This window comes from Netta rufina (genome assembly GCF_964035555.1).
Source record: "Netta rufina genome assembly, chromosome: 15".
Classification (NCBI taxonomy): domain Eukaryota; kingdom Metazoa; phylum Chordata; class Aves; order Anseriformes; family Anatidae; genus Netta; species Netta rufina.
This window is the reverse complement of record NC_140138.1, coordinates 7,190,216-7,328,710: the sequence shown is the minus strand read 5'-3', so window position 1 is coordinate 7,328,710 and position 138,495 is coordinate 7,190,216. Positions and strand designations below refer to the sequence as shown.

Below are 138,495 nucleotides of genomic sequence, written 5' to 3'. Positions count from 1 at the left end.
ATTTGAAGGTGGACAAATTCCCCAGTACAAAGGAGCTGGAGAGACTAGAAACACTGTATTGAAGGATGCAGCCTGTGTATGGAGCACAGATAAGAGAGGAATGCCTAATCCTGCTGACACAACAAAACAAGATTTGAAGACGTGAAGATGGAGCGTTCAATGACATCAAAATAAATATTGCTTAAAGCAGTTCTTGATTTGTGAGAGGATTTGAGATCAAACAGGTTGAGACTTTGAGCTGTATTTCATGAGGGTACTAAGCTTCCTGGGCAGGTGGTTCCCTGAGAGGCTATTTGGACTCTCAGAGACCTTACATGGCTAGGACCTACTCCACAGGGGTGGCTGCAGCTTGCTGAAGTTTCAGCCACTCCAAAAGCAACTGAAGTTTGCTGCACCAGCTGGCTTGCACATTACCTAGTCTGTTCTGGGCACAGATAAGTGCTCTGTTGCTTCTGAGCAGCCTGAAACAGGTGATCTGTGTGTTTTCTGCATCCCAGAAGGCTTTCCAGTAGTTTAGGGATGTGAGGGACAAGACAACAGTTAAACAATATCCTAAGAAATGACTGTGGAGATCAGTTTAGCTAAGCTCGAACAGATTAATGACAAATAACCTGTCATGCTTGCTTGCTGGACCTGTTATTGTTCATTGTTCTGTTGTAGTGCTCTAGTAGTCCCAAAAAGGAGCAAATTGAATGCCAAATTGGCTGTCCAAATATCCCATGCATTACTTAGCTCCCTGCTTTTCTCATATTTCAAACTTCAAGCTACTCATCTTAAAGCAGAGGTGCTTGTGTTCTAAAGTCAGTCACATAGGCCTTGCTTGGTGTCTTTTTAGACTGTCTGCCCTCCTTAATGGAGGAAATAGGAAACATGCGGATCTCTTCTATAAAAAGAAAGCTCTTAATTGACGATTTAGCCTAGCTGGCTATAGGGGGAACTTGCTGATGGTTATAAAAGGAAAAAAGTAGTAGTTTTGTGACTGGGGCTTAACCTAAGCGTGTGTTATGGAAATTTTCTTTCAGGCTTGATGGAACGATGTAAATCCTTGTCTTAATAAGCAGTCAAGTTAAACTAATCTCTAAATAAATCCAAGATAAGGTAATACCAGCCAGTCCTCACCAGATGAAAATGATAGCTCTGTGCTCCACTTGAATATGTGGCTTCTTTCCAGCCTGCAGCCTCTCTGATCTCAGGCCAACCTGGGTGGCCACTGACGAATTTGTATCCCAGTTTACCTTGCAGGTGTATATACCTCCCTCGATTTACTTGCATTCTGGTTTCTCTTGCAGGCACTTTCGCTATGGAGCCCCTCCTGTAATAAATCCACTGGGCACTCAATTTCCTGCAAATGCGACTGTCCATCCTTCCTACAACATAAGCATCACTCTGAGCAGTGCAGTGCAAAACACCACTTTTGTGAACGTTACAAGTCCTGCTGCAGGAGACTGGTTCATTGCTGCACATCTCCCTGAGGCTGCTGGCAGAATTGAAGTGAAGGTAAGAGCTCTGGTGAGCATCTCGGACAGCCAGCATACTCTGTCCGGTGTCTCTTGCCACAGCTGACCAGTCTGTTCTCCCCTCCTGCAGGGCTTCTCCACTCCCTGCACCTATATGTTTCAGGCAGATATGTTTGTGCTTAGACTCGCTGATATGCCTGTTCTGGAGCCTGGTGTTGCCATGCCACAAACTATCGTCTCACCTGCTAAGCCTCTGCATGTCAAGTGAGTGAGAGCAGCGGCTGGAAGCACTTGGGGCCGTAGGTATGGGGTCAGATTTCCCACTGATGCTGTTTAGGGTAAGCCACTGTTGTTTCCATGCTGGGCTGGACTATGCCCTGGAGTTTGGGGGTCTCTGGGTCTGTTTGACAAGCTCCCTGCATCAGGGTGGTAGGTTTGTGGGCAGCACACTAGAGGGCCCTTCTCTGACTCTTTGCAGGCAGACGTAGAGGTCTAAGGCAGAAATCTGGTAGTTCTTAGAGACCCTTCCCCTGGGAAAGATTTTCACAACACAAATCAGGGCAATCTAGTTCTTACCACAATGCCTGTGGGAATCTGTGGTGGGTTGTGGCTGGTCTGTGTTCAGACTACAAGCTGTGCAAGTTGCTGGTTGCTTCTCCTGCAGGGTCTTTGTTCCCAAGTACACTGCCAGGATGTGGTTTGAGCTGCGAAGCTGCGTGACAAGTGAGCAGAAGGCATGCTCTGTGCGGGTAGTGCTGGGCTCAATCACGCTGCCACAGTCCTTCCAGAAGATCATCACCTGCACAGGGAATGTAAACTGCAGCCTGGGCCTGGATTCACTCCCCTGGGAAAAGTGGTTGCAGATCATGGTGGAGAGTCTTGGCACTGCCAATGCCAGTGTGTCCATGGAGATGCTGACTTCTTTCACAGGTGGGTTTCCATTTTCTCTACCCCTATGGGAGGGATCAGCAAGAACTTTGTGTCTGCTATGTCTCTCTCAGGCCTTTGGTTGGCTGGCTATGATGCCCTATGTTTTAGGTTTTCCCAGCATGCTGGTTGCCTGGGCATAACCTTGAGGGCTGAGATCTAGTTGTTGCTTTAGTATCAAAAGTGTAGGCTCTAATATTCATCCAAGAAGAATACTCCCTGGACCTTCCTATTCTGGAAATGCCTGTGCCAGGATCTCTGAAGCAATGGTATTTTCCAAAGGCTGTGATCAGCTTAAACTCTGGTGAGGAGAATAGTTTTGGGTAGATGCACTAGACTGTATTGATACATTGACTATTGGCCATAAGCAGGCTACAGACAGGAAGTCATCTCACAGAGGTTTCCTTGGGGCAAGATCTTGGGTTGTGAGGAGATGTCTCAATTTTACATGCCTCAGGAGGTCACGGGGTCCTTGTGGCTGTGATAGGCACTTGTAACATGACAGTCATCCCTGTCTGGCTGTTGGGAGTCTTGCAAGCTCACCAACCAGGCATATTTTTGAAAATATTCTGCTAGGGCTTCTGCTATCATTTCCTCAAAGCAGAGCCTCATCCGTTATGCTCGAGGGCCTGGCACTGGCATCTGAAGTGTGAGAGGGGACACACAGCAACACCAGCGGCATTAGAGCTACACAGGCTCCAGCAAATTTTCAAATGTCACATTTGGCTCCAGTTACTATGACTTCATGGTTTGTGCCTTTAGCTGTTATTGGGTTAATTTATCTCTTTTGCCTAGCCTTGTATGCCCAGGTCTGGGAAACTACTACAGCCTTTCATGCAGCCAGTGGTTATGGGGCAGTTAAGTGTTGTGCTAAGTTATTGGTTAGTGAATACTCCCTGGCTGCTGGGCACGTTGTGTGTAATCCCTTCTTCTGTTCCTCTGCTTGCCAGCTGCTTCTCTGCAGCTCCAGGGTGTTGCCACCCACTGTACCATTCGCCTGGCTTTTGTCAGAACCCCACGTTGTGAATGCTGATGTTAGAGTTTCCCCTGTAAAGATGATAAATACTGAAGTGTCTGAAGCATCTGAAATACCCCCACAGTTTGTGCTGTCGCTTGACAGTCTGAAGTTCCTGGGGCCCTGCCTGGTTGAGGTGCTGATCCTGGTTCTTCTGACTCCTCTCCTTTTTTTTCCTTTACAGACTGTAGGCCGGGAAGTACCAGTTCATTTCTTAACTTCAGCCTAAACCAGAGCCAAGCTGGTTCTGGACCAGGTAGCACAGGAACAGCAGGGAGCCCCACTCAGTCTACAGGAACGGCTTTACGCAATGCATCTGAGCAGAGGAGCTTCTGTCTCCAGAATCAGCCCGTTGTTCGGGAGGACCTGGATGTGGTGTCTGTGCGGTACAGGCTCCTGAATGGTCCCACTGTGCCCGTGTACTCCATCTCCCCAACCCTGCTTCTCCTCAACTTGAAAACTGGCATGGACAGTGGGGGTTCCCTTGTGGTGAATCTCCTGCTTAACAAGGTGCAGTAGCTTTATTTGTGTGATGGTCTTCTCTTTGCAGTGCTTGTCTCTGCCTCTGTTCCTGGGTGGGTTTGTCAACAAATTCCAGGGGTTGTAGGTACCAGCAGTACTATTTTCCTTTCTTCTGTTGTTATTGTCTCTTCACAAAGCCCTCTGAACCTGTTCTAGCCACTTCCATGATGTCCTGCTTGTCAGTTCCAAGTGAAATGCCACAGCTTGCTGGCATGTGGTGGCAGCACTGAAAAGGAGAGGAAATGGAAAATAATTGCATCTCCATCTCTTCTGTGGGAACCTAGAGCCTTGCCACCAAGAGAGGAGGCTCTTCAGGGAAACCCAGGGATGTTTCTGTCTGAGTCACTGATTCCCATCGCTTTGGTGGCACCAAGGAATCATTTTACCTGAAAGTGTGACTGTGATGTTTGTCACAAGGGCTAGTTAGAGCCTTCCCAAGGGCTGATGTCCTGCTGCCTCTGTTTGCTGTCACCATGTGCTCATGCTGAAGCGATGGCCTAGTGTAAATGTCCTGGCTGGGTGGCATTTCCACCCATGCAGTCTCCCTGAGAGACTCTCTTCCTGTGCCTTTCAGCAAAGGCATAATGCAGTGACGATGCAGAGCGGGGTGAATACAGGTTTGCCCAGAAAGAGTTGGTGAATTGGTGGATGACCTTGATCTGCAGCAGTTAATATCACCTGCTGCTCCCGTAGGACACGGGCAGTGTGGGAGATAAATTGTGCAGTGCATCGAGGTGCTCTCATGTGGAATTTTTTATTTTTTTGCACAGACATCTCTGAGCCAGGCCAATGCCACTGTGGTAGCGTGTCTGAGTGCTGCTTCACCGGTGCTGTCCCTCAATACCACGCAGAAGTGCAGTACAGGTATGAGAGCCACTGACACGTGCCCCCAGCTCAGCTATGCTGCCTCAGGACTTTGCTTTTAGACCTCATGACCTCAGATGGACTCGGGTCCTTTGTAGATTGTCTTGGGGAAGCTGATTTTGGTGCAAGACCTCCTGAGGCCTTCATCACTCAGTTCCAGCACATGCCCTGGGGTGCTGGGGTGCAGATGCTAGTCTGGAACCAGGAGTTAGCCTCCATCAAAGGAAGGCGTGGTTAGCACCTAGCTCTCTTCCAGCCTTGTTGGCAGGTTTGGGGATGGTCAAGGCTTTGCTGGTGTGCAGAGAAGCCGAACACTGCACTGGAGAACTAAATAAGCAACCAGGCTGGCCCAGCTGCCTTGTGTAGCTGATCTCAGCTTGGAATTGGTGCAGGCCCTTCTCCCCAAGTCCTGGTGTATCACAGCAACTTCTTGTCTTTAAGCTTTTTTCCAGGGCTACCCTCTGAGTGTGAGCACGTCCTCTGCAGAAGCGATGGTGATTGTCCTGTACCCCCAGACAGACGACTGGTTCCTTTCCTTGCAGCTCATCTGCACAAAGGGCCAGGGGTGAGTCTGCTGTGTTGCATGGCTTCGAGGCTGGTTTGGAGCACTCTACCTTGCTGCCTTTGACTAACATAAGCAAAAGCAAATGCCTGTTGTCACTGTCTTGCCTTCTGTAGTGGGCTCATCTCATGTGGTAGCAGTGAAGCCATGGCTACAGAGGGGGAGGAGGTGGGTGGCAGTGCTGCCTTGCTCTCTTGTGGGCCCTCAAGCAGCTTGTCTGGTGCTGAGCTGGCATGTCTCACACTGACTGCATGTGAGTGGTGGAGTCTGCCTGGGTGAGCTTCCCCAAATGTATTTTGAGGTGATAAATTGGAAAGAGCTGTGCTATAAATGAAAATGCTGCTGTTACTTCCTCAAGGAGGCTTTGAAATGTGTTCAGTTCTACTCATAGTCTAGCAGTTTGCCTTCCTGGTGATTCGTCTCCGTAAAGGGCCGAACATGCTCTAAGAAGTGGTGCTGGCAACTGCTGGGCCTGACTACTAGTCATGGGTATTGAGCCTCTTATGGGAGTCTGGGGAAGAGCTGAGGCCTGTCTGCACGTCTCTTTGGCAGTCTGAGTGGAGAGGGAGTCGACTGTGCTCTTATCTCTTGGGAGCAATGCAGCAGACCCACTGTGGGCTGTGGTGTGAAGGATCCCTGTGCCAAAATAGCAGAGAATTTGTGTATGTGAAAGTGGCTGGGGGTAGGACACAGCGAGGCCAGGCTCTTTCAGACCCCTGGAGCAGAGTGCTCCCTTGGCACACAGCTGCCCAGAAGGACCAGGGTACCAAGACAGTCTGCTTTCATTGCAGTGAATGCAACACCGCAGAAGCCAAAGTGACCATCATAGCATACCTCACCCCCTGCTTCAATGACTGTGGGCCATATGGACAGTGCAGTCTACTGAGAAGACACGGCTACCTCTATGCGGGCTGCAGCTGTAAAGCTGGTGAGTGCCTTTTCCTAGGAGGGTTTGCCATCCTCCCCAAGGGGGAGGCCACGTTTTTCCATGCTGCTGTTTAGACAAGAGGGAAGAGGGTCTGCCACAGCTTTATGAATGTCCTGGAGTCACAGCACTTGCCTAAAGTGCAGTCTGTGCCCACGGTGCCCTCTTTGGGCAGCATCCTGATTCCCCTGAGGAGTTCTGGGAAGCATCCCAGGGGAAACGGTGAATCAGGCTGAGGACAGCTTTCTGCTGAAAGGTCACTTCCAGCTTTGAGTCCCCCAGGGCTTGGGGAGGTGCTTCTGAGCATCCCCAGTGAGATCTGAATACCTGCAGGGCTGCCTGAAAGCACCTGTATCAGAGCATGTTCCTTGCAGGGCAGCTTATTATGTAGTGCCCTGATACAGGACGTGATGAGGCTGGGCTGGTAGTCACTGTGCTTTGCTGTGGTGCTCAGCCTCATGCTATCTCAAGAGCAAGCACGCAAGACAACCCTTAGACTTGGAAGTGCCACTGGAGGAGGAACACTGGTGTCAGATGCTAATATAATAATGAGATAAGAAGACTGGGCAGGAGTCACTAGTGTAGGGAAGATGATAGCTGTGCTGTGCTTGGATGGATACTTGCATCTGTTTTTAGCAGAAGGACAAGGCAAAATATGGTTCACTGCTGCTTTGGACCTGATCCAGCATGTCCTTGCTGTCTGCTGCAGTTCTGCTACTAGGTTAGGACTGCAATGGAGAGCAACATCCTAATTTCCTCAAGGGGTGCCAGGTCCTGGGAAGCACACAGCACCCCAGGGGAAATGAGGAATCAGGCTGAGGACAGCTTTCTGCTGAATCACTTGGAGCAAAATGCCCCAGCTGCATATTCATGACCCAGAAATAAACTGAAGAGAGCAGCCTCCTGTGGGCTCTGCAGTGAGAGCAGGGAGAAAGGGACAGAGCTGCTGGGCTTGTTTCTAGCAGCACCGTAATGGGATGGGTGCAACTCTTAACTCTGCTCTGACTGCGGAGCCTGCATGTACCCAGGCTGCCCTGTGACTGACCTCCTCTCCCCAAAAGGAGGGCATGGGCATTCTAACTTTGAATAAAAATAATAAATAAATAAATAAAGCTTAGTTTATAGAAGACTGTCAGCTCAGTCCTTGGACAGCAGGCTAAGAATTGACCCCAGTATCAAGCCCAGAGCTTTGCATTGTTCTCTGGGAAATTCTCTAGGTCATAAACACAGCTTGCAGCCAGGAAACTTCCAGCTAAAGCTAAGAAAACAATTTTTCACCCATCAGAGTTGTTCACCTTTGCACTATATCCATGTCTCTGTCTTGGGGAATTTTCAAAACTCAGTTGGACAAGGCCCAGAGCAACCTGATCTGGCTTTGCAGTCTGCCCTGGGAGCAGGAGGAAGGACAGGATGGCTTCCTTAATGTTGTGGAACACTTTCCTCCCTGGTTTCTGGGATCTGTAGGGTTCTTCCCCTGCAGTATCTTGTACCCAGCTTGCAGCAGAGAGCATCCTAAGCATTTGAGCCTCAAATATTTGATTTATCACCAGAAAGTAGCATGTGTGTTGAGTTACTATAGAGAAGAAAAGTACCAGTCTGGACAGACCTGTGCTGTGTGTAGAACAGCCCCTGCCACATGGGAATAACCTGGGGAATGTCCTTGGAACAGCTGCTGGGCTCTGCTGGGGTTTCCCCAAGACCTAGTAGCATGGGCCAGCCACTTTCCAAAGCAGAGCGTGCAATGAGTAGCGAGCATCCTGAGAACAGGAGCGTGCGTAGCTGATGGAGCAGATCAGCAAGAAGGGCTATGGCAGCAGGGCTCATTAGCCAGCAACTGCAAACAGCAGAGCTATTAAAGCCAGCTGCTCAGTATAAACACTGCGTGAGTCCTGGGTGAAATGGAGGTCAATGGGTAAGCTGCCAGAGATGCTGGGCTTGTGATGGGCTCCCAGTGGGGGCGGGTGGGTTTGTCCTTCCTCGTCCTAACATGCTGCATTTTTTCCTAGAGCAAAGGAGAGGAGGCCCAGGGGTAGTCCTGGGGAGCTACTGCTGCTTCTGAGGGGTCCCAGGCTCCTGCTGGATGCTGCAGGCAGGCCACATGAGATCCACACAGGCCTCTCTGCTCCACAGGTTGGAGCGGGTGGAGCTGCACGGATGACACCAAGGCCCAGTCAGTTGGTGCGCAGAACCTGGCCACCCTCCTGCTCACGCTGAGTAACCTCATGTTCCTGCCAGCAATAGCAGTTGCTGTCTATCGCTACTACCTGGTGGAGGCCTCTGTCTACACCTACACCATGTTCTTCTCCACGGTAGGGATCGTCTTTTGTCAGGTCCTCTGCCAGCTCCCTGTTAGCATCAGGAAGGGGATCCTGCCTGCTGCACTGGGCTAAAATCACTGGTGGAACTGTCCATGCTCAAGCTCCGCAAGGAGCTTCTAGGATCATCAAACAAACATCTCCGTGGACATGTCCTGCCCCTTCACAGTTTGGCAGGAGTGTTATTTTCATTGAGTTCTTCCAGCCACACTGCAGGTGCTCATATTTGGGGGTGGGACCCCTGGGAGCTGAGATGGGGTTGGAGCATTCTGCTGAAGGTTACTGTCCCAAGAGACCTCAGCTGCTGCTGGGAGGGTGCAGACTGATAGCAGCTCTCCAGCTTTTTTCTGTAACACTGTGCTGGTTTGGTGAAGCTTCCTGGAGATGCTGTCAGGAGGGATCTTGGCTACCATGGGCTGAGATTACTCCTGCTTCTCCTTTCCAGAAAGCTGAGTGGTGCTGCTGAGTTCATGTTAGCCTTTGGTTTTGTTCCTGGTTCTAGTTCTACCACGCATGTGACCAGCCAGGTGTTGCTGTGATGTGCATCATGGACTACGACACCCTACAGTACTGTGACTTCTTGGGCTCTGTGGTGTCCATCTGGGTGACAATCCTGTGCATGTCTCGGGTGAAGAAGATTCTGAAATACGTGAGTGTCAGACCTTTATTGCTCCTGCACTGCAGGGCCAGGCGTGAGTCAGCCGAGACACAAGTGGCCGTGCTGCACCCTCTTGTGGCAGCACTTTAATAAGACAGCGCATACAGCAGATCCTCCTCTGCAGCCTGCAAGATAGCCTTGCTCTCTGGATAGCCCACCTTGGTAACAAAGGCTGTTTGTCATCCACCCTAATTTTTAAACCAGAGGGTGATTTTATCCTAGGATCTTGGATCATGAACCTGCATGCTTGTAGGGACTGTGCCTGAAAGGACTGAGGGGAAGTATTTGTGGGTCCTCTGGTTTATCCTTCTAAAGGTACTGCTCTTAAGTCATGCATGTGTGCAGGGCTGGACAGGCAGGAGATGAAGTTCTCCTTGCCTTAGGCCTTTGACATAGCCATCTGTGCTCTAGCAGCAGGTGAGCTGCTGATGTGGTGTCTCGTTCCCAGATCCTTTTCGTCTTGGGGACCCTGTTAATTGCCATGTCCCTGCAGCTGGACCGCAGAGGGGTGTGGAACATGATGGGTCCCTGCCTCTTTGCCCTCATCATCATGATTGCAGCATGGGTAAGTAAGGGCAGCCAGACAGAACCTGCTGCCCTCTGCTCCTTTCCAGAGAATGATGGTGACAGAGCAGGCCCCACTTACCAGAACACTGACACATGGGAGCTGATCTCCTTGAAGCACCCTGGTGGACAGAGCGCAGGGCAAGGCGCCTTTGGTCCCTCCAATAGCTGAGAAATCCCCTGCTTATGGGTCTCAGCACAGTCTGGCTGCTGCAGCTCCAATTCACAGAATGGGTGGGGTTGGAAGGGACCTCTGAAGATCATCTAGTCTGGCCCCCCCGCAGAGCAGGGTCACCTAGAGCACCTTGCGCAGGATGGCACCCAGGTGGGTTATAAATATTTCTGGAGAAGGAGACTGCACATCCTCTCTGGGCAATGTGTCCCAGTGCTCTGTCACCCTCCCAGTAAAGAGTGCCCCCTCATATTGAGCCAGAACCTCCTGTGCTTCAGTTTGTGCCCATTGCCTCTTGTCCTGTCACTGGGCACAAATGAAAAGAGACTGGCTCTATCCTCTCAACACCTTCCCTCAGATATTTGTGTACATTAATGAGGTCTCCCCTCATTTCAGTGCACACCAGCAGCTGGACAGTCCTAACAGAGTGGCTGGCTGTTGCCTGTTCCCTGGAACGGTGGCATCAGCATTGCCCTCTGCATGCAGGGCTTTGATGCCATAGCTGGGTATGGGGGGTCTGGCACACAAGGGATGGGCCCAAGACAAGGGGAGGCTGAAGTTTTACAGAGGCAGCAGGCATACCCTTTTGCTGTGAAGACTGTTTAACAGATGTTCCTGGGTCAGGCAGTGCTGTGTGTTTCTTCTGCATAAGCTTCTAGTTGCTTTAACACTTCTGTGCTCTCACACCTCTAGGTTTACCATGGAGTAAAGCGCAGACACTGCTACCCCTCCTCATGGAAGCGCTGGGTTTTCTACCTCCTACCAGGGATCACCTTGGCTTTCATCGCCATCTCAGTATATGCATTCATGGAAACCAATGAGAACTATTACTACACCCACAGCATCTGGCACGTGCTGGTGGCTGGCAGTGTAGCTTTCCTGCTTCCGCCTCGGGACAAGCATAAGAAGCCCTGGGCTTGGTCACAGAAGCTCACTTGTCGCTATCAGATCTGCCAGAATGACCGTGAGGAGCTCTATGCTGTCACCTGAACTGCTTGTTGCCAGGTCACAGAGGTGAAGGGCTGGTAAGGTTGCTCTTTGCCAGGCCAGCCTGGGCTGCCCCTCTGTAGCACGTTGGCAATCTTGTTACGTGCTCATTCACCGGCTGGGAGAGCGCAGTAGCTGGACTGGGTTTAAACATGAAGACAGCAAGCTTGTCTTTTGAAGGCAAGTTTGAGATCCCCTACACTTTACTGCTGGGATGGGGCAGGCTCTTTGTGGTTCTAAATTGAGGAATAGTCTCCCCACCACCTCCTCCGTGGCCTTGGGGGAAATTGTCAACTCTTATTCCCCTCCTACCCGATCCATGAGGACTGGGCTCAGCCCATGCTGCACTGGAGCCACAGGCTGCTGTGCTTTTTCCTGGACTCACTCTCTTAGCAGAGGGCTGTGGGACAGGGATTTCCCATGCCATCTTGCAATCAAAATTTGCTTTGTCAAGAGAAGAACAGATTTCTTCTGCACCTGACCTGGAGGCAAATGCATTTGAGTGCCCTTGGTGCTGAAGGGGGGGAGGGAGGTAGCTGATTTCAGCACACACACAGGGGCCTTGATTGCTGTCTCCCATGTGGGTCTGGAGCCCTCTCTTTGTGAAACAGGTGGTGCTGCTCTTACGTAGGCTGGCTTCTGGAAATGATGAATGAGACCTGAATTTGGGCCCTGGATTCAGGATCAGACTTGTCAGGAATGTGGAAAAAAACATGTGCAAGAGGCATCAGTAGCGTCTACCTGATAACTGTGAAACTCACAGCTGTGCAGGGTTTAGTCTAAATTTTTCTTTGTCCCTCTTGGTTCATCCAGAAGGAACTAGGCTGCTGTAATGTTCCCCGTCCTCTCTTTGTGTTCAGGTATTCGCTGTCTGACTTCCTTTTGTGGGTTCAGCAGCTCTGCCCAGCCAACATAAGTGGCAGAATCTCTCAGGACTCCATCAAGGTTGGTGATGTGCTGTGGCATTTCACTTGCAAGTTAAGTTAGTAACACTGCCCCCACCTCCGGCACCTTTGGGCAGCAACAGTTCACTCTGTGGCTGTATTTGGTTGGGATCAACCTGGGCAGAGCTGGAATCCAGGGCCCTAGCGCAGCTCCAGCCTGAAGGCATGCCCCAGTCTTGCAATAGTCTGAGCACAGTATGGCCTTACGGCAAGTTTGTTAACGTGTGCTTCAAACCTACTCAGCACCTTTCCTGTGCTTTGCGTACAGCATCACATCAGAGCTGTGCAAACCCTGTGCTCAACCGGTTGTGGCTCTGAGGCTGGATGCGCTGTGGAGCCACAGCTGGTCTGAGGCTGTTGGGACTGTCCCAGTCCAGCCAAGAACATCTCCCTGGGCTCCCAAGATGGTTGTAGTCTCCTTGGGAGCATCTGTCTTGCTTTAGCCTTACTGGAGGGCACTTGGACATCGGAAAGCAAGGACAGAAACACAGAATTGGCAACCAGGAAATAGTCTTTGCCCATCCTTATTTTGTAGTTAAGGGCTCAAATACATGGTTCCCTGCCTGTTTATTCCAATTGTGGCAGATGGCTAAGGAAGAACAGCTTTGGCCAGTACAGAGCTCTCCTTCCTATGCTAGAGACACTAATGTTCCACATCCAGCCATGTGCTTTTGGTACAGCCTGTGGTTCAATTCTATGTGCAAGCTGGCTAATTTCCACAAAATTGTGATCCCAGTAATTGGTGCACATCCTTCTCCTCTGGGATCAAAATGATGGCAAACACTACGTATGTGGCATTAAGGTGACAGCTGACATAAGCATTTTGGTGCTCCTTTCTAGTGTGCATGCTGCTCAGAGCTGGCCTGCAGTCAGACCTCTTCCTTTTGGAAGGAAAGAGCTATTAATGAAGGACAATGCTTCCTAGTTTATAGGAATCAGGGTTATTTCTTTGCCTTGAAAAATGTCCAGCATTCTCCTCAGCTCTGTACTTTAACCTCTTCTCATAGCTAACCTAGCCTCTGCCTAATTAATCTGCCTGTTAATCCAACCTCTGCCTTTGCACTGGAGGAGGGATAACCCCGGGCAGCATGACATACTAGATGCCACCCAGTTGGAAAGCAGCTTGGCAGAAAAGGTACTAAGAGTCCTGGTAGACACCAAGTAGAACAAGAGTCAGCAATGTGCCCTTGCTGCAAAGAAGACTAATGGTACCCTTGGCTGCATCAGGGAAAGTACTGCCAGTGCGTCAAGGGCCTGCACCTCGCCACACCTGGAGTGCTGTGTCCAGTCCTGGGCCCACCAGTACAAGAGAGACCTGGACATACTGGGAAAAGTCAAATGTAGGGCCACAGGGATGATGAAGGGACTGGAGCACCTCTCCTGTGAGGAGGGGCTGCAAGGGCTGGGACTGCTCAGCCTGGAGAAGAAGAGGCTCAGGGGGATCTCACCGATGCCTGCACATCCCTGAAGGCAGGGTGCACAGAGCATGGAGCCAGGCCCTGCTCAGCGGTGCCCAGGGCCAGGCCCAGAGATCTCCCAAAGCCGCCTGGACATAGATCAGGGTCCCCTACTCGGGATGGCCCTGCGAGGGCATCGCAGGTGGTGGAGGTGGCGGCGCAGATGGGCTCGGGGGGCCTTCAGCCTCCACCATGCTGTGAAAGTGAAGCTTTTCTTCAATGCAAGCCTGCAGGGGCTGAAGGCCACATCTCACCCATCTCCTTCACCGTCTGCCACTCATATACAAAAAAGGCGAGCAGGCAGCAGTGGCTCACACCCAGGCTCATTCTCCAGTGTGTTCCTGCCCATCACCCGGGGCTGTTGGATGGCCCAGACCCGTCCCTGCTGTCCCTCAGGGCACAAAGATGAGCTCTCCATGGTGAGGAGGTCTCAGCTGCTTGCCCTGTCCCTGTATTTTGTTTCACAGCTTTCGGCCAGGGGCCGGGATGCCAGCAGCATGGCTCTCACCCTCAGTTTTATCCCCTGGGGGTGGAGGGCTTAGCACTCCCTCCTTAGTTCCAATTTTACTGCTTTTAGGCACTTTTTGCCCTCTCAGCGTGTCGTGGGCTGAGCACGTGGGTGGGCAGCAGCCGCACCTTCACAGCTGCGGCCTCTGTGCCTTGCTGCCATGCTAGCCGGGGTGCTGCCTCAACTCTTTAAAGCAATAATTCCTCATCAGGCCTTTTCCTTTATGGCTTTCAATGCTGTGAAGCTTCAGGTGAAGAAACGCCTGGACCTCCGTCGTCGTCGTTGTTGTCCGGTCGCTGAAGTTCTGCCCTCGCTCCCCTGTGTCGCTTTGGGTCGTGACGCAGAACCGTGCTGTGGGCCTGGGGGAAGGGCTTCCTGTTGGTCGTTAATTATTAATTTGTATTACGGTTATTATTAATTTGTGTTAATTATTTCGGGTAAAATCCGAGGAAATCCCTGCGTCTGAACGGAACGGTTACGTGTTCGCTGTTAACACCCGGGATTATTTTCTACGGCCGATTTTAAAGCTTCCGATTTTATAACTTAATAAAGGGAGAGGTGTTTCATAAACGGCTAAGAAGCGGGTTTGTGCACTTTGTGGGGGAGGAGGCAGCGAAGCGGGCCGCTGCGTGTCCCTCGCCGGCCGCCGTTTGCAGCTCGGCTCCGACCGCCGGGGGGCGGCCCCTGGCGCTGCCGTGGGGGCTGGGGGCGGCCATGCCGCTGCACCGCTTCCCCCCGCGGCTGTGGCCGGCGCTGCGGCTCCGCCAGGGGCTGTGCTCGCGGCTGCCGGCGCACTGCCTGCGGGCGCTGCAGGAGGACGAGCCGCCCGCCGCCCCCGTGCACTGGCGGCCGCAGGGGGCTCGCTACCGCCGCGACCCGCGCAGCGGCGAGAGGCAGCGCCTGCAGGACGTGCCCGTGCTGCCCTTCCTGCCGCCCGCCGCGCACCGGGGGCTGTGGGGCGGCGAGGGATGGGTCCGAGGCTTCCGCTATGCCCGCAACGACAAGGTGAGGACGGTTCCCCCCTCCCCGTACCCCCCCGTACCCCCTGTGCCCGGTGCCCCCGGCGCTGACCGGCCCCGGCCTTGGGCAGCTCTCCACCCGGCTGCCGAAGGTGTGGAAGCCGCAGCTGTTCGAGCGGCGCCTCTACAGCGAGATCCTGGACGCCACCCTCACCGTCACCGTCACCATGCGCACGCTCGACCTCATCGACCAGGCCTACGGCTTCGACTTCTACATCCTCAAGGCAAGGGCCTCAAGGCATCAGGGGACGCCCGGGGAGCGTCGTCCCCCGTTACGGGTGTCCCATGCGGTGTCTGGGTGATTTGATGGGGTTATCCACATGCTGGTAGGCTCCTGGCTTCTCAGCTTTGCCCGTGGGTGCACATTCATGTTGTCAGTTCTCTCTCGCCAGACCCCCAAAGCAGATCTGGGCTCGAAGCTGGGGATGGATTTGAAGCGAACGATGTTGCTGCGGCTTGCACGGAGAGATCCCAAACTGCATCCCAATGACCCAGCCAGAAGAGAGGCCATTTATGATAAGTACAAGGTGGGTGCCCGACCTGCTGCTTCTGCTCTGGGGTCCGCAGCAGTGTTCACTGGCGGTCTCGACTGATAACGTCTTGTTCACTCCCTTGCAGCACAGGCTACAGTTCATTCTCCTGTATCCAGGGTATGGGTATAGAAGACCTAAACATCATTTGCTAGGTTTTTCCCGTCTCTCTGTAGCTGCCGCTTTCTGTATTCATCAGTGAGGCAGACAAAGATCTGGGTTTCTGTAGTGAATCTACAACAAGCACTGTAAGAGCTGACACTACCAACAGCAGGGAGAATTTTTATCGATGCTGCAGTGAGGAGCCCTTATTGCCTGAGTGTGATTGTTTAATTTTATGTAGCTGATGGTGGTTGTCATCCGTGGCCTATGATCAGCCACAGAAGTGTTGGAAGGAGAGGCAGAGCAGCACACACAGTGCTGTACGCTTTGCAAAAGGGAAAAGGAGAAAGGTGAAGGGAGCTTTGCCAGAAATGAGATGAGCAAGGGGACAGTGCTTGAGGCTCATGTGCAGTAGTGTTCCTGCTGGAGGAAAGGTGTTTGTGGGAGTGGGGTGAAGAGGGGACTTGCATGTTCCTCACCTGGAGAGACTACAGCACCTGTTTCTCCTTTTGTCACAGGAATTCGTGATTCCAGAAGAGGAGGCTGAATGGGTTGGCTTGAGTTTAGAAGAAGCAATAGAAAAACAGAGGGTCCTAGAAAAAAAGGTGAGTTTCTGAGGCAGTGCTGTCCTGTGAGCACAGAGGTGTCATAGCTGCATCATGCTGTGCATCCAGCTGATCTCAGTATCCTGAGCACTCATCACCGATGGAAGTAGTGCTCCAAAACCCCTGAGAAGCCACTTGAGCCCCGTTAAATCTGGGTGCCCAAAACAGTGCTGGGTTAAAGTGCTTTGTAATATCAGATCCTACCCCGTCTAGGCATTTCTGTTGCTTAGTGTGAGGCTTGCTGCTGCCCAGGTTCAGTCTAAATAGTTTAACCTCCATTTTCTTTCAGGACCCTGTCCCACTCTTCAAGGTGTACGCTGAAGAACTTGTCAACCAACTGAAAGAAAAGGCACTTCAGAAGCAATGAAGAAATCTTCAGCACAAAGTCCCAGCTACAGATGGAGCTGTGGGGTTCAGTGAGCCTTCTGCCTAAGCCACGCTTATGTAGAAGAGGCCCCACAGTGAGCACACCCAGGGGCGTGTTGCAGTTACCAACATCTAACAAGCAGCCTAGTCTCAGTGAGGAATTGTGCCTGTTGGCTGAGGAAATTACTTCTGTCCTGTGGCCTCTGAAAAGCGTTCTTGTAAGACTGACCTGATGTGGTGGTTCTGCCCGTGCAGTACTTGACTGCATGTGATCCTGATCTAAAATTAAATGTGCATTTTAAGGAATGTCAGTGGACTTTACTCTGATCCTCACTGGTCATTAGTGTGTTGCAGAGACCACAAGATGTAGTGGTGGTTTTTCTTAGATCAGTCCACAGCTCTCTTGTGCGGAGTAGAGATGATGGTGCCCCAAAAGCGTGACCCCAAACCACAATGAGAGAAACGAGCAGTGCTTGTTTGGCTTATTTTCCACTGAAATGTAAAACTACAGGGGAGCACAAATTCCCAATATTTGTTCTGTCTTGAAAATTAGGAGAGTGCTGCAGAGGGCATTGCTGGGTAGGCATAAAGCCTTTGTAGGGCTGGGAGTGAGGGAGATGGTTTGGGTGAATGTGACTGAAGTGTTTTGTGAAGATTTCTTTGCTGCTTTTGGAGACTGGGAATGGGTTGGAGCCCTCACAAGGGGTATCTGAGCCAGCAGCTGAGTGTGTCACAGCTGTGCAGCTGGTCAGGGGCTGCCATGCTGGGGCTGTGCTGACTCTAAATGGGAGTAGGGGACAAGTTGGGTGGTAAAAATGGGTGTTGCCAGCCTGGTTGCATGTCCCAGCTCTGGGGAGTCAAGGTTCCTAAGAGGAAACTTGCACAGAAGGTCACATTTGCCTAATTAATGATTTCTTGGCTAGGCCACCACAATGACATTTACTTATCTTCTCGCTCTTCTGCAACTGAACTGAGTGGGAAGCTGCTGCCCAGCTCCTCAGGGACCCTGACACTCTGCCCTCATTAGAGATAATTAGCTGGGACGAGTTCTTCATTGACAGCTCCGCTCATCATTAGGGCTAGCACAGCTCATGCATTTTAATGCAGCTCTGAGCAAAGCTCCAGACGGTGGCTCTGTCCCAGCTCCCCCTCCATAGCTCTGCTGGAACGTGACAGTTCTGTGCCTGCAGTGCTGCAGTTGGCCCATGCCTGGATCCTGGTGCCCTGTTGATGCCTTCAGTGCCTCACAGCTCCTCGGTGAGGGGGCTGTCTGGGGTGGCTGGAGAGATGGTGATCAGCCCCTCCTTTTGTGGGGCTGGATTTTAGTTATGTAAAATTATTTTCCAGTTCTGTGGTGCCCATACGCCTCAGGGGAGAGCTTTGGCCATATGTCCTCCCCAGCTGCAGTGCTGGTTTGCCTGTCCTTGAGCTACCTTTGCTCCTCAGTGCTTATCATGTCTTCCTGTTATGCAGGATTTGCAGTTTTAGGAAGGTTTGGTAGGCGATGAGGAAGCACAGGGGTGGTGGGAGATTTTGGCCAGATGTGGGGGAGAGTTCCTGTCCCATTAGGGCAGGGCTAACAGGCTCTGCAAAAGCGCAGTAGGAGCTCCAGGAGCTTCTCTGCAGAGGACGTGACTAATCCTGCCTTCTCTCCCTGACTTCTGATTTGGATCCTTCCATTCTCTCTTCCTTTCTTTGCTGTGAAACCCTCTCCTTGCTCCTTTCCCTATACCCATGCTTGATGTCACCTGGAGCTTCTCCCAAAGAACTTCTGTGTCCTTCTCCTGTGGCTGGGCCCATTATGGGAACATCTTCCATGTCTGCTTACTCTGGTTTGACTTCTGGAGGGAACAGCAGAGCTGCACCAACAGCAAAGCTCATCCTGGTGGGGGAGGCTGGGGCTACCATGCCCATGTGTTCAGCCAGGACTGAGGGATAGAGGGTTATTGCAAATCAGCTTTGCTTTGGAGATAACGCTCCTGACGTGAGGAAGGCTGGAAACTCATTGCTTGTGGACCAGGGATGGTGCTGCAGTTTCACAGAAAACAAGGTGAGTGCTTACACAGCTAGTCGTGCAGGGCTGGCTCGCCCTTCTGCTAGGCGAAGCAGGGAGCCCATGTCCATCTTTTGGGGTAGTCTGAGCAGCGACACTCCCAGTCAGGTCACCTTGAGGTGGAGGAATAGCTCAGAGCCTGACCACAGGTCCAAAAACTTGCTGGAGGTTAAGGCTGTGTTCCTCAACCAACTTACTTTCTTGGCCACTTAAATTCATGAATTAAACAGTATTTCACTTGTAAATTCCTAACAGACCCATCTGAACTCAAACAAGTAATATTTTGGGAGCATTAACAAAAACACCATACCCCTGCTTTTCACATGGGTGAAAAGGTGAGCCTGCATTTTCATTTACTCCAAAATGAGAGCCTTAAAGCCGCGTGGTGGTACTGCAGAGGGTATGACTTCTAGCGGTGCTGTGAATCATCATAAACCTGGCATCAGTGAACGCGAGAATTTAGCCCAAAAGTCATCCCCCATCCTATGGCATTTATCAAGAAAAGGAGAGATTTAGAAACTCCCTAGGCAATTCCAGAAAACACCTTTCAAATATTGCTGTTGTGTTTGCTTAGAAATCAACAGAACTGACTTTCCACCAGAAAGCTGAATGTAGGGGTCAAGATGGCCTGGAGGCAGCAGGGGATCAGATCACACCTTGCACTGCCCACAAGGGTTGCAGGGACCCTGGAGCTGGGCTGGTGCCAGCAGGACATAGGAAAAGGGCCCCATGGGCAGCAGCAAGGGAAACTCCGGTGGGGCAGAAGGAAAAATTCTTCCCCAAGAGGAGTAGAGGAGTGGTGCAGCTCTGAGACAGTCTGGAGAGCTGGCAGCATCTCCATCACTGGAGATTCTCAGAGCAGCACAAGGCCCTGAGCAACGTGCTCTGGCTTTGCAGACAGCCCTGCTCAGAGCAGGAGGTTGGGCTGGAGACCTCCAGAGGTCCTTCCAACCTAATTTTTTCTGTGATTCAGTTCCTAGGAGCTAATCCACCTTGTGAAGCTCCCTGTAAAACAACCACCAGCTTGAAGAGGGGGGATCAGTAACAAACTGAAGAAAACCACCCAGCACCTACTGTTTGAGGAGGAGGAGCCTGGTTTGGGCAGCAGGAGAGCAAGTCAAATAACCCAGCTCATTATCTGGCATATGAGCAGCCACCAGACTGCCTGAAACTCCTGCAGTCACAGGCTGCGCTCCCTCTTCCCCCCATCCATGCAAGGAAGAAGCTCCTGGGCAGAGCCACCGCCTCCAGGAGTGGCTGCAGGCATGCTGGGCGGGATGGAGCCATCGGCCACACACAGGTTTTGCTGGAGCCCTGGGCGGTGGATGGGCTGGATCTGTGCGAGCAGAGCCCGAGCCCTGGGGATGTCTTTGGGCTGCCAGCCTGGAGCCCGTGCCCGGCAGAAGGTCCTGGCAGCTCTCCCCCTGTCACTGTTTTCCCTGTCCTGATGGTTTCTGACTCGCTGCTTGTCCTGGCCAGCAGCCCCAGCCCAGGAGGGAGTGTGGCTCGTCACCTCGCAGCAGAGCTCGTGGCTCTCACAGGGCCATGCTCCACAGCCAAGATGTGTGTCTAGAGGGGCAGACTCAGGATCCTGGGTGTAGAGGGGAGCAGTCCTGTGGGTGAGCTTAGTTTTTACAGTAAGGGGCTGCAATAAACAAAAAGCTGTCGCATCTACATATGCAGAGCGCATTAACTGCTGAGAGCATCCACTCCTCCCCACGTTCCTACCACAAGCTCTTCTGCTCTCTGTTTCCCACCACAACCTCTCTGACCTCCGTGGGCTGAGCTGGGTGGAGGGTGCAGGGTGGGTACGTGGGGTGCCTCCATCCACATCTCCCCCTGCATGCAGTGGGCCCGCGTCGAGGGGCTGCAGGGGCGTGAGGGGCAGCCTGTGCCTGCCGGGGACTGACCATGGGCTCTTTTCCCTGCGAGCGCCATTCCGCCTGCAGTCCTTGCATCCATTTACTGGGCGGCTGTCACCATGGTAACGCTTAAAATGGTGCTGTTTTGGTCCAGCTAGAACGCTCTGACAAGGGCAGGAAATGGGAGTCCATTTCGTGGTGCTGCGCCCTCACCCCACGCCTCAGGGCCGCCCAGCGCTGCACTGCTTCACGGCCATCGCCGGATGGTTTGGATGGTTCATTCCTCACTGTGAGGACAGCGCTCTGCTGTACAGAGCTGGATTTCCAAGGCAGTTGGATTTCTTTGAGGACCTTTGTCGTGGCACCCTCCCTCCCAAATGTGTGCTGGGCCCCGGGCAGCCCTTCCCATCTGGGACTCCCCGGCCTGGCAGGGAGCAGAGGGAGCGGAGCCATGTGTCCTTCCTGTACGAACCATTCGGCCCTGCCCCACAGCAGATTTACAGGTTTTCCTCCTCGGTAGATTTTTCTCTGTTGCCAGTGAATGGAAGTGCCCTTCTTCAGCCCCCTGTGATTTAAATACTCTGTCCTGAAGATTTGGAAAAGACATACCGATTATCTTTTTTTTTTTTTTTTTTTTTTTTTGGTGGCTTTGTTAATGTCTTTTATCCCTCTTTATCCAGGAACAGAACAAAGCTACCACATGCATTTCTTTTATTTTTACGGTGAAGAACTTCTCTTTTTCTTGGCTGGATTTCCCAAGGTGTCTTTATTTTTCCCATGTCTGCTTGCAGCCCTTCAGATTCCTCCCATCAGCAGCCTGATTCTCCTCACGGAGTGACCGCAGTGCTGGCCGTGCCATCAGCCTGCACCCAGAGCCATGGACCCAGGCACAATCCCCGCCAAGATGGACACTGACGACCTTATCCAGCTCCTGGTACAGGCTCTCCCTGCAGCTCTGGCCCTGCTTGCCCCTTCCTCTGCTGAGCTGTGCTACAGAAAGAGCAAGGTTACCTCGTGTTTTCCTGCACAAGAGCTTGCCGGCTGTCTGGAGCAGTGGAGCGTGGCCATGCAGAGCTCTGCGGAGCCGGGAGGCCTTCCTGCTGGGGTGAGGCAGGCTTGCTGTTGTGCATGGGGAAAGCCAGGCTCCCCAGTCTCAGCTCTTGAAAGAAGTCAGTATTTTGTGGCTCTGTGGGAGCTTCCAAGGCCGGGTCTCGTTGCTGGGCCACAGCCTGAGCCACTGGATACAAGCCCTGAGAGCAGATAAATGCAGGAAGGACTGGCAGGTGGAGCCTCTGCCTCCTGCCTTTAATTAGTCACATTTTGATGCACAAGCAATTTTAAAACAGATTTTCAAAGGTTGCCTTTCAAGTCTGCCTGGTTTTAAGAGCAGCAAAGGAAGCTGGCTAGCGCAGCAGCACCTTTGCACCAGCCACCTGGGCCTGGGTGCCCGGACGCACCCCCCTTGGCACGTGGCCTGGGGTCTCCCTGTAAGTCCTGGGCCCCCCCAGCTGTGCCTAGACCCCTGCTGCCTCTGGCTGCCTGGGTTCAGCACCACGATGGGACCTGGTGTGGCATTGCCAGCAGCTCCTGAGCTTCCTACTGAGGTGCTAGAAAGATGTATTCCTGTCACCCACCACAGGATATTGTTTTCTACGTGATCTGCTGCAGCAAACAGAGAATTAAGGCCTATTGAGAGCTATGGGGAAGGTATCTTGCATGTTTGGAGGGGCAGCCTTCTGCAGTGGTGTATGAGGGAAGAAGGACGGGGCTGGCAGAGGGGCTGGGGGGTACCTCCCGCAGGGGCAGACCTGGGCATGTGATGGGAGGAGGGCAGCGAGCAGGGCCAGCGGATAGGTGAGTGCAGACAAAACCCGAGCAGCTCCTGCGGCTGGGATCCGGGGAGTTTCCATGGGAACCAACAGAGGATGCTCAGAGGGCAGCAGCAGCTCTGCCGGCCTCGCTTGCTGGCCCTGGCGCGTGCGCCTCGGCATCGAGCACAGCTGGAGGGTTCCCTTCAGTGGGTGCAAGGGCTGGGCAAAGGGATCCTGCAGGGCTCCCAAAACCGCCCAGAGCCAGAGGAGGCCTGCTCATTTCCCAAGGCCACGCAGCGAGTGGGTGTCCAGCGGGGGCTGTAACGCTGTCTGTGGGGTGGCTGCACACCACTTGGCTCGCTGCTTGCTTCCCCTTGGCTTTTCTGGGGCCGAGCCGCCTGCTTAAGTGCTGGCTGAACCAGGGCCAGCCACGTTCTGCGGGCAGCTGCCTGGCGTGTTTGTTTAAGCCAAGCCTTCCCGGCTGTACCAACAGCCGCCTGTTTATCCGCACGTGGGTGGCGAGAGTCCTGACGTCAATGCCTCCCTTTTATCTCCCCCGCAGCCAGCTGAGCTCCCCAGGAGGAGGAGGACCGTTTGCCTGGCTCACCAGGCACCGGGATGAGCTGCCGGGAGCAGCGGCGGCATGGCTGCACGCGGTGCCTGCTCTGCAGGGCAGCGCTCCCCGCCCTGCCCTCCTCGCTGACTTTTGCCCTTCTCCTGTGCCACCGCAGCAGGTCTGCTTGACCTGGTTGGTCTCTTTTGGGGTGCTTCTCCAGGGATTTGTTCTCAGGGGGGCTGCCAACAGCCTGGGGGCTGTTTAGAAATAGTACACATTGCTCATTAGCATTGTTCATCCTTTTTGCCGTGCTCCTGGGAAGCACATCTTGCTCAGTTCTGCGTGTCTGTAGCAAAACTGGAAAAGCTCTCTGAGTTTGGCTGAGGAGGAGGCCAGGAAAGGCCATCTCCAGGTTGGCACTACCGCTTGAGCCCACTTTTCTGAGGACTCCTTGCCCCTCCTGTTGGGTACCCCACAATACCCAGGCACCAGCAAGCTCCTTGGCTTGGGGCCACGGTCTGCTCTACACGTGCCGTCCTGAACCCACTCCACTCAGGTAGTTGTGGTGGCAGCATGACAGTGCTGGGGGGCGAGAGGTGGCACAGGGACAGGTCTGGGAACTGGGGATGTCCCAATGGCACTCACTGCGTGCCAGCCTCAGCTGCCAGTCATGGCCCCTCTGTCTGAGCCCAGGAGATGCTGCCTGGGGCAGCTGGAGACACGGCAGTGTCTCTGTCCTGAGGTTGCTGATGGGTCTGGTGTATTTGTGTTTGCAGGTACAGCCACAATCCTGCCTTCCCACACTGGGCAGCTGCCCTGCTCCATGCTCTGGTGTGGACTACCCCTAGATGAGATCACTTTTGGTGGCTTCAACCACACTTACACCCTTCCCTCATATCTGTTGTGGTCTTCTGGCCTTCCCTTCTGTTTGCTTTTTTGACCACTCCTGAGCACAAGGCAGACATTTTCACTGGGCTGCTTGTTGTAACACCAGCAGTGGCTCACAGCTGGATGGAAACACTCCACTCAGGAAGGAATTTCATCAGCCACCTTATTGCCTAGGGCCTTGAATGGTCTCTCTGCGGTTCCTTGCAGCTGGACCCAGCCCCAGCCCTGAGTCTCTTACATTTACAGCGAGCTCCAGGGCTCTGTACAGCTTCCACAAGGTTGTAGAAGACCCAAGTCCCACCCCAGGTGCCGCGCACTCCCCAGCCACCTCCCCACCACAAGAAATGCTCCCCTCCTGCACCGAGCCCTGCCACTTGTCACTGCCCCTCCACCCCTAAGCTGCTCCATTCCCTGGAGGCCTTTGGTGACAGCCCTGTCACCAGCCTTTTGCAAGCCCAGCACAGCTGTACCATATGTACCACCCTTTCCTATGTTGCTGCTGGCACCTTCAAAGTTGGCTGCTCTTAAGAGACAGGACTTCCCTTTATGAGTAATCTGCTTTTTTCCCCAGGTGGATAGTATTTAGGGAATATTTACTCAGGTGCCCACAAATTCTATTTCCAGTTGCACTTCTGCTAACCTGCAGGTACAAATGTCCGACTTGGTGGCCTGAGGTTTCCTGGATCTCCCTGCAACAGGTTAAAGGGAAAACTGGTGTCACGTCCACCAGGTGGTTCCAGGCAGCAGGTACATCGGGCTGCCTGAGGATCACCTGTTTCATCCTCCACTCCCTGAAGAAGCAGGGGAGATGCCCTGGCACCATGACTCCTTGCTGCTCTCCTCTCTGCTGGCTCTGCACGTCGTGGTGGGTTTTCTGTCTCTGCTGCACTCCCCACCACGAAGTTGGGAACCCCCCGGCTCCTCCTGCTGCAAGCACCAAAGTGAGGACTTCAGGCAGCAAAACCCCAGTCCTCCTCCTCCAACCCCCCTGATGGACTCCTTCAAAGAGAGAATTGCCAGATGTGCTTGGTTCTTTTTCCTTTCTCTCAAGATACTTTTCTGAGTTCCCTTTTTCCCCCTGCTGTTTCATGTGTTTAAATTTAATCTCTCCTGGATCCTCATTTAATAAACACACAGTGCACCAGAGGAACCCAGATGAAGCTCTCTAGCACACGCTGGGAGCCACAAAGTCTTGCTTTTTGGGCAGCTCTATGCAAGGTCTATGCTCACCACCATCATGGGCAGGCTGCGTCCCAACATGCGATGGGCACGGGCGCTGGGGATGGAGCGGGGCCGACTGCGGGGCAGCACGGTACGAACTGGCTCTGCCCACTGGGGCCAGCCTGGCACACAAACTGAGCCCACCCCATGGCAGGGGCTGCCAGCTCAGAGGGAAAGGCAGGGAGCTCCTTCCTGCCTGGATCTTACCTCCACATGCAGAGAAGCCAGTTCTAAGTGTGTTGTGCCTGCGTACAGCCAGAAACAGGGAAATCCCGGCGATATGTGGGAGGCTGAGCAGGACGATTCCTTGTCCTTACACAGCAGCCATGCTCTGGTTATGCTTTTGGTTGCAGTTTGGACAGCACAGGCAGTTATGCTTTGTTTTTTTTACCATCCCTGCTGTGCAACACACGATGATCTCTGCACAGCCACCCTGGCTGCAGTCCCACTGCATGGCTCCTCACCACAGAGGGTGCCACGGGGCTGGGTGGGCTCTCACTGGAGGTCCCCTTGTTCACAAGGTCTCTCCCACTCTTAGATCCCCCCTAAGACCCTTTAATTCTGTTTTCCTGGAGCTGCTGGTCAGCCGCCAGCAATCACTGATGCAGACAGAAGGGCACTGCGAGTCCCAGGCAGGTGTCCGAGCTGATGAGGCTGAACCAGGTGCTGGTTTGCTGTTCTTTGGCTGAAGCATCTGTCCCTGACCACAGGAACGGGCCCAGAGCCATGCTCTTGCTTGCATCCCACCCACAGGTACCTCTTAGGACATCACCTGTGGGACTTGCCCAGCCACAAGCATAAAATCCTGTTCCCCTGCCATATGGGCCATGTGGTCCGCATTCACCGGTCTGGCAACAAGGCTCCTCTGCAGCTAATTGCCTCATGAATTGCTCTGTCCATCATCATTAACCACCCTCCAGGAGTAATGAGGACCTCTGTGCCCTACACAAGGCCCGAATGGTGCTCGGTGTGAAGACAGCAGGGTCCAGGCAGGCACCCTGGCAGCGAGATGGCGGAGCCGGGCCAGGAGCAGAGGTAGGAGCTGCTTCACTTCGGCCAGTGCCGACCTCGGGTCCTGTGGAGCTGGCAGCACCGCCACTGGGCCAGGGAACGGTGTCGGCACCCCAGCCACTCCCACAGCCCCAAATCCAGCCTTGTTCCTGCTCCCCAGGGCTCCCTGCGGCTTCCCCACCCAGCTGGGAGCCGTGCGGAGGGTTGGCTGGTGTCTGGGCAGAAACCCAGCACGGCGTGGACATGAATTGCTAATACACCAGCAGCAGCAATGGGGAAGGAGGCGGGGGCTGCAGGGGAAGCGTTTGGCCCCATCTTCTCTCTCCAGAGGAACTGATGTGAAACCCACATGAAAGGCAAAAGCAGTCACTGGCAGCCTCACGGCAAGACCCTGTGGTGGCCAAACCCTCCTCCTGGCCCCTCGTGGCCGTAGGGTGCCATGTGTCCCCCCCAGAGCAGCTTCTTGGTGGCCAGGGCTGGGTGATGGTGCTGGGAAGCTCTGGCATCGAGGCATTGTGCAACCAAGCAGCTGTGGTGGGAGCAGCCAGCAGGGAAAGGCTGCCCGGGGGGGCAGCAGCCGCTTTCTACAACAGCGTTCAAAGAGTTTCGCTTAAGTGTTGCTGCTCTTTAGGGCTTCTTCCCCTCACCACCCCCCCCAAAAAAAAAAAAAAAAAAAAAGGAGAAAAGGAAGATAAATCTTTCCATGCAGGATGAAAGCGGCCTGTCTTGACTATTTACCCAGCAATTATAAGTAAATCGGTGGTGCCTAAAGGGGCTGGTTGCCATAGTTACAATAGGATTGGAAGGACCATCATTTGGTCCTGGCCGCAGCCAATCAGGCTGAGAAGCCAAAGCTGCAATATAAAGTAAAGATTCCCATCTTCCAGCCACACAGTTGCCAAGAAAGGGAAATAGGTTCAAGAGTCTTGGAAAGTGCTCCGGACAGCAAGCAGGGCGGCTGCTCCCGTCATGGCGGACTGCGAAAACCCAGCCGGCGCGCGACGCAGCGGGGCAGGCAGGTGAGAAATCCCAACTCTCCCCATCTCTCCGGTCATTGTTCTCCTTCGCCACGGCCCCCTCCGCCACCCCACCCCACCCGCGGCCACCACCGACCCCCTCGCCCCAGCCCCAAAACCCACAATGAAACCCCCTTCGGGCAAGAGACAAAGAGATCCGTGCGGAAAAACGCTCCACCATTCTCCCCAAATTGTTATCGTAGGCCTTTCAAATCAAATTTCGCAAAGCAGCTTCATCAAAGGCCCCCAGCTGGGAGACGCAAGCCCCATATTCCTGCCGCCCACACGGCCCCCCCAGGTCTTGGATGGTGCGACAATCGCACACAAAGTCAGCGCGGCTTGAGAAGTGTGTTTGCAAAAAAAAAAAAAAAAAAAAAAAGGGGGGGTGGAAAAAAAAAAGAAAAAAGCAAGCGAGAAAGAGCGGTGCCTAAATTGATCATAGTCTCCAAATCTCATTACTCGAGACTTCTGAGGACGGATATTTCCAAAGGCTGCTATTAAAGACTTGTAAATGGAGCCCCTTTATGAGATCAAAGCCCAAGGGCCGGGACACAGGGGTGTGCGGTTGCTGCTGTGGTGGCTAGCGGAGGGGGCGAGTGGTGGAGAGCCGCAGGATGGTGGGGGGAGTGTTCCTCCCCTGCTGCTGCTGCCCTCCATGTTTCCAGTGTCGCTGCTGCCGCTGCGTGACCCATCTTGCAATGGATACTGCAAACGTGATGTCAGGCAGGGACGGCGGGGAGAGCCGAACGCCGCCCCGGCTCCGAACGGCTGAAACGGAGATGAGCGAACTCCGCCGGCTCGCGGCACCAAGCTGGGGACACAGAGAGAGAGTTCGGAAACTCAAGCAGCTCCCTTCCAAAATTCATTATTAAAAAATGAGCTTATTCCAGGCGGGACCTCTCAGGACACCTTGAATTGCAGATCAGCTCACGGCACTGGTCAGCAGGCTGAGCAAGGCTTTCCTAGCGGTTGAGTCCACTTGGTTGGGTCTCTTTTTCTTCCCGAACTTGCGGCATCTCAAAGCCTTGCTGGCCATGAGCAGAAGGGCCGAGAACAAAGGGAGGTGGACAGAAGTTGCACTACTTTCCCTTCCTGCTGCCTCCCTTCAAATACGGGCTTATTTCTGTTGTTGGTAACAAATTCAGCTCTAGGCAGGATTCCCACCACCAGCAAACAGGCGCCCCATCATATTCATGGAAAGCAAACTCACAGATGGTAAAATAACAGAGTCGTGTAGGTTTCAAAGAGACCTTCTATGTCAATTGTTATATTATTAGGTAAACTCTAAGAAGAAAATCTTTTAATCCACTGTGGCTAATCCAGTCCACTTTTGTTGGCCAGGACATATTCAGCATCAACAAAAGGCTCTGGCCGACGGACACCGGCATACATAATGTATTTATAACTCTGGGAGCTGGCTCGGCAGCTCCCAGAAAGAGATACTTCTTGGGCCAGCAGCAGGGGCCGGAGCAGAGGATTTGCCCGACTTCTATCAGTTTTATTTTCATTTCAAAGAACCCGACTGATATTTGCACTGCGCAGTTTACCAGGCAAAGCACAAAGAGGGCAGGGATGTTCCCAGCTCCGGCTGGCCCCACAGCCCCCGGACTCACTGGGATGCAGCTGGGACCCTGCTGGGACCCGAGCCCCTTGCCTCCCTCCGGCTCTGAGGCAGTGTGAGGACATGGGAGGGCCTGGGTGCTGGGAAATCCACCGGGCACCGGGCAGGGAGCGTGGGGCTGAGAGCTCCCAGCGCCGTCAGCACTTGGGGCTGGGGCAGGGGTGTGCGGGAGAGCGAGCACCATGCCCACCGGGAGGAGGCACTGGCAGGTTTTCAGGCTCCCACCCAGCCTTTCTTGGCTGCTGACTGCCTTGTGCTGACAGCAGAAAGGGCTGCAAGGGTCAATTTGCCCCAGGCCTGGTGTTGGAGTGACTGCTCCCATGGGGCAGGCTCCGGGAGCAGAGCGGCCACCAGGAGGTGTTGGCTGTGCACAGGGTGACTCCCCCCCAAAACAGCCATTCCAGGCCCCTAGGATTTATACAGGTTTCGCATGGAAGACGTCTTTGCTCTGGGGTGGGAGGAATCACCTTCCTGCAAGGGCATGGGATGGATATTAACGACGTGGGAAAAGAAATGCCCAGCACTGCAGAGGTTGTGCAGAGCCTCCGAGGATGTGAGGTGCATGGACAGACATCGTCATCCTTGGCACGCTGCCACAGGAAGATGCTGAGCCCAAAGTCTGCAAGATTTGGTACTGCATATCCACCATCACGTTTTCTCATGCTTCTGCCAATTGCGACTACAAAGGATGAGGCTGAAATACAATATGAGGCCCGATTTGCTCATGTTTGCCTGCCCTGGGCTCTCCTGTCTTCTGCAGCACCTGAGGCTGGTCACTGCCACCAGTCCGTCTAGTCAAAAAAGTGAAGATGTAGGGCATCAGACTGCTGTCTGCTACCACCATGGGAGAAGAGCTGGATCAGCTGAAGGACATGGCTGGCTCAAGCACAAAGAGTGTGAAATGTCTGCAGATAGGCTGGAAACTGGAATGTAGCCCTGGCCCTGAAGAGCAGGAGGGACCGGAGTAGCCTCTGTGTCCTGATGGGGGCAGGAGCCAAAGGCTGGGAAGTGGCATTGCTTTGTGGAGAACAGTCCAGGGCCTGGCGCCTGCAGGAGAGTGGACACAGAAAGCCACGAGGCCCCTGCCCAGCCCAGCACCTCTGCCAAGCGGTTCCTGCTTTCTCCTCCCCAAGGACAGAGCAGGCTGCAGGATGCTCACTGCTACTAATGCATGTCTGTCCCTGCTCCTAGCCCTCAAATCCCAGGGAGGCCTTGAGACTCAGGCTGCTGTTCCCTCGGCAGCTCCTGAGCCCCAGGTTCCCCTTCTCCAGGTCTGCTCTGTAATGAAGCGGGCATGATTTGTTGGGTGGCAGTTTCCCAGCAGCATTCAGACCGCTGTGGTTCACCTGCCTGCCACGGCATGGGAAGGGGAGAGGATTTTAGGAGTGGAGCAGCGTGGTATTTCATGCAGGATAAAGGACACTAAATGGTGAGCACAAGTGGAAAGGGGCCACGGAAATGCTGGCAGAAGCAGGCCAGCGGAGCCTCATATCCGATATCCAGTGCTAGGGCAGTTTTGCCTGTGCCTTGGAGCAAGTCTTGGACCACTCCTAAGACAGAAATCCCCCACTTCTCTGTGTTTCCTCTCAGTGAACTATACAATGAATTATTCTTCAAGTGTTTTTTTCCTGTTCTGCATCACAACAGCTCTGATACCCTCCACTTTTATTGCTCAATGCCAGAAACACCCGGCCATGCGCCATGCCTCAACCCATCAAGCAGCCGTCTGCAGACCTTTGCCTGCTCCCATAAATGAAGAGGTGACACTTGTTAAGCAGCCCAGCTCATCAGCTGCAGCTCAGCACAGAGGCAGACTAACCCAGTGTCACAGCTGGGCTGGGTTCAGCCTCTCAGCTCGTCTGGTTAGGACCTCAGCCTGTGTCTGTCAGCACAAAGCCTTTCCTGGTACTGGTCCCAGGGACTTCTGAGCAGCCCAGGGGTGGTGGCACGTAATGCCTGTCCCAGCTCAGTACCAAGGAATCTCCACAGGCCACCTAGTGAGGTTTTTGAAGCTCAGAGGCCCCATGCTGATGCGAAGTCCTAAAATCAGCCGAAACAGAGTGGGAGGAGGGGTGAAGTGCTTTATCACCATCGCCATCCTCTGGTGTGAGTAGGTGGAGCTAAGCAGTACCTAACAAAAGGTGGGCAGGGTGGAAGGGCTCCTGATCACACAGCCCTGATGTGCTGGGACCTGCTAGAACCTCATTCTGACCACCAAAGAGGGACCCTGCAGAGAAATATTCCTTCCCAAAAGTGATACAGCCCTTGGGAGGTGACCAGAGATGGAAGAGCTCCATCTTCGGAGGGCTCCAAGCACTGGATGTGCCAAGGAGAAGGAGAGACCCCAGGAGGGTCTGCAGAGCTGTGGTATTGGGGGCTGTAAGAGCAAGGAGCTCACAGAAGTGCCCTCCCAGGACTAGGGATCCACTGTCCAGGGCCAGCTTGTCCCCCCCAGCCCAGACCCAATCTGCTCCCCTCGGTGTGGCACATCCTGCCTGCCAGCAGGCAGCCCCTGGGGTGCCCGTTACCAGCAATTAGCTGCAAATGGCTCCCCAGCCCAGCTGCTGGCTTGCCCGAGCACTCAGAGCTGACACTTCTCCAGGGCACAGCGGCTCTCAGGAGCATCTGTGTCATCTAATGAAGGTCCTCAGGTTCACTGTGCTCCCAGCTCCTGCTGCACAACTCTGCCTGGCCTCCCTGGGGGCCAGAGCAAATGGCACCTTCTCCATCAGCCCCTGCCACCCGGCCAGAGCTGCAGCAACATCCCATGCAAATCCAAACTCAGTCTGCCCTGTCTGAGAGGTGTGAAGCAGCAAGGAAAGCCATTCCACAGGAGAAACAAGGGGTGGCTGCCCTCGTTTGCAGCCTCATCCTGCTCCCACAGAGGGCAGCCCCTTGGCAAAGTCTTTCCAGGCTGCAGGGCTGAGAGGTCTTAATGCTGCCCAGGTTCGGGATCTCCCCAGCTGGCCCTCTGGGGCAGGAAAGCCTAATGAGCAGAGCTCATTAGAGGGCAGATGAACCACCTGGGAGCTCAGCTGAAAACTCAGCACTGCCTGCAGGAAGGGGCAGTGTGGATGTGGCTGTGGGGATGTGGAGTTGCAGCAGACAGGAGCTGCTTGAAAGGGAACCAGGACCCGAGCTCTGGTGCACCAGAGCCACCAGTGCTTGCTCCAGGGAGCTAGATTTGGAGATCGTGCTCCAGGAGTGGGGTGATGGACCTCTCCACAGGCATTCATCTCAGCAGTCATGTGGGGGCTGTGGTGCTTTACCTCTGCCAGGGCATCTCTTCAGGCAGGTGACACACGCTGTGGCTGCACAGCTGAGCCAAGTAGCACACGGAAGTGTCAGACCTACAAGAGGCAGCTCAGATCAACCCCTGCCAAGCTGCTGTGCTGGAGACACCACCTGGGGTGCTGCTCGGGGGCTGAGGAAGCCAAAACATGCTTGTGACAAACTTCTGAGTGCTCCCCTCATGCATGGTGAGGATGAGAGGTTTAAATTTTCCTGCCTTCTTTCAAGAACAGGACGAGTTCGCTGGCATCTCGCCACTGCCCTTGCACCCTGATGCCCTGGAGTGACCTCGCCACTATCGCCTGGTGGGCTGATGGCATCAGCAGGGGCGCAAGTTACACTGCTTGGCCCTGGATAGTCATTGCCAACGGACTGAGGAGCAGAGAAATGGAAACATGCAAAATAGTTGTCTTATTTTGGCATCCAGTTGAAGGATTTCTAAGGGACTTCAGCAATTCTGCAGGGAACCAGTGGCCCCACACCACCCAGCATGGAAACACGCAGTCAGCTGTGGCTTTGGGCAGGCACCCCTCCAGCAGGAGCCGTCGTCCTCCACCACGCAGTTCCTCTGCTCAAGGGTCCCAGGTCAATGCTCTCTGGGTTTTCTTTCCACCAAAGAGTGCTTTGTGAGAGATGACTTAGCTCAGTGCAACCTGGGCCTCAAACTGGCTGCTGCTGTGGAGCACTGTGGTGCTCCCAGAAGATGCGCTTACTTGGATGTGAGTGAGCAGGTGCTCCTGGACTGCACCACTGCCAACATCATTAAACGCTAGAAAAGAAGATAACAGAGGGCAAACACAGAATGGGCTGAGCCTACTGGGAGGGAGTAGGGCTTGGGCTGAACTTTAAGCACTCACCTCTGGAGAAAATGCCATGGGGTTTCCATCAGCAGCACCCAATGTGACCACAAGGATCCGTTGCCTCAGCCCGGGTCTGGCTGTGTTAAACCTGAGCAAACCAGCTACAATTTCAGCTGTCATGGTAATTTCATGGGCTGGAAGCTCTCCTGGAAGAAGACAAGGCCAAATTGAGACTTGAACTGCATGTGTCATGAACACTGACAGTGTGCACAGGTAAAACGATTCCCAGAGCTTGTTCTGGGTGCACAAGTGTTTCTCAGATTTCCTCACAAGCCTCCCAAATCCATCAAAGCTGACCATAAACCCACAGGCCACTAGCTGGACTCCCAATAAATCCAAACTGCATGATAAGTTCATTGACTGTCTTCCACATCTCTGAGAAGAACCTCATCAAAGCAGATGCACTATCAGCAGGCCTCATCTCAGAGAGAGGCGAGAACTGGGAAACCTGCAGCATGCAACCAACTTGCAATAGTTTGGTCAACAACTACAGGCCAGATGTGGGTTAAACACGGCCAGCAGATGTTACTTATTGAAAATCTTTTTGCTAGCTTGCTGGGAAGAGCAGGAGAGCTGACCCGCCAGGAGTATGGGGACAAGCACTTGCTCTCCAGGATGGACTGCTGATAGGGATCATATCAAAATATTCAGGTTGAACATCTGTAAAGGCTGTATGACAGACATCAAGGCATCACAGAGTGCTGAGCTTGTTTTTTCAGTGAGGTTAGTGACCACATCTAAGCCTGAAGATCTTGCCCAGTATTGCAAAACAGATCTGCAGCAGTGGAGCAACCAATATTTCCAGCAGTGCTTTTGACATCAGCCTTTCCTTACCTCCAAGTAGGCCAGCTGGTTGGGATCATTAACGGATGGATGAAGGAGATATGCCTCTCCTGCCAGGATCAAACATGTTGGCTTAACACAGGTTGCTCTGGGGCAGCCCTGGCAGCAGGCTTCATCTCTCACCGTAGCCATCAACGATGTGAGTGCCACAACCCAGCTGCCAGATGGTCCCTGCTTTCCCCCCTGTGGATGGTGACCACTGTGCCCCCACCTCGTCCCACCCCTTGTGGAGGCAGACAGCAGCCGCAGACCGGGAGCAGCAGACACAGAGGGAAAGCAAACGATGCCCTGGAGCAGGTGGGTGAGCACCAGGGGCACAGCGGGGCCTGAGGACCAGGGACAGGAACGGCCCCACCACCACCAGTGCTCCCTCTTGCCTGGTCTCTGCAATGTGGGACCGATAACTGCTGTACCAGTATCCACTCCAGAGCTGGGACAGATGCCATGAGATACCCAGGGATTCCTGGGATGCCCAACCTCCCCAGCCAGCCCCGGGGCAGGGTTTGGGGAAGGTAGGCTTATTTGGCTCCCCGGTATCCTTGGCCTCAAAATTGTGAGCAAATAGGCTCTATGCCTTGGCTACCATCTTTGTAGGACACACTTTTTGGGGGGAAGTAGGGTACCCAAATCACCTGGCTCCCATTTTGAGGTGGGAGGAAGAGCGGAACCCACTCCAGTCACCTCCATCTCATGGAGGGCCGAGAGATGAAGCCCATCCTTTGGGGCCATGGCATTGCGGCACCCTCCTGCCAGCAGGGACCAGAGGGTGTCACCGGCTGCCTTGCAGCATCTCCTGGGCAGGGTGGTCCCAGAGGCATCTCCCTGTGTGTCCGGGGGCCGCATCCAGGCAGCTGTGCTCACAGAGAGACCAGAGCACATCCTCTCCCATTGACCATCGCCATGTGTCACCCCCAGGGCTTGCTGGGGACAAGCTGACATCTCTTCTCTTTGCAGAGTGGTGCTGCAGGGACACGCGTGGATGGCGTCCCACCCTTGGCCAGCCGCGAGGAGCAACGAGCCTGGCAGCACGGAGCGCAGAGAGGCAGGCGTGGGGGGCACAGGCCATGGGACCCCAAAGGTGGGTGCAGGAAGGCGCGTCGGGCCGGGCCATCACCCAGGGTTGCCCACCTTTACTAGCTGATGATGAAAAGCAGGGGACATTGGGGACACTGGCTGAGTGTGCCTGTGGTGGGCTTCCCAGCGGCATGGCAGGCTCCTGGGGAAGGGGCTCACCCACACCCCATAAGACACGGGCCCTCAGGAGCAGCCCCACTGCTGCGAGATCCAGGGAAGGGCCCGGTGGTTATTTTCTTCTTTGTTCTGACTGTATTGCCCAGGCGGTGCCCCTTGGTGTGCTCAGGGCTCAAGCTGGCCTGGCAGGACCCCACACAGGCAGGGGGCTTCTTATCCTGGCACCAAAATGTTTGGTGCCCAGGGGGCCTCAGCGCCCAGTCCCAGCCCCCAGTGGGGCTCCGTGGCAGTGTCCCCGGCAGATCTGGAGGTGCTGGGTTCCCCCCGTGCCTGCCAGCCCCTCCATGCAGGCATCACCAGTGTCTTTGAGCATGCAGCTGCAACCAAAACGTTCAGAGGTGAGGAGGCAGAGCAGGTGGATCAAAACTGGAGGAATTCCTATCTGCAGGGTGTCTTGCAGGCAGGCTCTATTTTCTTCGTCATATTGGAAAATTCTTCCCAAAAAGTGGCACCGAGGGCCAGGTGCAGTTCTGGGAATGGCACGAGAGTGTGCAGGGCCCCAGCACTGCCTGTGCCATGCAGTCCTCCCCAGCATGATGGCACACAGGCTCTGCACAGCTCCTTCCCTGGGCAGAGCTGCACGCCTGCTGCATCCTCATGAGCCGGCGAGGCCCTGCCCGCCTTGAGCTCCCACACTGAACAAGTCACAGAAGAAGCCAGGCCTGTTCCCAGTTGAAATTCCAGGTTTGGCATTTAAGGACTTGAATTTCAGCCCTAAATCTCACTTGTAGCTTCAGTTCCATAGTGTTTGGTGCAGGTTTTATGCAGTTTTATTCATCAATCACAGATGATTTTCTAAAAGAAGGTGATTGCACCTACCCCACAGCATCAATACTGCAAGAAATAGCTGACAGGTTATCTATTGATGGCTCCCTCAACCTCCTTTCGGTGGAGACTGAGGGTATGTATTACTGGTCATTACACAAACGCCTGATAATACATATTACATCCACTTTACATGGATGAGATTTCCAAACCTAAGCAAAAACTGGGAGAGGAAATTCTTTAGGCAGAAAGATGGGAAGGGAGCCCAGGAGTTACCTGAAGCAGCTGATCCAAAAGAGGTGAGGAGATGTTCAAACAAATGGTTCTAATGCAGCCAAGGGCAAAGGAACAAGAGGCAGACAGGGCACAATAAATGGATGAATATAGTCATTGCTGTTGGTCATAAATAGTGAATTAGTCGTTAATGTTAGTAGCAATTGCTGTTACTACAAAGGTGCAGAAGCAAGCAGACCAGAGCTGCCAGTGAACTGCTGTGACTCTCCCTGGCTGGTCAGACGAGAGAACTGGGAAAGCTTTGACCAAAGCTACAGTCCTGAGCCCCAACATATCTTGGCATTTTTAGAGGACACCGACAGCCAGAGAGAGGAGCCTGGGGTTGGCAGGAAGGCTGGTGGCAGAGTCTGGTGACAGGAGTGGTTTATCAGCTCATTTGAAGCAGCCTCCAAAGTGATCTTCTTGTGGGGGAAATCTTTGTAATCTTTCTGGGGGAAACACCAGGTTTGGGGTCTCCTTAATCCTGCATAGGGAGGCAAAGCAGAGTTAGAGGCAATAAGTAGAAATATCAAGCTTGTGATGTCTCTCAAGGCAGAAGGCAGAATGAGTCCCCCAGGGAGAGCAGGCGAGTGTGCCAGGATGGTATGGGGCTCTGGATAACATGCAGGGGCTTCCCCCTATGATATAGGCATCTGCATCACTGTGGGCAAACCCTAGAAGCTGCAAAAACCATTTCAGGTGGCTGTGTGAGGTGGCATAGCCCCACCTGCCTTTAAGTTCCTGGAAGGAGCTCACCCTGGACAGACAGCTGGAGTTTTTTCCTGGTTTTGCTGTGTGCAGCATCCTTTGCCCCACCCACCTGGTCCATCCCTGTGACTGGGAGAGGGAAGCCCCAGGGATCCCTGGGGACCCCGAGGATTTGCTAGCGATCACCCACATGGGAACGGGAGTGATTTAACCTGGGACTGCACCTGCAGGGAATTTGGATGGTGGGATCCCCTGAGCACTGAGTCCAGATTCCTGCCAGCTCAAGGCTAACAACTCCATGCATGCCGACCTAAAACCAAGGCAGGCAAGGCGAAAATAAGACAAATTACATAGACTGTCTGCATATGAAAGCTTTGAATCCCCGTTTCTCTGTGCAACCTACTCAGTCAAAGCTGGAGATTGCAGAGGGAACAGTGTTCATAGAAGTGCTGTGCATGTCAGCAGCCCCTGAGTGAGTGCTGATGGGCAGAGCCGGCAGCAGGGCACGCTTTGCCTGTCGGCTGCCTGGGGGTGACAGGGAACTGGGACACTGGGGTCAGTTTGCTGGAGAAGGACTGGGGAGAACAAGTCCCCCAGCCTTCCCATATGCCTGGAATTGCAGACTCACACGTGGTCTTCGTTTAAAAAAAAAAAAAAAAAAAAAAAAAAAAAAGCATCTGACCAAAAAGGCAGAAGTTGTTTGGAGTCAACAGGACAGGCAGGTGGAGGGGAGGCCATCATCTAAGGACCACTCAGAGGTGGCCCTAACATTCAGCCAGCACAGCACAAGGAGGCAGAGCTCACAAGTAGTTTGGTGCCGGGAGTGATGCCCTGTCTGAGAAAGCTCCATATGGCTGCTCCATACAGCTTTGAATTGCATTTGATCAATGGTTTGATTTACTTTTTACTGTGTCTCAAGTGTTGTAAATGGGAGCCAGACTCTGCACTCAGCTGGAACAACCCTTTTGCTGCTTCATCCTTTCTGCCCAGTGCTGGCGGCAAATTCAAGGCAAGCTGAGAAATTTGGGTGCGTTTGTCTCTTCCAAGGCAGTGAATCCAAATGCGGTGGTTTGCTTAGGCTCCCTGTGGGACCTGTGCTGCAAACCATAGTGTGGGGACTTGGAAAGCAGCTCCTGCTGCATGGTGGGTGCTCAGGGGAGACTGATGTTGTCAGGGTCAGGGAGATCTCTTTAGACCAGTGCCTCCTGCAAGAAGGGGTGCTGTGAGGGTTCAAAGCATCATCACCTGCTTCAAATGCCTCACTCCCCTCTGCAAAATTGCTCTTGTTGCTCTTTGCTGCCATGGCAGTGCCGCCAGGTTGCAGATGCCTCTCTCCCAGCTGAGATCTTTAAGGTGCCCGGCCCCAGCTCTGAGATGAGCTGGCCACACCAAAATGCATGGCAGCTTCATCCCAGCCAAGCTCATCCCAGGCCCTGTGCCATGATGTTGATACTTTTTCCTTGACTGCCACTTCATTTTCTTCCTCTTGCTCTGCGTGGGTCATTTTGCTAGTGCCCCAAGAGCGAGCTGTGAGCCTCCTCTTCCATCCCATGACGTGTTTTGTTGGCAGAGATCTTTCCCATCACCATTTGTGTAGCCAACCCCTGACTGCCTCATAAATGAGCGTACTTCAGGCATGAGGGAATGTGGTTAGCAGAGGGTACCTCTGAGGGCAAGCTGCTCTCTACCTTCACCGGGGATCAGCGTAGGATCTCTGTGTCCCTGTCTCTCTAGCTTTCCAGCCACCAAGTGGACTGATTTATGCTCACAGGGTTTTCAGCCCTCTGTAACACTCTTTGCTAGAGCCTTCCCCCAGCCCTTGTCCATCAGAAGATCCTAACACGAGCCACTGCACACCGCAGGCATCAGTCACCAACACAGCCTGACACTTCTGTCCCTATTTCAGATCAGTAGAGACAAAAACAGGGCTGAAAATCCCCAAAAGGTTGCTGGCTCTTTGCACAGCAGCAATGGCTGAGTCTGTTTCCCAGTTTCAGCACGTTTCTGGGCAGCTTCTCACTGCGATTTGCACAGCTCGCCTGTCAGTGGGAGGCAGACCCAGACAGGGCTGCAGACAGCGTGGGGGATGGCTGTTCAGAGAGAGATGCTGGGCTTAGATGGCTGTCAAGCAGCTTCAGGGTATTTCTGGTTTTAAAAAGGGGTTGTTTTTGTCTTGTTTTGTTTTTATAAAACCTAAATTTGGCACCAGTTACAACCTTGTAGGGTCCTTTTAAATCACAGCCAAAGGTTGAACAGCACCATCTAGTGCGCTTCATCCCAAAAATGCCCCTGCCGGAGGAAAATGGGCTCTCATGCATGCACCACCCATGGCACATCCCCGCCGTTGGACGCATGTGCTGGACATTATCCTGCCATCCGCTGGCAAACGTCAGTGCCATGTCGGCACCACCATGCTTTGGGGGAGCCAGGCAGCAGGCAGGATTAAAACCAGGCTCCACAGACGTGGGTCTAATGGCACGGGATTTGGTCCTTGTATCCAACCTGGTCTGTGCTGCTTCTGACAGGAGGATTTGTGCAGCTGCCCCTGTACAGTGGGAAACACTGTGTTAGAGTCACTGTGGAGAGCAGAATTAATTTGAGATGAATATTGTAACTCCTGGAGGTGAATTGAACGCTCTCAACCTTTGCAGAAGTGACACAGGAAGCCTTGAGGCTCCAAAGCCAATCTGGAGGGGAAATAATGATGCTACCAGAAAATGTCACTTTGCAGCTCTGACAGATCGGAGTAAATGTTTTGCAGCGAGGCTCTATGAATCACACCATGCAAGCTTTGTGTGCACAGTGTCAGGATGCTGGGATACAGCCCCAAACCCTTTAGACTACAGCAAGGTCTCAGGCTGCAGGGTGTGCCCAAGCTTTCTGTCAGCATCTGATGGCGGCAGTGAGTACACCGGTGGGCGGTGCACCCAGGTATGAGAAGTGCTCAGCCTAGCGGCAGAGTTTTGGGAGGTGGTGGGTAGGGGAGGAGCATCAGGGAGTCTGAGAAGGAGACTGAGTGGTGGATTCATGCTCTGCCATCCCTGGGACAGATTTATTAGCCACTCGTAGCTAACACAGGAGCCCCTGCTCCCTTTCCACTAGGCAGAAGGTGGTGGGAATGGAAGCAAGTTTCTGCTTGAGATGGCCAGTGGACCCCTTCCCTGCAATCTCTCCTCCTAGGCACCTTTATACAATGTATTTAAGGCCCTGGATCTTGACAGACACTCAAACAGTTGTGGGAGTCTACTACACAGCAGCCAGCCAAGATGACAACATTGATGAATTATTCTATGTATGAATTAAGGGATATCTCTGAATCAGCTGCTCTTGTCCTCATGGGTGACCTTAAGTCCCCAGATACTAGCTGGGAATAGCATGCAGCCAGCACAAACAGCTCCAGGAAATTCCCCAGGCACATTGAAGTGAACTTCTTGGTACAGGTACTAAGGGAGCTGACGAGGAAATGTGCCCTCCTAGATCTGTTGTCTGCAGCCAGAGAGGGTCTCGTGGGTGAAGTGGTGACCAGTGACTGCCTTGGCCGTGGTGACCATGAAGCAGTCAAGTTTAAGATCTCTGGTGACAGGAGAGAAGCTGTCAGCAATTCTTCAATCCTGGATGTGGGGAGCGCAGAATTCAGGCTGCTCAGGGACAGGTTGGTAAGGTTCCCTGGAAATCTGCTTTTGGTGGTGTTGGGGTCTGTTAGCGCTGGTCACTTTTGAAGAGCTATCTCTTAAAAGTGCAGGAGCAGACAATTCCAAAGTGCCGTAAGTTAAGCAAGGGGGGCAGAAGGCAAGCATAGCCGAGCAGGGATCTTCTTGCAGCGCGCAGGCAGAAAAGGAAAGCGTACAGACATTGGAAGCAAGGTCAGGAGGGCTACAGAGACGCTGTTCACAATTGTAGGGAGAAAATGTGTGTGGCAAAAGCAAAATTAGAGTTGAAGCTGGCTGGTACTATGGGGGACAACAAGAAGGGCTGTTTTAAGTCTGTTAATGGCAAAAAGAGGACCAGAGATAACGTTGGTCCGTTCTTTGATGAGGTTGGTCACTTCAAAATAGGGAGATAGATAAAACAGAGACATTTAACGCCTTCTTTGCCTCTGTCTTTAACACCAGTGATGGGTTCTGGAACCCCTGGAGCTGGAGAACATGGTCTGCAGGAACAACAAACTCCCAGCTGACTGAACTTGTTTGGGATTTGTTGCTCCAGCTGAATGCATGTAAATCTACGGGACCCGATGGGATTCAGCCAGGGTACCGAAACAGCCGGATGATGTTACCGTGAGGCCTCTCTCAACTACTTTTCGATGACCTTGGGAATCTGGAGATGTCCCAGTCAAGTGGGAGTTGGCAAATGTTGTTCTACTTTTCAACAGGGATAAGGAAGAAGACCCTGGTAATTCCAGGCCTGTTAGCCCCACTTCAGTGCCTGGTAAAATTATGGAGAAGATTATTCTGGATGTTGTTGAAATACATTTGAAAGACAATGTCAAGTCTTTTGTCATAGCCAACATGGGTTCAAAGGGGAAAGTCACGCTTAACTAATTCAATTTCTTTTTATGATGAGGTTACCTGTCTAGTTGGCCAAGAGAAGCCAGTAGATGTGGTCATCTTGAATTTTAGCTAAGCTTGTGATATTGTCTGGTATTTGGTGGCTCTTTAAGGCAGAAACTGTGTACACCTGGAGCTGGGAAACGTAGGGACTGGGCTCCTTGGTGTGGGTGAATGGATGTGTGAAAAGCAGCAAGGTGACTCCAGAGGGAGCCCATGACTCTCACCATTTTCACTGAACCCTGTCAGAAACAGAAAATGAAAGAGAGGCAGGGGGAGCTTGGCATGAGCCTGGAGGGTATTCACCTCTGCAGCTTGCGAAGAGGTGGCTGCCTGGCTAAATCTTACCTGCTCTGTGGGCAGATGCAGAGAGCCTGATCCTGATGTGGACAAGGAGCACTGAACAGCTGGGGGCAGAGATTTCTCCCCTGAATTTCTCAGAAAAGCCACATTCTGACAAGTAGCAGAGCCATTCATTCAGCAGTGTCCCCCCAGGATGAGCCCACCTCTGCGCTGCACCAGCACAAGCCATCTAGCTGGAGATCGCTGGGGAGGGAAGCACCTAGCGAAAGGAACTGCTAAATTGGGACTTAACAATGATTGAACCAGAGCAGAGTATCGTGACCAGAGGTGTTGAGCCACTGCAGCTGTGCTGGGCAGTCTTCACACCCCCCAACAAGTCAGCCCCAGCTTACAGGGTCCCCTGCAGCGATGGGAAATTGCTGCCTGTTGAGTGCCATCAAGTCCTCCTCATTGTGCACGTAGAAAGCAGGACACAGACTTTCTTCTCCAAGCAGCAGCTGCAAAGGCCATAGCAAGAGTTGAGGTGCAGCAGGAGAGAGCATTTGAGTGTGTAGCATTGAATGCACACAATGCAGAGGAAAACACAGTGCTGGCTGACAGCATCTGAGACTGTGCGCCTCTGCTGGAGCAGGGCAGAACTGGCTGCTGCTTCTAGGCCCATGAAGACTCGGTTTGCATTGCAATCCTGCCCTTGTGGAAGGAGCCCTGTGGCAAAACATTTGGTAGCGAGTGGGATAGTCAATCTTACCCAGCAAAAAGCTGGCTGAATTTCCATGTGGCCACAGCCTCCAAGGCCCTGCTTCTCTGAGCTGCACGTTAAACCTCCTGCCTCCCCTGTGACAGCTGACAGGGCTTCAGAGAGCTGCAGCAGGAGTCAGGGAGCCACCTGTAACTGGGACAGTGCCCTCCACGCCTTCCCTGCACGGTCTCGCTGCAGGAGCCATGGGGTGAGATGGCTGCTGGCTCCTCGCCTCAGCCTGAGTCCCCTGAGCTGGAGGCAACGCTGCTGGGAGCCAGCTGCTGCAGGAGAAGCCTCCTGGCACTCCTCCTGCTGCCCTGGGCCCTGAGGAGCCATAAGCAGCAGCAGCTTCAGGGAAGGGTAGCAGCAGCTCTGTGGCAGCTCTGGTGGTTCAGCTGCGTGCACCTCATTGCACCCAAACTCCTCATCCCACCCCCTTGCTCCCTCCCTTGCCTCTGGGTGTCCCTTCTGACAACTCTCACGGAGAAATCTGGCTTCAGTTTCTCATGTGAACTCTGTTCAGGCCATGAATTCTTGCTGGGCCTTTCTCTGAGAGACTGAAAGCTCTAATACCTGATAGTCTCTCACCCAGGAAGTTTAATTGCTATAATGAAGGCATCTTTTGGGCTCTTTTGAAATAGCTGTACAGGCTGCGTATCTCAGGCATCCCCCTGCAAAGTGACTTCTCTAGAGCTGGGGTCAGTTATAAATCTCCACCTTCTAATTTTTCAGCATCCTTTTCAAATGCAGGTGTGACCTAGGTGCCCTACACGTCTGCTCTCACTTGTTGTCCCTACCCACCTAAACCCATGCAGCTCCTTGCCATTCCCCCGTCCTCTGGCCAAAGCTGGCCTGCTTCCTCCTGCTGTAGCTTCCACACCGGTCTCAGCCAGGACTTTCCAGAGCCCTGCTGCTCCTATATTGCTCTTCCTTCCTCCTGAGCATTTTTCTGAGGCAGCCCTCTGCAGAGCACAGGTTTCCATGAGAAGCGGTGCCCTGCACCCTGTGCCCCTCGGAGGCACCGTTCTGCAGCTGCTTACATTCAGCCACATTTTATTTGCCCAGACTCAGCTTATGAAGCTTTCTACAGCTGTCCTGACCTCGTCCGTGTCTCCTGCCCCCCTCGTTTCCCTGGCCCCTGCATTTTTCTCAGCAGGGCTTTTTAATCTATTTCTAGACCATTGATGAAAATGCTGAATAGCATTGGGCTTCACATCAAACCCTGCGGACACCCACTGAGAGTGCTCCCATTCTGCGAGGATTCCCCATTGATGGCTGTCGGTTTGCCAGCTCCCAGTCCCTTTAAGGTGTCCCTCTTGATGTTGTATTGTGCTAATTTTTAATCAGAATACTATATGGATTAAGTCACATGCCTGAACAGGGTCCAGGTCTATTATTTCTATGCCGTAACCTTTATCAGCCAAACTTGTAATCTCTTCAAAGGATGACATCAGAGTTTGACAAGAGCTATTTTCCAGAAACCAGGCTGATTGCATTAATTATATTCCCATCCTTTAATTCTTTACCAGCTGAATCCCACATCAGCTTTTCTATTATTATGCCTGAGATCAGTGTTGCACTGTTACATGCTCTGAGCATCATCCACATGAAAGCACAAGGACCTGCACCATTCTGCCAGGCTCTCCGCCAGGGAAGGGGAGTGCTACTGCACTGGGGGTGAACTTTTGTGCATTTTAGGAAGCTGAAAAACATGTCAGTTTCTGAGAATGCACAACAAAACACAAACGCAAAAAAAAAAAAGTTGAACACACTGGTACGTGTGATAGAAGAATGACAATTGAGTGAAAAATCAGAAACCAATCCCTACCAGAAATTTTTTGTCATTTTTGATTTTGAGAGGACTGCCTCGTGGCTCGTGTTGCTTGTTTATTTTCTGGGATCATACCTAGGGATCTGCCTCGCTTGGGTCCAGGGCTCTGGCTATCCTCACCTTCCAGGGAAGAAACAGGCTTTGCATTTACCTGCAGGACTATTCTTGTTCAGTCTCTGCATATGCTAACCCCTTCTTCTTTTTGCACTGTCACCCAGCACTCCCAGACCGCGTTACGTCCCACATGCTGGGGCATTTCTGTCCAGAAGCTTCCTATAACCAGCCACCCCTGGGTAAGGCACGATCCCCTCAGGCCTTCCTCAAGAGGCTCCATGTTGTTTTACCCATTTCAGTCCGCGCAGTGCCACCTCTTGGCGAGTTGCCTTTTTCCTCTTTGCTGCAGAATTGCTCAGCTACACAGAGAAGCAGGAGACACAGCTGCAGTTCGGACAACTGCTCGAGCTGTTTGTCAAGGCAAGAGCCGCTCGTGGAGCATCCACACTGCTCCATCCCTCGCCCCACAGACGTGCGGTCTTTTCGAGGAGGTGCTCAAATAAATGCATGCCAATCGATCCCTGTCCGAGCAGAGGAGGCCTGTGGCACCGCCGAGCTAGCTTCGAGGGTCACTTCGAGGGCTGAGGCCTTTTCCCAGCCTTTTTCCCCAGCTGTTGCTGTGCCACAGAACCAGAGGTCTCCAAAGCACGAGCCTCCCCCGGGCTGCATCATGCCCAGGGCGTTCGGCTGTGCTCCTCCGGGCTTCTTTTGCCCACAGCAAGCAGGAGGGGGGAAAAAAAGGAGAGAGGGAGGCAACTGCACACTGCGCTCCCACCTCGGGCTGCTCAGGTGTCGAACAAAGCAGCGGCTCCGGGGCTGTGCTGGGGTCTCCACAGGGCCCCCGCCATCCCCGGGGCCGCCTCCCCGGGCCGGGCGAGCCCCGGCAGCCCCCGAGCCCTGCCGGGCCGGGCACCGGCACCCCGAGAGGAGGCCCCGGGGAGGCTGCGGGGGCTCGGGGCCGGGCCGGGGCCGCTCCTCCCCCGCGGCCGGGCCCGCAGTACCGGGCGGGGGCGCGGGGGGCGCGGCTGAGCCGCTCTCTCCCCGGCGCTGCGAGGCAGCGGCGCAGGCGGAGCGGAGCGGTGCGGGGCTGGCTGCTCGCCGTGTCGCCGCCAGAGCCAGCGGCCGCGGCCATGGGCGTCCCGGGCCGCCCGCTTTGTGCCGCCGCCGCCTCCGCTTCCTCGTCCCGGGCGCCGCCGCCTCCTCCCCCCGCCGCTCCGGGCCGCTGCCGAAGCCGCCGCCGCTGCTGCTGAAGCCGCATGGGCCGGGCCCCGCGCCGCCGCCGCCGCCGCCGCTGCCGCCGCCGCACCGTGCGGGTGAGTGAGCGGGCGGGGAGGCGGCCCCGAGCCCAGGCCCTGCGCCGAGGCCGCGCCGGAGGCCGCCGGCGCCGTGCGGGAGGAGCGGGGCCGCGCCGGGAGCCGCCGAGCCGGGGCTAGGCCGCCCTCAGAGCGGGGGGCGGGCGCCCGGGGCGGCCCTTGCCGGGCCGGGCCGGGCCGCGGGGGCGGTGGGTCCGGCGGGGGCGCTTCGTGCCTCCCTCCCTTCTCCTCCTTTCCTCGGCTCTCGCCTCCCCCCCCCCCGGTGCTGCTGGGGGCCGTGACAGCGCCCGGGCTGCGAGCGGCTTCCCGGGGAGCCCTCGGCGGCGTGCGGGGCAACTCGCAGCGGGCCGGGAGGCGGCGGCGGCTCCGTGCGGTCGCCACGAGCTGAGGGGGGGGGGACCCGAGCCCGGGAGCTGCCCGGTACCGGCGGCTCGGGGCCACGCTGGGGCAGCCCCGGGGGGCTCCGGTGCCCGCTGTGGTGAGCGCAGGTTGGGCACGAGGCCTCCGGGCCTCGCGACTCCCCTCGCCCCTGGCCGGGGGTGCTCGCGGCTCGCGGGTCGGTGGGGAGGGAGGACCTGGAGCTTTGGGTGGCTTTGGGTTCAGAGGAACAGAGGGAGGGGAAAAAAAAAATAAAGGCAGAGCATCCAAAAGATGTGTTCATCTGGGCGCGGCGAGCGCGGGGAGGCGGGCTGCGCTGGGGTGCGTGTTCCCTGCGCTGTTTTCGTGTGCGGTGGAGTTGATCCAGCGCGAGGAGCGGTTTGGCAGGCGGCTGGGGCTGCAGGGGTTGCAGGGCCTTCGGGCGGGTGGTGCTCTGTGAAACAAGACTTTGGCTACTTTCAGGAACAGAGCGGCTCCGTCGGGACGGGCCTTCAGAGATCACCTGGTGCAGCTGGTCTGAAACGCCTCTTACCTTGTCTAGGAGCGAAGGCAGCAGCCCGGGGTCTGTCCTTCTCCCCCCACGCCTCCCATCCTCCATGTTGCCTCACAGCCCTGTTCTTAAAACGCTGTGTGCGATCCGATTGCCGTCTTCGGGTGATTCTCTCCTCCTTTGATGACCTGAAATTTTCCCAGGCTCACAGCGTGCACTGCTGTTAGCTTAAATGAACCTTTGCTAAATGGCCTCTGTCTATGAAAAACGGTGCCAGACCTGAAGTCCTGTACTGACATGCCCATTGGAAGCAAGAATGTTGTTCGCATGCCCAAAATATTGGGGTCAGTGATGCGTTTGGATTCCCCTGGAGCGAGATGAGGCGATGCAGTGCGTTTCTCCAACGCAAAGAGGAATGTCGCGGTGGTATGCCACTGGGGTGTACAAAAGCCACCTGTGTTTGGTTAAGGTGTGATCTCAGCTTTGGTACATACTGGGTATTCTTTCAGGATATTTTTCACCAGCCTTAATGTAAAATCCTGTTTAGGGATGAGAATTTCCTAGGCCGGTATCCAGGTAAAAACACACTGCCTTGATGTGCCTTGGGACACATGCTGTCCAGGTGGGCTTTGCAGAGAAGTTGATCCCAGTGCAGAAGCTGCCGTGTGCCTGTCCTGTGGGCTGCTCACTGCTTGGCACCTGAGTGTAAATCTCTTGCACCCAGTGAATGCCAGGTCCTGAAGAAACACCTATAATGTGAAACTGGCGGCTGTTACTGTAGCACCAGTGCTATCAGTTGGGGCAGATGCTGGATACAGTTTTGGAATATTCTGTCATTTTTGGAGGAAGGAAGAGAGTACCTGTTTCATCCTGATCCCTGAAATTGCTAAGAGCTTTGTCATTGATTCTGATGAGAAGGGGGATTCGGTACAGTAATCATGCAGAGCAGAGCAGTATCAGCAGCTTGTAATCTTAGAGTGTTTGTTTGCAGTGCTTAACATGTTTCTTTCTCATCTGTTTCAGCAGAACAAACTCGTTCACAGTGGAACTACAGATATTGGTGATCTGAGGTCTCAGCTCTTCCTCCTTTGTTCCTGTGTGAGCAAACGCCAGAAAAATGAATATCCAGGGGAAAGGCTTCCCTCTGGACCTTGGAGGAAGCTTCACTGAAGATGCTCCAAGGCCGCCGGTTCCTGGTGAGGAGGGTGAACTCGTGTCCACAGATCCAAGGCCAGTTAGCCACGGTTTTTACTCTAGCAAAAGTGATGTTGTTAGAAATGAGACGTCCACCGCAACGCCGAGGCGCTCTGATTTGGATTTGGGATATGAGCCCGAGGGGAGTGCTTCGCCAACTCCACCCTACCTGAAGTGGGCTGAGTCGCTGCACTCCTTGCTCGATGATCAAGATGGTATCAACCTCTTCAGGACTTTCCTGAAACAGGAGGACTGTGCGGATCTGCTGGACTTCTGGTTTGCCTGCAGTGGCTTCAGGAAGCTGGAGCCGTGCGTGTCCAATGAGGAAAAAAGACTCAAACTGGCAAAAGCCATTTACAAAAAATACATTCTCGACAACAATGGCATTGTGTCCCGGCAGATCAAACCAGCCACAAAAAGTTTCATTAAAGACTGTGTCGTGAAACTACAGATTGACCCTGACATGTTTGACCAGGCCCAAACTGAGATTCAGTGCATGATAGAAGACAATACCTACCCTTTGTTCCTTAAGTCGGATATTTATTTGGAATACACAAGGACAGGTGGGGAAAGTCCAAAAATTTACAGCGATCCGAGCTCAGGGTCTGGGACAGGTAAGGGGCTACCTGGTTATCTGCCTACTCTGAATGAGGATGAGGAGTGGAAATGTGACCAAGACGCCGAGCCTGAGGCCAGCAGGGACTCTGCCCCCTCGAGCAGGCTCACCCAGAAGCTGCTTTTGGAGACGGCCACCCAACGTGCCAGCTCCACACGGCGGTACAGCGAGGGGAGGGAGTTCAGGTACGTGCTCTGTGCTGCCTCCAGGCTGCCCTGAGGGAGCTGCTGTGAGTTTGGAGGCGCTGAGAAAGGGAGGACGTTTGTTTGGGAGTGCTTGGGGCTGGCTGAGCATCAGCACGGGTATGGGATGGCATCACATGGATGTTGCGCTGGAATGTGGCTGTATTTGAATGCAATGCGAGTTATTTTAAGGGTGTTCTGGGTCGTGTCTGGCCAATCTCCCTGAATCACCTCTGCAGCACGTTCCTCGCTGCAAGAAAGTGCTCCTGAACATGGTCTGGGTGTAGGTGGGAGCTGTGGGCAGTCCCTGTGCACGCTGAGGGAGTAGAGGGAGCTGCAGTTTCAGGTTGGCTGTTAGCCTGCAGCGGCACAAGGTCGGTGTTCAGTTGCAGGAGTGCAGACAAGTGAAGCTCGTGGTAAAACTTCTTGTAAATATACAAGGAAATTGTGATGAGCCACAACAAGAGGCTGCAGGAAGCTTGCAGGAAATAACCTAGTGTTTGTAACATTTCTGTGGGTCAAATGGGGTCTGTAATGCTCCCTGAAAATGGTAGTTTTGCACACGAGATCTCTGATAGCAAATTCTAACACCATCAAAGTAGGAGTTGCCAAATCCAGTTAAAATCGTTCCATGTTGCAGCTTTTCCCCTCTTATAATTGCTTTTTCCCCTCCAAATAATTGCCTTTTTGTTTTGTTTTGTTTTTCTGGAGGAGTTGCACAGTTCTGCAGTCTGTGTTTTTTTGCTGGGTCCCCCACCCACTTCCAGCCAACACGGATTTTGAAACTTGCTGAGAGCTCAGTAAAAATTCCAGACAATTAACTTAGCGGGGAGTTCTCTGGGATCAATAAGTGTGTGTGTGTGTCTAACCCTTGCTGAATCAACAGAACGCAGCTAGAACACATTCCTACTTTTTTTTTAAATAAAATCTCCTTGTTCTAAGACCTGCTTAGGCTAAAATCTGTCACTTTGTGAAGATTACGAAATGAAGGAGCTGAAGTGTCCTCTTCAAAGCCGCCTGTCTTATGAAAAGCATTTCTGTGTTTAATCTCCCTCAGCCGTCCCTTTAGGCTGGCAGCTGGAAATGCATCCCGCCCTGTGCAAGGTCTCAGCGCGTTTCAGATGGTGAAATGTTTTCATTTTGATTCCTGTTTTCTTACAGATTTTGAGGAGGGGATGTTGCATGTGAAACTCCGGGGAAAAAAATGGGAATTCATGTGAACTCCTGCTGTTTTAATCAGGAGTCTGAAAAACAAAATCCCAGGGTCCTGGGACTTTCCTGGGGAGTTAATAAAAACCCTGAATGTTTGTTAAAGTGGGTTTTCAACGAGCGATTGGGTACTTACCCTAAGTGAAGGATTAGAAAAGCCCACGATTTAAGTATCTTTTTATTTAGGTGATAATGGCTTTAAGATTGAAAATAACTGACTTGAGTTGTGTTTAGTTTGTGTTCTAGAGTGGGTAGCAAAAACCTACCTGGAATACTGGACTGCTCAGGTCAAACTTCAGGAAGAAAACGCAGTTTGCCCATTACCTGAATATATCTATACCAGATTTTAAAATGGTTAACAAATGTGGTATGGAATAGAAGTATTTTGGAGTGGAGTTCCTCAGTCTTGGGCATTTTCGTACCAGATTGAACAACGTGAAATAAACCTTTACCTAGGGGATGGAGGTCAGAAAAAATATATTGCTATTAATTTGTTGTGTCCAACAGCCTGTCATTGTGGCTACAGACACTCCGTTGACCTGTTGGGTAAGGAGGCATGGAGGTGTTTACTGTTCTCACCAGAGCAGGAGTCATTTCTGAGCCTGGAGTCAGTACCTGAAAATAAGTGATTGGTTTTTTTAAATGCTGGTAAGTCAGCTGCAGAAGTGTCCAGAGCGTCACCGTGCAAGGTGCTGCTGAACGGTGTAGTCGATGCATTTTTATTTTTTTTTTCTAAAACTCTGCTGAGATACTAATTTAGGAGTTGATTGTTCATCTTTGTGCTAGACCCTGTGGTTGAAATAACTTGCTTCCTGAATGTTGTATAGAAATAGCTGCCTGAAACAGACTTTTTTAACCAGGAGCGTCTTTATCCTGCAAGCGTTTTTATTTACTTTATTGTGTGAGTAAGTGCGTTGGAAGCTGGTGGAGCTGCTTGCAGCAAGAAGCGATAGCTGCACAGACCATTTGAAAGGCAGCGTCCCAATTTATTTTGAGAATTTCCACAGTTTTTGTGCATGTGTGTGGAAGAATTTCTCATTTCTGTTCTTGAGGGAATGTTGAAATAAGCTGTTTCGCATTATATCTGAAGGCCTATTTAATCTTCCCAAGATTTAACTTCTCTTCCTCAGCTTCCACAGAAACTAAATAAAGAGGAATCTGACCAAATGCAATAGAAGCGTTTCTCTGTTAGCAAATGAGCATCTTGAAACAGCTCCAAACTTTTTGCAGCAGAAAGTTCATAAATCTTAAGGCGGTGCTTGTGTGCTCGTGCGAGTGAAAGCTGCTCAAAGTGCAGGCAACACCGCGCTGCCGGCGTTGGGTGTTTGGAAGGTGTGCGAGTGTGCATGTCTGGGAGAATATCCCGAAGCGAAAAGCATCACTGTTACCCACTGTGTTTTTGTACGCGTAGGAAAAGGCCAATAGTCATTATAGTTAGGCTCCTGCAAATTAATTGGACATTGGTTATGGATCAGTGAACTTCAAAGAGGGTAACCCCCGAAGATCTTGGGCATTAACTCACAGCTTCCGAAACCAACACTAACATGGTTGTGAGCGCGGCTAAATCTTTCATTAACCTTCTTCTGACACACTGGGACTGGGTTTTTCAGATACGAGGAGCAAAAATTAAACCCGTGCCTCAAAACTGCCCTGCAGGCTGGTTTTCAAGCACTCCAGTGAAATATACACAGCCTAAAAATCTGGGAATTTGGCACATGGTGGCCAAACTGGCACATCACAGCTGCATCTTTTGTCTGCATGGGTTTCTTCCGTCCTCTCTTTAGCTTTACATCAGAAGGGTTTCCACTCCCGCTTCTGAAACCTGCACTCCCAAAGCTCTGTGGGGAGCAGCGCTCGCAGAGGTTGCCTTTGCTTTCTTTTCACGGTGTTACGTGTGAGTAGCTCTGCCTTCTTCGGACAGCCAGGCTGCAGATTTGGGTTGGTTCTGCCCCTTGTTTTGGTTCTTCTGACAGAACTGTCTCTCTGACAGCCTGTGCTTCGTAACGGGGCACGCAGAGAGTGAGTTAAGCAGCTGAGGGAGGCTCTAGCGGGATCTGACAGCCTCTAGCCTGAGACTTGCCTTAACCCTGGTGAGTAATGCGGGGCTGTGAGAGAGCAGCAGCGGAGCCTGATTCGGGGGAGGTGTGGGAGCCCTGCTGCTTCGGGTGCAAAACAGGCCGACGGTCATGAGTTTGGCCTGCCTCGGGAGGAAGCTGAAATTTAGCTGGCAGACCTGATTTTGAGGTTCGCTGCTTCATTCGTAATTAAACATTAAATTGCATGCTTCTGACTCAAAAGGAATTGGTGCTAATTGTGCCGAGTGAGTGGAACACTGGAGGTGCAAAAGTCTGTGTCCAGGCGAGTTCAGGTGCACGTTAGCGCCCTGCTGGCACTGCTTTTAATGGCAGAAGCAGCACACGTGCCTCTGAGCGAGGCTACTGGAGCGCCAGGAGAGGCCGTTTGCTTGGAAAAAAGCTGCTGGCAAAGACTACACCTATATAGGATGGCAGAAAGAAGAGTTTGGGGTTGGCTGAATAAAGCTGTGAGTGTGACAGCACGGGGCCTGGGCCCTTTCTGTGCCAGGGCACAAGAAAAGCCTGGGAAACATTTGTAGGAGTGTCTGTTTTTTAACATATTTAAGTTTCAGTGGCTTGGGACAAGCCTACCAGGGAAGCCACCTCTTTTCTTCTACACCTCTTTTCTTCAGGACTTGAAGCTGCGGGTGCGTGGCTGCATCCTTGGGGCACTGGTGCTCCTTTGGTTGTGCTGGGTCTGTGGGAGTCGAGGGGAGATGGCAGGAGCAGTATTTGCATGACATTTCAAATAATTTTAACATTAAGTTGAATGTTTAAATATTTTACGTTAACATTTCCTCAACTTTCTTTTATTTATTTTTTTTCCAGTTTTGACCCTGCCTTTCTGGCAATAATTTGGTGCAACCTCAAATCCTAGCTAGTGTCTTGGTTTGGATTAAAACTGCTGGGCCCATAACACAACTTGTAATTGTTACAGCCCACAGCAATGTGCAAAGCAGCAGCTACTTCCAAATGGAAAAGCAAATAAGTCGTAGAAAGAATAGTTTTGGTTCTGCATCGTTCTTGAGAGAAGTTACCGATTCTACCAGGGATGGCAGGGTCTGATGCTAATGGCAGTGAGCGGTGACTTTGTGACTGAGAGAGCTGGAAGATACACGAGACAGAGATGGATTGTGTTTTTGCACAGAAGTTACGCCAGCTTTTTTAAAGACATTGTTAAGCTGATGAAATTTCGGCATGGAAATGCTTACATTAACAGTGTAAAGTATTTGTACTGGCGTTTGCCAAGTTTTAAAATGGATTTTATTTGAAGGAGAATACCTTTTGTGCCCATAGCTTCGCCTCTACACAAATCAAGATGAAGAAGTGGTGCATTTGTTGTTTGGCTATGGATCAGTAGGTTGGCTTCTTTGCAAGGACAGTTTAGCTTTTAGCACTCTTCTATTAAATTAATAGCACTTTCACCCCTCCTCCAGCTACCTATTTTGTGCTTGAGTTTTATTTGGGTTAGAAATCTTTTCTTTTAAAAGGATGAAGTTACCGTGATCATACTGAACCACTTTGGGACTGGTTTGGTTATCCTGGTGTTCACAGATGGCCACCACCAAGGGGTTCAGGGCTACATCAGTGGAGGATCAATGGGAGCTACCCCCCCTCCTTCTGGTGCTGGTGAGGCCTTACAGGGTATACTGGGTCCAGTGTTGGATCCCACAGATCAAAGATGGGTTTTGAGAAACAAGAGAGGAACCAGCAGAGAGCTCCTGAGGTGTAGAGCCAACAAGGAGGGCTGAAGAGAGCTGCCTAGGTGTGAGTACTCTGGGATGATTTAATAGCAGTTTACAGCGGTTATAAATATCAGGGAGCCAAATTCTCCCTGGTAGTCGGAAATGATAGAAGCAGCAGCAGTAGCAGGCATGGATTGCAACCAGGGAAGATCAGGTCGGACATCAGGAACAAAAACCATCATGAGGAGCATGGCAAAGCCCAGTAACAGGTTGCCAGAGGTGGGGGCATCTCCGACCCTTGAGAGCATCATGGCTTGGTTAGACAGCACAGGGCCCACGTGGTCTAGCGCTGATAATTGTTGTCCGCTGAGCCAAAGGCCTCCAGAGCCCCTGCTACCCAACTCTGAGATCAGAAATCACAAGAGACTGTAGGCAGCAAACTTCTATAAGCAGTTTAATCTAATTCTTTTAAAGATTTTTTTTTTCCTCTTTTCATGTGTACTTACAATGAGGACACAAATCATGAAGTGCTGTAGTTTGAGGATGAGGTTGGAACTCGGGCTGGTTCAAGCTCTGCTCCGTCCAGAAGGGATTGGGTACGAAAAAGCTGAATGAGAAATGAATCAATCCCAGAACTGAGAAGTGTGCCCAGGAGGTGGGCCACGTGGGGCACCTTGGTTTTGATCTGCAGTTCAACTTTAACTTGGCTTTATGTTTTAAGAGTTCCTTTGTTGTCTCCATAATGGACTAATCCCATGAATAATTAGTTACTATTGGACATTTTAAAAATGACTGCCTCTTGGATCTGTTCTCTGTAATAGTCCTGGATTTATAGTCCTTTCTTTAATAATCCTGGATTTATTAACAATCAGAACAGACTGTGAAATCCTGTTAGGCCAGGCTTGCTTGGTGGGAAAAGGACTGCAGAAGAGGTGGGAGTGCTGAGGGACACACGCTGGCCTCAGGGTAGGGTGGGGCTATGGGCATCCCCACGGATGTCCAAAATTCTTGAATACCCGAGCCGGGGCCAGCTCGCTGTGTGCAGGATGGAAAGTTAAGTGTGTGGGGCCGCTGGAGCTGCGGCTTTCCCTCGTTATGCTGCGGAGCTGGAAGATGGAAATGCCGCGTTCCTGCTGATGCTCCATCCACTGCCATCCCTGGGTGTGCAGCACCAGCCCACCCCTCTGCCCTAGGAGCTATTTGCAGTAGCAATGTTCTTGCTGGCATTTAACCTTTTGTTTCCGCAGTTTTGCTTCGGTTCCTGTCCAGCTGAGCGCACCTTGCCAAGAGCCAAGCAAGGAGCACTCCGCTCCCTGCCTGCTGCCTTCAGCAGCTGCCTGCTGGAGCACGCTGCCAGCGCGTCCACCCCTGCGTGTTTGGCACTTCAGAAAGTGCTCCCAGGGGTTATGGCCCGGTGGCTGCCCAGCACAAGGCCAGTCGTGCGGTTCCCTGGTATTTAAAATAAAACATCAGCCTCGTTTTATTAGAATCAGCAGAGAAATCTGGTTTCGGAAGTGACTGTGTGTGTAGTGTGGAAAATTGCTGCTTGATGTCTCAGAACAGGGGTGCTCATATCCTAAATCAGTTCCTGGAAATATCATTGGATTATTAGGCTCATCCTCAAATCCATTAAGCAAATTACAGTTAATCGGCCAAGTAAAAGAAGAAAGATCTTCTGCAAGGCCCTGCCTTCTGAGCCTCCTGGAGAAGCTGTAGCAGTATTTTAATTTTCCGTCTGTCAGTGAATGTATCCAGTCACTTCACTTCCTCACGTGGAGGATTTGAAATTAGAAACTGAGGTTAATTATCTGCATTAAATGAAATACGTGAAGACCACAAAAGCAAGAACCTCCACGATTTGGCATGGTCCGTTAAGCTAGACAGACTGCTACAGAAGGAGAGGGGTGATTTTTCCCTGTTTTGTTCCGATTGAAGGGTTTTAGTCACAGTAATTGAAATGATTAAAAAGTCAAATTGCTGGTGAATGTAATTCCGAGCATCTTCCTGAAAAGATGTGACACTTGGGGAGAGCCCCGGCAGCGGCAGTGCTGCGGGCTGGGAGGCGTTTGCTGGGCCGGGCCGCAGCAGTGCCCGTGTTTTGGGGCCTTTTTGGGGCTGTTTCAGGGCCATTTCCGCATGGGTGAGGCCATGTGTCAGCAGTGGCTCATTCTCAGTCCCTTCCGTGACAGAGGCCTGTCATAACTCCGCTGTTTATTTAGTGGCGGCAATTTAGAAGCCGGACAGCACCGGAGGAGCGCTACGCTTTTGAGCTCTCAGATACAAAACGAGTCTGGCGCCGTCGATCCCGGTGCCGGTAATTCGCTGAGTGCTGCCCGCTCCGCTTGGAAGCGCAGCTTTGTAGCACTGGCATCTCCAAACGGGACCAACGTCCTGCAGACTCCCCGTCCCATGGTGGGGAGCTGCTCTGGGGCGAGGGGTTTGTCACGAGGCTCGCTGTTTTCTGCAGTGTGCATGGGGCTCAGGCTCCGGCCACTCCAGGAGATGTTCCCAGTGCTGCTGGGGTGCTCCCGAGCAGCAGGGAGTTCCTCAGCGCCTCAGCCGGCACACGGAGGGATCTTTCTGCTGCCTGTTTCAAGTGAAATTTGATGATGGAGTCATGTGCAGCCAGTTTCATGGCATTTTAAAACGTTTTAAGTTCTAGAGAAAACGTAGCTGCCAAAAGCACCGTACGCCTCCTGTGATCTGGTCCCTGGACTTTGTTACTGGGCACTGTGCGGGGCAAAGTGCTCCTGTAAGCTGGGGGGCTGCTGAGCTGGTTGGAGGGCAATGCGGCCCCTTCTGGATTCCCTGCTCAGCCTCTGGGCACCTCGGTAGGGACCGACCCTACTGGGGGCAAAGATCTTCTCATTCCCCTTCACTTTGCAACACAGCGAGCTGCTTTTCTGGGAATTGTGCTTGGGAATTAGATTGTACCAGGTCACGCTCGTGTGGAAAAGCAAAGCCGTGGTCACTTGCTGTCCTGGTTCTTCTCTGTTGTAAGGCAGTGAGGAATCTAAGTAGAACCGCTGTGGTTTTAAATCAGGGTATCCAAATTCTGTAAAACCCATGTGGAGATTGGATCTTTGCTGTGAAGACTCTGGAGTAAGATTTTCTGGTAAGATCTGGAGTTGTTTGGTGCCAAGGCCCCCAAAATACAACTCACCCTTAAAGTACCAGCTGTTAGAATATGTTCGACTTCTTTTGATCAAAAGCAGGTAGAGGCAGGAAAAAACCTCCATGAAATACCCCGCTGAGATGTTCAGCACTGGGATCTCGTATTAGTCCCTGGGCTTAACTCCAGAGCTAATGACCAGGAGCTGCTGGGTTTTATTCTTCCTTCTACCCCCTATCCCCACATCTTCCCTCTCCCATCGCAGACCGAGGGAGTCTCAGACCTCTCCCTCTCTCCATTTTCTGTTTTTTTGTTGTTCTTGTCATTTGTTTGTTTGTTTCTGTGGGTATAGTACCCTGTCATTCTGTCTCATGGTGTGTTCAGATGACTGCTAGCGCTGGGGGAAGGAGAGCAGTAGGTGAGAGGGGATGGAATTGTTTGTGGGTTTTTTTCAGCAGGCCACATTTAGAGTGTCTTAGCTCTACTGGAAAACCATGCCTTTAGCATTCAACAGATTTACCCTTTTGAATCGTAAATTTTGGTCTTTTTCTTGGCTGGCAATCAGCTTTTCAGACTGGGCGAGGTTTATCTGGAAGAGTGGCTTCCTTGTTCTGCCGCTGCTGCTAGCCTGGGCCAGGCGTTGCTTTGGGAGCTGGGGCCCGCGCGTGCATTCATGTGGCATCGGTCATCTGATAGCTGAGGACCTCTCCGGGCTTTCATAGGAGAGGCACAACTCAGAGCCAGGAGCAGCAGCGCCTCAGAAGGGTTCCTGGGAACTGGCAGGTAGGATCCGAGATGAGAGGCACAGCAACCCGCTCTCCTGCTGTAGCTGCCGGCTTTGATTGCCTTTATCTCGGATGTGCCTCACACAAAAAAAGGCACACGTAAAAGCCTTGGAACTGTTTGGCACCAGACATGCAAATGAATGCGGGGCCGAAGCGACTGCTGCCCTCCAGGATCCCAAAAGAGGAATCAACAAATAGAAATTATTCTATTAGCAGGAGCAAAGTTCACAGGTTAACTATCGTGTCAAATCAATGAAATACAGCCTTGATCTCCTGCACAAGGGCTTGATTGTGTATAAATAAGAGTGCCCGAGCAGAGACATCAAGATCTTGCGCTGTAACATTTGCAGCAGCGTGAAGAAAAGGAAGCTCTGTACAGGCTGCATCATGAAATGTCTCCTTCGGACATAGGCTTCATTCCTGCTTCAAAAGATTGTAAAACCTGACCTGGGAACCTTCTTGCTCTCCTTATGGTCGTACCCGCACTGGGTTTCCACAGGGCATGGTTCTTTTTTGTGTGTTTTTTTATTTTTTTATTTTTTAATAAAAACTTAAAGTCTTTTGCTAAGAAGGCTTGTCTTTGTACTTCTAATTCAGTCCATGTGACTATCATAACATTTATTCCGTAGGAAATGAAAAATGTTTCTTCTTGAGCAAAGCCACTAAACAAAGCCGTTGGGAGCGCTGGCAAGCTCAGGTGTGCGCAGTGTGTCTTGTGCTGATCTGCAAGCGCTGGACTAAGACCATCACTCTTCATTCCGTGGTTGCTTGATCCTGCTCTCTGCCAGCAGAAGAAAAAGCAAAAGCTGCCTCCTTTGTTGTGGAAGTATTTACATTTAATGTGCTTTTGAACATCTGCACGTTCAGGGAGACTTTGTTTTCCTCCCTTGGGAAAAAGGACTTTGAAAAGGCTCGCTCTCCTCTTCGAGGCGCGCCGGTGCTGGAAAAAAAAAATAGATGGGCTTGAAACGAGATGGAAACAGGCAGCAAAAGACGGGTTTGCATGTGTCGCTGGAGCGCAGGATTTGTCACGTTGTAAAATAGCATTGTGGTTTTCCCCTCGAGACGTATGCAGCAAAGTATGTGACCTGGGGGCGGTGTGAGTGCTGGCCGCTGGGGGAACCAGCCCCTGGCAGAGCATCCCGCTGTCCTGGCCGGTGGGGCCAGAGGAGCCTGCTGAAGCTGATCCGTGAGCTTGCCTCCTTCTGCAGAGAGGAAACTTCCCAAACGGGCCTGGGAAAAAACTTTCCTTTTGTAATCCCCGAGATAACAGGTCATACAGCTTCACCCAGCGCGATTCTTGCACAATCACTTGTGGTCAGGCTGAAGTGTCTATTTTAGAAAGGCATCCAAGTGATGGGAGGTCATGCAGCATTTTTGTTATCTCTTCCTGTGGTTAGTTACTCTCACTGCTAGCAGTTTGTTCCTGAATGCTCGTTTCAGTTTTTGCAGCTTTCGTTTCAGGCTGAAGCTTTAGGGTTTGAGGTATTTTCTGGGTTTTAGGATGGCTTCGCTCGCTTAGAGACTCCGAATACCTTTGCGTGTTTGAAAAAAGAACTACTGGAAGGGTGTGAATGCTCTCCCTAAGTGGCAGAAGCTTTGTTATGGAAGGCCCTTTAGTTTTATTAGACTTTTCAACCCTCCAGTCGACTGTTAAACAAGCCTTAGCTTGTCATGGTTGACAAACCTTAGCTCTGGTCTCAGACCTAACCTACCAGTTTAAAAGGCAGGTAGGCTTCTTTTGTGTGCAGGTTTCTGGGTGGGGACCATCGGCTTCTAAGGGAAATTAACTCGTGGCCTCTCTTTCCCCCTCCCACCTCAAATAAATTAGGTTTTGTGTTAACTGTTCTGTCATTCCCAAACACCAAAAGGAAATGTGAGCCTGTGGTTTAGGACCTGGGCTTTCTGCTGCCTGAAGTACTCTGCTGAGTGCAAGTAAAGAGAGATGTGTAATTGCAAAAGCAAAACAAAACAACAAAACAAACAAACAAAAGAAAACAGCTGCATGAGCAGTGTCAGCAACTGAAGATAAAATGTAGGAAGTTTTTTAGAATGATTCATCCGTAATTATTTAAAAACAAGTTGAATTTATTCTTAAGCATTGGAGAAGATTTCCTGCAAGCCTGGCGTTCGCCGTCTGTGCTGTTTATGCACCTGAGTAAATGCCTGGCTCAGCAGTTTGTTGGTGTTGTGTGCTCCAGATCTAAATCCCTTCAAAGGTAAACCCAGCACACCTTTGTCTCTGCCGGGCTTTCTGCCTTTAAAGCTGAAGCTGGTGAGGTCGAACCAGTCATAGCAGTGGCTGCCACTAGGACAGGCAGGGTGCCGTGGTTCGCACCATTTTAATAACTGTTTCATGCAGATTTGCTGTCTGTGGGTTGCTTTGTGTGCTCTCTAGGATGCAGCAGGCCGGCAGCTTCCTTCTGAACCCGTGCGAGGAGTGGAGGAGGGCACGGTGCTTGTCTTGGCATGGCCTTGCAGGTGCTGGTGCTACCTGCCCAGCTGGGCACAGCTTGGTCTTACTTTCAGCCCCCTGGTATACAAGAGGCCTTTTCCCAATGCTTCTCTTCCTCTGCTTGCCAGGCAGCTGGAAAAGCGCTGCGCTGAAGTGGCTGAAAATCGTTCGGGGTGGTTGTTTTTGTGCTAACATAGCACTCTGCCCAGCTCACCGGCCCAGATAAGCAGCCGCGCAGGGCAGGGCTCCTGCTCACGTGGCCGGGGAGGGCAGCGTGCCTGAGATCACCCTAAACTGCACTGGGTGTCACCGCAGAGCAACGCCTGGTGGTTTCGTCAGGCCTGAGGTGCGTTTCTCCTCCAGCGAGAGGCACGGGGCAGCTTTCACTATGCTCGTGGCCAGTGAAGCAGGGCTAGGAGCGGCAGGGTCTCCTGGGACCACCATCACAAGCTGCCTCTCTGGTCTGGACAGCGCTGGGTCGAGCTCCGCTGCTCCATCACGTTTCTTGTGAGCAGATCAGAGGAAGGCAGGAACTGCAGGAGCAGCAGGGCTTGTTCCAGCCCCGTTCCTGCTAAGTCTTGCTGCCCACATCTGCAGTTGTAGTCAGGAGCTCAAGGAGGCTTTTCCAATCCTGCAGCAGTCTTGGCAGAGAAGCCAGCTGGCCCCATCTTGATATATTTTCCTTCCTTGATGCAGTGCTTGAGCTCCTGTCCAGGGGAGCCTGCTATCCCTCACAAATATCGTTGCCTTGTGTTTGGCACTCCCAGGCCGGGTGACGTGGCTCGTTGGAGCTGCAGTGGGTGAGCTGATATTCCATCACTTGTACAGGGGAGATGCTGGCCTTGCTTTCCCGCAGGTCTTCCACGTGCTCAGAAGGGTAGATGCCTCCTACAGCTGAATTTGCCTCCCCAGAAGTAAGATGCATTTGAGAGTCAGCAGTTGCTCAGTCTCAGCAAGGTCATCTGAGTTTTGGTCCCTGATGGTGATGCCCTGAGTCAGCTCTGAAAGGACTGCTCTCTTTCTCACCCCGTGTTGGTTCTTCTGTGTCGAGCCATCAACCACATCGCCGGCAGTCAAGCTACAAGCAACCCTTTTTCCTTGTTAATTGCTGTCTGTGGCTTGGCACCGGTGCTGCCAGAAACCCTCCCAGGTAGCCCATCTTGGGCTGTGGACTTGGGTGTAGTGCATTGCCTCAGGTGGTATGGAGTAGGATAATCCTCTCATTTCCCAGCTTTGGAAATCATCCTGGAAGCCTGAGCTGAGGAAAGAGGGTGGGACTGAAGCCAAACCTCTTGTTCCAGATGGGACAGTAGTGGCAGGAACACCTATTGTCCACAAAGGTGTTGCCAAGCCACAGCAAGCAATTAAAAGGGAAGAAAAATGTGCTTCATTTAAAACTTGAAATTTGTAAGTAGTTTTCATTTTAAAATTAAATACCAAACATTGATACGCCAATTAGGTAAAATCAGGATTGAAAGAGCAAACATCTGAAATCATATAACTTGTATAGTTAGCAAGTTAATAAAACCAGCGAGTTTCTCAAATGGGATTGTATTCAGTCCTGAGTGATAGCTGAGTGTGAGCAGCATTTGGACCATCAGCGTACTCAGCCCTGGGCACGGAGGACAAGTAGAGCAGTCTGTGAGTACGGTAGAGAGATCTCTTTCTAATCGTATTGTTGCCAACATAATTGTGGCTAAAATAGTCTGAAAACAAATTTTCCACCCATTTTAGGGTCAGCTGTAAACTGACCCTAAAACACTCCGGCATGAGGAATGGGGGACATGGTAGGAAAGGGGGGACATTGCCACACGGATTTGGTGGGGTCCTGTTGGCCACATGAGCTATCAGAAGCTGTTTCAGATCCAAGTGCCCTCTGAGTCCCAGAGGAGTGCCTTGGTAGCTCTTTGCTGTTCTTGCTGCCTCCAGCTTCCCACGTGGACGACCCAGGTGTGTGTCATTTCTTGGAGAGAAGCATGGTGAAGCTCGTCCCGTTCTCTTTCAAGCATATTGTTGGCTTTCCTTGCGTTAATCCTCCCTCCTTGCTCTTCCACTGGTCCTTGTGATGCAAGATCAGAAAAGGCAGTTCCAGTATCTCACCACAGTTGATTATAATTTTACTTCTCTCACCAGATCTCTTAAAATAGGCAGGCTCTCAGTGAGTACGTTGGCCCTGGACACCTTACCTGGTGTTGACAGCAGTCCTGGTTCATGCAGGGGGTTGGACTACTCAAGTCCTCCAGAGGTCCCTTCTAGCCAACACTTGTGTGATTTTAGTTCTTAAATAACTGCCAAGCAGATTCTTGTCTGTCACATGCATGTCTCATGGACTTCATCAGCTTCTGTGCAGCCCTGAGCCCTGCAGAACTGCATCTCCTTGCACAGCTGCAGTAATGGCACTGGCAGCTGGAGACAGGGAGCCTTCGTTGGAAAGAGTCGTGAAATACTGTGAGAGCTCTGCTCAGAGGTAATTCCAGCAACCCACACCACGTGAACAAGGAAAAGGAGTTCTTTTCCCCCCAAAAAAAAACTTGCACTGAAAGTGAGAAATGAAACGGCCATGCTGTAACAATCATCTTTGCTAGATGATAGCCATGTCAGCCTCTGCTCCTCTAGGGGTCCTTTTAAATCTCCCGTCTAAAAGGTTAAGCTTTAAAAATGAGAAAGGCATGTTTTCTTTCCTTCATATAATGGTCTTTAATTTGTTGTTTGATCATGGTTCTTGTGCGTTGACTGCGTGGGAGCTGCTGTATTGGGTTACAAACAAAGCAGGTGACGGCTCCTTTAAAAACTTCAAGGCTTATTTCAAATGATGTAGCACTGAAATAGAGCCTATTTTCAAATAACAGCAACAGGAGCGGAATTTTTGTTGTTGTTTCGATTTGCAGTTTGTGTGAGGATCCGCCCATATCTTTTTTTGATAGCTGATGTGAAATCTCCGCTCCTGGGAGCGCGTTTCTCCGTGCAGTATGGCAACCAAAGGTTAGGAATCTCGCCTCCAAAGCCAGCGGAGGTGGGAATGGGCAGCAGGCTATTTTTAGAAATCAGCAGTGATACATTCCAGGAACTCGGGCAGTATTTTTCAGAACTGAGTTTGAAGGTTTTAAGCGTAGATAGGGAATATGTCATCTGTGGAAATTACTCTAAATTACCTGCAATTTGTTGGGAGTTACCGTTTCTAAATGCTTATTGCGACTCTAGATATTTGAGGAAGCTTTTGATTATCCCGGGCTTATAAAATGCAATTGGCTACTTCTTAATTGTTGTCCTCTGTGAAGTGTAATTACCTGTAATGTAGAGCTTTTTATTTGTCATTGCCGCAAACAGGAAATCAAGAGTGTCTGATTGAGATAAGTTTGGAGACTCCACCAGAACTCCTAATTGCATCAGGTGACCTGTTCGTAACGAGCCCCGTCTCCTACAAAGTTCTGGAGGCCTTCAAAGAATCTAGAAACCTTACATACCGTATTTATGGCTTGTGCAGAAGACTGACTTGTTCTTCCCTAAAATGCTTACGCATCAAACAGCTGCTGTCGTGGCAGGGTCCTGGTAGCTCTTTATTCTGACATAGCACATGAAGCTTGAGGAAGAGTAGGGCTGAATAGTAATTAACTGCTTAAATGCAGTTGATCAGAAGATAGGCTGGAGCTTCCTGGCATTCCTAAATACTGTGGAAAAATCAGTTAATTAAAACTTAGCACCTTGGAGGAAGTTGACAGAGAGAGAGAATCGCCATTGTTACTGATGTGGGGTGGTGCCTGGACGTAGGGTGGGTAGGCAGGCTAGAGCAGGCCAAACTGGGAGTTTTTGAGGCCCAAAAGCGTGTCTTAGCCTGGTCTCCACAAGGGAAGTGGGTTTTTATGCCTGGTGTGCTGCTGCCCTGGGCCAAACTGGGTCGGTGTTCCTCTGAGGCCTGCCTGGAGCCTCACCTCTCCCTGGCCTCGTCCTTCTCCAGCTGAAGGAGGGTGCTGTCGGTCCTTCATGGGACATTAAAATTATTACTTAATTGAACTTAAATGTTATTGTGGACTTCCTTGCTGTCATTCCGTGTGGGTTTTGTTTTTTACAGCAGCAGTAACAGAAGTGTCAGGTTGGGTGCTGTCACCTCCTCATCTACACCTGAGCTGTGCTGAGGCCAGGCACAGCTCTGGGGATCTGTGGGGTGAGATGTGGTGTGGATTGACACAGCCGGTCTGGGATTCCAAGTCCCACGTAAGAGAGGCGAAAATTGGAAATTAAAAGCCCTCTCGTTCCCGTCTGAATCCCTGGGAGACACTGTGCCAAGCCAGGCTGCCTCATGAATGGCTCCGCTCCCATACCTGAGGGTTTCCAGAACATTTTTTCGTGTGTGTGTGTTTCCCTTAAATGCAGTCTGTAGGTTTAAATATCGTCCTCGTTGTGTCTTTAGAGCACGAATTAAAAGCAGGAGCCGCTTGGAGAGTCTCCCACAGAAGCATGTGGCCGAATTCTGCCGCCTGAAAAAGTTTACCTTGAGGAACCACCTCAAAACAAAACCTTAAAACAAAAACCCTCTTTTTGCTACGCTAACTCTCCACAAACATAGAATGATTTAAGCTTTATTTTTGCTGGTTTGACAGAGGACGGGTGTCGAACAGCTCTCGGGGAAGGCGGTGAGTCAGCACGCCCAACAGTGGCCGCATTGACCGATGCAAGGAGCGGCTCAAGCCTGGCTCGTCCCTGCTGCTGCTTGGCTGGGGGCTCCGTGGGGCAGGCTCCAACACCTCTTGCCAGCCTTGGGAGATCAAACGCTTATGAGTCAGGCCACAGAAAAGCATGATAGGGCCCAAATTATTTATTTTTTTTAACCTTGTTTTTAGTTAGAGAGCGGTGGGGGCAGGACTGGCACACGCCAGCACGCAGAAGCTGCCCGTGTTGTTGCACGGTGTCATTCCTCGCACCTCCAGAGCTGCTCCTGGAAACTCAGCCTTGCTGCAAAGCGATGTGGCCACCAGCTTTCTCCTGTCATGATGCCCCAAGCCCTCGTTTCTCCCCTGTCTGTGTCAGCCAGGGAAGCGGAGGAGCCAGCGGGCGGGCAGGGCTGGGCGAGGAGCCGGCAGCGCAGCGTGCAGGAGCAGCAGCCCTACCAACTGCTGTCTCCCACGGATTATCCTTTTCTTGCTGCTGAAGGTGAGGTGAACCACATCCTTACAGCCCCCAGCCTCCAACACAGAGATTTCTCTGCAAATCAGTCCTTAAAGACCATGAGCATGAAGGATGCCATATCCCATTGGTGTGGCAGCATTTCATGCCAGTGCCCACATCCCGTGCCTTATGACAGATTTCTGTGCATTAATGCCATCTCCAGGGCAGGAGGGGGTCCCAGCAAGCACTGAAGGCCTCAGACATGATGTTGGTTTGTTAAATGCAAGTGCCACACGCTTTGATACCTCAGGCCATTCCGCCCCAAGCTTTCTTCAGGTGCTCTGGAAACATGTGGTGTTCACCTCCCGTCTCACCAGGCACAAGAAGCCAGCCAATTTTCAGCATAACGCACAATCTCAACTATTTTATTGCTTAATTTAGGCCATAAAGTCTCTTTGATGTGTTGTGTAATGCAACGTTCATTCTGAAAAAGTGGGTGGAGTAGCTTTATGGTATTATAAAAATAAATAAAATGCCTGGCAGGATTTTGAAACCACATGGTCATTCCTCCTCTATCCACAGATAAGTTGATTGTTGAGAGAGAAATCTTGCTTAATATCTAACTTTGGGTGATTTATTTCTCCAGAGCCCTTTCATCTCCAGTGTGTATTGGGTTATCTGTGACTTCTAATCTGATTGTTTTAAGTGTGATCAAAGAAACCAAGAGAATGCACTTTATTTTCCCACTGTATGAATAGAATGTTGTTTGTACAGTGCATTACATCACCTGTTCCTGCTGTTCCTGAATTGTGCACCAAATGTTTGTGGTATAAATAGAATACATAATGGACTTGTAGGGGGTGATGAAATTTGTTCCACTTGCTGAGTAAAACAGAGTTAACTAAATGAATCCTTTCTTCACACCCAACTCTACCTTGGCACACAACAACATGGGCTGAAAATGTTTGAAATAACTCGCTTGTGCGGAATATTGAGCTGGAATTAGGCAGCATCGAGGAACTGCTTCGAAAATCTGCAGGAGATTGCAGGCAGGCAGGGAGATTCCTGTCATTGAAATTGCTGGGATTCTTTCCAGTCTATGCAAAGAAAGATTTTGGCCTTCAGTAGTAGCCGTAGTGTTGTTATAACTGCGATGGTCTCAGGGTTTGAGAGGCAGGTTCTGCACGGAGGTGATTGCTGTCATTGCACGGGCTTGCTGCTGTAGGATCCACGTGTGAAATGCAACACATGCGCCCCGATGCAGGGAGCTTTTTGGTCAGAGGGCAGAAATAACCAGTTATTGGCAGGTGAATTTGTTTGGTTTTGCACAAACCACCAGCTCTGTCTAGGGCCTTTCAGCTCTCATTTCCTGGTGGAGGTCTAGAATGTGCCTCTGAAGATGGGCCTGGGAGCTGCTCCTAAAAATCCTGCATTCGAGGAAGGACGGGTACTGGCTGACGTGTCCTAAAACTTCACCACCCCGTAACCTTCGTATTTCGTGGAGGACAACTGTCTTTGGTAGCTTTACCACATCTCTTCCTGATAACCTCTAACATCCGCTTTGGGGGCACCGATCAGCTTTTTTCACTCCAATTATCTAGTTGATTAATATATTTGACTTGGAGCAGTTGTTCTCAGCCTGTGTTTGACTTGCAGTTTGTTGCTTCTCTTGCAGACCAGGCGTGTAATCTGAGGGCCTGAAGGCTTGCTTCTTGCTTGTTTTTCCAAGCTGTATCTGTTGGCCAAAAAAAAAAAAAACCTCTCCTTACTGACCTTGTCTTGACACACCTACAGGTCCTCATGAATATCCCACCCTGGGTAAATAGCTGATGTTTTTATTCACAGGAGAACTGCCGTGCACCAAAGGGTCAGGTGTAATCGCTTGGGAGATAAGTGGTAGTTTTATCTCAAGCAATTAGTCCAGAGAGTTTTTCTTTTTTTTTTTTCATTTTCTAGTTGGTTTGGAAATTCTTGTACAGCGTGTGTCAGGAAGCTGTCAGGAATACTCAACCTGCAGAAACGGCTGGAAATTTTTGCAGGCTCTGGGGTAGGTAGGGAAGTCGGGAGGGCCGAGTCGTGCGCCCATCCTGTCCCCTGCCACCCCGCTGGCTGGTGGGGAAGCAGAAAGCCACTGGCATTGCTGACATGCCATTCCAGCAGGATGAGCTTTGGGCCGCTATCTCCCTCATCAGCCTCCGGGTAGTGATAATCTGATACATTGAAAGGTTTCACCCATCCATCATTAAGCTGCCCGTGTTCTTCTCCTATCTTTAGTTGTCTGGGTTGTAGCAATGGAGGGGAAGGAGCAGGAAGGAGGTGGGGAGATAACTGGAGCATCCCTTTGGGTGCCACTTTTGCAGTTGATTTGGGGTCCAGATCAGATACAGGACATCTGAGCCTGCTCCTCGACACAGTTGCTGTAAACGTGATGGGGTTCTCCTATCAGAGCAAACAGAGCCACTCTGCCATTTCTTTTCCTTTATAGGAACACGGGTTTGTCCTTCTCCCTTGGAAGCTGTGCAGCATCAGCATGGGACTGACTGAATCTTTAAAAATTTCTGGGGTGCTAACTGGTGGGAACAACAGCGCCGGTGCGTGGTGCTGTCCTACCCACAGCCTGCCACCGCTGGTCAGGGCGGCGATGCCGAGTTCTCTCTCCGGAGATTTGCAGGCAGCGTCACGTTGCTTGGCTCAAGGTCATGCTGCAAAGGTTGCCTGAGCTAAAACACTTCTTGTTAATTGTTTGCATGGCGGTGCTGTTTGGAAGCCCCCCCCCCCCCCAGCTTGCGGAGGGGATATGTTGTGATATGAATCCCATATGTTGATACGGGATTTTGCAGCCCTTGAGGAATGGTGTCTTCCTTAGTTATGTTTCAGCATCCCTTTGGCACGGCTTGCCCTGTCCATCTGCAGCTGCTGCGAAGTTCCTCTGCCCGATCCTCTGTGTGAAAAGGGGACTGGACTGCGGGTTGGTGAAGTGATTGCCTGAGCTCGCTTTATGGCCATTGTGTTCCTGGCATGGCAGGTCCTGGAGGGGTCCTCTTGGACTCGATGAGGTGATAAACACAGAGCAGCACTGAAACAACTGCATCTGTGTGAAATCACCCATGGGGATATTACAGAAATCTGTGTTTCAGTTTGATACACTGCTGGTTTTTTCCCCAACTCTCTTATGCAAAAGCACTTAGCGGGTTGCTTCAAAAGCAGGCAGAGGTGTGAATTACAGCTGATGTAATTAATTTGTGTTTGTGGGCCTGGCTTCCCCCCTGCAGTCTAGGTGGTGTTTGTCTGGCTGGCAGTTAAGAAGAACAAAAGTCTAATCTTGGAGGAGATTAGGAATTCTTTGACAAAGGTTAAATCAGGGCTCTGCTGCTTTATCGTTTGTACTGGTGTCCCATGGCAAATCTGTAATTCCAGCCAGTACGCAGGCTGTTCCTTGTGTGACATCTAAAGCAGTGTCATCTCCGCTCACCTACCCAACTGTTTTGAAAGCAAATTCTTGAAAAATGTCATGAAATAAGACAGGCAACTCTAAATCCTAAAGATGCTGCAGGAACCCATTGCAAGAAGGACATTCCGAACCAGAGCCTGCTGTGTGGCTTTCCAAGTTTGTCCTTCCAAGCCCTGGGCTCCCTGCGCCCATCTCCGTGCCGTCCCATCTCTTCTGCTCATCTATTCCCATCTCTCCTGCCCGTGGTAAGTGAGCAGTGTAAATCCTGTGCATCAGCTGGACGCTGCAAGGAGTGCTGGAAATGAAACGGGGACGGAAGCAGGCAGAGCAGCAGGCAGCCTTTGCTTTAAAGCAGGCTGCCTTGCTGAGCCCTTGGAGCGCCGAGCCCCAGCCCTGCTGGAGCAGGATTTATGTCCCAGCGCACTTCCAGCCAGCGTGTTGTGGCAAGTTTCCCCAAGCAGCAGTTTCCACTTTTCCTCTTTGGTGTCTATTGTTTTGTTATTTGGGGAACTGGAATCCGTGATCAAATTTGAAACGTGGTTAGCATTAAGCTCTGACGCAACGTGTTTGTTTCCTTTCGGATTGGTCTGGATCTCAGCACATCTTCCCCTGACCAGCTTAAGGGGTCCACAGCTCCCCCATGACTCACGCCTGGGCAGCGAGGCAGCGCGTCGTGCTGCAGGACCATCCAGCTTAGCTTCAGCAGAGCTGCAGAGCGCTGGCTCGGGCTAAACCAGGCAAATAGTCACTTGATCGCGAGTGAGTTTCCAAAAAGAGGAGGAGGCTGGCTGGCTGCTGCTGTTTTCGATTTAGTCATTTAATGAACAGCATCAGGAGCATGTTACATCGTCAATTATTTTGATTTTAATCTAACGTGTTAATAATGTGAGGCTCTTCAGATGAAAATACACTTCCAGGCTGCGTTAAGTATTTGTTAGCATGGTAAGTTGAAGACACATGTGAAAGGAAGGGCCATCTGATGAACTGCTATTGTTCTCTTAATTCAGCCCACCCCATTTGGGCCACTCCGCATGAATGGCTTTGTGCTTGCTAATAAAATCATGCAATGTTCCCTGCAACACATGTTCTGCGTGTCCCAGCTAGTCAGCAGCAGTAAAACCGCATTTTATAGGTTTATAATGTTACCTTCTCAACTGTGGCTTCTTTTAGAGACGGCAGCGCTTCCAGGGCTGACCCTGGCACTGAGGGCCTGAGTGCGCAGGAGTGGCTTTGAGCGCTGCCGTAACCCGGTGTTCCTGGCTTGCCTCCCTCCTTTCTCTTGGTGCTGTGAGCTCTTGCTCCCCGCATGGCTTGTCAACGAGCTTGTGTACCTCGTCACCCAAAGGGTGCTGCGTTGGCAAATTCAGCGTTGGGAGAGAAGCGTAAACGTGCTCCTAGCGCTGCATCCTCTGCCTTCTCCCCCAGATGTTTGGATGAGCGCGAGTTGCCTCCGTGGCTGGCTCGGCTGCAGGAGCTGCGTCTGCTCCACGTCCCTTCCGTCTGCCGGGCTTTTGGAGATGCAGAGAGGTGGTGGGAAGAGCTCTGCTGACACCTGAACCTGGGAGAGGTACAACCAGCCTGGTGGTTTCTTTGGGCAGTCTGCGAGAGGAAGGGATGAAAAGGGATGAAAAGCCTTCTGCTTTGGCACGGCCGCGCAGAGGGAGCTGCTCCTGCAGCTGGCTGGCAGTGATCCTCCAGGAACCGATGCCGAGAGGGGGGAATCAGTATGCACAGCAGTTGCTCCCCTTCCTTGGCACATTGTCTTTTAGGGGCTGCAGGGTGGAGGGGATTAGACCAAGTTCTCAGGGGAGGAGAATAGCCAGCAGGGGATGGCTGGTCATTTTTGTTCCTTTTGTGGCACGAACAATCTCTCCCTTGCTGCTTGTAGGGGCTCATGAGCCTTTGTAATGTTTATGAGGCTGTAAGATTTGGAGACCTCTGGTCTAGATAGCTCTCTGACCGAGAAGGGGAATTTAGGCACTTGTGGTAGTGTAGCCGGAGAAATTACAATAAATATTTGGGGAGATTTTTAGTGTTTGGCATTCATCAGGAATGGTTTAACAGAAGGAAATCTTCAGAGGAAAGGCTGGAAGTCCAGCTGAAATGACAGAGATGTGCCTGGGTTGGCATTGGCACGTCTTCCCCACTTCAGGGATTAGAAGGAATTGTGTAACAGCAGCGTAATGGTCTGCAGAATTGGCTCATTTAAACTTCAGCTGCTTTTGTTTAGGAGATGGACCTAAAATCTGAAACTGGGTCAAAATCTTTTCTTGCTCTAGAACTAAATGTTCCACATGTTTTAGACTTCTGTTTGAACCCCTGTTCCACCAGCTCCCCATGGCTGACTTTCTGCCGGGTGGGTGGCCTTGGACTATTGGTGCTGCTCCCTTCAGAAAGCATCATTGATCAGGATCAGAAAAGATCTGGATGGTCTGATTATCCCCAACCCATCCTTTTGCAGCAAATTCATTCTTCAGTAGTCAAGAGAGTGAGAGACAAGGGATTCTTTGAATTTCCCAGCTAGTATCAACTTTTCCCTGAAAAGAAGTCACTTCGCTCCTCCCCTGCTGTTTGGATCACAAACCTGGTGTCCTGGTCCTCCTCATCACTGACAGAGACATCTCCTCTCTCAGACGCCATTCAGGGGCTATATTCCCTGTCTGGTTTCTTACCATGTTTTCAGTAAAGTTCGATGTCCAGAGGTTTGTCCCTCTGCAGAAGTCTTCCTCAGCACTGGCATTCTTCCCAAAAATGAGGCCTGAGTCTTCCTGACCGGGATCCTGGGAGCTGTCATGGCCCTGCATCTCCTCTGTTTGCAGTAATACATAATAAAATCCCTAAAATGCTTTTACATACCCCTGCTTTTCCATCAGTAAATGAAGATTCTTTTCCCTGATCTCAGGGGTAGCTGCCCCTGACAGGCACAGCCTCCTGATCTTCTAGGGTTGGCTGCAGTCAAGGACATGTGCAGGTATTTCTTTGTCCCAACCAATTCCTTAACTTTTCCCAGAGAAAAAACCCTGGCGGGTATTAGGCAGGTTTTATCAAGAACTAGTTGCTTGGGAACGCCGCTTTCTTGCTGCTGGAGAAGCAGCCTGATTAATTATTCTGATCCCACACCTGGGCCAAGGTAGACTTCCAGTGGTGCAACAGAGAGGAGTTGTGGAGTTGAAGATCCAGAGGTCAAACGCTGCGGTAAGAGAGCCTGCCCCTCCAGCAGGCGATCCCCCAGGCAGGTAAGCAGCTGTGATCCTGCACGTGGAGGGCCTGTAAGTCACCAGCAGTGGAACTGGTAAATTCATTTAGTATTTGCTTAAAGCTGTGCGACAAACGCATGTCTTCAGCGTGCCAGACATCTGTTATTGTCTTGAGCAGAGAAGATGATGAGCATTGAGCAGTTGCTGTGTTAGCAAGCGCTCACACGCAAAGCAGATGACTATCTATTTGCTCACTTATTCAAGGCGTGAATTGTGCATCGTGGATGTATACATAGTTCAGAAAGATCAGGCCTATAATAAGAACCACTGGCAAGTATTGTTCCCTTGCCCTGGATGTGACAAGGTACTGTCAGCAGAAGTCGAAGCCAAGCCTCTCTGCTGTCGCATCATGTCATGCAAGGGAGTCTCACAGCTGTAAACGCAAGGGCACAGGCTCAGACATTGATGTCACAAGCTCCTGCACGTTTTGTTTAATTCATCTGCGTTTTTCGCACACAGGTCTGGGGCCGGCTGCTTTCATCAACTTTGCGATCAAAATTTATGCCAAGGGTATTATGAATCACGTTGCAGGCTTGCTGGTAGTTTTGTGGGGGGGGTTAATAGCGATGTTAAAATATTGCTCCCTTACTATACAGGCGGAGCTGGCGGCGATGGCTGCAGGCATGGTTGCCTAACATTTCCCATTATATAAAGCTTTGTTGTAGTTGCTCATATCTTTATCAGACTGGGTTGTTTGGTATTCTTCCACACTGAGATTCTGCCTAAGGCTGAATTATTTTGGCAAATTTCAGCAAAAACAGAGGGGGAGGAAATTACATTGTTTTGCTCATGTCAGAGTCTGACAATTTACTTTCCATTGATAACCTTCCAACTTTCCTGCTTTGAAGCAGGGGTGTATCATTTGGCAAGCAGATTGCTGGGGATGGGATTGGTGGTGGCAGTTTGAACGTACCTTTTGCTATCCATGTGAGAATCCACCCAAATCTGGCTAAACTGTAAGCTTCTGAAAATTGCACAAGTTCTGCCGTAGATGGTTACAGTTTGGCAGCCAGATTCTCTGAGAAGCACATTCACTCAGAGATAATAGTGGCTCAGACTTCGGAGGCTGAAAACTGCAATTCCTGCTGCTGCTGCTCCTAATTTTGGAGTCCTGGGTGCTCATCTTTAGGTGAGCCAGCTCTCTTCTCTAATCCTCTAGAAAATGCACTCTGGGGAAAAAAAAAAAAAAAAAAAAAAAAAAAAGGCATTTGGGGCAAAGAAAGGGGAGGAGGTAAGGAGAGTGAGATCCTCCAGCAGCAAGCAGGTGATCTGGGGAGCTCCCAAGGGAGGAGGCTGCAGGGGGTGTTGAAACCAGGAGGGAGTTTTCTGATGCTCCCAGGAGCTTTCAGGTGCTGTAGCTAAGGGTTCAGCCTTAGCTCAACCCTGTTATGTAGGAGGGAAACACTGCTTACCTGGTATGCTTGGTCTGCATGCCTTTCACTTTGTCTGTATCATAAGGAGTTTTAACCTGTTAATCTCAGCCAATTTTGATAACAGGGTGGAAATATCTTGTGTGCAAATGAATTGCAGGGTAGAGGAGAGAAACCTTGTTTGCCTCTGAGGGCTGTGATCTTAACCGTTTACTGAACCCATAAAACTAACCAGGAGAGACATGCTGGGAATGCTCCTTGAAGACACAGATGCCGTAAGACTGATGGTGCTGTCACAGGGAATTTCATAGCTGTTTCTACTTTTGTAGCTACTTGTTGATGCTTGTGATCAGTGACTCTTTTTCTTTTGATTTCTTGCTTAGTTCAGTGCATGGGATGGATAGTGGTGCTGGGGGAAGAAACAGAGAGCAGGTAGGAAGGAAGGTGTACCAGGCATCTGCATTCCCTCTTGCCATCACTAAAAAGCAGAAAGAGGCAGAAGATACAAGCAGAAAAACCCAGGTGTTTCCCTGCTGGTTTCTGCCAGCGACATCCTGTAAGACAAATCTCCCTAGGATCATCCCTGCAGCACATGCTGTAGTTTTTCTATGCTCAGCTTAAGACCCCAGCTCAGACGTGCTGAGCATGCACATGTATGGCTGAAGTCTTACAAAAATGCTGATTATTAGGCCCAGAGCATTTCAAATTAAGCATCCAAATTCTGAGAAAATTTTGTCTATTTCAGCATTGCAGTTAGCTTTTAATACTTGAGGATAATAGCTTCTCCTTTCTCCAGACTAACATCACAAATATTAAATACAAGATTCACTTGTGAAAAGTACCATGGAGTAATCTCCAGCAGAGTGAATTATGCTGCACTCAGTATAAGGTTTGGGTGATGTATGCCAGATAAATTAAAAAAAAGAGAGGGAAAAAGAAGGGTATCAGTCCATTTACCCTGGGCCAAGGGCAGGTTAAGTTCTGCAGAGGTGGTGCAGGATCAGTAATCAGTAGCATGATACATGAGTACAAGAGCAGAAAACATTTTTTTTTTTTTCAAAACTGTAGGTTGTTTTGCCCTGTTATCTTCAGGGGAAGGAAGCCTTTAAACTAATGAGGCATTTTTGTAATACCTGCTTGGGCAATGAAATCCTGCGTGAGTAGTATCACACATACGCGTTTTGTAACAGCTGGACTATTTGTCACGCAGATGAGCTCCGGTGTTTCACAGCTCTCACATTCTGGGCCCTCCACAGAAAACAGACTTTTCTTTTCCTTCGTCCACAGAACTTCATTTCCAGCTAGGGCAGCTGAGACGACGACTTCAGTGCATAGCAGTGGTTCAGACCGGTGGTGTTACTTGTGCCGCGTTGCTCTGGGCTCCGATTCCATCGTAGAGCAACGAACGGGAGCAGCAACACATCCCGTCAACTGCAGGTGGTTTGGGGCGGCCACCCAAAATGCAGAACTGTACCAGGTCTTGGCACTGGAGCCCCCAAAACGTGGCTTTTGCAATGCATGTGTGTTCACTGCAGTGTCTGTGAAGGTATCAGCTAAAATTGAAACTTTATTTTTTGCATTTGTGGCCATTGTAACATCTCTCCTCCATGCAGATTTTCTGCTGCCTGTCACGGCTGAGATCCAGCCACAGCCGTGTCATTATTCACAGCACTTAGTCTTTCCGAACCTTCCCATTTTCACTAATTATCACCGTGTCTTTGGAGCCTCCTTCCTCTCTTTAATTTGGCTGAGTGTCAGCAAATAGGTTGTACTCAGGAATTCTGGAGGAGGTAAAGAGAGATCAGAAGTTCATAGAGTTTGATCACCTAGCCTTGTGTCTTTAAGAAATTGAGGTTTAAAAAAAAAAAAAAAAAAAGAAAACAGCTGGCTTTTATCTGGACAGTGGCTAGTTTATTTAGAACAAAAGCACATTGCTTGCATTGTCACTTATTTCTCCTAAATGGAACTGTCAACTGGTTTTAATTGTATAAAGATACGTAGGAATGGAATGAGAGTTCAAACAGCTCTTTTACAGCACTTTAAATGGACATGGTACTTCATATATATCCCCACAATAATGCATACCAGATGAAAAGATACTGTGGAATTTGTGTAATAAAGGTAAAAGCTCATATATCTGCCTCTTCTAATGGACGAGAACCAAAACAGAAGAATTCTATAAGGCAAAAATAACAACAAACCCCAGCATAGTTCTTAAAGTGAAGTTTCACTTGCTGTAAAGTGCACCAAGAAAAAACAAACACAGGACTTCTCTGAGCAGTGCTTTAACAGTGTGGTGGTTTTACTCGGGTGGGCAGCTGAGTTCCACCACGGCTGCTCTCTCACTCCCCCTCCTCAAAGGGAAAGGGGAGAAAATACGATGCAAAGGGCTCAGAGGTGGAGATAAGGATGGGGAGATCGCTCAGCAATTATCGTGGCGGGCAAAACAGATGCAGAATAGGGAGATAGTAAGATTTATTGCCTATTGCTAACAAGCTAGAGAAGTGAGAAATAAAGAAAACAAAAACACCTTCCCCCCATCCACCCTCTTCCACCTCCTCCCCCTGAGCGGTGCAGGGGAAGGGGAGAATGGGGGCTGCGGTCAGTCTACAGTGTTTCGTCTCCACCATTCCTTCTCGGTCACTCTCTGCCCCTGCTCCTTCCCTTCCCTTCATTCTTTAGCAGAAGATTCTTGCACCCTGAGCTATTTAATAAAACCTCTGGAAATATTGTCATGTCTGGGAGCTGAGTGTGCCTAAAAGGGTCCTTCTAGTTACGTTCAAGGTACATGCAGTTAATCAGCATTGCTAACTGACATGTGCTTCAGATGCTGCCGATCTCAATCTTTCTTATTGCTGCATTCTTTGGTTTGCCAGTCAGCCGTTGAATTTAGATCTCTTTGCAAAAGTACAGCTACAAGAAAGTAGAAACTGAGTCTTCTGACTTCAAAAATCGTTTTAAAATGTGACCTCCTGTGATCCTGATGCAGCAGTGGATGATTTGGGTTCCAGGTCTTGCTGGGGATGCAAAGTTAGGTGACTGTTGCAGAGTAGGACTGTGAATGAAGACTTCACTCTGCGTCTAAAACAGTTGCATTAGTGTTAAAGGAAGATTCAGTAACACTCTCACAAGACTAACTTCCCTCTGTATTTTCTGGGGCACAGGAGGAAGTTATTTGCTGTTAATCTGCTAAATTCTTAAAAAAGAAAAGAATGCATCAAAATGGCAAGATCCTTTTTAACGGTCTCTGTCTCCCTTAGACCGGTTTCTGTGTGTTTCATGCCTTCTGGTTGTCGCTATTGCAGTTCCCCCAGGGACCTGTCACTGCTGTCACTCCGTGATGGACCTGGCCAAAAGCTCATATCCACCCAGCCGCTGCAGTACGTCTGCCAGGTCAGCGCAAGTGGAGAAGGGAACGTCAGATTACTGGCTCCCAGTAGAGACCAGGAGACTGAGTTATGATTTATATGTTTACTCTGATGCTGACATCTCTTCAGAGCTGAGTAGTAAATGACAGAGGAAGTTTAAAAGCTTTTTTGCAGCTTGCCAGTATTCTGCTGTTGCTACAGCTTGCTGTTTGTTAATGCGATCCAACAAGTATCCTTTAACGACCCCGTTTGGGGAATTGTGAGCCTCCAGAGAACTACTGGAGCAGCTGTTTCGTGGTGCTGTACTTCTGAGACCTGCTCATCTGTCATGGTGGCGGTCAGCTGATGTGTACAACTCCTGCTGGTGCTAAAGCACTGCATGGAGGCAAAAGCCTCCTATGGAAGGTCTTCTTCCCTGCCCTGATCTAATGGTCTCTTGGTTTAAACTTACCTGCACTCCCTAATCTGAAGTGAAGTTAAATAAGCCTTTGCAGGAATCGCTGATGTGAAGGTATGAAATGTCTTTGTCAAGGGTCTTGTGCTCTACTGAGCTGGTTTTTTATTTATGCTGCCAATATCTGATCCCACTTCTTGACCTTTAATGTATACGGAGAGGTAAGATTAGGATGTTTATAAACAGCTGAATCTCCCCTCTGGGAGACTTTAAAAAACTCGGACACTCAGCTATATCTCTGCCAGGTCTTGCCAACCCTCCATGTTTCTGGTGTTGTTACCAGCTGGGGATGCAGTTTGGTCACCTCAGAGGTTCTTGTTCAGCCGGTGGAATGCTTGGTTCCTTTCTTCAGGAGTTAAGGTGCAAGTGATTGACTGCACTTGGAGGCAGACCTCTCTGCTTCATGGGCATTGGTGTGGCAGACCTTATTCAGTGAAAAAAAGTTGGGTTTTATGCAGGGTCATTACTAGGAGATCCGCAGTAGTCCTGTGCACCTCATCATCGGTAGGCCTCCATCAAAGCTCTCGGGGCTCAAACCTTTTGAGGGGTTAAGTCACAGGCCTCATAGATGTTCAAAGTATGACATCAACCTGCTTCTTTTAACACCCAAATTTGCACTTTCATTAAAATACCAAGCTTGTGGGCAACATTGGTAATGATTATTGAGTTTCATTTGATAGTTCCGGTGAAGATTTAAGTGGAGCCAGTAAGTCTGTGGCTGTCCAGCTCAGCCCGTGTTAAGTGGCCCAGCAATACAAACAAGCAGTTTAATGTCAAAGTTTAACTAGTCTCTATCAAATGGAGCCGGCCTGATTTGCATATCTTGCCCTTTCATTTCAGCCATCAGCAGCGCTGCTGTTTTGATTTCAGTATCAGGAAATGTATCCCTGAAAGCAATATGGAGCACAGATTGCATTTCTGGATTTTATGCCCTTCTGAAAAGCTTCAGCAACATAAGGAAGAGCTGAGCTGTGACTGACTTGCCCTTTGATTCCAAAGGCTCTGTAATTCCCGTGTGGTCCCCAGATCTGCAGGCACATACCTGCCCCGTCCCATGTTGAAAGCTCAAGAGGCTCTGTGGGTGCCTAGGAGGGAAGGAGACACGCTGCAGTCACCGGCCAAAGCTGGATGTTCTGTTCCCGTCCAAAAACTTACTCATCCTACAGCCCTGGTTTTCAGTTAATGAGCTTGCAGAGAAATCTGCTCGTAATTTATCTTGTAAGCCCTTTCTTGTTGAGCAGAAACTTTGGCAAGGAGTAGCTGAGGCGCTGGAGAAGCCCCGGTTATGCCTGGTTATACCAGGCCTCCTCAGATCTTTCTTTGGAACGAGCCGGGAGGAGGAAATACTTTCCATTTCAGAGAAGCGTGGACAAACAATGTTGCTTCAGACAGGGAAGAAAAGCGGCAGACAGAATTATAGCGCTGAATCCCGCTCGCCAAAAGCATGCTCTCTTCTTTATTCGGTCGTTCCTGGAACACACTGTTCTTATTGTATTCCTCCTGCCTGGGCCCTGACTCCGACTTGAGGCGCTGCCTCACCCAGCCCAGCGCGTGCTGCGCGCTGCTGCCGCCTGGCAGGGCCGACCCCGGCTGCCGTGCTGGTGGCTTTGGTGGTGCCATCAGGGCCAGCACACCCCACAGATGTACCCATAGATGTACCCTCTGCCTCGCGTGACACCGGGCCGACACGCTTGCCGAAAACCTGGATCCCGTTAGGAAGGTTCCCGCTGCCTGGAAAACAAAGTACTCGCTCGCCTGGTTTAGTCATTAAGTAAATTTGTGGTTTGGTTGAGATGAAAAATAATGAAGAAAAGCTGTTGAAATCCCGGGATTAATTTGATAGTTTGCAGGCAGTGGTGTTTTAAAAGTGGAGTTGCTGCCTTCTTCAGGTTACGAGCAGAGCCAGGTACAAACCTGTGTTTCTTCGTTTCCCCGCGCCTCAGAGGCAGGCATTTGGAAGTAATTTGCCTCACGAAGGCCCTTGCTGAGCTCGCAGAGCAGGCGAGGGGGATGCTCTGGGGTGGAGCTGCACTGTGTGGGTGTCTGGAAATCCGGGAGACGCTTTCGGCTGCGTGTTTCATCTGCCAAGGAAGCATCCTCAGCTGCAGCCAGGCTGGGAAGAAGGGACGGGTGCTTGCTTGCTTGGCGTGGTGCGGAGGGCTTTGGATGGCTGGCAGTTCTGCTTTGCTAACGGGTTCACCTATCCACCTGGGGCTGAATTTTTCACCAGTTCTCGGTTTAAGCAGGTGGAAAGGAGGCTGCCTTATCATCCTGCGTGCCCGTGTCCAAGTCAGCAAGCCCTGTGGCCTCTGGGAAGCACATTTGCATGGTCAGAGCATGCCCTCGCCCCCACTCATTTTGCATTTTCTTGTTTTTGTTGTTTGTTTTTTTTTTTCCTTTGGGCTGGTGCCCACCCAGGCTCTTGGGCAGCTGGAGCACATTGGGAGTGCGGATTCCTGTCCAGCTTCCAACCCCTGATGGGATCCCAAGCTCCTGTGCACACTGCAAGGCCCTGGGATTTGAAACCATTTGTATTTATTTTAATGCAAAATGAGACCTCACAGTGCACTGGTGCTTCTGTCCCAACGTTTCCCCTCACGCCTGTCATCCTGGGCAGGCCCTCTGTGTTCTGGGGGTGTCAGGAGGGTTTGTTCCTCAGCTTCGAGTTCTGCTCACTGCCTTCAGGATCCAGTTTAATATCAGTCACAAACTTAGTTACGAAGACAACTTTTTTTCTGGCAACATGTGTTGATGTTCACCACATCCTTGCATGAGCTGGATTCTTTCCAATAAAATATTAAAAATAGGATTTCTCCTATGGGATATTGTCCAACATGCAATAGATAGAGGCGAGTGCAGCTTACGAGTGGGAGCAATATGCCCTGACTGTTCAGAATGCACACGGGAAACCTGTTGTGCCCTGGTTTTAGTAGCTTCTCAGGTCACTATAGAGCCTTTTGAATGACTGATGGATTCAGGCTGCTCCAAATAAGTAAGGCCCTTGTCAAATCACAATTAATGCAGGCAAAAATCCTGTGTACCTTATAGAGAATTTCCCTATTTAATGTCAACCTTTCATAATGGAAAAGAATTGATACTAATAATCTCATAATTTTCTTTAAAAAGCTACGTTATGATGTAAATTCAGGCTAACATGTTGCGATGAGTCTGAGCAGATACCTGTTATTGCTAGATACGGCACAAAATGTTCTGCTACTTTTCCTTTATTCCAGGAGTATGATCCAAGCAGCCTGTTAATTGGTGTGAGACATGGTGTTGTCCATATTTTTTCTTTTGTTTTAATTAATTTCTTGTGCATTGCGCTATAAAGTAAATGAGCTTTTTAGTCTAATTCTAGGGAAGATTTGTGTTGTTTTTAGGAAGGATTTGACTTTATTGTGTGGCAAAAACGGTTTTACGGTGGATAACTAATGGATGGAATACATAATTACATTGGGGTAACAGAATGTACATAAGCTTTTCTCTGTCAGGAAGGAGCTGGGAGGGCTGACACTAGAGAAACATGGTCAGATGAAATGTCGAGGGGCTTGTTCTTCAGTTTCCGTGGAGCACTGTAGTTGCACCTTGTTGTCTGAAATCCTTTCTTAAGGTTAGGTTGGTGATAGGGCAGCACAACCAAAATATTTAGCCCATTTAGTCTTTATTTGCCTACTAAGCAAACCAATTCTTTCCTTTATTTCAGCCTCCTTCCTAGATTCTCACAAAATCTAAATCGTTTTTCTCACCCACCCTGCTGTATCCTGTGATCTAAATTACTGATTTCAATGAATGCATCTTCTGTACCTTAGTCTTGAGAAGCATTATATCCTTGGTAGATGCAAAGGAGTTAGAAACTGGAAACTTAGATTGTTAGATCTTGGGTTTAGGTTTTGTGGTTGTGCTTCAATGCTTAGCAATAATTACTGAAGCTACCCATAAAATAATCTCAGTGTGCTCCTAAAATGGAACCGAATGCCTTAGAAATAAAGAGGCGAAGAGCCCTTATCTGTACTTTTAGTTAAGTTTTTATTTATTTCCCTTTTTCCTCTGGCGTGGGAGGATGAGTAACCGTGGAAGAAGATACAGATTTGCAAAGGCAAGGAGCGCTAAAGAGCGTCTTTTTTTTTTTTCATCAGCTTTTAAAAGCCAGACTGTAATCATAAATTCCCTGATAGGTGGAGCATGCAGAAGTCATCTTTAAGCCTACAAGTGACAGGCTGCTGTTGCTTTTCAAACTTCAGATTTCTTTTTTTTTTTTTTTTGTATAAGACAGAACTTTGATCTGGTTTCTTTGTAATGCTCTACAGAGTGCTCGGGCTGCTGCGCTCGCAGGCTGCAGAGCTAGAAGTGAACTTTCTTGGTGAGAGCCATCTGGATACCTCAAAGAACAGATTAACATGTCCAGAATTGATGCCATCTTTGAAGAAGCTGCCCTTGCTTAGAACACATGTGATTAGCTTGACATTGGCAATGATGAAGTTCAGATGCACAGCAGTATCTGACTGCCTATAGTAATTGGGAAGAGTTTTGAGTGGAGGAACCCTGAGGATTTGCAATCAAATTATCAGCTAAATCCCCAGTTTTAACCTCCAGACTAGGCTTTGTGTCTTTAGTGCAGGTCAAATCCAGTCAAGAGTAAAGTTTTCAGTGTTGCATCTTCATAGACATTTCATTCTTAGCTCCAAAACACACCAGTGATGGTCTGCTGGAGAACACTGGATGCTTTGGGGCATTTCTAACAGTTGTATACCCAGTACAGTGCAAGCCTTGGTTGTGGTAGATGGTGCCATGGATTGGAAACCACAACTTTTCTCTTGAGTTGGTAGAGTAATGTAATTAAGTCAGACTTCTCTGTAGATACCATTCAAATCTCTTGTTTTAAAGGTGACCCTGCCACTCGGTCATTGTTGTCAGCACCTGCTATTTAAATATGCTTCAGCTCATACATCATAAGCTAACGAGTGCACCTTTTAATTTGATTGACTGGCTGTGATAACAGAATGTGGTATTGCATGAAGGATGTGACAGTCGCCCACTTGCTGGTAGGTGTAAATAAAGGAGGTAGGAGAGCTGTGTTTGAGTGTTTCTCGCCAGTCACAGACTCAACAAGTGGTCAATTTGAAAGTTTTTTGTTTTTTCTTCTTGGAGGGAAGTATGTCGCTTTTTTAATGGACGTGGGAAATGTTGACAGAAGGAGAGATCCTGAGTTTCTGCAGGGCATGGCTTTTGGGATGTCTTTCCCTGGGACACAGCCCCGTCCCCGCTTCTCCTGCAGCTCAGAGCTTCCCAAGGCAACTCATGCAGTTTGGATGATCATCAGCTGCCTTATTGCTCAAGCCATGTAGAAAATGGAATTTCTCTCATGTTTGAAAAAGAGCTCACCCAGCCTTTGAGGACCAAAGGCTCAGAATATGGCATGGGATTTAAGAATATTATTGTTGAGAACTGTGTTGTGGGTATTTGGCTTTGCAAACAGGATGTTTGAATCTTTCTCCCGCTGTGGATGCTGAAGGTAATGCAGTTCTTACCCAGAGCATGCTGGACCTGCATTTTTCAAACAGAGCAAAGAGTAGCGTGTTTAGCAAAAAAAATGGGCACTTTGCATCTTTGATTTAAATTGAAATAGCTGTGAGCTTGGAATTGTGTAAAGGAGACTGGGAGACCAGAGCTGGAAGGGAAACGATGCCCACAGAGACTCACAATGCATGGAGACCTCCAGGTAATCTGCCTCTTCAGTCTTCCTGCTCTCGCCTCTCTTCTTGCTTACATCGAAGCTCCAAGATCTGGTGGTGCTCACGTTCAAAATTCTGTGTGCTGGTCTTGGTCTGAGTGCTTGAAGAGTTCACCGTCAGGCTGGACGGGGCTTTGAGCAACCAGGTCTAGTGTGGGATGACCCTGCCCATGGAGGGGGTGGACTGGATGATCTTTGAAGGTCCCTTCTCACCCAAGCCACTCTGTGATTCTGTTAGGTAAAGGGGTACAGCCAAGAGAATATGTAAAATAAACTCTGAACAGGTAGAAGGAAACCCTAAGGAGATGCTTACTGGTTTTCTGAAACTGTTTTGGCCCCTGTCGGCATTAACGGAATTAACAAAGTTCAGTGGAGAGCTGTGTGAAAAGAAGAGGCGGCTGGTCGAGCTGGGTCACTGTGGGCTTTATTAGAATTGTTCCGTGTGTGGTTCCTCTGAGGGCTGAGCAACTGAGAGCTGCAGAAGAGAAGTGCTTTATTTCTGCAGTGTGTGAAACATTACATGTTAATTTCTAAAAAAAAATAATTGAATTTTTTGGTCCAAAGTGAGTTCCGGAAGTCTGCAGGAATCTTTTTGAAGTCTAACTAAACGCTCACCTTTCCTTTTATTGCCCTTATCAGCACATAGAGCTCGGTATGTGAAGTTTTTAGCTGACATTTCAAATCGCTCTGAGTGTGTCTGTATCCCTTTTAAAGCAGCCTCCCCTCCCAGATCAGAAGTGACCGGTTTTTTGTTAGCCTCCATGTTCCTTTAATGTTTTCCTGCTAATAGACGTTGAAAGCGATCTTCAGAGGCACAGCACAAAACATTCAAATGGTGATACGAGCCAGCTGAAGAGAGTTGTCAGGGAGAGGGAACATTAAGAGAAGGATTGAATACAGATGGATTCCTCAAAAGTAATGTAACCTGTTATGATTGCTTTGAAATCCTATACCCTTTCCATGTACTTATGCTTACTGAAAGTTTACATTTGCATTGATGTATTAGAGGCAGAGCTAACATGGAAGTAATCCCTGTTGTATACACGCTTAAGTGTGTAATTTTAGCTAAATACAACAGTTGTGACCAAACTCTTTCCTGTGTTCTCTGTGGAGAGCCCACGGCCCCGTTGGGTGCTGCAGGACAGCCCCTGTGTCCCGGCTGCTCCCAGGGGCGAGGGACCTCCAGGCACCCCTCTGGTCGCCGCTACCACGGGAATTCCTTTGACCATCCCAGATTCGGGCCCAATGAACTCTTAAAACACAAAGGACGGTTCGTGGTCCTGATGCCTTGGCTTCTACAAAGCCCCCACTGTCTGCAGGGCCCAGCGCTGGGCTGGCACGGCCACGCACGGGCAGGGCGCTGCCTGGAGCTCAGCAGGGACCCCGTGTGCCTCCCAGTGCCCCAGCACAGTACGAAGCACTGCTCCCAAAAGGGAAGGTATAGGTTATAGCAATTAAAAAACAAAACCACGGTGTTTGTGTACCGCTGATATCCCAGCAGAAAGCATTGCTGTAGCAGCAGGGCTGATCTGGGGATGTTGAAGGTGTTTTCCTTCCCTTTGAAGTGATCATTTTGTTTTGTATATCATAGAGCTTTCTTAACACAGTGCTGGAATAATCCATGCCACTTCCGGAGAGGCCTGGCAAAATGTCCACCAGAAGTTGGTGTTATGTTTTAATTGGGTTGTCCAAAAAGCTTCCTTCTCTTTGCCCGCAGGGAAGGCCTGACCTATCCATCATTCACAGCTCAATTTAAGAGGTTTTATCCGCCTCCATCACGCAACTGTCATATCGGATTTGACAGGAGGGTTGCACAGCACCGAGTTCATTTAATTTTCAGAACTGCCCATTATGTAAGGGGAGAGCTGGCGAATGGGTGGTGGTAAGGTTTTCACTTGTTATACTTTACTTTTTGGGGTGAACTTGTTCAAATTATTTCCTGTCTTTAATATTTGCCCTGGAAATCTGTTTGGAAGTCTGATGGGAGTTAGAAATAAGGCTGCTTCAGTGCACATTTAAAGAGACAGAAAGTTTGTGTGCTCAGACACGTCCACGATGCCTGGCCGTCCCAAGTTCAGGTTAGCATTCAGACCCAACTGATGCTGTCCTGCACCAGCCTGGCAAAACCTCACAAGACTCCTTGTGCCTCAGACAGCAGTGGAAAACCTCAGGTGACTCCGTTTTAGATGTTCTTTACACTACTCTGCAGCTACACTAAGCTCCATCGTCCACAGAGAAATAGCTTGGAGATTTTGTTGTTCTGTGGCAAGCAAAGTAATAGTTTTCTCTCTGTGAGAATAGGAGGGTAATAGCCTCTAACTGACCACATAATGGGCCTAAAACAATACGTTTTTTCGTAGTGACCTGTGAACGTGGTGGTGTCCGTGACCCCTTGCATTACAAGGAAAATGGTTTGGTTCTGTTCCTAGGAGCAGAAGGGCAGGGTAAGCAGGAACTGTGTGAGCAGTGTGCTAGCCAAAGGCTGTAGCCCTGTCTAAGTCACTTCTGAAATACTTTGGTAGTACTTCCATCCTTGTATCCCAAATTCCGTAGCATTAATAAGTCGTTCTGAAAACCTCTACTTTGAGTTGTCTGCTGTTCCCAGCTCGTGTCATGTTGTGGCCGGTGTGATAAGACCAGTAGGTGATAACAAGGTGATGGTTGTGCTGTGTTCATACTCTGTAAAAAATACACCAAAACTGCCTACTTTTTCCCTTTCTGGTGTCTTCCTCACCTTCACTCCGTACATGTTTTTCTGATGGTGTTTTTTTGTTGTTGTTGTTTGTTTTATCCTATCTAAAAGTAAACTCATCATGGCAGGGACTGTTTCTTGTTGCCTGTAGGACTTTGACCACTGCATAAAGGCTTTTCATGGCAAAACTAGGAAACGAAAGTTGTGTGATATGCCCTCCTTGGCAGGGTTTGCTCAAGGTCCACTCTGAGCCACCTCAACTAGGTGCTTGTTGCTGAGTCACTAAACAAAAGATCTCGCAGATGAACTTGGTAATCTAAAATAAAACATCGCTGTGATTTTCAGAGCTGGTAGCAGAGCTTGGACAACGCAGGAATTCGTAAACTGATGTCTGTCTGCTCTTCATGCAGGGGGGTAGGCAGGGAGAGTGGGGGATTAAATGATGCTTGTTGCTGTGCTGGTGTGAACACCTCAGCTTGTTCCTCTTTCTGGTGGATTTCAAAACGCCTTGCAGTGACAAGATGCCCGTGTGGCGTGGCTGAGCTGAGGTGTGCTAGAGTTGGATGTGTACGAGAGATTGCATCTTGAATAACTGTCTGGAGGACAAGGCGTGTGGGATTGTGTACGAAGTAGCCTCTGTAGGTTCATGGACAGGTTGGCCGCTGGAAAAGCAGGTGCAATGAGATGGTCCCTGCTGGGGGAATTTGCAAGTGTTTGATGTACCCGAGTGTGACATTTGAAGTCAGCTTCAGGTTCGGCATTGTAAGCAACTGCCATTTCTTACTTACCTCCCTTCCTTGGCAAACATGTTAGAGGGAGGTGAGGTGGGATGTAAAAGCAAGCATAGAATCGGTGGGCTGTGCTCACTGTTGGAAAAGTGGAAAGAAGCCTGCCTTTACTAAGAAAGATACTGTAATAATCTCGATACTGCTTTTACATGTCCTGCAGTGCTCACAAAGTGTCGCTGCTAGCAGTTAACCAGAGGACACAGTAAATCCTAATGTGAACTGGACTTCTGCCATAATAGTCTTGTTCCCTGTCTCTCTTCAACTCTGACAGTATCATCTTTATGAATTCCCTTTTGCTTCCAGTCAAATCATTCATGGTTTTATCAATACAACTTAATATGAACACAGCGTATTCTGTAGTGTGTCACCAATGCTGGGGCTCAAAGACAGAGTCCTTCTGCGCAGTGATGGAGAGAACCCGGTGGAGTAGGGTCAAGATTGTGTCCTTTTAATTTGACATTTTCATTTTTCTTCCAGGCATGGGTCATGGAGAGAGCCTGTTAACCCTTACTATGTCAACACGGGATATGCTCTGGCCCCAGCCACCAGTGCCAACGACAGCGAGCAGCAGAGCATGTCCAGTGATGCAGACACAATGTCGCTGACAGACAGCAGCGTGTAAGTATCCTTAATCTCTTGTGGCAATAAATGGGAGAATGGTGGCCGTTTCTTTAGTGGGGGTGCTGATTTTGTGTTAGACTGAGGGTGGCATTGCAACAGGTGGTATTGGGCAGAATATCAGACTTCAACAAGGTCACGATCATTCTGGTTTTCTTGTCAAGCTGAGTTGTTTTGTCACTGTGCAGGCAACGCAGCCTCGCTGTTCTTGGGAGTATTTGTGACATCAAATGATTTGAGTGAACTAAAATAAAAGATGTAGGAGTTCCGGCAGTGTTGCTTGCCAAGTGCAAATAGACATGATCTCTCTTTGGATTCCTCTTCATCTTTGGGTTCCTCCTCGTCAGGATGAATCAGATGACAACCCCATCAAGACTTGTACCACTGCTCTTTTTCATGTCTTTTATCTCTTCAAAGTTCCCACTTGTTCCTGTAAACCACAGTATTTGGGTGGCTGATTACTGAAAAAAAGGCAGCATGACGAGTTCTAGTAATTGTTTTGCTGGAATACAGCTCGGGAAGCTCCTCAGACTTCTTATCCAAAGCTAAGGCAGAACTCAACTGTAGTTGTATCTCTGCGTTCAATTATCCTCTTTTTGTATAGTGAATCATAAGGAAAAGTTGGATTAGGACAGTACCTACAGCTGGGGGGACTTGGGCTTACATCCATGGTCCTCACTGCAGACTTCCAGTGCTGCCTTAGTTGCCCTGTGCCTTGGGCCTGTCTGGAAACAGCTTTTCCTTCAAAGCACGTTGTAATAGCAACTGCAAGGAAATACCAGATTCTTCCTTTGAGTATATGTAGTAGAAAGAGTAAGTAGATTGAGAAGCTTTTGAAGACAAAATACAATTTGACTAAATCTCTGTAGCTGGGCTATAGGGTGCCACTGAAGGTGTGCTCAAGAACCCCAGCACCTGGGAAGCCATTCAGCCTGAGCTGGCAGAGGGTCCTGCAGAGCTGCCATCCTTCTGCAAGCACGTGCCAGCGTGGGCTGTGCTGGATGAGCTGGGTGTGCTGCATGTGCTGAGGCGGCAGAATGGGTCTTGAAGGCCAGGTAGGATCTTTTACATCATCATTCCAGCCAGGCTGTGCTTTGCTACCCATTGGTTTGTTACCACAGGTTTGGAAGCTCTCTGCCTGTTCATACCACAGCACGACAGTAAAGACTGGTACATTTATTCTCGGCTAGTTCATCTAATCAGATGTTCTTGTGTGAGTACTTCACAACTGAAATGATCCCTGTGTGGCTTTAGTGGTTCAGAACTGCTTAAAAACTGAAACTGAGGAGTCTCCACATCATGGTTAGGCTCTGTATACCTATGGGAGCCTCCTCCCTCTGCTGCAGGTTTAGCAGATACGTGCTGCCATGTCTTAATGTAAGCCAAGCAAATGCATCAGTCCTTCTAGCACTGAAGAAACTAAGAGAAACTTAAGAAACTAACCAAATGAGAATTCAAGGTATGCTTTCCCCAGTGGAGACAACTTACTGGGCAGAGTCCGCCTGCCGTGTCAGCTCTGTGTGGAAATGCATGCACCCTTAGGAATTTTCTCGTGTGATCATTTAAATAGATCATCCAACTTTTGGGGTTTCTGCATGTTCAAAACCACGTGCAACAGTAGGAGCTCAGAATGTGCAAACAAGTTGATCTTTCAGCTCACCCTGGCTATGCTACAGTGACAACATCTGACTTGCCCGTTCATTTGATTCATTCATTCTTGACAGACATGCTGGTGAGGACAAGCTGAACTACACTAACTTATGCAGCCCTAAGGGCCTGTTCTCTCTATAGCATCCAACTTTATAGCTAATTATTAGATTGCTCAGTGATTAAAATAAAAATAAAGAAGAAACCTACAGCTTTCACACTGCAACTGTCCACCGTGCCTTGAAGTACTTTGGATTAAAACTGCTGTCACAGGACAATAGCGTGTACTTGGCACAGCACTGAGCTTCAGAAAGATCTGTGGTGGTGTCTCAGAGGTGTATCTGTGTCTACCTGCACTGACGTTGTGGGGTCATTGGAAGAGTGTTGCCAGCACAAGTCCGTGTGGTTTGGACTTTAAGGTTGGCCCTGCTTTGTGTGCAGGGCTGACCAAAGACCTGCAGAGGTCCTTCCCAACCAAAATTAGTCTTTGCTCAGGATTGGGGCCATTTCTTATTTGCAGAACTAGGCTTTCTAGGGAGCAACTGTTCTCATCTCACTGCCAGACACATAACACAAAACTTCATAAAGGTACCTAGGAATCCAGGCCATCTGTATTCCATTATCCACCTGCAAAAGTCTAGTGATGTAGAGAGTGAGGACAATGCACTTGCCATATGCTTCAGGAATAAAGCAGCATCTGCCATTCCCCTTTGTGAAGAAATTGCCAAAATTTTGACATCTGTAACACAAACACACGAAAATTCTGATAGTTGTGGCTCTGGGGAGCCAACAACTCTAAGTTAGCCTAAGAGATTCATCACAAAACTGGAGTTCAAAGTGTGAGGCCATTCATCTGTGCACTGCTAATGACAGTACTTTACAGCCAGACTTTTGATTCCCTAAAAGGGGATCAGTTTTACACCAGGCCTTTCTGCTGATACTCGGGATGACGCAGAGATTTTGGCTGACAACTTTTCTAGAGTCACTGTTTGGCATTCCATCCCTTCAATACGTTTCCCTTAATAAACATCACAAAAAGCGGGGTGGATACTAGCCTGTCTCCTGACGGAACAACTCTTGATAAAAGAATTGCCTCTGTAAATTCAGAATATTCTTATGCTGAAGTGGAAGCTACCACCACATAATAACCACTGCTTCTAGGTTAGGTCTGGTGACCACTGCATTTTTATGTAACTTGTACTGATAAGCTCCTTCCAAATCTTTTCCTGCTTTTTCTAGTTACTGCCCTCATGACAGACAGAGCAGTGCATCTCACCTGTGAGATACCTTTCTTAAAGATGATCTGCAAAGGAATTAAAAATGGGCTGAGACTTTGTTGTTGCTGCTTCTTTGTGATGAAAAAAAGGATTTGGGGGAAAGTATTCAATGTTTGGTCTGTTTTTTAGTAGTTCAAATGTGAACTGTCTTTCTGTAGAGCAGGAACCCTTTGATTCTTTAAGCAAAAGATGACAGTTTTATGGAATTAGGAGACCATTTATTAACAGCAGTGCTGTAAACACAGAGCCCTCCAGGAGGCTCGTTTATTCTCAGTGTGAATGTCAGGAGCTGTCACACCTTGTTCAAGAAACTTTCCAGCCTGTGTCATAAATGTCATCAATGGGTGCGCACCAAAACACAGCGGTTCATCCAGTTCATCCTTCGGTTCATCCAGTGAGCCGGTGAATCCGCGAGGTGGCTGCAGACTCAGGAGAGCGGGCCACCTGCCTGCCCAGGCAGTGCCAGCGTGCATGCTGCTGGATAACCATGAAGGGACCTCAGGGACCCCTTCCCCTCGCAGTGCTCATGCAGCAGATCTGCCACCAGGCCTTCACTTACGCTCTGTGCCAAGAGCATGAAGGTCATGACTCGTGCTTGTGCGCTTGAGATCCCTCAAACAGCAGCATGAGGGATCCAGCAGACGTGAGGTGGAACTCACAGCACTGGAACTGAAAGCCCTGGTGGATAAGGAGACATCTGTATCTGCTGCAATAGCTCTAAGCAAGCCAGAAGCAGGCTTGCTGCTGGCTCTGTGGAGGTGTGGAGATGTTTAGGAGCAGTTCTCGAGTCCGCTGGCACTAGCTCCTCGCACCATACCCGTGTTGCAAAATGGAGGATGCAGGTCAAAGTACCATGGGAGGTACTACAGAAAACTGTAGAGGACTGCTAATTTAAGGAGTCAGTGTAATACCAATCCAGCTGCCTTGTCACATACTTCTGTAATTCTTCAGACTCATCAGGTGATATGGAGGAGTATTCTGAAGCCAGCAGGGGTCATATAACTCTGTTATCAGAAGAAACAGATGTAAGAACTCTTCAAAATTAATAAGCTTTTAGCGATTCCTTTTCCGCTGGTCCATTGGCCTCATGGGGTTGCACTAATAGTTATACCTGCTAGAAGTTGTGATCATTTACACCCAAGTTCCTCAACCCCCTAATTTTTATTTCAGTAGCCATAATGTCTTTCTTTCTCAGGCAGAATTACTTTTGTTTCACCGTCCTGTGCCTTCTTTATTCTTGGCTCCTTTTTCCTTTAGGCATTTTATCCCTTCTGTGCCCACCGCAGGCTGCTTCTAGGACTTCAATTATTGCTGATATATGTACTGCCTTCTGCTAATACCTAGCCCAATCTCAGCAGTTCCTTTTAAGTAAGTCTCAAAATCATGGGAGTGTACCTGTGATCTTTCTTTTTGTGCGTCTCAAACTGACTGCATGCAGATTCATCCCCCAATTAGGATTCTGGACATACAGCCTTGACCTTTGGCTTACAAAAACTGTGTCTGCATTAAATACTTGCTCTTCTTTACCAAATTGTGTTACAGTTTTACATGGTATTGCTGAACCTATCTGCCTCCTGACTTTCAAAGGAATTTTTGCAGAATTGCTTAAGGCAGCAGAAATGAAAAACAACCAGACGACGTCAGAGCAGGGACTCCTGCTGCTTGACAAGACTTGCATGTCTTGGTGCTTGTGCTTTGAATTTAGGCTTCCTCTAAGAAAAATGGCAACAAAAGCCTCATTTGGTGATGAGCAAGGTTTTTGTCTATGTATGCTGTTTACATACACAAGTCAGGCTCCATAATGAAGAAATCTAGCTTCTGCTCAGAGACAGTGCATGAAAGGTTTGGGATCCTAAGGTGGAAACCTCTGTGACCCTACGTCAGAGGAGCCTGTGTCTGGGCAATGAGGATGCAGACACAGGCTGATTGAGGAGAGCCCCAGCCCTCTAACAGGAAACTGAGGAAAGCGTGCCGGTGCACAAAGAGCACGGCGTGGTGTCAGGCATGGCCTGCCACTGGTAGCCAGCTCAAGCTGGGGGAGAAGGCAAATCAGCGCCACACACTGCGCAGTTGCTTGTTCTTTGATGTACTGCATTTGTCGCCAGCTCCCTTCCAAGCTTTGATATTCTACCGATCGTGGCAAAGCAGGTTTTGGAAGTGTAATTTCCCCACAGGCTTCGTGCACATCCCAACTGCGGAAAACCGCTAGCAGAAGCCTGTATGATATTCTTGCCATCTGGCCCTCTGAGCTAGGTCAAACAGACAGAGGCAGGATTTTCAAAAGTGCCCAGCGCACGTATGTGCTTTTAAAAGTCATTTCCGTGGTACCCAATACAAGCACGCTTGCCTTAAAGACGAATTTTCAACAGGATGTCATTCCTAGCACAAGTAAATATTGTAATGCGTTCAATTTATGTAACGAATATATTATCAGCCTCTGTTGTTGGAGGGGTTTTCATTTTAAGTAGCTTAAAAAACATTGCTCTTAAATACCTAGGCTCTGCTGATTGTTTTTCAGTCTTCCTGTGCCATACAAATTCCTCTGCCTGTGTAGGCAAACCAGCTTTGGTCCTCTGCTGAAAACTGTTTTTATAACGGGAGCAGCAGCTGTGTTGTTTTAGCTGTTTCGTGTGGAGGCACAGTCTGGAGAGGACCCGGTGCCATGCTCCTTGCAAGCGCTAGCCCGGCTGCTGTGCATGGCCACCAGGGCAGCAGAGTCACTTGCCTGCTGGGGGCTGCCAGCCCGGCCTCAGGCACATGGCAGCACTCACAGGTGCCACTACACAGTCTGTGATTCCTCTCTTGGATAACCCCTGGTGTCAGCAGCGCCTTTTCTAAGGGAAGGAGGCAGCCGCTGGGCAGGAGGGCTTGTCACAGCAGAGATACTCGAGGGAAATGAAGGCAGATCTAGGTACGAAGGCACCAGGCAGAGGCTGAAACGCATTAAATCGCCCCATGATGTTCCAGTTCCAGTGCAGAAATGCCTTAGGTCAGCATGGTTCTTCTCTTTATTTCTGCAAGAGCTTACAACAGTGAATGAGAGGTCGTGTCTCTTAGCCTGGCGTTGTGCTCCAGCTAAACGAATAATAACCATGCTCCTCTCACTGGGTCTCATCACCTCATACTCTTTCTGCTGGGTCTCATTGCGTGTCCTGACTGCCCTCGGCTGGATATGGGCTTTGCCTTCCCAGGCACCGGTGGCATGGCTCAGCCAGGGTCCTCAGCATGGTGCCCCAGGGTCCCTTCGCCCCAAATCAAGTCAGAGCACCCAGAGCACAAGTGGCCGTGTCCCAGAGTGAAACGGTTTAGAATAGTGGTTGCTGCTCCCCAAAATCTTGCAGAGGAAATATTCCTCAGATGGCTGGCCTTTGGCCAAAATGCCTGGCCATTTCCCTTCGTGCTTCTTGATGTGAGAAAGGTCTCTTGGTGACAGTGGTGCTTTGCTAAGAGTAATCGGTAGAAAATATTGGCTTCTCTGCCGATTTGTTTCCTGTCTTTCCTATGGTCAGTGATCCTGAATGACTTTGAGTTCTGCTCTATTTAAACAAGTTAAACAGGTTTTTAATTTAAAAGATCCCAGGTGATGATTTTCCAACTTGTTAGGCTTAATGGTTAAATTTGGAGGCTTTCTGTGGAGGAGCAAAGAAGGTGCCTGGTGGTAGCATCTGACTGCCAGGCAGCAGCAGACCCTCTGTGCCCATCGGGGGCTCCTGCAGGTGGGTCTGGGGGGCAGAGGAGGGGAAGCCACCACACTGCCAGAACAGCAAACCAACTGCACTCTCACTAAATAAATGATAGAAATGCCCATGTTTCCCACACTGCATTTTAGCACGAAACTTTCTGGTGCGAAAGAAAATCACATGATGAAACAAGTAAAAACAGTTTGGAAAGTTTTACTTTAAAAGGAGATGTGCTCTAAAAAAGTTTATATATATATATATATATATATATATTATTTCTCTATCTATTGAAAATATCTCAAAGCAAGCTACCTGACAAAAGGAAAACAAAAGTATGGTATTGGTTTTCCTTGCTTTTCCCCCATCTATTGAATAAGGTTTTGTTGGGATAAAATTAAAGTGCTTATCTTTGAATTTGCTTCCTCTGGTTGAGTTGGCACAGTACATTGAACGAAGGAATGTTCCAAGTTCAGAGGTGGCATTGGGGAATCTAGTTAAAATGACATCAAAGGCAGCACAGCAGGGCTGAACATGTGTTTGAAGCCGGATAGATTAGAGGCCATTATCAGCCTTTCGCTACTGTGCTCTGAACAAAAGTCACTCTTTCCGCTGGGACTGCTGCTGTGGAGAATAAAAAAAAAAAAAAAAAAAAAAAAAAAAAAGGAAGAAAGAAAGAAAAATTGCGCCTTCTAGTATAATGCTGCTTTTCCCGTGAACGTCCATGCGGCCACAACGCTGAAGTTGTGTTCCAGTGCCCGGGTTTTGTGTGGCAGTTAAGCTGATCTCTTGTTTATTGATTCTGCCCAGCAATGGCTAAAATCATTCCCCAGCAAAGGCAAGTCAGTAAAAATCGTCAGTGCTTTTGTTCCCATCTATTCTGGAAAAAAACTGTGTCTTGATACGATGAAACTGTTTAACCACTGTGACTCTACGTTATTTTTCAAATGGAGGTTCATCATTAAAGAAAATGAAGCTTTCTAATGAAAGCTATCGTGATCGCCTGTTGTTATAGCAACACTCTGCAAAATTGCTCTGCTCTTGTAAAGTGTCATTGACTGGGCGCAGCGGAGGTGATGCTCTGAGCCATGCTCTGCCTCCTCCTGCATTACCTGCAGCCGGTAGCCAGAGCTGTAATTAGCCAGACTAATTCTCTGTTTTGTCATTTGTCTTCCTACAAAAAACCACTTGTCGTTAATCATGGTTTTTATTTTATTTTAATGCATTTAATTTTGAATGCCAGGGTTACTGAATGAAATTGCAGTCGTATGGTGCAGTTTGGTCACGGGAGCAAATTCATGGCAATTCTGTATGGAGCCTCGTTTCCAAAGAGTAGCTGGGGCAGCAGGCACCACAGACACGGACGGGGCTCCTGTTTGGGAAAGAGAACTGATGGTGACAGTCCTTGCCCGGGCTCATGCTTGTAACTCTGGAGGTTTTCAGGCAAAAAAATACAGTAAATAGTGTTTTCCTTGCCAAACATCACGTAGACTTTGAAAATCTGCTCATGTGAGCTCATTAAACTGTTTTGCTTATGTTCTCAAGAAACAGCTGTGCTTAGCAGTTGAGGGGGTTAGGAGCTTACCTAAAAGCCAAATGTACTTACAGTTGGCTTGCGCAAACATCTTGTCCTGTAAGATGCACTTTGACTGAATTGGTCACCAAGATGTGTAGGGTAGCGACTGGAAGAAGGCAACGTATGTGCATGGAACTTATTTCATATTTGTGACAACTAAACCACTCCATTCATTTCCACACACTTCCATGACATTGCCATTACTGAATAAGCAGAATCTGTAAATTAAAAGAGGAAAATTCCAAATTGCCAAGCACTAGGAGGGCATTTGTTTTTGCACTAGTTGATTTTTCTCAAAATAACCCCGTTTCACTAGGACATGAGCCCATTTCCTTATCTCATAACTGAGCTCCACTTCAATTGCGTTTTTCTCATCCTGTGATGGTTTCAGTGGTGAAAACAAAACGTGGTTCCTTCCTTTTCCTGAAGCTGTACCCGGTCAGTGATGCTCTGCCACCGGCAGTGCTCAACACAAAGCCTGGGAGCTGTGACCCCTCTGAACACCCCATTGCTGGGACCCAGGGTGCCCCCAGGTGTTTGTGGAAGGGCCTCAGCAGAGCGGGTCTGTACCACCCTGCAGCTCGTGGCAGAACCACGAAGCCAGCTGCTGGTCTTTCTGGGGACAGGCTCATTGCTACCAGTCTCCTTCCCCCCACCTTTCTCTGCAGACACCTCTGTCGCCAGCTTTTTCATCAAGGGAACAAACAAACTGAGCAGAGCTGGTTGGCCTGCATGCTGCTGCCCATGGCTTCCCTGCCCAACCTACACCAGCCTCCTCTATGGCAAGCACTGGATTTTTTCACCCAATAACTTCAGTATCAAGTCCGTCATTTCTAACTGAGCTAAACATCATCTTAAAAGCCATGAAGTCAACCCTTTGCTTTGATAAGCCATTTGAGAAGTTACCATGTTCTTTTCAAAACATACACCTTGTTCCCTGACCGAGTTCCCCTCACGGAGCTCCCACTCCTCCTCCTCCTCCCCCCATTCCTAGCCTGCCCTGTGGTTTACTGTGTACATTGCTGTCTCTTTTGTAGAAAGCAACCAACTATAAAAGGTACCAGGATGCAGTCCAAGTCCTTCTCCCTGCCCTCTACCTTGGGCAACAGTTGCAGGAGTCCTGCCTCGCTCAGCTCCCAGTGGATGCTGTGTAAGTGCCCCTGGTAGGGAGCTCCAGGGACCCAGAGGAGCACCATTCCCCATATCGTTCCTCTTGCTCTGTTGCACTCGCCCTGGGCATGTGAAGCCTTTCTCAGACTCTAAGAGGTTTCCTTCCTGCCGTTCTGTGGCAACAGGGCTTCAATGAATGTTGTGTGATGGAGACCATCTAACGAAAGGCACTAAAGCAGGGCGTGTTGTTGCTTTATTCTGGCAGAGATGGGATCCCACCATACAGACTCCGGAAGCAGCATCGCAGAGAGATGCAGGAAAGTGCCAAAGCAAATGGACGTGTGCCACTACCTCACATTCCTGTAAGTAGCACTATCTCCTTCTGCAAAGGTAAACATGCGAAGTGCGTGAGATCTCTAGCACGCATTTGCTCTGCTTGCTCAAGTTTAACCTCCGTTAGCACTGCATTCATCTGGGGATGGGAATCCACTGTGCTGAGAAAGGGCATGTAAGAGGAGGAAAGCTTGGTAGTCCTCTGCCAGCCTCATCACCCAGGGGTACCCAAAACACAATTTTCTTAAGTGCTTGGTCAGTAGCCAGTTTCTTCAGGACAAGAATGGAAGTGCAGGCTGGCTGAGGTGGCTGGTGTCTGCCTGCAAGTAGGCTGGGGGGACAGAGATGTTTGTGGGAGGGGTAGGAGGCCACTGGGCACGAAGGCTGATGTAGCCAAAGTCAGCCGGGGAAAAATGCAGCTGTCCTGAGCAGTATTCCTGCAGTGGGTAGCAAAAGGGAGTTCTAACCTATTCTCAAGGACTCTGCAAAGCCTGCCTGGGAATACATGGTAGGAAAGCAAAGAAGGTGCAGACATAAGTATTTCCAGTTGTCTGGTATTGTCTCCCCAGTTGCTTCAGGTAAGCAAACAGCTTTTGGAAGATGAGGCTTCGGGGCTCTGCAGCACCATCTGCAGCTCTGCTTATTATATTCTTTCTGTGAGAAGTTACAGGTGACATTTAATATATAGCAGGGAATAAAGGTGCTTTTTTTCCCTTTGGACAGCTGGACTCCAGCACAAAACAAATTGGGAAAGAAAAAAAAAGCCTCCATCTGCTTTTTCCAGAAGTGCCTTCAAACTTGACACAGCTGTTCCCATCCTGCCTGCTCAAAGCAGCACAATGCAAGCAGAAATACACCCTCGTTTTAATCTGATTTAAAAAAAAATCACTCTTTGTTTTCCTTTTTAAATTAGATTATTTGCCTTAGATTTAAGAGGGTCTCCTATGCTTTGATCACTGGGTTGACAATAAAAACCCTGGCTGTGGACACTCACTAGCCATCCTTGCTTAGTCACCTCTCTTTTCATACAGTTGCTTTTGCAGTGTGGTCGCTGTTGAAAAGGCTGGCTGGGTGCCTTTTTATTTCACTTGATGCAGTTTTTACTGTAAGCACTGCTTTGTTAGAGTGGAAGTTTGAAAGCTTGGCCTTTATTTTTGTTGTTGTTGTTGTTGCTGTTAGTGAACAGTGGGAACTACTGAGTGAATGTTCTCTGACTTCAAAGCTTGTCAGAGGTTTTACCTTTCGGATAAAAATAATAGTGGGTTTCTGTTGATCGTGTGCACTGGCAATGCCTCAGTGAACTGCAGGTTATAAACTCAGAGTATGGAGCATTAAATATGTATAGTGAGCTGTTCTTTAACAAACTTCCATCTGCCAAACATTTCTTTTGTTAAAATGAATAAGTGTCATTCCAGCAGCAGTTCCTTGCAGACTAATTAGTTTTACTTAGCATTAAATTTTATCGACCTTTTTGGAAACCAGTTAAAAGGGGGTGGGAGGGTAAAAAACAAGGTTTAAATTGGCCACCTGCTGCTTATAAATTTATATATTATCCTACTTATCTACACAGTCTTTTAGAATTGCATATTCCTTCTAAACTACATACAGACGCTTCACAAGGATTTTTCTATGAAACACTCAGTGTTCCCATTAGATTCTGTGCTGTAATTTTAAATCCCAGGCAAAAAGGCATCTTGACGCATATTTTTATGGGAGTGGAAGACTGAGAAGTCAAGTTAGTTCTAGTCTTTCTCCAGGGAATATAAGTTTAGTTCAGACACTCTGGCACCTCCTGCCAGCCAATTACTGACACAGAATTGGCATCAACTTCAGAGAGGCACTGCTCTGCCCTCACTTATCAATCAGCCAAGAAAGGAGAAGGTAATTAGACAATATGTTTTGACAACACCAGTGTGAAATGTTATGAAGTTAGTCTTTTAAAATCACCTCTAACTGCAAGTTTATTGAATTAAACTTACCCAATTAGCAAAGAGCCATGCAAATGTTTCTTCAAGTGTTGCTTTCTAAAGCCAGTGGTTAGGATATCATGCAGCCCGTAGCTAGAGCAGTCTCTGTGAGCTGCCTGGACCTGGCGGTTAGCGTGCTTTTAAACATGTAGCAGTGACTAAATTGCAGCCTTTGAGTGAAGGTCTTTATGGGCTCATATCTAACCAGTATAGCCAGAATCCATACCAGTAAGTGTTGCAGAGTGCATGGTGTGTTTTCCTGCTGATAGTAGAGAACCTCCTACCTCCACAAAGTTGTTTTAGAAGTCCTTTAGAGACCTTACTGTTCCCTGACAAATGAGGTGTGGGGCTATTATGCAAAATTCTGAAAGAACTTATATTGCTTTTAATAGCAGCACTATTTAGGTCTTTATTTTATTCAGGTCTAGAAGCTATAAACTGTAGTTATAGGAGATTGCCTGCTAGTTTCATCAGCCGTGCTGCCTCCAGACAAGTTTTAAACAAGTTTTAGTCATGTAGGATTCCCCACTATGTAGCAGGAGATTTTAGTGCATGGACAGCAGTGTTCTGCGTATTCCATACTTACAAACTTAAAAACACTCTAAGTTGGGAAAAGTTGTGTTTTCTGAAATGGCGCTGTGCCCAGGAATGCAGCAGGTGAAGGTTTCTAGCAAGCAACAAGACCTTTATTTTGTGCCTCTCCCAGGAACCTATTACATAGTGGGTGCCTGTTGCCTTTTATGTGATTTTTCCATCTTCCTCTAGGATTTGAGCAAAGTCTTGGGGCAGTAAGAAAGGAAAGAGCAGGCAAATGCCCAAAGGAGGAGGAGTAAAAGCCCCAAGAATGCAGGGCCTTACCTGTGCTGTTGTACTGTATTTACCCTAGCTCTGGCATGCAGCAGTTCCCAGGACAGGGTAAACACCATTTTCTCCCTGGCAAATTCAGAAAAATCCAACCTCAAGCATTATGGCTTGGGATTCCTTTTTTTGTGTGTGTAATTTTGTGTTTGTTTACTTGCATGAAGAAGCCATTTTGTAGCTGTAGAGCTCCCATCAAGTGGAGCTCTCCTGTCCTGCCCCCAGTCAAGGAAGCTGTGAGCATGTTGCACGGTTGTCCTGTGAGAAGGGATGCTCAGCCTTCCCAGGAGGGTGTCCTGTGCGCAGAGGTGACTTCCATGGTGTCCTTTAGTGGAACAGGATTCGAGCGACTACTCTGCAGTGCTGTACAAGTGAGGAGTGGACAGGATGAGGAGCCCTGGTCTCATTCTGCCTGGGTGGCTTCTGCTCCTGCAAGCTGGGGACGTGCTCGGAATTCCCATAATCCGATGTGTGTCCTTCTCAAATGTCTCATGGCAGTGGGACTCTGCTAGTCCCTGAATGCTACTAGGGTGGATGCTGAAGTCCAGCTACCCATGAGCTCTGCCACAGTTGTTTCTGGCACAAAAACACCAGTTGCCCTTTAAAAACATATCCCACAGTGGCATACATTAATCTGGGAAACGTAGAAGTTGAAAATTTCTTTTCTCTTGTGTTATCTAACCTGCCATCTCCACTTCGTCTCCAAGACTGACTTCTGATCTAACATCAGCTGCTTGAGCATCATGGAGGCATTAAACCTGTAGAAGGCATTTGAGATTTATCAACATGTAATTCTTTGGCCCAGTCAGGTCTGTCAGAACTGGTTCAGCATGGATCCCTGGGGCTGACTGAGACCTCTGCCCAGTGGTAACACTGGAAAAGTTATTTCATCTTAGAGCAATTGAGGTTTTTTCTCCCCAAGGGGAACCTGCAAGCCACAGTGAGATTCTTCTCTTTCAGCCTTTTCTTTTCTTTATAGATCATAGTAAAATCACTGTCACTGTGATGAGGCTGAAAAGGTGGCATAAACTCAGTTGGGAAGAAAGAGTGAGGAAGGACAGAGTACAACTTCAGCAGTCCCAGCTTTCAGCCCTGGAGACAAATGTGCAGATCCTTGCCTGAGGTTTCATTCAGCTTTGAATGCTGAGCAGGCAGCTTTATCGTGTTTCTTCACCTCACAGTGGAGGTGAGAAGCCCACTCAAGCCTTGAAGAAACACAGCTCAGCATAAGTGGTGTTCCAGACGAGGCGCTAATTTAGGAAGACAATGTGTTCAGATGCAGAACCTGGTCTTCAAACCACAGTTTCTCAGAGAAGGGGAAATCCATCAAAACCCAAGACCTGCATCTGCCTCATGGAGAAAATCCATGCAACTCTCATTCCATCAGCTCCAAGAAAAGATGGAAGAAACATGATAGCAGGTGCTAAATGGAACAACTTGGGTGCTTGTATATCTAGCGTGTTCTTAGCATGCTGATTCTTCCCAAAGCTACCAGAGCTTCAGACACTTCATATGTCCAGGAGAGAGGACAGCGTTCTGGTGATAGGTACACCAAGAAATCCTTCCTAACAGTTGATTAAGAAGATTGACTAAGTTGACTAAGAAAGATTACTTCATCCAGAACAGTTCAAACTATTTCTTTCTTGCCAGCCCATCTGGCATTCAGCCTCCTGTCCATTGTTCTCTGTAACCTCCCCAGCCCAGCATGGTTTGGTTCTGGACAGACCCTGTCTGAACTAGTGGCATTAAATAAAAGTGGATAAATAATTAAATAAAACATTAGATAAAACAACTTCAGATAAAACATTAGATTAAACAGCAATTCTTTAAGACAGAGTGCTTCCTTTCTAGCTTGTTGACACAAAAAGGCCAGAGATCTCATTCTGGTCCAGACTGGAGGGCTGTATCCTCCAAAAACAGTGGGTGTTGGACCAGCCAGCTCTTGGAGAATGCTGCATCCTTTACTTGGAACAAAAGCATTTGGAGCCCCTCTGATTTTAGAACAATAAACAGCTTATTTATGACTCCCTTGCAGGGCTCTGTATGCCCACGAGGAGACAGGGGCAGGTTCAAAGTCCTGAAGCTCTGACAGATCCTCCTCTGGGCACAGGCTCAGCCTGGCTGGATTTTGGCGAAACGTGTCTCCTTTCCTAAGTTGGGCCTGTCATTTGATAAAAGTTTCAAACCCTTTGTTGTCTTAAGCTTTTTGAGCCAGGTCAATGCAGTATGTGATTACTGTCCAGAGGAGATAGCAGTGGGCTGTATTGTTTCAGTGCAGGGATTTTGCATTCATTATTCTCCAATACTGTTAGTGTTTGGGGAAGTCTGTGTAGCTCATCCTTTGAGCTAGGAATAAAATCAGAGCTGTGGCAATTCAGAACATCATTTTGCTTGGTAGCTTTCTGCAAGTCACCATTATGGGTACTCACCAGGAAAATACTGCGCACGTGCTGTGCTCTTCATCCATGGTGAAGTGAGATTTATTTCAGCTCAGTTGATGGATAGGGAGATGGACAGAGACTCTCCCAGGGACTGCTTCCCACTGGGGGCTGCATCTTCCACTGTCAGACAGGCTGCTCTAGGACCTGTGCACGCTGTTGTGCTGAGCGGAAAGCCAGAAGGACAAGGTAGTGTGGTTTTGCATGCACAGCAGTTTATCAAAGAGAGAGGAAAACGAGTTTACTGTATAGGTTCTTAGGCTCAATTATTTTCATTTATGTAGTTTAGCTTCAGTCAGTTGCAGGCTTTGAGAGACTGTGGATAAATGTGCTGAAGTATGATGTAAAAGGCCAAAATTGTCCTATCAAGCTTTAGTGACCCTGAACTTCTTCAGGTACTCATTGGAGTTGGAGCTGCAGTCCTTAAGCATTGCTGGGCCTGGAGGAGCTGCCTTATTTTACCAGGACTGAAACATGCAGGTTAACAAACCTCAATGTTTGCACCTGCTGCTGCAGCAGACTGGGTGCTTGGGAGAGATTTTCTTTGAGGACGTTGCACTGCGTCAAGGGATATGAAAATAATGGGAAATCCCTTCCTGATTCTGCTTTTCTGGGGAAGCTGCTGCAATAGCTGCAACAGGGAGATCTGAGCCTGTATCTGCTGAGCCCTGAATTCTTCCCCTGCACCCGGAAAGCTCCTAACGGCGTGGTGCCTGCTCTGAGCAGGGCTTGGTGCTGCCGTCCCATAAACAACCACAGGGAAAGTTGATGTGTGTGAGGTGGCAGGAGGGAATGAACACATCGCTGGACTGGTTGTGACTTGTCAGGTGAAAGATTTCTGGCATTGCTGGCCATTTCTGGAATTGCTGGCATTACCTCATGGCACAGACAGTGTTCAGTGTTTGGGGCTCGCTTGCTGATGGAAGCAGACTCCCCTAGCCAGAAGTGCTTCCCCAGATATTTGAGGAATGGGGAAACATCACATGGATCCCAGAGGCTCCCCACTGAATAACAGAGCAGGAACCATCTCTGTTGGGTCTTAACCCTGTGGCCATGCACAACTGAGGCACGTTTCTGAACTTCACGAGCTCTGGACAGTAGGATACAAATTTTCTGTCCCTCCAAAGGGAAACGGTATTTTGCCCTCACGCTTGCTATCTGGGTTATTTCCCTTCTTTTTAGTGAGGGACAGCACTTTGCCCTGGATGAAGGGGATGGTTTGTTTGGGGCTGTTGCCTTTGGCGGCATTCCCAGCTCTGTCGGGTCCAGTCCTGCCTGGGACAGCTTCAGGTCGCCGTGTCGGCCCCTTGCTTTTCATGCACAGCGAGCGCACTGTGCGGGCAGTCTTTTCACCTGCAGAGCTGCCTCGTGCCTGCAGGCATCCCGCAGGGACCCCACGGCCCAGCACCACCCAGTGTGAACAAGGAGATGATAGTGGAAATTGAGGTTTGTTGGCAGGGTTAGCTGAGTTTTGATCTCAATGGGCAAAACAAGCGGTACTTTTAATCTGAGACGTGATAACTTAACTTGGGTGTCATAAAAGATGTCTCCAGCTTCTCAGTGCCATAAGTGGGATACTTGCTGCCTTTATTTTTCTTCCCCCCTGCCTTCCATTCGGCAGTTGGCAGAAAGAGAAAAACAATATGATTTGCATGCTCTTGTTAGTTTGGAGGCAAAGCATTATTTTAGTCTTCTGCATTGGTATTTAAGCTGGTTCAGGGTAAATTCGATTGGTCTCTAATCCTCCTTTAAAGATTCCAAGCTCGATTTCTGCTTCTGGTGCTTCATTTGTTCCTCACTATGAGTTATCTTGTGTCTTCATATTTAATTTTATCTCTAGCCCTATGAAGTATTTATTTCTCTCATGCTGGTGTTGAAATATTTGAATGCAGGTTTTTATACTGTTGAGTTTTCCCTATATTTTTCCTCCAGATTATTATTTTCTCTCTGCTGTGTCGTTTTATTTCTTCTACTAGCAGAGTAACAAAATAATTCAGAAGGGATGAAAAAGAGGGAAAAAAATACAGTGGCTGTCAGCTTGATACTTCACTGCACAAACTTCTTATCTCAGAGCTCAGGAATTTAGGAACAAGGTAACTCAGCATAAGGAACTGAGAGTGCCCTTGAACTTTATTCATTTGTTCACACAGAGCAGGCAGAAAAATGGTATCTCTGTGCTTGTGAGGTTGCCAGAGACTGCTGTATTGGTAAAGCAAGCAGGGAATCTTTGCACAGCTCTGAAAAGATGAGATGCAATTGTGCCACGGCTGGGCTCTGATAAGAGAGGATGCTTTATGGGAACCTTTCGTGGCTGGGTAGATTTTAGCAGAAGCTGTGCTGGAAGATGGAGGAAAGCAAGATTTCTTGGAGATGGCTGGATTTCTGCTCCTTTCTGCTCGTGAGCTAGATTTGCAGAGACTGACAGGCACACACACTGATCCACCTGTGGTAAGCTGAACATGTGTGCAGCAGAGTTCTGTCAAAGTGAAAACATTACTGTAAGCGTATTCTATTCTTATTGGCTGTGTATAATTTTATATTCTTATTGGCCATGTATAATTTTGAGAGTTATTATGCACATACATCCCAAAGTGGAGTCTGATGCCAAAAGAGCTTGCTGATTGTGGCTATTGGAAACCTTTCCCTTATATGAGGGGGTGCACAGAGCTGGTGCTGGAGAGGAAGCTTGTGGTAGTGGCTCAGCTTCCAGCCTGTCAGTCCTAGGCTGCACCTCGGTGTCTGCCAGCTTGTCCTCCCTGAACTCCCACTGGAACGACTGGCATTTCCAGTTGTTTAAGCCTCCAAAATAAATGTGTGATTTTCGTGCACCTTTTGCTAACCCCTGGTATGTTTTTCCTCCAGCGTACGTATCGAATGCCAAAGGATATCCATGTTGAACCAGAGAAGTTTGCTGCAGAGTTGATCAATCGTTTGGAAGAAGTACAAAAGGAACGTGAAGCAGAGGAGAAGTTAGAGGAGCGCCTTAAACGTGTTCGAGCGGTTAGTAATCTCCTCGCCTCTTGTGCTAGCCTGGAATTTATTTGCTTTGTATGCAGCAGGAAGTTTTCAGCTGCTGTGGAAGCAACCTGGGTGACCACGTTCGTCGCTTGCTTGTGGGTTCCTGAAGGCTTTCTGTCTCTAGTTAGGGGTTGTGGGTGCTCTCCATCTTCTTTGGTGCCCTTGCTCTTCTGTCCATCACAGACTTTGTAAGCCACCCCTTTTATGCAAGGATGGGGACAATGTAATGGGGGTTCGCTTTCCCCTATGGCATTTTGCATGATCCCTATTTCCCTTTCATGTGGCAAACAGATGGCAGATGATGTTATGCTTGGAGGCATTTGTGTGTGCCAGCAGCCCATTTCTACCAAAAAGGAAAGGGTTCTGCCTGTTAGTGCTTAGCGTATTCCTAGCCTAGCATCCAGAAATCCTCTCCTGGCCAGAGCAATGCAATGACTTCACCTGGGGGGCTGGGGAAACCCAGCCCATTGCACTGCGTGCTGTGAGCCCTTGTGCCTCTGGGGCCATTCAGAGCTTGAGTACTTGGTAGATGAATGCTACCAAGGGAAGGTAGGTGAAGGGTTCTAAGGGAAGCTTGCAAAGCCTTCAGCTCCACAACAAGCTCCATAAGGGAGTTTGGTTGTCTCATTCCCTGTGTGAGACACGCTGTGCTGCAGTATTGATGCTTTACCGTTTCTTCTGAGGTACGGCATCTCACACCTTTATCTTGTGCTGGAGATACAGGAGCCTTTACAGAGGACATGACAGTGTTACTGAACATCACAAATGTCAGCGTAACTACAGCCCCATGTGAAGAGGTTCTGGGTCCCTGCAGTATAATAGCTGCTGGAGCTGTGAGGCAAAGGCTCTGTGCTTAGTATACCCTGCAGCTCTCCTTTAAAGAGGTGTCCGTGCCTATGTCAGCTTGCTCTGTGCTTTTAGAGAAGCTGAGTCTCTATGGCTCCAGGGCAGACCCTTCAAGCACATTAGAGTATTTTTAAATATTCATCAATGATTTTAAAAGTTGATTTAGTAGCGCTTTAAACAGAAAAAGATCTGTAGGTTGTAGTATTCGCTTTAAATCGCATACGTATTCAAATGCAGAGAAATGAGGAAGGCAGAGTAACCTCTAAGCTTCACTCCAGTGCCAAGCATTATCCAGCAAACTTGCTGCATTTCTGTGTCGAGCATCTAGCCAGAAAAAGACCAGCGAGGTCCTATTCTCTGATTAGATTCCTGCTCTTCCAGAATTGGGCTATTTTCCTCTCCCATAACTAGTGCTTTGTAGACAAAGCCAATGTAACCAGCAACACTTCCCGCTAACCCAGTCCCCTTCTTCTGCTCCCACTGGTACATTGCTGCCTCCCACCTGTACCCAAATACATGATCCCTGCCCTCTACCCCCTTGAAGAAGCTGCCAGTAGCAATACCATAAAATCAGCAAACACATACGTGCCAGAGAATAAAACTAAGTCTGTCTAAACGTATTTTTGTGTGACTTAATCTATTTTTAAGCCCAGGACTCCCACTAAAGCTATATAGTGAGCCTCTTTTCTGTCTTCAGAATATATTTCATTGACTGGCTGGCATTTGGCATTAGCCATTCGGGAAAAACTCAGAGTAAGCAATTGTAGCTTTTTTAGGTCAGCATTTAAGGTGTAAGAGCTGCTGGTATCAGCAAGAGGAGAGCTTGAGTCCTGATAGATCACAGCTTTTTTTTCTATGACCTGAACACTAGGACTACAGGGTGACCTCTTACTGGGTCTGCATGGCTCGCTGAACAGTAGCACAGGGAAAACCATAAGGCATTAGTCATGGTAAGCAGTTTTCAGCTTAGTAGAGAATCAGAGAAGAAATATTTTGCAAAAGCTAGAAAAAATATATTTTTCCCCCATACTGAGCTGCCTACAAGCTCCCTTCCAAAGCCTCATCATACAATAAAAATGGGAAGAGGCATCTGGTTTAGAACCAGGTGATTTTTACTGAAAAGACCATAAGATTTCTGGTTTTCAGGGAAAAAAAATGAATTCATTAATTATTTTGAGCAGCACAGGAGATAACTAGGGGGTGATATGCATGTTGCCTTGTTACTTTCCATTCCATCCTCATGTCTGTGTATGTAGCTGCAGTATTGTATCATGCAGGCCACTAATTCTTTGTCTGAACCAAGTGAATTTGAAATGAGCTATGTGCAGGAGAAGCAAAGACACTGCTGAAACTCTCAGCGTTTGAGTATAAAACATTAATTAGAGAGAGAAATTGTTTGCCTGAAGGTGGAAAATGCACTCCGTGTGATTAGGTGAGCTGTTTTGGCCTACCGACCGGTAATAGTCTGATGGTTGGGACTGGGAGAAGTCGGGGGGGAGGTTTAAAGCACGGTGTTGCTTATCCATAGCTCATCAGTGCATATTTCAAAGGCTAGGCTGGAGAGTAAAAACAGCTCAGCCGGCAGCCAGCAAAGTTTAAGCATACATCCAGCTGTCTCTGCCTTTGCGAGCTGATGGAAGATGTTTCTGACAGTAGTATGTCAACAAAGCACCATCTAGTGGCTGTGACACCCGGGGCTTCCAGCCCAGCCGCAAAGCTTTGCTGGCTGCAGCAAGATGCTGAAACACAGCCCTGGAGCCCGTGCTGGGGGAGCGCTGCCATCCCACACACCTGCACATCCAGGAAAGCTGAGCCCGTGGAGGAGGCTGCTCCCCAAACCCACCGGTTTCTTGGGTGCATAATGCAGTAGTTATCACCTTGCACCTACCAGAGCAGTTCTTCAGATAGTTTCCTGGAAACCAGGGTTTGTACCTAATCAGCTGAGAAAACCTGCCGGGATACTTTTATCTGATAACAGTTAAATAGAAATGCACATGATGTAAAAACTCCTGAAACAAAATTCAGAGGTAATTTTGTAGAAGTAAACACAGAAAGCTATAGGCAAAACATATGGGGATACCTGACTGCAGGCATCCAGCAGTACCTTGAGAGGATTTGGTTAGCTGTCACTCCCCACCGTGCAAATTAAAACATGCAATTCCCCACCTCTGGGTCAGGGTGGGGAGGCTCTCCCCAGGCTTTCCGTGCTGGCAAACCCAGAATGCCAGGTTGGGGGATGGCCTTTTCCCCAGGGCAGCCACACCAAACCCTTGCCTGCGGCTCCTTTGGTCAGCAGCTCGGTGTTGTCTCGTCTCCCCTTTCCTCCACCCATGCCAGCCGCGGGCAGGTGTCCGCCGGGCGAGAGCGGCTCATCTGGGTGCAGGCAGGTTTGGGGAGGAGGGGAGGGCTAGCGCTGCACTGCCAGGCACAGACTGAGATCATATAACTCAGGCAAAGAGATTAAAAAGAGGAAGAATCTGTCCTGGTTTAGCGCATGGGTTAATTTGCAAGCTTTTTACTTCTGGATATCCTAGGCAAGTAGAGATGTCTCACACAGGTTGGTGTGGAAGCAGGGCCTCCTTCCCTCGTTACCTGCCATTGTCTCAATGTGGGGCTTTCCTGCTTCACGCGAGGCTGAGACCAGTGGTGGGGTCAGGAAGCCACCTGCCCACCAGAGCTCACCAGCACACCACCAACACAAGCAGCACTTGCTCCTGGCAGAGGACCTGCTTAGGGTCCAGATCTGCTCATAGAATCACAGAGTCATTAAGGTTGGGAAAGATCTCCAAGATCATCTGGTCCAACCATCCCTCTATCACCCACTAAACCATGTCCCCAAGCACCATGTCCAACCTTTCCTTGAACACCCCCAGGGATGGTGACTCCACCACCTACTGACCAACACCCCCAGATCTTTCTCCTTCCCTTAGCCCACCCTGATCTCAGTCTTGGAGCAAAACAAAGTACCAGATCCCAGTTATTTGCACAATTGAATTTCAGGTAACCAGAAGATTTCCTAAATCCCAAGCACCCATTTGGCTAGGCAGTCCCAGGTTCACCCTGGGCACGCTTGTGCCTCCCTGCTGCAGCGTGACAGCACCGCCAGAGCAGAAAGCACGTGCTGCCATTCATCAGGGATCTGCCCCAGGCACAGATCTTGCCCTGCAGATACCAGCTGCTGTTTAAACCTGAGAACTCTCCAGCATGTAGGTACCGACCCTCAGAGCCTCCAAAGCGTTGGGTATGTCAGTGGGTCAGCACAATCTGTTAATAACTATTTAACCCAGCGTTAAGGATTTAGGCAGTGCGTGCTCCATCTTTTCCTGTATCCAACCCAGCTGCCCAGGGAGGGCATTTGGCAGGCTGTAGCGTTGCCGCTGGAGATGAAAGGTGCTTCTGAAGTTAGGAGCAATTTGTGAGCGACTGGTGTGTCCATGAGTGGGCATCGTGTCACACACCGAGTCCCATCTCTGCGGAGTGGCTTGGTGTTAGGAGTCCCCGTGACAGCCAGGATCACTGTCATGCTGGATCAGCCGTGTTCCAATGCATTTGCACAACAGCCTGTTTCTGGTTCTTGCAAAAGGATGAGGGTGTTATGAATAGATCTTTTGGATCCCTTGAAGTCGGTTTGCATTGCAGCGAGGCAGGGAAGTCAGAGGGGCCGTGGCCACAAAGAGAGTGAAGGGAAAGGCACCTCAGCAGGGCAGGACTGGAGCTGGGGGGAGAAGCCCAGGCTGGCAGAAGGCTGCAAGTGTCCATGTCGTCTGCACTTTCAAAGCCCAGCATCGGCCCTGGTTCAGTTTGGAACCCCCAGGTGTGCCACTGGAGGAAGTCTGTTATTTGCTTTCTTGCTCTGTGGTTGGCAGCTCAGACTTTGAAGCTGGTTAGCAAGTGATGGATGATAACAACTGACAGGCAAAGCTGATGGGAGGCAGTGTTTTCTCGCACATGCATTTATCTGGCAGGGCAGATATTCCCCATGCTGCAAACGTGCCAAAGGAGGAAGAAAGAGCGGGATTAAAGGACTTGCTGGAATCCTACTTATGTGATTAAAAAAAATAGGAATCCTGTTTTCCAATAAAGAAACTTCATAAACATCTGAGTTTGTGTTGGAGCATAAAATAGTTTGTCAGCATCAAAGTTTATGTCAGCATCATAGTTTGTGGCTGTTAGCATGGAGGAGTTTTATTCCTCCTGGCACAGACTAAAGAGGTGCTAACAACAGCGTGCCCTAGACCATTGGGAACCATAAGAGCAAGCAGTTAGTTACAACCCGTGTCTTTATCTGCATGAAGCGTTTTGCTGTAGCATTAGCATGCCTGGGAGAAGACGGTGTTTGATTTTCAAAACCGTTCAGGCTGCTGTTGACCTTCAGTTGCACGCTCCTGTTACAAGCCCGCTGTTTGCTTTGCTTTGTGGAACATTTGGGTGAGAAAACCCCCTGCTATCTCCTGACTTGAGAATGGTTTTGCTGCATGTCCTGTGACTTTGTGCTTCATCTGCTGATCTTTGAAGCAGTGCCTCACCGAAGGCCTGTAGGAAGCTGCAGGTACGGTGCGGTAAGCTGCGTTTCCGCTGCTGGTTGTTGCAGAACCATCTTCAAGGGACTTGGGGAGCTTTTTAGCAAACCTCTTCCCACGTATAAATCCGATCGAGTCGGTATACTTATAAGAAAGGCACATCTGTAAATCCTGGCTTTGTGTCAGCAGTGGCCTGGTCTTTTTGGGCGATGTGGTGCGGGCTGAGCCAGATGCGGGGCAGGCTCAGGCTGCACACTAGAAAGTTTTCCACAGGAGGGCAGCGCAGCCAGGGACAGGTCTCCAAAGAGGGGAGGCATCTCCATCTTGAAGGCTTTCAAGACCTGGCTGGACAAAGCCAGGGCTCACCTGTCTGAGTGTTGGTGGCAGGCATGCTGTGAGCGGGGGGTGGGACTAGAGACCTCCAGAAACCCCTTGTGCCAGCCTGCTGTCATTCTCTGACTGTCCTCTGGTTTCTTGCAGGAGGAAGAAGGTGAGGAAGCAGACATCTCTTCTGGTCCTTCAGTCATTAGCCACAAGATGCCTTCTGCCCAAGCCTTTCATCACTTTGCTCCTCGTTACTCTGAGATGGGCTGTGCTGGGATGCAGATGAGAGATGCACATGAAGAAAACCCAGAAAGCATCCTCGATGAACACGTACAGCGTGTGATGAAAACACCAGGCTGTCAATCTCCAGGACCTGGCCGCCACTCTCCTAAGCCACGGTCTCCAGAAAGCGGCCACTTAGGAAAGCTGTCAGGGACACTAGGAACAATTCCTCCAGGGCATGGCAAACACACAACAAAATCAGGAATGAAACTGGATGCAGCTAACTTATACCACCATAAACATGTCTACCACCACATCCATCACCACAGCGTGATGAAACCAAAAGAGCAAATTGAGGCCGAGGCCACGCAGCGAGTGCAGAACAGCTTTGCTTGGAATGTAGATTCACATAACTATGCAACAAAGTCACGAAACTACACTGAAAACTTGGGCATGGCCTCTGTCCCCATGGACTCTTTAGGCTACAGGTGAGTCAGGGCAACACCCAGTGGGAGTCCCGGAGCTGGAGCTTCTCTAGGAAGCTCTTTCATAAATGGGCTCTAGCATGCCAGTGAAACAGGGTGGCTGAGCCGTGTTTTCTTATGGGACATGGTTTGAGGGCTTCTCACTGCTCTTCCCCCTCAGAAATGAATATGCTTCCTGATAACCCTTTTAAGCTCCTTTTCATCTCTGGGTCTGGTGCTAAAAGACGTCCTCTAACCAGGATTTTTAATTGCCTTGGTTATAAAGTAGTTCTTCTGTTCATTAAAGCAGCAGAGGTGCTGGTCGACTTAACCATGCACTGGGAGTTGATAAGTGTAGGGCTGTGTCTTAGGGCCTGGGCAACAGAAACCGGACTCTTAAGCTGTTTATGAGAGGACACAGAAGTACTCCTTTCTGCAAGGCGTAATTTATTCACCAGAAGGGTTCATTTCTCTTCATATATAAGGGGTGGTTGCTCTGGTGCTGCTGTGGCCTGCTATCCCAGGGAGATGTTCTCTCAGGCAGGGCTGTGTCCATCTCTGCCCAGGGGAGAAGTCGCTGCCATGTGTGCTCTTGGCAGTTTTTCCTTTGTCTGTTTGGATTAGAAACATGGAATGAGAGAATGGTTTGGGTTGGAAGGGACCTTAAAGATCACCTGTTTCCAGCCCCCTGCTATGGGACACTTCCCCCCAGCTCAGGCTGCCCAAATCCCACCCGGCCTGGCCTTGGGCACTGCCTGGGTTGGGGCACCCACAGCTCCTCAGGGCAGCCTGGGCCAGGGCCTCACTGTCCTCATAGGAAATAGGATTTCTTCCTCATAGAATTTCTTCTGAACGTATAATCTAAATCTGTTCTCTTTTAAGTTTAAAACTGTTACCCCTTGCCCTGTCATTTCAATCCCTGATAAAGGATGTCTCCCCATCGTTCCCGTAGGTCCCCTTTATATACTGAAAGGCCGCAGTAAGGTCTCCCCGGAGCCTTCCCTTCTCTGGGCTGAACACCCCCAGCTCCCTCAGCCTCTCTTCACAGCAGAGGAGCTCCAGCCCTCTGACCATCCTCATGGCCTCCTTGGGACCTGCTCCAGCAGGTCTCTGTCCCTCCGGTGCTGGGGTCCCAGAGCTGAGTGCAGGGCTCCAGGTTGGGTCTCATGAGAGCGGAGCAGAGGGGAACAATCCCCTCCCTCACCCTGCTGACTGTGCTGCTGTTATTGCAGGCTGGGGCACAAGTGGCTTTCTGGGCTGCCAGCACACATTTTCAGCTCATATTCAGTTTTTCATCCGCCACCCAATTCCTCCATCTTCTGTCTGTGTGCTGAGAGGAGAGGACAAAGTTTATTCTCTGCAGCAGTGGGTTTTGCTAGTCCTGTTATTGAATTACTGTGAAGGCGAGGCTCAGGGCTACCTTGAATAATGAGTGGTGATGATAAATGTGGAGTAACTGTAGTTGAGAGCTTGGCTAGCTCCTTAAGGTATGTTATTTTGGGGCAAGGCTTTGCAGTGTACTTGGGGTGGGATTTTAGTGAAGGCAGGCTGCCAGGTGGGTCTGCAATGTGTAGGAACAACCTTCTGGAGGAGGGATGAGGGAGGCAGAGCATAGAGGCAGCTGAAGCAAACTGCTCTGTAGGCTGGCAGGCAGGGAGAGAGCCCTTACATCTTTCTGTGGGGTTGAAATGTGGCTGGGCTGCTTCAGCAAAGCATACACGTGGCCATGCTGGGTTAACCCAAAGCCACATCGAGATACAGGTCTTCTCTCTGGCACTGACTACAGTATACACTCAAGGGAAATGTAAGTGGGCACAGTCAGAGCTGTCCTTCTGGCACAAGCTCAGAGTTCCTGTCCCCAGGTTAGGAGTTTCATAAGATGAGAGTTTGCACCTGAACACTCCTGTTTGGCTGCCAGTGCTCTCTTGCAGTGGCTTGTTTGGTTCCTGAACCCAGCTGGGCTGCTGGCCTCCCCAGTCTGCAGTGTGAGTACAAGCTGGTGAAAAAGGCTTTTTTTTTTTGATTGCACTGAACCTGCTGCTGGCAAATTTTATATGATACCTGCTAGTCCTTGTGTGGTGAGAAGCTGAGAACAAATTCTCAGTTTGCTCTGACTTCACTGATTGTCAGCATCCCCCGTCCATGTTGTTTCCTGAGCTAAAGAGTTTTTATCTGCACAGTCTCCACCTGCAGAAGACAATCCACATCTCTGATCGCCTGCATGGTGTCAGTGCTCTGAGTCCCACAGTGGCCATGTGGGGCATGCTGGCCAGACCCAAACACAGCAACATCTCCTGCTCGGTTCTCAAGTCATTCTCGCCACCCTGCAGTATTGGGTTGCTGTTTCCAAAGAACCCCTGCTGGGAATCCCATCTCACTTCTTCCCAGCAAGGCTGACTGGGGCCCTGTTACTCCTTTGTGGTGTTCTTTTACCTGTCTGTGCTCATGAGCATACAGAAGTAGAAGTAGGGAGGGCCTGCGGAGTAAAGCAGGTGGGTGATTAGGGTGATGGGGGCCCATGAAATTACTGCCCATGGCAACAGGCTCGTTCTGTGTGGCCTCGCCAGCGTGTGGCTGCCCAGCTGTGCCTCTGGGCACATCCACATGCACAGTGGCAAGGAGAGGTGGGATAACTGCAAGAGCCTTCGCTGCAGCCATGAGCACAACAAGGGCCTGTCAACCACTGCCTCCTTTCTGCCTCGCTGCATCGTCTGCAGCAGCTGCCTTTCCCACTGTGCCCTGGAAGGTGGGTGAGAGCCTGCAGAAGGCAGTCCCCTCCGTGGGCTGTGATCTTTTACCATGATTTGAAGCCTCAGTTCAGATGAGAAACAAATGCTTGGCATGGTGAAACAGCAGTTTGGGGTGCTAGCGAGCTGGTCAGCAGCTCTGGGGAGGGGATCGGAAGGGTTCAGGCGAAGAGCAGTGATCTGACATGGAGAGGCAGCCTATAGACTGCAGCACCAGGATGAACCTCGTGCTCTGAGCCTGTTACCAGCAAAGAGCTGGGGGTTTAACACCGTCCTTCATTTGCCAGGAGATCTCTTGGGCTTCTTGCCACGTTGCCCTGGCTCATTTGCCAGAGGAGCTCTCTTCCCTCCCAGAGACAGCTGATGTGCCTCAGTGTAGCCAGTCTTGCTCTTAGCCACAGCTGTGGCATGGTCGGTTTGAGCTGTGGTAGAGCCCAGCAGACCCTGGCAGGGCTGAATATGTCTAGAGATGGACATGTCCCTCCTCTGCCACTGTCTGTGGTGGTTTGGCTTAGGCAAAGCGCTAATGTCTCAAGCTTTGTTCTTGCAGTGGGAAAGCAAGTCTGCTCTCAAAAAGAAATGTTAAGAAGACCGATTCAGGGAAAAGTGATGGTGCCAACTATGAGATGCCAGGATCTCCTGAAGACGTGGAGAGAAACCAGAAGATCCTTCAGTGGATCATAGAAGGAGAGAAGGAGATCAGCAGGCATAAGAAAACAAACCATGGGTAAGGGCTGGTAGAGCGAGGAGTCTTCGTACTGTTGTATTGCATCCCCTGCGTAAGGCATGTGTCTCTAGGATGTACAGCAGTCTGCCTTGTTCCTGGAGATCTGGAGAAGGCAAGCATCCACCAGGCACAAAGTTTAGATCCTCTGGAGACTGAGGATTGCTGGGGGCTATAAGGATAAAGTTCAGTTTTTTTCCAGAGGACGAATTGTGGCCGTGGGGGGGAGGTTGAAGCCTCAGAGGAATCTCACCAACTGCTGCTGTGGTTACGGGATGGATAACGTGGCACACAGGAGGCAGTATTTTTGCTGTAGGCACTTGCTCTACATAAATGCTTGTTACTCTTGCAAGGTGTTGATAGAAATGTAGGACCTGCTGTGCTGGAGCCATTGGTCCCGAGTAAGCAGCCTGACACGGTTTCGGCTTGTTGGGAGCATCCTCTGGGATGGCCTCGCCTGCGTGGAGTAGAGCCAAAGATGGTGGCTGTCTTGGGCATCTCTCCGTAGTCAAGCAGATCTCCTGTGGGCACAGATCCGTAATCACAGCCTGGCCATTCTGTGGCAAAAAGCCGTGCTTTCAGGGCCTCACCGACAAGAGGGATCTGGGGGCTCGTCCCCATTGCCACGGCTGCGTTAGCAAGGAGCTAAGTGCCAGAAGTGCTGTTGTTTTTCCCTCTTGCTTCACAGTAGTGGCCAGGCAGGTCGCTCTGCAGGCAGCTGGGGTGAGGGACAGAGCCACAGGCAGCGCCAGGCCACCGTGAAGCCAGGCAGCAAGTTGTGCTGCTGGAGCAGGGGAAGGACGAGCACGCTGCTGCCACATCCATTGCCCGGCGGTGGCTCGGAGCGAGAGGCTCGCAGCCTGGCAGCGGTGGCACCACACATGGGGACATCTTCTGGCGGATCCTGCTGGGTGAATTGTGCATGTCGTTGAGCTGCCTTTGGCTGGTTTTATTTCTGTGCATTGTGCATTCAATTTCATGAGAGCCCTGAAGCAGATCTTTGTGTCCAGGTTGGGTCGCTCACCCTGATGTCTCACCAAAACACTAGAGTAGGTGGCAACACACTGCCCTGAAATGTCTGGGCTGCAGTGGCTGGATGGTGCTCCCCTCTCCCTCAGAAACCACAGCCGTGCTGTAAGGAGCTCCCCAGCAGTGCCTGAGCCCAGCTGTGGAAGCGGTTGTCCATCTAGGAATGACTGTGAGCATGTGCAGAGCGGCTTGGCAATCTGTGTAAAACCTTTGTATTTATGTGCAGCTCTTCAGGTGCTAAGAAACAGCTGTCCCATGACATGGTCCGACCCCTCTCCATCGAGCGACCTGTTGCAGTGCACCCATGGGTCAGTGCCCAGCTCCGGAACGTTGTCCAGCCTTCTCACCCTTTCATCCAAGATCCCACCATGCCGCCCAATCCAGCACCCAACCCTCTCACCCAGCTGGAAGAAGCTCGCCGGAGGTTGGAGGAGGAGGAAAAAAGGGCTGGAAAACTCCCCCTTAAACAAAGGTATGGCAGGAGGGGCTGTGCGTGGGAGGGAAGGGGGAAACTGCTCTGAAGGTGGGGAGCTGAGGGAGATGTCCAACCCCCTCTGTTTCAGTCTCCAGCACTAACTGGTGGAGGTGTGTGCAGAGGTCAGAGAAACTGCCCCAGTCCCTCTGACCTGCCCTTTCCTGGTGGTGCATGTCACAAACTACCTTGAGGCTTGCATTTTTTGGATGGAGGGTCTGGAAGAGCTCTGAAAGGATGGGGAAGGAGCTGCTGAGAGCTCAAGCAAGTGGAGCCTGTCTAGAAGGAGCAGGCTGGGGAAGAGCTCTCTTCTGCAGTACTAACTGCACTGCAGCTCGTGGGCTCGCTTGCTCTTTGCTGGCGCTGACTCTCGGCTTGTTCACACTCACACAGAGATTTCAAAGGCCTTGGCTGGTGCGGTAGCAGAATTCAGCAGGATGCAGCAAAGTTAAGCACAGAAGAGTGTGCATTTGCTCTTCATTTACAGCTCCTCCAGTCTTCCAGCAAAGGCTGCTTGTGGCACCTAGATGGGAACACTGCGCTCTAGTCCCGCTACAGCAGCACTGCCTTGTGCATGGCTGTGCCCAAGTCACTGCTTTTTGTGACTCAGCTTAATGCCTGTCGCAGAGCTAATTCTCCTGTATTATCTTTCAGGGAAGATTATTTGCAAGGCACATGGAGCTATCAGATGAAAAACATTTTGGAAATGCTGGATAATTACTGTTAAGAGCTAAAAGCACTTTGTCCGTTAAAAACCTTTCACAATGGGAGTTGCTTGTAGTCACTCCAGTGCTTTATAGCTACATTCTGAGAACTTGAAACTTTCAAGTCTGACGCTTAGAAACATGAGTGTAATTTAAAAAACAAGCTCCTCTAATTGCTGAACTCCAATTATTTTTGCTTGCAGTGGCCTTGTAGCAGACTTCTGCATATTTATGTCAGAGACAGATTGAAAGACAGGTAATTAGAGGGCTCTCCCAAGTCAGGTTGAGCCAAGTTTATTTGATCTACCTTTCAGTTGGTGTAATTGAATAGAGTTTATTAGTGGAGTCGTTTATAGTCATATTAAATTCATGCACCTTTCCCAGAAATGTCTAGATGCAGATGCACACTTTGGAAACGCCAGCCCGGGCTCTATGCATATGTCATGAATATGCTAATAGCAGCCTGGCATGTCTTGTAAACACAGCTTTTGTAGAAACCCCATGGCATTGTGGTGTGTGCCCTCCAGACCAGAGGCAGAGAACAGGCTGAGCCGTGCTGGGCTGCTCCACTTGCACACTTGTGCTGCCTCCTCGCAAGGCCTGGCTGTTCTGGAGACACAGTGATCCCACTGACCTGCCTGATGCGTGGAAAGCCAGGGAGCAGCGTTTGCTGGGGAGGAACTGCTAATGGAAAGCAAATGTGCCCGTGTCCAGTAGCACACAAGAATGGATGCTGCCCCCAGGGAGTGAAGGATTTCTTGGCATTTAAATCTTTCTACTGGATTTTGGCAGGATGAGGTGCTCCAGCAGAAGCACGCCTGAGCTAGCACCTTTTCAGAGGGCTCCTGTTACGGTTAGCACAGGAGCGTGCCTGAAAACAGACCCCACCTCTCTTCTGAGAGGGGCTGCCCAAGGCTGGCTGGGGAGCAGAGGAGAATCAGCGAGGGGATTTCACCTGGAAACACCTTTTATTTCAGTCAGGAGCTTCGGAGAGCTCTGGGAAATTGGAGCCAGCCTCCAGGCTCATCGGCAGCCTTGGGGAGGCAGAGTCCCCACAGCACGGGAGGAGGTGCGAGCCTGGAGGTGTCCTTGAGGCACGGGCTTGAGCTGGCTGCAGGGGAGCATACAGTGCCAGCTCTGCACAGCTCAGCTGCCCCTGCGGCGTGCTTCCCTGCCTCACGAGTTGTTCCCCTGCTGGCACAGCCCTCTGTAGCCATCTCCTTTCCCTGCTTGCTCCCCAGTCCTGTCCCACGGGCATCCGCACAGGCTGCACTGGGCATCATAAATACTCTGGAAGGAGTCACACTGCTGTTGCAGAACCAGGCTTTCTCTCCCTGTTCTGCAGGGAGCATTGATCTTTGAGATACCAGCAGGACAGCTGCTAGGAAGCAATTCAAGGTTAAATGTCCAGCACTGAATGACCTGCGGATCAGGGTGCCCATTGGGGAGAGCCCTGTCCCAGTGACCATCAGGTTGCTTGTCTGTGCAGCCAGTCTGGAGCCATTTTCTGTAGCTCAGTGTCACAGTTCAGTTATGTTAACAGCTGGAAGAAGTAATTAGTAGCAGCTCTGCAGAGAAAAGGGTTTTGCAAGCAGCAAAAGAATTTTAGAAACTCGCAAGCAAAAAAAATGTTAGGGTTAGCTCGGTTTGGAATTAATTTAGATAGCCTGGAAGAGGACCAGAGCTGGACATTCCCAAGGTAACATCCCCTGGTTGCATTTCAGGCTTTCCAAAGCTCTTCAGCCCCTGGCTGAGCTGGAGCAAGCCCCCTCCTCCCTGTGCTGGGCAAAGCTGCATCACCGCTAGGTTGTCCGTGTGCTCCAACAGACTCAGGTTCCCTTTCGCATCAGCCATTTGGATTACATGGCTAGAGATTCTTGACAGGTTAGTGGAGTGTAGATGCAATAAGTTGGATCAGCGCTGCTGTTTCCTTGTTGGATAACATTTTATCTCATTTTATGACAAATGTTGCAAAGGGAGCTGGTCCCAGAGGAGAGGTAGCGTTACTTGTCTGTATTCCTGGGGAGGGTCACGCTGCAGGCCCAGGAGATGGGCGCAGGTGGAGGCTTTACTGCAGCAGGGCTTAGACGTGGCCTGGTGGAGCAGCACACTCAGTGGGGGCCCATCTGGGTAAGAAGTGGTCTCAGGAGATTTCTAGATTCCTTGGCGATGACGAAAGTGGAGACAGTTGTGTTGCCTTGTTCTCCTGAGAGGAAAGCTCAGAAAATTGTGTTTCCAGTGATCAGCCCTGCTTCAGGCTGCTAGAGATCTGTTGCTGCAGTTTTGGGATGCGTGTGTGTTCTGTGGCTGTGAGATGCTCCCAGAGATGATTTTTCTTCCTGCAGGAAGGCATTAACCCTCTAGCTCTTGTCCCATCACCAGCAGCGTCCTTCAGGAGCTGCTCCTACTGCCTCTGCAGGTCCTGTCCCGTGGGGAGGAGCCATGTCTTTGTGTCCTGCCACTCTCCCCGTTGCTGCCTGTGGCCTCCTGCTCTTACAGGGTCCCTGCAACCCTCTGGGCAGGTCCAGCTGTGATTCCCTCCCCCTCCTGCTCCAGAGGAACCGAAGCTGCCCTCAGCCTCTGCTCGGATGCCCAGAAGCCATCCCTATGTTGATTTATGTCAAAAACAGGGAGATCCAAAGCTGCAGGGTTTGGTTTTAACTCCAGTGCTGTGAAGCAGTACAGAGCTGCTGTTCTCAGGCGCTGGCAGCCTCTCTGTGCTCTGGGAAGGAGTGCGTGCTGTGATGCTGCTGCTTTAACCCCTGCCTGTTTTCCACCATCCCCTTTTTTCTCTCTGCAGTCTGCAGCAGGAGGGCTGTCTGTTTTGACAAGCCCTTGAAACGGTGTACGTGCAAGAGGCATTCGCTCTCTAGCGGATGCAGGAGAAACTTGGGATGCTCTTTCTTCCTTGCGTGCTTTCCACAAGCCACACGATCCCCATGGCCCCTTCCCGAGGCTGGGGAAGAGGAGATAGAGGAGCCAGCCTGAGCACGTTCAGAAACGGCCTTTCAGGAGTGAATTACGCAGCAGCAGGAGGAAGGCTCCCGGCTGTTGGCACAGTCCCTCTCCTGCTTCTACCAGGGCAGACCCCAGGGGGCTCAGGGCGTTTGTCGTAGTGGATGGGCGTTTGCAAGCCCAGGAGGTGCTGAGCAGATGAAGGCTTGCTCACCCCCCAGCCCTGTGGGACGGCGGCGCCAGCGCCGTGCTGCCTGAGCTGTGCACGCCGTTGTGTCCCCGGGAGCCTGCGTGCCAGGTCCCCTGGGCACAGAGCAGCTGTCTCTTAGTCATGACTTGTTTCTAGCAGCATTAAGAGAAGCTTAGGGACTTTGAGGTTTTCCAAACCCCTTCAATTAACTTCTGGCTCACAGGATGCACAGTATTTGCCTGAATTTATGACCCATTTTTCCTTTAAATACAAGATTTTTTTTTTTCCAAGGATGATTCAGTTTCTTAATGTTTTTCTAGCTAAAGGGCATCCTGTGCTTTGATATGAGGATGGGTTTGAAGAGCTCTGCTGGCACCGCGAGCAGACCCACACCTCTCAGGATGCAGCATTTTCCCCAGAGGTCTCCCAGGCAGAGCAAGCACCAGAAACATTGTTCGGTTGAACTTTAGCCCTCTCATGGCTTTAGAAAGAGGTGAAAAAAAATTCTCTGGTCTTGGTTTGCAAAGCCAATGTTTATGTGGGCATGCCATTAAAAAGGTGCTGTGCCTGCGAGCCAGTGTTTAAAGGTTAGGGTCACAGTCATTTCCAAAACTGTGATTAGCTCATGTGCTTGGCAAATTCTGTTTTCATTGCAACTTTCCAGTCGTATAAATACAAAATCATCTTTTTTACCCGGTGTGCTTTTAAAATCATTTTAAAGCTGCCAAATTTGTTTTATGTCATTCTGAAAGAGAACACTGCCTCTGCCGAGACCACACATGCCAAGCTACAGATTTGTGTAGGCTGCTCAAATGCTTGTGCAGCATTTGCAGTGCCCAGGTGAAGTCTCTACAGAAATGCAAAGTACCATCATTTTTATTGGTGCTACTTTTGTCTGCCTCTGAAAATGGGACGAGGACTGGGCTGACACTTTCAGTGTAGTGATGGCACCACGTAGCAAACGCCAGGATGTGGGCTGGAGGCAGAGACCAGCCTGACATCTCAAGAGTCAGGAAAACAGGAGATTTAAAGTCAGTTCACCGGGGGTTTGACGGCAGTGTCAGCCTTCCAAAATCCATCGTGCAGTGCAGACAGGACGTGTGTTGTTAGCCAGCAGCCTAACTGGGCCTGGCCACCCTGTGTGGATGGGACGGGCAGCGAAGCCTGTCCTTGAGCTGTTCTCCTCTCACCAACAGGTTCCCTTGCTGGAAAGGATGAGCCGGGAAGCCACATGGCTTCTTAAAAAAGCCATGTAATTGCTTGGATGGGCTCTCCTCTTGGGCTGGCTGGAGATGTTCTCCCTGTGCAGCAATCTCAACAAGTTGGCTGCTAGCCCAGTGGCCCTGAGACAGCTCCTGTTTTTGACATCAGAGCCTCTGTTCTCCCCACAGAGCCTGAGGAGCTGCAGGACCACCACAGCAGGCTGCCTGCCAGTCCCAGGCTCACTCAGAGGCCACATCACACCTCCTGCTGCCCACCTCTTGCCACCTGTGGTGGAACATGACCTGAACCCCTTGCCTGGGCAGCCCCACGCCCAGACCGGCACCCAGCGGTGGCGATGGCACTGAAGCTGTGCTGAGCACCGTAGGCTGATACTCAGCAGGTTGCTTCTATTTGTGTGCAACAGGTTGAAGCCCCAGAAGAGACTGGGCAGCGGCGCGTCCCAGCCGTGTGAGAACATCGTGGTTGCTTACTACTTCTGCGGAGAGCCGATCCCCTACCGCACCCTCGTCAAAGGGCGCGTGGTGACACTGGGACAGTTCAAGGAGCTGCTGACCAAGAAAGGGAACTACAGGTAAGGGCTGTCTCCTGCCACGGTGAAGGAGCCATGGTGGAGGTAGGTCGGGGGGGTCCTGGAGTTCTCCAGAGCCTTCCAGGAGGGCTCTCAGGCTGTGCTGCAGTGGGAATCCAGCAGCACAGTAAAAGATGCCTGGTTGCAACTGGAGGTTCCTGCACTTAAGAAAAATAAGTCCCAACGTGAGCCAGGAATGTACTTTTTAAACAGGGGCAGAACCAGTACTTGCAGCAGCAATCTTGCCTCGTGGAAGCAGGGTTGTATTCGTGTTCGGCTGGAAAGGTTTGGTTGTTGAAGAGGCAGGTTACAGGAACATGGGAGATTGGGTTCTCTACCAGAAATGTCCTGCATCACAGTTCGTACCTTGAACAGACATGTCAGGGCTGCACGGTGTCCTGGGCTGGTAAGAAGCAGCAGCAACCAGTGCTTGATGATGTTCTGGAGAACCCTTCAGCTTCCAGAGCCATTTCAACTCCCAGGGTTGCCTCCAGTGAGGACAAACAGGTTGGGCCCTACTGGAGTCCCAGAGTGCCTGTCCTCTGCGTGGCAGCCAGGCATGGGGTGTGTAGCTCTGCCAGTCACCCCTTCCAAGTAGGAACTGCCTTGGGAAGGTCTGCCTAGAAATGTTCTGGGGTCCCACCAACGTGGGGACCTCCAGCCAGCTTTTGTGAGAGGTGAATGGGTCTGGATTCAGGGCCTGAGCCTCAATATGCTGGCACGAATCCTGAACACCCTTGGTCAGAGTGAAGACGGGTGGATGCTGGCCTCAGGCGCCTCCACATCTGCTGGAGCTGCTCCCCGTTCCCCATGAGCTCAGGGAGTGCTGTACCCTGTCTCTGGGTATGACCGGTGTCCCACGTGGCCACTCACCTCTCGCTGTCGCCGTGTTTCTGGGTTTCCAGGTATTACTTTAAGAAAGTGAGTGATGAGTTCGACTGTGGTGTGGTCTTCGAGGAGGTGCGGGAAGATGACACCATCCTGCCCATCTTTGAAGAGAAGATCATCGGGAAGGTGGAAAAGATCGACTAGGCAACTAGGCTGAGAGGCTGCGAAGGCTTTAAGGAAAGGACTGTGAAAGACTCTGGGACCGGAGGAGAAGGTCTGGGGCTGACGCTGGCGGTGCTACTCCAGCAGGTGCTGGGCAAGCCCGGGGCGGAGGGCAGCAGCCTGCTCTGCGCAAGCTGTTTTGCCAGTGGAAGTCGTTTCACCCCACGAACCTGCCAGTGGGAGCCTGGGCTCCCTCTCCATACCGAATATAAGTGTAATGTAGCATTGTACAGTGCATTAGAAAGTGTAATATGACCTTGTTTACTAAAGCTGCATATTTTTGATATATTGTAATAAAAGGAAAATATTTCCAATGTCACAGTGCTCTTATGTAAATGTAAAACGTACAGGTACTGCAGAATTCACCCAAAGTGTACAGCCATCCGTCAGACTCGGTGTGGTCCTCGCTTTCACAGCACCCTGCCCTGTCCCCTCCGTGTGGATGGCTCCTGAGCGACGCTGCTGCAGCGGGCAGAGCGCGCCTGGCCCAGCGAGCTGCTGTGCCCTGCTCGTGTGGAAGGCGTCGCTGCTCCAGAGGGGCCCTGCTCTGTGGTTCCTGCGCCCCTCCGAAGATTGCTGAGACGTTTTGAACAAGTCGGCCTCTTGCTTCCCTGGCAGTCGCAGCTACAGGACCTGGTAGGGTGTTTTTTCTCCTGAGCTTTCTGCGATTGAGTGACTCCCCGATGGAAAGAGGGGTCGGTGGCAGGTCTCAGTGCTGGGGGCTTCCCGTGGTGCCTTGTACCAGAGCCGCAGGGGACGGGGCGAGCTGGCAGGGCCGTGGGACATCCATGAGGAGCGGCTCCCACCCCATGCTGTGGAGCTGGGGCAGCAGGCTGGGCGCTGGCATCCCACATCCTGTGCTTGTCCTCCACGTGTGCCCTGTTCCTGGAGAAGACCTTTCCTCCCAGGAGGGAGCAGCAGCTCCGCGGAGGGCTGGCACCCATGTGCCCCATGCAGACGTGCTCAGGCCTCCAGTGCCAAAGTCAGGCTTCAGTCAAGGAGTCTTTTTAGGAGATGTAATATGGGGAGGTAACCAATGAGACACTTTAAGTATGAGGACAAGACCCATCTTTTTATGAGTCTTGAGGGTTTTTTTTTTAGGTTCTGTGTCTCTGAGGGGGTCGTGTGAGAGCACTGCAGTCCAGTGCTAGGAGCGAAGGGAATTGTTGATGCCATTTTGTGGGGCTCTTTTAGGGCCAGGTCACCCGAACACTGCACTCACTCTAAGGGTTAACCACCAGGGTGCAGATGGGGCTCCAGGCAGCCTCCTGGGATTACCTGCTCCCACCTGGGCTGCCCGCTCCCCCTGCCCCTGCCCACCAGCCCGGGCCGTACTCCAGGCCCAAGCAGCCACAGCTCTGCACTGGCTCCTTCAGCCAGACCAGCCCCCTCGTGTCTCCCAAAACCAGCTCGTGGGGGGCTTCCACATCAGCTCTGGCCCTGCCCAGCTGCACGTCCCGGCTCTGCACTCTGCTGCTGCAGCACCTTGGAGCATGGTGCAGCTGCCCGTGGGGCTGGGGGCCCTGTGTGTGTGGCACCACACGGGGATGTGACTCAGCCTATTGTATATGTCACCGAGTGCCTTTTAAACACGGTCCTGGGACTCGCCCATCACTATGTGAAGTCCAGCAAAATCTGCCATCGTTTTCAGCCAGGGAACAGCGTTATGAGCGTTTTTTTTCCTCCCTCTTTTTTTAAGGTCTGATCATGTTGTGTCTGGTGAGGTTGTTACCATGCCTGGGATTTCCGTCTCCCCCTTTTTTTCTCAGGGGGTTCCCTGTAAATATGTACATTTGCTAAGTGCAGCATCCTCCGCTGGCTGTGCAGCCCTGGCGATGTCTCCTGTGCATCCTCATGTGCTGACTTGTACAATGATCTTTTCAAAGGTACTTGGATAAAATGAAATAAAACCCCACAGCCCAATGCCTGCTGGTTTCTTCCTTCCCTGCGGAGCAGAGATCCAGGCCCAGGGGAGCCCGTTGGGGTGTCTGGTGGGTGGGACTGGTCGGGGAACCCACGGGGTGGACGTGGAGGCCACAGCCCCTCAGGGCCCTGTCCCCAGAGCCATTGCCCATGGCCTGAGAGCAGCAGGCACAGGGAAAGGGGACAGTGCTGGGGGTTGTGGGAGCACCAGCGGGTCCCAGAGGCTGTGAGCCAGGGTCTGGAGAAGCTCAAAGAGTGTTTGGAGCCCCGTGATGGGCCCAGGGCCCTGGGGAGGTGAAAGGACCCTTGTAGCACCCACCCCATGGGGTGTGCCCAGGGCCAAGGGTGAGGGCACGGTGCCTGGTGTCCTGAGAGCAGCAGTATGAGACCTGCACCAGGCCCTTAGCATGGGTACGGGGATGATGCTGGTGCCAGCCATCTCTGGTGAACCGGGGTCTGTCCCCTGTGGCTGCAGGGTGGGAACCGGGCCTGTGGCTGAGCTGCCCCATGGGGGAGACTTCCTGGGTTCAGCTTGTAGGCAGGGTGCTCTGTCCCCTGACCCCCAGATGTGAACCCCCTGTGTTCACCCTGTCCCCTTAGATGCCACCGAGCACCACGTGTCCCTGGACAGAGCAAATGTGGCCCCCATGGGGTGAGCGGGGGCTGCCGGCAGCTGCACCCCCATGCTGCAGAGCTGCAGACAAAGACCAGAGCCCACGTTGTTTCCAGGGCGTTTATAGCACCCGCGCAGGTGGGACAGGGCTCACAGCTCATCCCGGGCCTCAGCCGTGCCTGACGGACTCGGCTCCTCTGTGCCTGTGCTGTTCTCGGGGGTCTTGGTCACCTGCAGAAGGTGGTGGTAAGACAAGGAGGGCCACACACGCCCCGTCCCCACCCTGCTGTGGGGCAGAGCAGGGTCCATCCCCTGCCCAACAGGGGCTTGGAGCCATCCTGGGGTGGATGGAAACCCCTCCCCAGGGAAAGGGGGACCATACTGACCACAGGTGGCTCCTCGGGCAGCGTCCCCCCATTTTCCAGGAATTTGGAGAAGGTCTCCACGTCTCGGGTGCTCCTATACTCGATCATCTGGAGTCACGGAACAGAAGGAGGATAAGGAGTGATGCCCGGGCCCAGCCCCCTTCCCAGGTGCCCCACTCATGCCTTGTACCCTACCTTCCTGCCCGGCCCAGCAGGGAAATAGTGCAGTGTGGGGTAACCCCTGATGGTGAGGTTCTCCAGCTCGTTGGCCGTGGCATCCATCTCAGCAATGACAATGTCCTCGTGGTCCTTGTAGCGCTCACCCAGCTCCTCCCAAGCAGCCGCCATCTCCTTGCAGTGGGAGCACCACGGCGCATCTGCACGACAGGCACAGTGCTGGGAGGACACCCTGGCTGAGCGAGGGGGCCAGGATTTGGGGCTGCCGGGTTCCTCAGGTGAGGGCCTGGCGTGGGAAGGGGGCTCAGCCTTCAGCCCCATGATGGAGCTCAGGAAGGGTCACAGGGAGCCACAGCACTTACAGAATTTCACAAAGACGTTCTTGGTCTCATCAAATGCCACCTGCTCAAAGGTCTTCCCCACGAGGACTTTAACAGGCCGCGTGTCCCAGTCCTCAGGGGGCGTCTGGCTCAGCAGATGGGGCTGTGGGGACAACCAGGATGGTCACAGCCCATGGTGAGCAGTGCTAGGACACAGGCATCAGGGGCCAGGGTTTGCCAGGAACATCTCCCCCCCACCACCATCAGATTCAGGCACACCGGGACCAGTTGCCAGACACCATCCCCACCACCGCAGCGTGGTACCCAGCCCTGTTCAGCATTCCTGTGCTGACTTCTGGACCATCTCTTCCCTGCTCCCCCTCTACTTTCATCCCATCATGTGTGGCTCAATATTGATGATCTCCTGCCTCATTTTCCATAAAGTTTTTTTTTTTTTCCTTGCACAGTCAGTTTCAGGATGAGCTGGACTTGTGCAAAGCATTTGACACTGTCCCCCATGAAATCCTTGTCTCTAAACTGGAGAGACAATTTGGTGGATGGACCTTTCGGTGGGTTGGATGGTCATACTCAAAGAGTTGCGGTCAAGAGCCCAATGTCACGGTGGAAATCAGTAATAAGCAGTGTTCCTCAGGGGTTAGCATTGGGACCGGCGCTGTTTAACAGCTTTACTAGTGACATGGGCAGCGGGATTGATGATGAAAGACACCAAGCTGTGTGGTGAGGGACCTGGACAAGCCTGAGAGGTGGGCCTGTGCGATCCTCCAGAAGTTCAACAAGGCCAAGAGCAAGGTCCTGCACCTGGGCTGGGGCAATCCCAAGCACAAATCCAGGCTGGGTGGAGAATGGATCGAGAGCAGCCCTGAGGAAAAGGACCTGGGGGTGTGGGTGGATGAGAAGCTCAACACAAACCAGCAGTGGGTACTGGCAGCCCAGAAAGCCAACTGTATCCTGGGCTGCACCAGCAGCAGCATGGCCGGCAGGGCAAGGGAGGGGATTGTCCCCCTCCACTCCACTCCCATGAGACCCCACCTGGAGCCCTGCGCTCAGCTCTGGGCCCCACAACACAAGGACAATGATGTATTAGAGCAAGTCCAGAGGAGACTGCAAAGATGACCAAGTGGCTGGACCATATCTCCTACAAAGACAGGCTGAGGGAGCTGGGGTTGTTCAGCCTGGAGACGAGAAGGCTGCAGGGACACCTTACAGTGGCTTTCCAGTACCTAAAGGGGGCTGCAGGAAAGGTGGGGAGGGACTGTGTCAGGGGGTGTAGTGATAGGACAAGGGGGAATGGCTTTAAACTAAAAGAGGGGAGGTTTGGGTTAGCTATTCAGAAGAAATTCTTTACTGTGAGGGTGCTGAGGCACTGGCACAGGTTGCACAGAGAAGCTGTGGATGCCCCATCCCTGGAAGTGTTTGAAACCAGGCTGGATGGGGCTTTGGGCAACCTGGTCTGGTGGGAGGGGCAGAGGGGTTGGAATTAGAAGGTCTGTAAGGTCCCTTCCAACCCAAACCATTCTATGACTATATAAGCCCCAGATCCTCAGCTCTGGCTGCACAAGTATCAGTGAGCAGCCACGGCTCTCTCACCTTGACCTTGCCGTCCAGCACCGCCTGCACAAAGTCCCGCACGGCTGTGGCTGAGAAGGCGTCCTCAGCCATCTGGTACTTGCGGTTGTTCTCCATCTTGATGAAGCGCAAGGTGGGGGCATCCGCAGGGGTCAGGCCGAAGAAGGACAGGACAGTGGCACCGTACCCATCCACGTCCACCACTACAAAGAGCACCTGGGCGGGGGGACAGGCAGCACTGAGGCCAGGGAGCCTCAGGGGTCCTTGCTGTGCCCACCCCCACCCCCAGGCCGCCTCACCTTTCCCCGAAAATTGCTGGCAGCCTTGCGGAAGTCATCCCGCAGCGCCAGCTGCTCCTCCACGGTCTTGTTGAGAAAGAGCAGCATGTGGTGGGGGATATTGGCACCGAAGATGCGGCTGGAGGTCTGCGGGGAGCGGGAGGATGGTGAGGGCTGGGATACCCTGCGGCTGGTGCTGGGGACAGGGTGGGACAGGGGCCGTACCTCGTTGGAGAACTCCATCACCAGCTCCAGGCTGTGCACGCGGAGCAGCCGGGTGAGCTCGGCTGCGTTCAGCCCCTGTGCTGGGTCCACAGGGAAGTCCGTCCGTTCCTCGTCAAACTGCCAGGACGCGGGCCAGTGAGCGCCAGGGGTCCCCACCATGGACCCCCCACCCGCCCCAGCCCTGCTCACCTTCTTGAAGAGGCAGACCGTGTCAACTGACAGCCCATACGCCTCAAAGAGCTCGTCCGCCTTGGTCACACCGAACGCCACGTCCACCACCTCACCAGCCGCCTCGTAGAACGCCTGGGCCGCCTCGCCCTGCAGGTCCTGCATGGCCCCACCATGAGACCTGCCCTGGCCCTGGCCCAGCCCCGGCCTGGTCCCTGTCCCACCTTGAAGAAGCCCACGACCACGATGTCCTGGGCGTTGATGAAGGCGGCCGTGGTGTCGGTGTCCTGCAGCAGCGTGGTGCTGGGGCCGGCCCGACGCTGCATCCAGCGCACGATGCCCTCGGCGTCCATGCGGCCTGCAGCGGGGCTGCCACCATCACCACAGACACCCACCCGCCGTCACCAGGCTGCCAACCCCCCAGCCCAGGCCACCACCACCACCACGAGGCTGCCGGCTGTCACCTCCTTCACCATCACTGCCACCCACTCACCGTCACCACGCTGCCAACCCTTCACCACCACGTGTCCCTCCCGCTGCCCCCCCGCTGTGGATACTGCCGCCTTCACGCGGTGCCGTGGCCCTACCGCTGTAGGCGAGGGGATGAGTGCGGTTGCCATCACGGAAGAGCTTGAGCGTGGGGTAGGCGTGGATGCCAAACTCATTGCTCAGGGCTGTCTGCGCCGTGGCGTCCACCTTGCCCAGCCTCACCGCCTCCGACCCGTTCCTCAGCCTGGCGGCTGCCTGGGCAAACTCAGGGGCCAGCCTCTGGCAGTGCCCACACCACGGTGCATCTGTGTGGAGGCCCAGTGTCACCCACAGAGAGCCCAGCACGTGTGGGGGTGTCCCTGGTCCCCAGGGTGGGGCTCAGTGGGTGGCCAAGGACATGTCACACATGAGCCTGGCATGCTCCAGCACACGCCCACACTCTTCTGTGTCCCACACCCCTTGTGTCCCTGCCCCATATCCCATGCCCCTGCCCTGTGGCCCTGCCTCACACCGTGTGCTCTTGCACCAAACCCTATGTCCCCGTGTTGTCATGCTGTGCCCCTGCCCCTCTTACCCATACCCATAGCCCTGTTGTCCCCATGCCCCTGCCCCACACCTCTGCCCCCTGTCCTGCACTCACGGCTCTGCCCTGTACCCTTGCCTGTCCCCAGCCCCTGCCCTCACCCAGGACACTTACAGAACTCCACCAGCAGCAGGCTGAACTCGCTCAAGGCACGGGCAAAGTTGTGCTCATGAAGCACCAGGACGCTGTCCTCCTCCACAAGCTCATCCGAGATCACATCATCATCTTCATCCTCCTCCTCCTCTGCCACCACCTCCCCATCATCATCCTTGCCCTCAAGCCCCTCGCTGTCCCCCCAGGCTGGGCCCAGCCAGGCCAGCGAGAGCACCAAGAGCCAAAGCAGCCGGGCCCCGGAGCCTCGCATGGTGCCACCGCTGCCAGACGCCACTGCCAAAGCCGGCGCACGGGGGAGAGGGGCCAGATAAGGGCCCCGGGGCGGGTGGTGCCGGTCCCCAGGAGCTCGTGGCCCTCCGCTACTGGCTGCCCAGCACCACAGATAAGGCAGCGGGACCAGGTGGCTGTTTTCCAGCCACCCCGTCTCTGCAGCGGGACCTGGCCCAGGGACAAGGAACAGCCGCGGGATGGGCGGGCAAAGGCAAGGGGCGCGTGGACACAGCAGTAAGAGACAAGTCTGTACGGTTTAATGGCGATGGAAGAGCACAGCCTGCCACCGGGCAGTCGGACAGGGCCGGCAGCTCGGCACCGCGCGGTGGTCCCGTCCCACGCGGCCGGGCAGGCCCCGCTCAGCGCTACAGCAGGTTCACAGCCACAGACCCAGCGATGGAGATGCCGCAAGGACGAGTCGGGCGTCAGTATTAAAAAAAAACAGCAATTAAAAATAACTTTGGTTGCGAAGACCACGACCGTGGGTGCCCGCTTGCTAAGGGACCCCCCCACACCTTAACATGAATGGGGCGAGCGCGGCAGCGCCGGCGGGCAGCAAGGGGTCCCCGGGGCCGCGGGAGCCGCGTCCCCGAGCTGGCGGAAGGCGGGGGTGCGGGGCTGGGGGGGTCAGTCCTCCCAGGCCTTCTTTATGCACAGGCCCCACTCCCAGGAGAGGTGCTCCGTCTTGTCATCGTCGGTGACCAGGGAGCGGACGCGGTAGGAGCCACGCACCAGCCGGCCCCGGGGCACCTCCTCAGCTGGCGTCACCACCTCATACTCCTCGGCCCGCGGTGCGTAGCTGCCCACCATGAAGACATCGCGGTCCACTGGGTGAGAAGGCAAGAGGGGGATGAGTGAGCGGGGCCGGGGCGGCAGAGCCCCCATCCCTGGCCCCGGCCCCCACTCACCCGGCCGGCCGCGGCGGTACGTGAGGTGCAGGCACTTCAGCCCGCAGACGATCTCCCTGTTCACCTGCAAGGCAGAGGGCAGGGATGCTGTGGCATGGCATGGTGTGGTGTCCCCCTCCTCATTCTGGGGTCCCCTGGGCTTTGGGCTGCCCCCCTCTCCCCCACCCCCAAAGCCCTGTCAGGCACTACACCAGGATCTGGCCTCTCGGTCAGGACTGGGCACTGAGCAGGAGAAAAAGTGGCGGGGACCCCGGCTGGCAGTGGTGCTGGGGAGGAAGGATTGTCAGGGTGGGCAGGGACCCCCGGAGGGGCAAAGAGCCAGAGGCGGGCAAGGGGCAGAGACTCCGTGGCAGCAGGGACCCGTGGGTGGCAGAATGCACCCTGTGGGTCAGCAGTAGGGCCGTGCCCAGCTCAGCCGGTGGGCACAGGGCACCCCACATCCACCTTACCTTGAAGGACACCTTCACCCTGTAGTCCACCCCCTCCTTCAGCACAAAGGGACGGCTCTGCAGCACCTCCAGGTCTCCTGCAGTGGGAGGCAGCCCCATCAGCCCGGAACCCCTTCCTCCTCCTCCCTCCCACCATGGGAGCCCCTCCACCAGCGCTCACCTGTAAGGTCCATGGTGATGGGCCCCGGCGCCTGCTCGCACATCAGGGTGAGCTTCGTCACCTGCACGTTGGGCACGCTGGCATCTAGGGACAAAAGGCAGGGTGCAGGCCTTACCCAGCCCACACAGAGCTGGCACCTCCAGTACAGAGCAGCTGTGCTGTGTGCCCCCAGGGCCTTCCCTGCCCACACACCCCTGCAGCATCCCAAAGGGCTGCGGTGCCCACAGTTCAGAGCCAGTGACCAGCAGGCAGGGCTCAGGGACATCTCAGGCCAGCCCAAAACTCGGCATCAAACCCACCCTTATGCACCCCACTGGTCTGCACGCACCTCCCCAGCTCCCGTGCACCCCCTTGTCTGGGGCATCAGGTGCTGCGCCCCAGGCAGACATGGGGAGCAGCACGAGGCCGGGTGGGTGCTGTGGGGTTTGGGGTCACCGCCTGGCTGGGGGGCCCAGCGCCGACAGCCACGAGCTGTCAGCCCCCGCAGCCGCTCGCTCCATCTCTGTCATCCCAATGAATTCCCCGGTCCCTTGTACCCGTTCCTATGGAAACTGCGGTGGTGATCCTGTAACCAAGGCAACCGGGGTCCCCGGGCAGCCGTTCCCGTTGCAGCAGGGGAATGCCGGTGTCTCCGTGCAGCGGGGTGGGCGCAGGCAGACGGCACCCACAGGGATGCCCCAGCTCCCTGCACCCGCCGAGGCTGCATCGCCTGGCACAAGGTGCCGGGGGTGCTCGGGGCACCCAGCCCCAGCCCGCGGCCCCCGGCCTTACCCACAGCCGCGGGGATGGTGCCCAGTAGTGCCTGCTTGTACTTCCGCAGGCTCTCATCCCCCGGGTCCAGCTGCTGGATCTCCTGCAGGCTCTTCTTCGCCGGCGTCTTGTACGCCAGGGCCACGTCGGCATCGTCCTCCTCCTCCAGCGACAGCGTCACCCCCTCCTTGTCAGCCATGATGTCTGCGGGGGACAGGCAGTGGCAGTCCCGCCCTGGGGACACCCCAGGGGACCCCCCGCAAGCCCCGGGGACACACAGGGGTTGCTGGGCTGGGGGGGGGGGGACTTAGCTCAGGTACCCCCAAATGAATGTGGGCCATCATCTCCCCATCTTTTGCAGCCACATTGTCTCCCTTGCCTCAGGACTGTGGGGACACCGCCAGGCTGCGTGTCCCCGGGGCTCGGTGGCACAGCTGAGCCCAGAGGCGTTGCCGCCAGCTGCGTTTCCGCACGGTCATGAAGCGAGACGAGCCCGTGCCTACGTGGTGCACAGCTCGGGGCACGTTTGCAACCCACTGTGGCCTGCAGGCACCCCGCGTGCCTGGGCACCCAGGGAGGTCCTCGGCACCGCACCGCAGCCCCTGCTCCAACCCTGCTGGGCAGCTGCCAGCCCCGTCTCCTGCCCCAAATCACCAGCAGCTGCAGGTACAGGGTGCAAAGAAAAAAATTAAAAATAATAATTAAAAAAAAAAAAAACACAGGTCTGAGTCAAGCAGCGGCTCTGGTGGGTGCCAGCCAGCTGAGGGGGTGGCGCACACACAAAGGCGGGTGATGCTCCTGCAGCCAGGGGGTTCGGGGCCCCTGCCCTGCCCTGCCTGCCGCATCCCCCCCCTGCCCTTCCCTGGAAGCCCCAGCCTGGGGGGAGAAGGGGCCGCTGCGCTCAGCCCCCAGCCCCCGGGGTGAGCCGAGCGGGTCCCCGGGGCAGCAGCGGGGCCGGGCACAGCGCGGGGGCCCCGGCCGCATCCCCAGGCCCGGCCGCGCACAGACGGACCCCCCCGGGGACTCGCCCAGCGCCGGGTGCCGCAGGCCGGGCTGCAACGGGGCGGGAGGGGGAGCGGCCCGAGGAGACTCCCGGCGCCGTCCCCCGCTCCCGGTCCCGTTGCGATGCTCACCTGTTGGCTGCCGGGGGCGATGCTCGGGCCGGCCCCGGGGCGCTGCCCACCCCCGCGCCCCCCGGGCGCTGCCCACCCCCGAGCCCCCCGCTGCGGGGGCCGCGCTCCCCGGTCCCGCCGCCGCTCACCTCGGTAGCACAGCGCCAGCCACAGCAGCTCCAGGAGCTGCCCGCCGGCCTCGCACACATCCAGGCCGAGCATGGCCGGGGCCGGGCCGGGCCCAGCGCTCCCGGGGGCGTCGCGAAAGACCGGGGGGGGGGGAGCGCCCCGATGAGGGGGGGGGGTGATGCCCGCTGCTCTGCTCCCGGGGCGCGGCTCCGCCGCCTCCCGCTGCTCTCCCCGGGGCCCGGGGACGGGGACGGGGCCGCGCTCGTTCCCGGCGCTGCCCGGCGCTGCGCTCCCCCCGCTGCGCTCGGCGGTGCCCGGCGCGGCCCGGCGGGGCGGCGGCGGCGGCTCCCGCAGACGCGGCGGCTCCGCTGCCCGCCCCCGCCCGCCCCCGCCCCTCGGCGCCGGGCGGCTCCAGCCCCGCCGCTCATGGGCGGCGAGACTGCAGTGAGCTCATCCGCCGTGCGCGCCGGCACCGCGCCTGCCCGCCCCCGGGGCGCCCTGCCCGCACCCTGCCCGCATCCCCCCGCACCCTGCCCGCACCCTGCCCGCGGCTCCATCCCCTGCCCGCACCCGGGAGCGAGCCCCGAGCGCCTGCTGCCTGCAGCTACCCATCCTACCCCCCCCGCAGCCCTCCCGCAGCCGCCCCGCCCGGTGCCGGTGCGGCCCCGCCGGCAGCCGGGGGGATGCGGCCGGTTCCTCGGGACGCTCCCGGCCCCGGCGGCCGCCCCCGGCCCCGCTCGGCCACGGGGGGCGCTCCCCGAACGCCCTCGGCACCGCCCCGGGGGCGGCGGGGAAATGGGGTCGGGGTCGGGGCCGGGGTCGCCGCCGGGCACCGGGCTCGGACCGCGGCAGCCGCCAGGGGGAGCGCGGCGGGGGCGGGCGGGGGCCGGGCGGGGGCGGTGCCGGGGCCGGGACCGGGGCGGTGCCGGGGCTGGGCCGGGGACCGGGAGCGGGGAAGCCGCGGCCCCGAGCGGAGCAGAGCGCACCCGCGATGACCGTCGGTGGTCCCCGCGGCGGGCATCCCCGCCTGCAGATGCCGTGCCTCAGCAAGGTGAGCCGGTACCGCCCGGCACCGGCACCGCGGGGAACGGCCGTCGGGGCTCCGAGGGGACCGGGCACCGGCACCGGTCCCGCGGGACAGCGGGGAGCTGCCCCGGCCGCGCTGCTGCCAGCGCCGGAGGCACCGGGCAGCGCCCCACGCGGGGACACTTCACGGGTGGGCACCCGAGCTCCGTGCCTGGACCCCGGCCCCGGGAGTGCCGCAGCCCCGGCAGGGCTCGCTCCCCAAAAACGGGGCTCCCCAGTGACCTGGTGACACCCGGCGGCAGCGCTCCCCGCGCCTCGGCTGGCTGCAGGGTGTCCCACGTGCGGAGGGGTGCCAAGGTGCCTCCCGGCTGCCTGCCCTGCACCGGGCTGTTGGGCTGTCCCCGGACCCTCTGCCACCAGCCGCAGGGCTGAGCGTGGCCGATGCTTGCTGGGCAGATGGAGCGGATGATCGTCAGCATGCAGGACCCGGACATGGGCATCAAGATGAGGAACCAGCGCTTGCTCATCACCGTCATCCCCCATGCCATGACAGGTGAGGTTGAGCTGGGGCTCCTTGCGAGGCCACGCATGGTGGGGAGTCGAGCGATGCTGCCCGCCTGTGCCCAGCTCTGCGGTGTGCTGTGCCCAGCACCCAGCCCTCTGGCACCCCAGCCCCAAGCCACTCGCCTCCCCACGTTCGTGTGCTCTCAGAAATGCAGCTGGGATCAATTATGCATTGGCAGAGCAGGGCAGGCGCTCGCCCGGGGCGGGCAGCTTGGCACGTCCATGGCAGGGCACCCGTCACCCCGCTCGCCCCTTTGGCACCCGCTGCATGGGGGGGCCCTGTCACACCCTGCTAACGGCCCCCAGGGAACGACATCGTGGAGTGGCTCATCCAGAAGTACGGCATCTCGGAGGAGGGTGAGTGTCGGTGCCGTAGGGCAGCCGGGGCTGTTGAGCCACTCGGCAGCCCCCACTCCCGCTCCCCCAGAGTCGCTGCACCTCGGCAACCTCATCGTGAAGCACGGCTACATCTACCCCCTCAAAGACCCCCGCAGCCTCACGCTGCGGGCGGACGAGTCGCCCTACCGCTTCCAGGTACGTGCCCTTCTGCGGGCAGAGCGGGCGCTGCAGCAGCCTCAGTGCCACAGCTCAGCCTGGCCCCTCTCTGCCGCCCCAGACCCCGTATTTCTGGACCAGCACCAAGTGGCCGGCCACCGAGCTGGACTATGGTAGGTGCCGACCTGCTGCAGCCACTGCCGCCACGGGCTGCGGCCCCTTCCCGGCCCCGCTGAGGTGGCTGCACTCCCTTCGCAGCCATTTACCTGGCGAAGAAGAACATCCGCAAGCAGGGTGACCTGATTGAGCACGAGAAGGTGAGAGGTGCCCTCCTGCCCAATCCGTGGCAGGGTTCATGTGTGTGATGAGCTGGGGGGGCTCAGCTCACCCAGGAGGGGCCAGTGCTCGCCGCTGCACCCGGTGCAGTGGTCCCCATGCTGTGGGCCCCAGGGCCAGGGGAGGGCAGGGCACAGGTGTGATGCCGTGGCCACTTGGCCGCTGCTCCCCAGGACAACTACAACCTCCTGCACAAGAGGATCAACCACACGTGGGACTTTGTGGTCATGCAGGCGCGGGAGCAGCTCCGGTGAGTGCAGGGCGCTCACAGCACCGGGATGGGGACAGGGATGGGGCTGGGCAGAAGCTGGTGCCGCTGCTGCCCGGGGAAAGCGGCGGGGACGGGGCACAGGCACTGCCTTTGCCACGGACAGGGCGGCCAAGCAGCGGCGGAAGGGCGACCGCATCGTCATCGACTGCCAGGAGCAGGCGTACTGGCTCGTCAACCGGCCCCCGGTGAGGCCCTGGGCACTGGCACCACGCACAGCCCTGGGTGCAGGGGCTGGGGGGGTGGTGGTGTTGGGGGGGGCCCCTCACGGTGGGGGGGTCCCTCCAACCCTGGCACGTTGTTCTTGTTGCAGCCGGGAGCCCCCAGCGTGCTGGAGCAGGGCCCTGAGCGCAGGAATTGCCACACCAGCCGCGTGCAGCTGGTAGGTGCAGGCTGGAGCTGCCCTGGGGGGTCACGGCTGTCCCAGCCCAGGCTGTGCACACGTTGCTTTTTTTTGGGGGTGAACCCCAGCTCTGCTAACATCTGTGTGTCCAGCTGTCCCCACTGCCCTTGCTAAGCTGGGGGAGGGTTGTGTTTGCCCGTGCACCCTCTGCCATCTGTGCCCTCTGCTAATCCCCCCCAGGGCTGCCTTGCTGCCTGTGCCCCCAGCACCCCCCTGGCAGCTGCCAGCCCCAACCCCAAGCTGTCTGGGGCCAGCCAGGCCCTTCCCTCATGTGGTGGCCCCACTAACGCAGCCCCAGCACCCCTCATCTGCCCGACTGGTCCTTACTAACCAGGTTTTCTCTTCTCTTCTCCACGTGCCGTGTCGTCTGCCCACGTAAGTGTCACTAACCCACGCGTCGCACCGGGGCGGGGGGCAGGATGCCTGGGTCATCCCAGGGCTGTGCTGGGCAATTTGGGGAGGGGGACATCGATGGGGGGGGGCTGGAGGCTGCGTGGGGCTGGGGATGCACATAGGGGTGCTTCCCCTGGGTGGTGCCGGGCAGGGCTGGTGGGCACGAGGTCCTGGCCCCCCTCCCAGGCCCTCACTCGGCTCCATGCATCTCTTGCAGGCCAAGAACATGGACTACTACAAGCGGGAGGTGAGCGGGGCGAGGAGGTGGGAGAGGGGGTGGGAGAGAGGGCGCAGGGCCATGACGTGCCCCGTGGGCCGGCCCCAGATCGAGTACTGCAGGAAGGCCATGGCCAGGACCCGGGTGAAGTCGTCCATCTGCCTCGAGGGGTGAGCGGCAGCGGCCGTGGCGGTGGCAGAGCCGAGGGCACCGCGGAGCCCAAGGACGTGTCCTGGCGCCGAGCCGGCCCTGCAGCATTCCCCGAGGCAGCCGGGAGCAGGGCAGGCAGGTAGCGGGGCTGGGGACACGGCGGCCCTGGCCACCTCCAGCCCCCGCTCCCGGCAGGTACATCAAGTTCAACGAGCAGTACGTGCCCCACGACCCCATCATGTCCGGCTGCCTGCCCAGCAACCCCTGGATCACCGACGACACCACGTACTGGGCCATGAACGCCCCCACGTAAGCACCCATGGGTCCCATCCCCACCCTCCTCGCCCTGACACCGACCCCGGGACGGGGTGCAGGGAGGGGACGTGGCTGCGTGTGCAGCCCCCCCACCCCTCACCCGCTGCCCCGGTGTCGCCGGCAGGGTGCTGACCCCGACGAAGCTGCGGGTGGAGCGCTGGGGCTTCGACTTCAGTGAGCTCCTCACCGACCCGCTGGGCCGCGCACAGCTCCTCGAGTTCCTCAAGAAGGAGTTCAGTGGTCAGTGGGCCCATCCAGACCCCCCTCAGGACCTGCTGCCCACCTCACACCAGCTGCTCCCCACCCAGGGGGGTTTAATCCTGCCATGGGACCAGCTGGGATGGCCGGGGGAGGGTGGTGTCCTGTGCCGTGTCCCCCTCCCCAGCACCATGTCCCCCTCCCCAACACCCTGTCCCCCTCCCCAGCTGAGAACCTGAGCTTCTGGGAGGCGTGCGAGGAGCTGCGCTACGGGGAGCAGTCCCGCATCGCCGAGATCGTGGACTCCATCTACCAGTGAGCACTGGAGGGGCAGCAGGGGACAGCTGTGGGGACCAGGCCATGGCAGTGCCACGTCCGAGCGTGGGGGCTGGCCCTGGGGTGGGCGTTCATCACCGGGTGCAACCCCCAGGCAGTTCCTGGCTCCCGGGGCCACGCGCTGGGTGAACATCGACAGCAAGACCATGGAGCGGACGCTGGAGGGCATCAAGACGCCCCACCGCTACGTGATGGACGACGCCCAGATGCACATCTACATGCTGATGAAGAAGGTGGGTGAGGGCTGGGCAGGGCTGGGATGGTGCTGGGGGGCCGGGGCCTGATGGCTCTGCTCCCTGCAGGACTCCTACCCGCGCTTCCTCAAGTCGGAGCTCTACAGGAACCTCCTGGCCGAGGCCGTCATCCCCCCGGAGACCAAGAAGCGGTGAGGCAGGGACCAGGCTCTGTAGGGCGCTGGGGGCGGCCCCGTAGCGCTCACCCTGTCTCTGCCCCCAGGGTGTTCCCCTTCATGCGCAAGCAGCGGCACTCCAGCCCCAGCCCGGCCCTGCTCCTGCCCGCTGGTGACGCCGAGGACAAGATCAAAGGCCCCACGGCTGTGCCCGAGGAGGAGAGCTAGGAGACCACGCATGGTCCCAGCCCACGGCGGGAGTGGAGGGGCCCCCAGCCTCTGCCCCGTCACAGGACCCTGCCTGCAGTAGCACTGAAGGAGAGAAGCCATACACCCCACGGCCAGCCTGGCCACACTGTGCCCCCTGCTCACCACCCCCAGCCCCATCCTCCTCCCAAAGAAGCCCCCCCGGGGCTCAACACAACACGTGCAGAAAATAAAGGACCCCGTGGGGAAAGCGCTGCGGTGAGCGTCACAGTCGGGGAGGGGTGACCAGGGGGGCTGCAGCGGGGGAGGGGGGGTCCACGAGGGGGTGGCTGCCCCTCGCCCAGCTAGA

At 52.0% G+C, this 138,495-nt stretch overlaps 6 protein-coding genes across 8 annotated transcripts in view; 4 read left to right on the top strand and 2 right to left on the bottom strand.

The window, feature by feature from the left end:
- PGAP6 (post-GPI attachment to proteins 6) overlaps nt 1–11,452 on the top strand; it is a 16,530-nt gene extending 5,078 nt beyond the window's left edge. Inside the window, exons 3-13 of the mRNA XM_084296257.1 lie at nt 1,290–1,497; nt 1,588–1,721; nt 2,122–2,387; nt 3,584–3,909; nt 4,692–4,785; nt 5,227–5,350; nt 6,139–6,275; nt 8,403–8,581; nt 9,090–9,236; nt 9,694–9,810; nt 10,675–11,452. Of these exons, the coding sequence (XP_084152383.1) occupies nt 1,290–1,497; nt 1,588–1,721; nt 2,122–2,387; nt 3,584–3,909; nt 4,692–4,785; nt 5,227–5,350; nt 6,139–6,275; nt 8,403–8,581; nt 9,090–9,236; nt 9,694–9,810; nt 10,675–10,971 (2,029 nt within the window). The 3' untranslated portion in view covers nt 10,972–11,452. The remainder of the gene's footprint in view (nt 1–1,289; nt 1,498–1,587; nt 1,722–2,121; nt 2,388–3,583; nt 3,910–4,691; nt 4,786–5,226; nt 5,351–6,138; nt 6,276–8,402; nt 8,582–9,089; nt 9,237–9,693; nt 9,811–10,674) is intronic.
- Nucleotides 11,453–14,543: 3,091 nt separating this feature from the next.
- MRPL28 (mitochondrial ribosomal protein L28) lies at nt 14,544–16,805 on the top strand. Its single transcript, XM_084296282.1, has 5 exons — nt 14,544–14,882; nt 14,968–15,120; nt 15,289–15,423; nt 16,047–16,133; nt 16,423–16,805. Exons 1-5 carry the CDS (start codon nt 14,592–14,594, stop codon nt 16,498–16,500), a joined length of 744 nt encoding a protein of 247 aa, XP_084152408.1. The 5' UTR covers nt 14,544–14,591; the 3' UTR covers nt 16,501–16,805.
- A 28,285-nt stretch (nt 16,806–45,090) lies between these two features.
- On the top strand, nt 45,091–124,087 carry AXIN1 (axin 1). 3 transcript variants are annotated; one of them, XM_084295698.1, is made up of 10 exons: nt 45,091–45,316; nt 47,211–48,179; nt 86,189–86,329; nt 95,882–95,978; nt 104,075–104,212; nt 110,077–110,630; nt 113,904–114,080; nt 115,333–115,578; nt 121,055–121,222; nt 122,125–124,087. In XM_084295698.1, exons 2-10 carry the CDS (start codon nt 47,302–47,304, stop codon nt 122,249–122,251), a joined length of 2,526 nt encoding a protein of 841 aa, XP_084151824.1. In that variant the 5' UTR covers nt 45,091–45,316; nt 47,211–47,301; the 3' UTR covers nt 122,252–124,087. The 3 variants fall into 3 exon arrangements, with proteins under 3 accessions (XP_084151824.1, XP_084151823.1, XP_084151825.1); XM_084295697.1 differs by having other exon boundaries at nt 47,208–48,179; XM_084295699.1 differs by lacking the exon at nt 113,904–114,080 and having other exon boundaries at nt 47,208–48,179.
- Nucleotides 124,088–124,955: 868 nt separating this feature from the next.
- On the bottom strand, nt 124,956–129,361 carry PDIA2 (protein disulfide isomerase family A member 2; the record flags this gene model as incomplete). The annotated part of the gene is made up of 11 exons (XM_084296328.1): nt 124,956–125,036; nt 125,192–125,278; nt 125,366–125,547; nt 125,710–125,830; nt 127,276–127,470; nt 127,554–127,679; nt 127,758–127,874; nt 127,947–128,084; nt 128,150–128,283; nt 128,513–128,719; nt 129,112–129,361. 11 exons carry the CDS (start codon nt 129,359–129,361, stop codon nt 124,956–124,958), a joined length of 1,638 nt encoding a protein of 545 aa, XP_084152454.1.
- Nucleotides 129,362–129,690: 329 nt separating this feature from the next.
- Nucleotides 129,691–133,171, bottom strand: ARHGDIG (Rho GDP dissociation inhibitor gamma). Its single transcript, XM_084295868.1, has 6 exons — nt 132,910–133,171; nt 131,670–131,852; nt 130,899–130,982; nt 130,739–130,815; nt 130,290–130,353; nt 129,691–130,208 (listed from the first exon to the last, which is right to left on the bottom strand). The coding sequence occupies exons 1-6, from the start codon at nt 132,980–132,982 to the stop codon at nt 130,009–130,011; spliced, it is 681 nt and encodes a 226-aa protein (XP_084151994.1). The 5' UTR covers nt 132,983–133,171; the 3' UTR covers nt 129,691–130,008.
- Nucleotides 133,172–133,880: 709 nt separating this feature from the next.
- On the top strand, nt 133,881–138,251 carry RGS11 (regulator of G protein signaling 11; the record flags this gene model as incomplete). The annotated part of the gene is made up of 17 exons (XM_084295781.1): nt 133,881–133,940; nt 134,372–134,468; nt 134,786–134,836; nt 134,907–135,013; nt 135,096–135,147; nt 135,233–135,291; nt 135,484–135,560; nt 135,685–135,766; nt 135,892–135,960; nt 136,592–136,621; nt 136,700–136,761; nt 136,937–137,050; nt 137,181–137,296; nt 137,482–137,569; nt 137,685–137,823; nt 137,893–137,975; nt 138,047–138,251. 17 exons carry the CDS (start codon nt 133,881–133,883, stop codon nt 138,165–138,167), a joined length of 1,407 nt encoding a protein of 468 aa, XP_084151907.1. The 3' UTR covers nt 138,168–138,251.
- Nucleotides 138,252–138,495: the final 244 nt, after the last annotated feature.

Coding starts and splice junctions, on each gene's coding strand:
- MRPL28 (XM_084296282.1), top strand. CDS start 14,592: ATGCCGCTGCACCGCTTCCCCCCGCGGCTGTGGCCGGCGCTGCGGCTC. Junction 15,121..15,288: donor TCGACTTCTACATCCTCAAG/GCAAGGGCCTCA, acceptor CTCTCTCGCCAG/ACCCCCAAAGCAGATCTGGG. Junction 16,134..16,422: donor AGAGGGTCCTAGAAAAAAAG/GTGAGTTTCTGA, acceptor ATTTTCTTTCAG/GACCCTGTCCCACTCTTCAA.
- ARHGDIG (XM_084295868.1), bottom strand. CDS start 132,982: ATGCTCGGCCTGGATGTGTGCGAGGCCGGCGGGCAGCTCCTGGAGCTG. Junction 131,853..132,909: donor GCTGGCGCTGTGCTACCGAG/GTGAGCGGCGGC, acceptor TGTCCCCCGCAG/ACATCATGGCTGACAAGGAG. Junction 130,354..130,738: donor GGGTGAAGGTGTCCTTCAAG/GTAAGGTGGATG, acceptor TCTGCCTTGCAG/GTGAACAGGGAGATCGTCTG.
- AXIN1 (XM_084295698.1), top strand. CDS start 47,302: ATGAATATCCAGGGGAAAGGCTTCCCTCTGGACCTTGGAGGAAGCTTC. Junction 104,213..110,076: donor GCCTTAAACGTGTTCGAGCG/GTTAGTAATCTC, acceptor GGTTTCTTGCAG/GAGGAAGAAGGTGAGGAAGC. Junction 115,579..121,054: donor AAACTCCCCCTTAAACAAAG/GTATGGCAGGAG, acceptor TGTGTGCAACAG/GTTGAAGCCCCAGAAGAGAC.